This window comes from Notolabrus celidotus, chromosome 7, assembly GCF_009762535.1.
Source record: "Notolabrus celidotus isolate fNotCel1 chromosome 7, fNotCel1.pri, whole genome shotgun sequence".
Classification (NCBI taxonomy): Eukaryota; Metazoa; Chordata; class Actinopteri; order Labriformes; family Labridae; genus Notolabrus; species Notolabrus celidotus.
This window is the reverse complement of record NC_048278.1, coordinates 24,955,132-25,099,310: the sequence shown is the minus strand read 5'-3', so window position 1 is coordinate 25,099,310 and position 144,179 is coordinate 24,955,132. Positions and strand designations below refer to the sequence as shown.

Below are 144,179 nucleotides of genomic sequence, written 5' to 3'. Positions count from 1 at the left end.
CAAAGGCTTTCTTCTGACCTGTCTTACACCCTACAACACATATAAGACAAATACTGCAGCTTAGCAGACAAAATTGCCCCAAACCCATCAGGTTATGACTACAGTTTAGTCATTATGCACTAGTGAATAACTATTGTATAAAGTAGTATGCATTTAAATGTGCTAGTGCTTCTAATGCCAGATGAGACTTAAATGTCTAGTGTTTATAGCGTCCAAATGCAGCACTTTTGAAATATCCTTAAAAAACCTAATGAAATAGACAGCAAGTTTGTCAACATTACAAGATTTATTTTGCTCTATTAAAACGCTGATATTTTTCATATGAGGGTTAAATATTTAGTGCAAACCTCAATGAAAATGTTGCTTAATTCTTAATGCTTAATCAAAGTCAGATACTTAAATAAAGGGAAGCAAAAGAAAAAGTTTGTAGCTGCCAATTGATACATTCACTGTTTGGAGTTGATAGCCACTAGGGTCTACTTTTCCTCCAAACATTTGCATAAACACCGTAACAAGTGAAAATAAAACTAAAGAAACTTTTCATTTAGAAGAATGAAATAGAAACCAAAAGTTTAACAGTACCTTTTTTTCTTTCAAAGCTGCTGTTCCCTCTCTCTCTCTTCCTCTCTGTGTCTACTGCTGTGTGCGCTCTCTGCCCGTCTTGGGGTTGCTCGGCCTGGCGTCAGTGAGTCGCGGAGCCGCCTCACCCTCCGCTGAGCGCCAGTATCACGCCGCGGGATGCAGCCCCCGACAATAACAAGACCTACTTTTCACACATCTAACTTCTTCATTCACTGTGTGGAAATGGATTATGTAACTGTGAAACAAAGCGATTTTCTCAATAGAATGAAGGAGTTTCTTTTCAGGTCTCAGAGCTTTCCTTTTAAAGGCGGGTTGATGTTGTTTTTTTGACGCAGGACAGAGCAATTAAACTGTCTCTTCACTTCAGAGACTTGTGCAACATGCCTGCAAAACGTGGGATGTTTTTCCTCATTTTCTGCATGTATAAACAGTAATTGCACAATGAGGGTATCTGAGGACCAATTCTGATGCGATTTGTCTGCCCTCCCTGTTCTAGTGCCTCCCCTATAGAAATAATTGTAAACTTAATTTGGGGTTGTAAGTAACAAATCTGTATTATGGGTCTATCAGTCCTGAACCCAGGATATACTGCAAGGTTGGGCCACAATAGATCACTGCAGAAACAATAATTCTGTCAATCTTTTTTCGATAAAACAGCCACACTTTTTTAATCTTTGCATGTAATCTCACACAGAAGTTTTAAGTGACAGACAGGCAACTGTGTGGTTTATCTGTGAACTCCTGAACTGCACAGTGTTAAGCCTGCCTCTCAGTTGCCCCTTGCTTTGATTGTGATATGATAAGCACTATTTATGTTGTCAGGAGAACAAAAGTGTCCAAGAGCAGGGGTAAAGCACAGGAGCATGCTTACACATGCAACCACCTTAACTTCTCACCTGTGAAAATAAAGCACACACACACACACGGTCACACACACACACACACACGGTCACACACACACACACACACACACACACACACACACACACACACACACACACACACACACACACACACACACACACACACAACCAGTTCAACCTTTATTCCTCTGGTGATGGGTGTATAAGAGGCATGATAATTCAATGTCAAGAGTGAAACCAACAGTTCTTCAAACCATCTCATTAATATTGCATGATAATGCATGAAAATAGCCTTCGGGCAGGGAAACAGCAGCAGAGGACATGAAGTGTCATTTCCTCATAAGGGAGCTAAATCAGTATGCATGCATGTGCATCAGAGGTAAAATGACTCATATAGTCCTGCAAGAAGAACAAGAATCAACTGAGAATAACCTATGATTCATTTGGAAATTGTGAAATATCTTATCAGGTCAAAAGTAGAGTTGAAGAGGTGAATTCAAAGGAGATAGTAATCTCAGTGCATGAGGATAGTGTACAAACATGCAGATTTCACAAGTGACAAGAAAAGTTATCTTACATGTACAATAAAGTACTCACTGACTTATAAAACAGACATTTTTATGAAAGTTATAACGGTAAACTGTGCTAACCAGCCCAGGGAGATTCAAATAAGAAACATGGCATCAAACAATGTAAATCATTTTGTAAAGCTCCATCAGTGCACATCAAAATAAAGCAGTCTTTCAACCCTCAGCGACTTAATAAACCAAGTTTAAGGTTGCATCTGTGAGAGGGACTAGATTGTCTCCAAGGCAGGCGGAGGGAAACGTTCAGAGTGGAGGAGGCTCCTGGCGTAGGTGACGTCACGGCGCTGGCGACAGAATGTCTGAGTGAGGCGGGAGCGAGCTGCACGTGAATAAATCTGGGAAAACAGTGCGGGGGGGTTGGGGGGCTGAGCGAGGGAGGGGTGGGCATGATGATGATGATGATGGTAGCGATGATTATGAGTGAGTAGGAATAGAAAGACGGCTCTACACACTCTTCAGTTGAAGGTTTCCCTCTATTACGCACACCAGACTCACACACGCGCACACACGCACTGGGTAACTGCATTAGACCAAGGGAGAGGCGACTGAGTTTAAACAGACGCTATCAGGTTTGATGGTATTGTATTTCATTATAACAGGGCAATACATACAGCAATAATATCGCAAAGACATATTTTTACTATGATATTTATACAGTGCCCATCTTTGTTTTAACACCAGTTTTACTCCAATATTTACTTAATGTGAGACTTTTACATCATGCATATGCCAAGTATGGTGGCCCTGAGGTGCAAATCACAACGGCAAATCAGAAAACACAACGGCAAATCCGAAAACACAAAGGCAAATCAGAAAACACAAAGGCAAATCAGAAAACACTACAGCAATTCAGAAAACACATGTCATGTCCCCCGAGGGTACCTACTTCTTCCAGTTTGTTTAATGTTGTCGTGTTGTGATTTGCACTTCAGGGCCACCGTAGCCAAGTGGTCTGACAGCTAAAATTGCCATATTTATCCTTCAGGCTATTTTAGTCTACATATAAATTTTACTCATCAACTCATAAAAACGTGCTTCTTAATTTGTTTTGCTATCTGACATAAAGTTGACTAAAATGATCTCTATCTCGAAAGTTGCAAGGTAAAGTCAAAGTTGCAACACCAGTTAAATGGGGGGGGGGGGGGCATTGCCACTGATTTCAATCTGGTGTTGGGGTATTTAAAAAAAAAATGTGCCTCTTTACTTGTCAACGATCTAAATTCTTGTTTTAACATTTTTCTCGAACTGATTTTCCAGAACTGAGAACTACAAGGGCAGTTATCACCAAAATGAATTAGATCCAACCCTCGGTCTTAAAGGTACAGTGTGTAGAAACAGGAATATTTAGCAATATCTGGCGGTCCGATTCTATTCTGGATTGAAACGCTCCATTACTCACCCCTCCTGCAGGGGAAATTCCAGAGGTGATGGTGGCCTTGAAGGACAAGAATCTCCTGAGTGCATGCTAAAGGCTGATTTATACTTCTGCGTCGAATCGACGGCGTAGCCTACGCCGTAGGTCCGCGTAGCTCCCGTACCTACGCAGAGGCCTACGCACGTAGCTGACGTGCACCTCCTCCAAAATGTAACTACGCGTAGAGCCGACGCGGACCGCAAGCTCTGTGATTGGTCCGCTCGACGGCTTGGTCTTTCCCGCATTCACAGCACTTCCGGGATCCCGGACATCGGCCACACATCGGCCGTGTATTTCAACTCCTCCTCTCTATTCTTCATGTAATCATGTCTGTATGATAAACAGCAACATGTATCAGCTGTAGATTAACTTAACACGCTCTGAATCGATGTGGAAAAGTAAACAGAGATCGTAGCAGGACCGGAAGCAGGCGACCGGCTATCAGAGAGACCACACTGCCCTCAAGCGTTTCGGAGGAGAATTGCTGCGCGACACGGACACATCGACGCAGAAGTATGTGGGGCTCATGTCCGCGTCAGCCCCTGCTGCGTAGGGGCGACTCAGAAGTATAAATCAGCCTTAAGTATGATCCTCCTTTAGTCAAGTTTTTCCATCAAAAACAGCTATCAGTTCTAACTGTACGAAAATCCCTCTTCTTCCACTCTCTCCATCCCCCAGACACTGCATTTACGGTGGCCACTTACCAAATACAAAAAATCATATCTTACTAGTTTGTTCTTTCTGGGCTATGGTAGAAACATGGCGGTGCAAGATGGCAGACTCCGTGAATGGGACTACGCTCCTTAGATATATAACGGTTAATTCTAAATAAAGAAAAACAAAAAAAATGATATTCAAGTAATTATACAATTATTTAAATATACTTATCAATATTAAATTCAATTTTTACCACATCTGTTCTGCTAAAAAAAATTTGTTTGTATGTAAAACTGTTATTTCATGTCCTCGTTGGCCTGTACATTGACTCTAATAGATACTAAGATCAGCCTTTAAAGCATCCTTTGGGAACCTTTTCAAGATGCACAAATACAGTCTTGACAGATATTTATATATATATATATTTTTTTTAAGTTATATTTTTGGGCTTTTAAACCTTCATTGATAGATGAGAGGACAGTGGATAGTGTAGGAAACCAGGAGAGAGTGGGGGAATGACATGCAGGAAAGGGGCCCCAGGCTGGAATCGAACTCGGGCCACCCGCTACATGGGCGCGCAACTTAACCATTAGTCTAAGTCCACGCCCCTTGACAGATATTTTGAATATCTGTCAGCAAATTGAATTACTTGGGTAAAGGATGTCACCCATACTCTCTTCATTCAGCATATGGCACCTGCTATGCAAGAGTTATCGTTTTGTAAGTGGCTCACATGAAACAAATCATAGTTACCTCACTCAAATCTGCTTATGCAGAAATGGGGAGTAAGAGTATCTGAGCACAAAACATTAAAATCAATTCCCCTTGCTTATGCACTTCCTTAATGTACCTTAAATAACTACAGTGGCAAATAAACTATTGAACCTATTATGAAGTAAGACAATCCTTCTTGTCTCTGTCAGGGCTATGGCAATTTACTCTGTAAGGGCCTGTGTCCACTGACGCCATTTTTTTTGCACTTGCAGTGCCTAGTTGACTCAAAACCAATGCAGTTCAGCACTCAGACTTACAGTTTTTTTGGGTAAAAACTGTAAGTCTGTTTTTGTTTGATTGAAACATCCTGAAACATCATCCATAAGGCAGCAGTTCAAACATTGAGTGTCTGGGCTGGAATAACAAGAGGCTTCTGCACCAAATGATAAACATTTATGGATCATGCAAATTGAGTCCCTGTTGTTAACCAAACTACTGATGGAGAGGAGGAAAGGCCAAGAGAGGGTCAGCTCCATCCCATCATTTCTACTCTCATGCTTACTTATAGTATATTTTACGGTAGCTAAATGAAATACAGTTAGCACCCTGGGAATGAGACTTTGACCTGTCTGAAATGAAGAAAATGGATGGGTATCAGGCTGTAGTACAGTCCAGCTGTAACTGGGAGTTAGAAGCTCTGCCAGTTTCATATACAGTGTTGCATTGGATCAGCTAGACTGTCAATGTGGCCATGTTCAAAAGCTTGTATAGTAGTCAGTGGTCTCTACAGTAAAGTTCGAATGAAAAAAAAATAGCACATTTGGGTGATTCACAAGGACAAATCTGGGAATTGTATGGATTATTATTATAAGACAATCCAAATTCAGACCCTAGATGTTTCCTTCACACCTGTAGTGTGTTTCAAATGATCTGGATTAAAAAAAGAAAAAAAACACGGTTGCCTTTTCTTTCTTGTGTGGTTTGTGGTCATTTTTGTGCCGTACTTTGAATAGACCTGCAAACAGCAAGTCAAACATAACTGAACATGCATCCTCACTTCAGTGCTAATGGTGCAGGGGGGCATTCACTGAAACTGTCCAAAGAATATGACACCTGTAAGTGTCTAATATTTAATTTTCTTGTGTCTTTTTGTCAAGCAACACAAACTGACCACTACTGGACTGCAAAAATAATAATCATTCTTAATCCTTGTTGCAGAAGAAACAAACAAAACAATCGGTCTCAGAGCCTTTTGAGTTTACCCAAGGGTCAAGGCTATACTGGGTCATAGTGTAATCAGCCAAAACCAGATTTTAATAGATAAAATAAAGCTATCAAGAATGTTTATAGCGACAGATTTATGCACCACTAATCAGCTACAAATGTCCCGACATTAGCCTTAATATTGTTCTCCTGATGCTGATTTTTCTCTTTAAAATCAGACATTTGCATACAGTGCTATAACATCTGATTTATATCTACTTTTTAACTTAAGAGGGAGGAAAAGTCAGATTGTTCACATAAGAGAAGATCTACGGATTTTGAAATAGTCAAAAACTCTTCTGCTCCTTAAACTGAAAACAGAACAGGACCTATGAGGCCAACATGTTGCCTGTAAAACGTGCGGACAGGACATTAACATTTGAAGCACTTTGTAGTAGGCTCTATTAGGTCAGGGTTCATGAAGAGCCATTTAGAAACTTTGGAGCACTGCCTGTCTCTAACCAGACGGAGGAAGAGTGGACTCACGGGTTGGGATTGATTACAACATTAACTCCACAGACTTCCATGAATTAGCTCGGGTTGAAATGCTTAACGATGACTGACACACATGTTTGGATGACACTCCTCCACACATGCAATTCATTTCACCGTACGAGGGCTCTTGGCAGGTCTCCATCTCTTTTTTTTATTTTTATTTTGCAGCAATGCAAGGCATGGCAGCAGTGCATCAGGGCAGCTCACATTTCAAACGGGTGGTTCATTTGGCGCGGCTTTTTGCAAGTCCTTCTAGAAATAATGTCTGGGGTGGTAATATTTGAATGCTGTCTCCAGGGGATCTCAGTTTTCCGACTCTCCCGGCGTCGCATGGAGACAGAGGATGCACCAATCAGATTCTGACACAACTAAACGTCCTTATTACACGTCTCATTGCTGTTTTATGATCAAGATATTTGTGTTTACATTCTTTCAGGTTCACTGATAGAGTGGAACAGGGTGACATACACCTAACACGTTTTGTTTCATGTCTTTCAAACTAACCTGACTGATTGTTCTTGCAGGTTTTTTCAGAGGTTTGATGACTGCTCTCTTGACTAGACAATGTCCTATTTCCAATCTAAACCCACTGTGTAAAATGACACCCCCTTGAGACTCTGTCTGCCCCCCACAACAACCCCCCTTATATATGCGAGCACATACAATTCTGTCCCCCTCAATAGAGAGATTCCCTGGGATCAGTACGGAGGGTGGTCTGCACTTATTTTATGGAGTAGAAGTGTTTGAATCTTGGGGAGGGGGACCCGACTAAAAGCAGCTGTCACAGTCACTTGTTAGATGGGATGGTTAACTCTACATGGCACAGCTGTCAGTCAAAGCAGTCATGGCACATTTCACACCAAGGGGGTGGTGGTGACACGAAGAACTTTGACCAACTGCTGACTTTTGTTCAGGGTGGACACATGGCCATGCACCTGTATCTCCACCAGCTGTCCCTCACTCTACAGGTGCACTCTCAGAAATGTGTCTACATAGAGGACATGTCCCTTTGTACTTATTTCACATTTTGAGTGTACCTGTGTGAGTTTTCTATCATTCTACACAGACATCTAAATCAGGTGAACTTTGAGACTCTGGCAGAGTGATTTGCCCCTGAGCAATCCAGAGACTTGTAAAGGATTGGCGTCCAGTCTCGGGCATTTCCCCTTTCATTAATTAATTTATGTTTGACATGCTACACCTTTGAAGATCCCTTTGAGAAAGGGCTTGCTGGTACTTGTTAGTGAGTTGTAACATATTTAAAAAACGTATTTGTCAGTGAAGAGGGATAAAATAGACTTTAAGACTAATTATGCTCGGTCAAATTTGTCTTTTCTTAACATGAGATTGATATCAAATTCCTCATCTGACAATCAGGAACTGCACACAAGTACTAGTTCCGACATTAGCCTTAATATTGTTCTCCTGATGCTGATTTTTCTCTTTAAAATCAGACATTTGCATACAGTGCTATAACATCTGATTTATATCTACTTTTTAACTTAAGAGGGAGGAAAAGTCAGATTGTTCACATAAGAGAAGATCTACGGATTTTGAAATAGTCAAAAACTCTTCTGCTCCTTAAACTGAAAACAGAACAGGACCTATGAGGCCAACATGGGCTTGCTGGTACTTGTTAGTGAGTTGTAACATATTTAAAAACCGTATTTGTCAGTGAAGAGGGATAAAATAGACTTTAAGACTAATTATGCTCGGTCAAATTTGTCTTTTCTTAACATGAGATTGATATCAAATTCCTCATCTGACAATCAGGAACTGCACACAAGTACTAGTTCCTTAAAGTACTGCTGCAAAACATCATATGGGGCAGATAGAAAGGAACCACATATCAACAAACTAACATATAATGATGCCTAAGGTTTACCAGCATGAAACAATTTAAAGTTCTGAGATAAAGATTGAACAATAGTTTACATGATCTACCTTCTCCTGGTGTTGTTAATGAAAAAATCATAGTCAAAAGCCACCTACATACAGTAGTTTTGTTCAAAATAATAATAAATCACATTAAATTTGCAATTAATTCACAAAATATATTAAAAACTTTTTTACACATGCAAGGGTTTTCCAGTGCTAAAAATAGATATATCCCTTTTAATTCAATTTTAAGATAACAAAATGATGTTTCACTTACAATTATTTGGAATAATAATTAAATTTTTATATCATGTTTCACAGTTGACTGGACCATAGGCTGTGGAAGGATGGCACAACAGAACCCCTTGAGTAAAGCTGAAACATTTAGAGCCCCCCCTGCTGACCGGCTGCAGTATAGGTCATGGTCCCTGCCTGCCCCATAATAACAGAAGGGGCATGGGTCATCTTACAAAAATTAGAAAACACGTCAAATACATTTTGTTAAAACAATCTTTCTGTCATTAAGTTAGTTTTATTAGTATATATTAGTTATTTGGTGCAAAAAACAGAGGGGGATGTGGCCTCATTATTGACAGCTCTGATAATAAAAATGTTTTGCTCCTGCAGCGCGCTTTGCCAGATTAGGAGGGTACAGGAGAGAGAAAATGCAACAAACACAATCATAATAGTTCACAAAAATTGGTTCTGCTGTAGATCACTCAAGTGAGATATATCTGGTGCTTTATCGATAAGATGAATGTGTGCTTTGGTTATCAGGAGGAGTGTGGTGTCAATTACGAGTTTGCTCCTGTCTCCAAAATATTTCACCAACGCAATATGTCAGCACCTGCTTTTTGGCTAATTTTTTTGCACAGTGAGAGGAGATGGAGGCACGTCATCCATATTTATAAGCAGTCAATGTTCTAGACACCTGTGATTGAACATTTATGGAGTTGGCTGACATTTGAAGTTTTCTGGATCCCACTTCAAGTACACATGTGAACACTTAATTCCACCGGATCTTAAGACAAAGGTATTTATATGTTGAATGCAACAAGATTTAAGAGTCTTGTAAATTTCTTCATCTATTTAAGAGTATGAATATTAAACGTTGGTACTAAGACCTTTACATTTTCCTTGTTTCTCACTTATTTCAAAACATCAAATCAGAGCCACAGTAGACAAGGACTGATTACTAATATTTTCCCCTAAAACACACATGAAACCTCTCTCCAGTTAAAAGTCTTGCGTCAGATCAAACCTGCATCCTGCTCACCCGATCATCAAGCAGATGTTCCCTCTGTGCAACCAGGCTGAGGTCATACCATATGAGAGAAGGGGGAGGGAGGGGTCTGTACATCTGGAGCTGGCTGGGGCATTGTAAGTGATAGCCATCATGACATCACCTCTTCCTGGTTTGGCCTCCAAAGACAGATCTGAAGGGCAAAAATAGACCGCTCGTCAAACAAAGCTGATGACTGATTGTTTGCTGTAAAAATGATTACGTTAGTGGATGAACCATTAGGATATATGAGGTCAGGTGTCACAGAGTAAAGGCAGCAGCTGTCAATGCACAATGAGATTCTGTAACTCTGTTACACTTATTAATGCCAGGACTCTAAATATTTACATCAGGTGTGACACAGAAAGTCTTATTCATAGGATCTATACATGGGGCTGAAGTGCTGTAGAAAATGTGTGGACAAAGACTTAAAACAATTATAATTTGAGAACCATTTGACGTTACTGGATTATGTAACCTTTGAATTATTTGAGCAGTATGTAATTTTAACCTAAAATGCATATTCTTGACCGGCTATGAAATGGCCTTACCACTGATGCATCTACATAAATAAGTAATCTCCCTATTTTTAATCTCACTTACCGTTGTCACAATGATGTATTTCAATTCAATGATGCACTACATGCAAATACAGGGACTTTCATTTAAGAGCTCCCTGGCAAAGGTTTTTGCTGAATGGCTTTAGGAAAAAGGATAAATGATTAAAACAAATGTCTTTCTTTTACTTCCCTCCAAAAATGATGCATAAGAATAAAAAAGAAAATTATTCTCTTTGTTAAACTGCAAATAAACAAACAATAGTTCAGGCTGCTTGTCCATCAATTTGGTCTGGTTCAGGGAAACCATGAGCCATAATCCTATGCACACTGTGTGCACATTTAATTAATTTTCTTCTACTTTTTCTTTCTGGAAAATGAAACTGACAACATCGAAACCTTCTTTGGATTCTCTTATCAAATAATGCTGTTGAGTTCTTTAGCTTTGACCACTTACTAGGATAATAATGCTAACTCATTTTAGGCTGATGGGCAAGGGTGATAAAGCAGGCGAGATGATAAACATTTCTAGTTTTTGGTTGTGATATTATATGTGTTGGATTTAGCATACTTTGTGCATTAGGGACAAATAAGAAGACTGAAAATAAGCAAAAGAGTATTAATCAATATTGTGGATGGGGTTTGGAAAGGGATGTTCTTTTACAATTTGAACTCAAACTAACCGACTGTTTCTTTAACACAGCTTAACACAGGGACACAGACTCTGCAATGTCAATTTGTTTTTTATACAGTGGTTAACATTAATAGAGCTAGCAACACCAGCTTTTGTCTTCCTTGCAGATTTCAGTCCACCTGCTTCTACTGGTTACATGTTGCTCCAGTTGAGCGGTTATATGCCAGTTTGACCGTATACAGCTTACATTTTTCAATTTCAAGACCAGAAACTGCAAAAACAGGCAGCACTAAGAGATGCCATCATTCATCTGTGTTTGTTTACATCAGGATAATAAAGCATTATAGCATTATGGTAGTAGCCATTATCCCGAGCCACATTAAATGACTAGTAATTTTGGTGCCAACTTCTGAGGGTGACAACATTTCCATGGTTGGTTGAAGAAGTGTGGAGAGACAGAGGCATTACGCATTATTGAAGATTTCCACCATCATTCCAGGAGTAATCCAAATTCTATAAATCGCATCTACTTTCACAAATCACAGTTCACCCTTGGTAGTCACTCCTCAACACCACCTCCCCTAGTGAAAGGCAAATATGGCCGCCCGGAAGTCTTTATTGTATACCTGCTGGCTACACCTGTAACCCCAAAAAAGTTTGTTGCGGGTTGAGGGGGCCATGTGGTAGCCTACATGTTTATTTCCTGATCATTAAAAATGATTAAAAGAATATCTGTGAGGAGTGAAGAACATCCATAAGGATACTGCAAGAGGTTGATGCAATTGGTGGACACCTGAATTAACTCCAAACAGGTAGAAATACAATTTTATTTTGTTTTCTTGTCTGGCTTTTTAATTGTTTCTTGTGGCAAATATATCTGGCTGTTAGCTGGCTGTTGTTTTTCAGGCCTGTTGGCTGGTCTCTTAATTATATGTGCTTATTTGGATTTTTATGGTAAGCTTACCTCAACCAGCGCCGTAGTAGAATGGGAACGCTGGTAACGAGCAGTCCGTTTCAATTCACAGGCAAAAACAGTAGGGGAGTCAGTGCATTTCCTAAAACAGATCTTTTTATTCTCTCACAGTTTGTGGTTTCTGCAGCTACTCAGTAACAACAACTATCGTCGCATCACTCACCAGGCCACTTTCTTAAAGGGACAGGTTTAGTTCGGTGTGTTGTTGTATTCAGGTATGGTATTTTTTTAGAATTGTTGTGTGCTTTGTGAATTGTCGTTGTGATTTGTCCTTAGGGGAGAGTGGGGTGATTTGTGCCAGGAGGAAGTAGTGCCACCAAGGGCGTCACCAGGAATTCTGGGCCCCCTGAAAAGGTATGTCAGTGGTCCCCATCACCACAGCCAACCCTACAAAATATAACATTGCTGCTATAATACTGGTTTATTTGCATTGTACACAAATATATGCTTAAAACAATTCTGGTTAACTGACCCAAATCTAAGCTACATATCAATATATATATATTTTTTATATATTGCCAAGTGACGTGTTGAATAACAACAAGGGGGCATTATTTGGTATAATCTAACCTCATGAAGTAAAATAAAACTCTAAAACCTACAATTTACTTTCAATCAGATTCAGCCACACTTGATGCTATGAAAATATGACAATGACGTTTTTATGCATGGACAGCTGTTTAAATCAAACTAATAGCCCATTGTATATACGTTTTTAACTTATTAATCGTGCATCCACATTGATTGATCAAGGTTCACGGCCCTGTCTTATCAAAGACAGGGCAAAAACTCACTGAGAGAAGAATTCGGATCAGCCCATCAAAACTGAGGCATCTGATTTTTCTTAATGCCAACCTGCACTGAGGACATTAATAATGTTTGATCGAGTTTGGTTCTGGTTCTGTTTGCTTGAAATTGGTTCTGGTTCTGTTTGCTATAGTTTGGTTCTGTTTCGGGTTCTGTTTGCTATAGTTTGGTTCTGTTTCTGGTTCTGTTTGCTTGAGTCTGGTTCTGGTTCTGTTTGTTTGACTTGGTTCTGGTTCTGTTTGCTTAAGTTTGGTTCTGGTTCTGTTTGCATGAGTTTGGTTCTAGTTCGGTTCTGGTTCTGGTTCGGTTCTGGTTCGGTTTGGTTCTGGTTCGGTTCTGGTTCGGTTCTGGTTCGTTTCTGGTTCGGTTCTGGTTCAATTCGGTTCTGGTTTGGTTCTGGTTTGGTTCTGGTTTGGTTCTGGTTTGGTTCCTGTTTCGGTTCTGTTTCGGTTCTGGTTCGGTTCTGTTTGCTTGAGTTTGGTTCTGGTTCAAATTGCTTGAGTTTGGTTCTGGTTCTGTTTGCATTAGGTACTAACCCTAACCCTAACCCTAGTTTGGTTCTGGTCCCCTAACCCTAACCTTAATCCTAACCCTAACCCCAACCCTAACCCTAACCCTAATCTGAAACCCTAATCCTAATCCGTACCCTAATCCAAAACCCTAACCCTAATCAGAATCCTAACCCTAATCTGAATTCCTAACCCTAACCCTAACCCTGATCAGAAACCTAACTCTAACCATTATCTGAACCCTAACCCTAACCCAAATCTGAACCCTAACCCTAACCCCAATCCTAACCCTAACCCTAATCCTAACCCTAACCCTAACCCTTATCAGAACCCTTACCCTAACCCTAACCCTAATCCTAATCCTAACCCTAACCCTAATCCTAATCCTAACCCTAACCCTAATCCGAACCCTAACCCTAATCCGAACCCTAACCCTAATCCTAACCCTAACCCTAATCTGAACCCTAACCCCTAATCAGAGTCCTATCCCTAACTCTTATCGGAACCATAACCCTAACCCTAGCCCAAACCCTAATCCTAATCTGAACCCTAACCCCTAATCAGAATCCTAACCTTAACCATTATCTGAACCCTAATCTGAACCCTAACCCTTATCATACCCCTAGCCCTAACCCTAACCCTAACCCAAACCCTAATCCTAATCTGAACCCTAACCCTAACCTTAATCCTAACCCTAAAGATAATCAGAATCCTTACCCTAACCCTGATCATAACCCTAATCTGAACCCTAACCCTTATCATACCCCTAGCCCTAACCCTAACCCTAACCCAAACCCTAATCCTAATCTGAACCCTAACCCTAATCTGAACCCTAATCCTAATCTGAATCCAAACCCTAACCCTAACCCTAATTCGAACCCTAAACCTAATCCAAACCCTAACCCTACCCTAACCTTAATCTGAACCCTAACCCTAGCCCTCATCCATCATCCTCATACTCACTGAGAGAAGAGTTCAGATCAGCCCATCAAAGCTGAGGCATCTGATTTTTCTCAATGCCAACCTGCACTGAGGACATTAATAATGTTTGATCGAGTTTGGTTCTGGTTCTGTTTGCTTGAAATTGGTTCTGGTTCTGTTTGCTATAGTTTGGTTCTGTTTCTGGTTCTGTTTGCTTGAGTCTGGTTCTGGTTCTGGTTCTGTTTGTTTGACTTGGTTCTGGTTCTGTTTGCTTAAGATTGGTTCTGGTTCTGTTTGCATGAGTTTGGTTCTAGTTCGGTTCTGGTTCTGGATCGGTTCTGGTTCTGGATCGGTTCTGGTTCTGGATCGGTTCTGGATCGGTTCTGGTTCGGTTTGGTTCTGGTTCTGGTTCGGTTCTGGTTCGGTTCTGGTTCGGTTCTGGTTCTGTTCGGTTCTGGTTCGGTTCTGGGTCAGTTCTGGTTCAATTCGGTTCTGGTTTGGTTCTGGTTTGGTTCCTGGTTCGGTTCTGGTTCGGTTCTGTTTCGGTTCTGTTTGCTTGAGTTTGGTTCTGGTTCAAATTGCTTGAGTTTGGTTCTGGTTCTGTTTGCATTAGGCACTAACCCTAACCCTAACCCTAGTTTGGTTCTGGTTCCCTAACCCTAACCTTAATCCTAACCCTAACCCCAACCCTAACCCTAACCCTAATCTGAAACCCTAACCGTAATCTGAAACCCTAACCGTAATCTGAATTCCTAACCCTAACCCTAATCAGAAACCTAACTCTAACCATTATCTGAACCCTAACCTAACCCTAACCCTAATCCTAATCCTAATCCTAACCCTAACCCTAATCTGAACCCTAACCCTAATCTGAATCCAAACCCTAACCCTAATCTGAACCCTAACCCTAATCCTAATCCTAACCCTAACCCTAATCTGAACCCTAACCCTAATCTGAATCCAAACCCTAACCCTAATCTGAACCCTAACCCTAACCCTAATCTGAACACTTACCATAACTAACCCTAATCCGAACCCTAACCCTAACCCTTGTCCTAACCCTAACCCCAATCCAGAATGTAACCTTAATTCTAACCCTAACCCTAATCCGAACCCTAACCCTAACCCCAATCCTAACTCTAATCCTGATCCTAATCCTAATATGAACCCTAACCCTAACCCTAACCCTAACTCTAACCCTAATCTGAATCCTAACCCTAATCCGAAACCCTAACCCTAACCCCAATCCTAACTCTAACTCTGATCCTAATACTAATCTGAACCCTAACCCTAATCCTAACTCTAACCCTAACCCTTATCATACGCCTAACCCTAATCCTAACCCTCATCCTAATCCTAACCCTAACCCTAATCTGAATCCTAACCCTAATCCGAAACCCTAACCCTAACCCCAATCCTAACTCTAACTCTGATCCTAATCCTAATCTGAACCCTAACCCTAATCCTAACTCTAACCCTAACCCTTATCATACCCCTAACCCTAATCCTAATCTGAACCCTAACCCTAATCCTAACCCTAGCCCAAACCCCAATCCTAATCTGAACCCTTACCCTAACCCCTGATCAGAATCCTAACCCTAATCTGAACCCTAACCCTAATCTGAACCCTTGCCCTAAACTTTATCCTAACCCTAACCCTAACCCTAAAGATAATCAGAATTCTGACCCTAACCCTTATCCGAACCCTAATCCTTACCCTAACCCTAACCCTTACCCTAATCCGAACCCTAACCCTAATCCGAACCCTAACCTTTATCCTAACCCTAACCCTAATCCTAATCTGAACCATAACCCTAATCCTAACTCTAACCCTAAACCTTATCATACCTCTATCCGTAATCTTAACCCGAAACCCTAACTCTAATCCGAACCCTAATCCAAAACCCTAACCCTAACCCTAATCCGAACCCTAACCCTGACCCTAATCCTAGCCCTGACCCTAATCCAACCCTAATCTGAAACCCAACCCTAATGCTTATCTGAACCCTAACCCTAACCCCTAATCAGAATCCTAACCCTAACCCCAACCCTAACCCTAACCCTAGCCCTAATCATAACCTTAAACCAAATCATAACCCTCACCCTAACCCTAACCCTAATCATAACCCTAACCCTAATTGATGTGTAATGATCAAAAGCTCTGAGAGCCAATGCTTTATAGTGAATCAGAAGTGCCGGCTCACATCGAGACAGAGCCGGCTCACAGTTTTTTCCTTTCGCTGCTTAGTTCTCGGTGTTCAGCCCCAGCTCTGCTCACAGCAGAACTTTGTTTTGATTGGTCAGCATGGCAGCCATGCGGCCAATCACATGTGAGGATATAGGATACAGGTGATGGAGGGGAGGCTGTGTATCGTGGCTACATCTGTTCCTTCCGAGAGAGTCTCATCAAAGACAGGGCAAATACTCACTGAGAGGAGATATCGCATCAGCCCATCAAAGCTGAGGCATCTGATTTTTCTCAAGGACATTAATAATGTTTGCTCAAGTTTGGTTCTGGTTCTGTTTGCTTGAGTTTGGTTCTGGTTCTGCTTCTGTTTGCTTGATTTTGTTCTGGTTCTGTTAGCTTGAGTTTGGTTCTGTTTGCTTGAGTTTGGTTCTGGTTCTGTTTGCTTGAGTTTGGTCCTGATTCTGTTTGCATGAGTTTGGTACTGGTTCTGTTTGCTATAGTTTAGTTCTGTTTCTGTTTCTGTTTGCTTGAGTCTGGTTCTGGTTCTGGTTCTGTTTGTTTGACTTGGTTCTGGTTCTGTTTGCTTGAGTTTGGTTCTGGTTCTGTTTGCTTGAGTTGGTTCTGGTTCTGCTTCTGTTTGCTTGAGTTGGTTCTGGTTCTGTTTGCTTGAGTTTGGTTCTGTTTCTGTTTCTGTTTGCTTGAGTTTGGTTCTGGTTCTGGTTCTGTTTGTTTGACTTGGTTCTGGTTCTGTTTGCTTGAGTTTGGTTCTGGTTCTGTTTGCTTGAGTTGGTTCTGGTTCAGTTTGCTTGAGTTGGTTCTGGTTCTATTTCTGTTTGCTTGAGTTGGTTCTGGTTTTGTTTGCTTGAGTTAGTTCTGGTTCTGTTTGCTTGAGTTTGGTTCTGGTTCTGTTTGCTTGACTTGGTTCTGGTTCTGTTAGCTTGAGTTGGTTCTGGTTCTGTTTGCTTGAGTTTGGACCTGGTTCTTGTTCTGTTTGCTTGAGTTGGTTCTGGTTTTGTTTGCTTGAGTTTGGTTCTGGTTCTGTTCTGTGGATATGTTTGCAGTTTTTTGTTAAATTGTGCAATAAAAAAGTTTGATTAAAATACTAAACAAAAGAAAGAAGGGTTTTGTAACAGCATAAATGCACAAAATTGGGCAATTATAAGGCTTCTCATAAAAACACTGTACGTAAAAGGGATTTCAACAGACAAACCATTAATTTTTGCAAAGTTAAGGTAAAATATATACAGCTACAAAAGATCCTAAATTAAGAGCCGTTCGGGATTTGAAAGAGTCGGCTCTTTTTTGGGAGCCGAGTCGAAAGAGCCGGATCTCTGAAAAGAGCCGATCTTCCCATCACTGTGTGTGTTTGTGTGTGTGTGTGTGTGTGTGTGTGTGTGTGTGTGTGTGTGTGTGTGTGTGTGTGTGTGTGTGTGTGTGTGTGAGACCACTTTTTTTTTCTAAAGCTACATTTCTCAAACAGTTTATTTATGATCCAAAGTGATTGTTCCCAGTGATGCACCACATCCTAAACTATATGAACATATTTTAGATGGAGGCATTACTGTCATCCCCTTGCTTTAAAGACACTTCAAGTAAAAACTGACACAACTCACCCCACTTTCCCTAAGGACCACCGTAGATCTTACTGTGTCAGGTTAACACTTTAATTATACAGTCTATGGTTAACACACAACGCAGTGAATGAGGTAAACTGCCCATAAGCACGATAGCTTGTTGATATTAGCATTGAGCTAGTCTGATAGAGCAGCTGACATTTTCATTGTTTTTTATGATGCAAAATCATGTAACAAGAACAGAACAAGATGGGTGAAGATGTTTTAAAGTACACAATAAATACACCAGGGTACTAAGTTTGTCTAACTCTGTGGTTGGTGTGCTGAAATACAGCAATTTTATGACATTGTATGAATTAATGTTTCCACTATATTGCAGTTTAGGCAGCAAAACACATGCTAAAATGTTATTTAATTGGGACTTTTCTCGTGCACAATTCTTCCTTGTGACTTCAAAACAGTGTGTCATAGAGCAGTGAATTTACGACATGGTCAACCTGGGAATTCCCTCCTTACTTTCTCTTGGGGAAAGAAACAGTATCCAGACACTAGGATGATATCACCAATCTATAATTGATCCCCGTGGTTCCAGCTGTCACATGACCAGGACAGACATGTGTATGTTTTAACAGGGGCAGAAGAAGTGATGGGAGGTCAGACATTTACAGGACAAGCTCACTTAACTGCCTAAGATGATCCTGGATACAATTTTACTGAGTCTATACTCATAAGAGAATGTGGGGGTCATATGTTGCTTTCAGATTGATAGATTCATCACAGATCTCCTCTTTCCAACCCCCTCCATCTCCAGTTTAATGACTTGGCCCTTAGGGGGGTACCTATTGATCATGACCATTTACCACAGTGCTTCCTCTTGAACTTCGGAGCAACACTTCTGCTCAGTTAACTGATGCACCTTCATCTGAACTGATCTTTACGAGCTCTGAGGATTTGATAGTGTTTCTTTGTCAGGCACACAAGACACTGAATTATATCCCCGTCCCTTACAACCTCACAATAAAAGATTTATTGTCTTTTAGTGAAAGAGAGAGCCTTTTAAGTCAGCTGAACATCACTTACACATGTCACTAAGTCCCAGATAGGAACAAAAATGTATTTTGGTTGATAGAATAAGAGAGGTAATGTGATTTCACTACACCACCTATCTTAAGCCACAGTTTCTATCCACATAAACAATGGTTGAGTAACACCATATAAAAAAAAGGCTATGTGAGTAATAGGAACATATTTGTTAAAGGCCATCTGCAATGATCTCATCATACACGTAAATAATCCTGTCTTCTAATGCATATAGATAAAGATGATTATTTTAAAAGAACACAATGTACATATATTGCATGATTGTATTAACCCTAGACAACCATTGACTTGGTTATAAAGAGCGCAATTCCTTGGACAGTAATCAAAAGCATATCCTTTAAAATATACAAAGAATGTTTTTTCAAGCTTTAATTTGACTTTTGGCATCATTTTGGGTACTTCATTTAACAGAATAAACGGCTTAAAGGTCAGCTAATCCTACAGTTGGTCCTGAGCACTACCTAGTGGTGAAAAGTGGTCAGTGTAAGATTTTGTTTATAGGTTGAAAGCGTCTTAGTTAAATATACAGTATATATTGAGTAGTTGATCTCTTGAATATGTCTGCTTGAAATGATCATTTTGATTAAATTAAGCTCAAGAACTTCCTTCACAGTTAATGTAATTGAGTATATTCTTACCTTAGATATAAAAAAACAGTCACATAGAGCATGTTTTTATTTAACATACTGTATGTTAGGTCGAGAGCAAAGGTTGAGTGCTCGTTTTTTGTTGACCCCACTTGTAGTTTTTAACCCCTGTTGACTGCATCCTCAAAAACATATTATTGAATAGTGTTTTCACAGGTTTGGGTTTTTTTTAAATTCTAATTGTCCTGTTCATTGAATGTTTGATCAGTTTGAAGTTGTATTGTATTAATGTACCTTTCAAACTTTGATATGTCTCAGTCAATGTTTTTCCACTTTTAAGTTTTTGTCACAAAGCACTTACTAGTTAACTTATATTTCTATCAATGTAATAGTGCAAATGTAATGCATTCTTAGTATGTTTAGTGGTAAACTCCCTCTTATCTGTATTCTCATATAAATAAGAATGTTTTTCTTATTAAGTTAAGTGACAGGTAGTACAGGTGCATCTTAATTTGTTTTCAAGTACACAAAAACACACTGCATTTGTCTGGTAGAAATTCCTGTATGTAATTCACATCACAGTATATTATGCAGAAAGGAAAAGTATTTCAATATTTGTTGTTTCTGTTATTGTGCTGTCCCAGTACAAGTCAAATCAACTTGTATCAAACTTGCTTTAATATCAAGTTCTTATGCTGATTTATGTGCAGGTCATTGTTTAGTGACCACAGTTTAGTGGTTAACAGGCAGCTAAGGCTCTTGAAATGTTATTTCCACTCCCTTTTAAGCAACAAATCTTCATAACAGGCATGTCACATCTTCCTTTTTTGTGTTTCTAGTCATTTTACAATGAAGCTGGGGAAGCTATTCTATTACACACTCTGCTGTTGTTTACACATTCATATTACATCCATTTCCATGGCACTTGTTTTAGAATTCTACCCTCTCTGATTTCATTGCACATCCTCCAATTCTCCATGAGATGTCAGTGTTGCACTGCACACATTTACCGTCCCCCATGAAGTTGTGTCAAAGGAGCCTTTGAAAGTCTCTTGGCAGCACCTGACTGACAGCTAAACACTGGTACATTTGGATGGAAAATCAGAGTCTCTCTCAGGCTTCAAGAAACATTCCATGTAAAATCTCTAAAACTTTTTCCGTCTAAATGCACCGAATTCTTTTTTGAAAACCTTTTTAAAACTGAAACATTTTACCAGTTGATGATGGAGCTAACCTGGAGGCCAGTGTTGATTTCTATGCTGCCAGTATAGACATAATAAAGCCTAAAACAATAATTCAACCAATGGTTCAGAACATCTCAGCGATGGGATAGGTGATGCCAGCAGCGGTTGCAATGCGGTCAGGTTGAGGTGAGGTTCTGAGGTTGTCGGTTCCTCCTCAAGTTTAGTTTAAGTGGAAATTGAGGTTCGGTTTGGCCTGGGTTGAAAAACTGGTGCAGGGAATATGGGCGCCTTTTCAGTAACACACTGTTCCTTTGCATGATCAAAAGAAATACAGAGCTATAAAATATGTTTGTGTCTAAACAGCGTAGACAACATCTTGTACTATGCTGCTGTTCTGCTCTGTCACAACAGCTAAGTTGGACAATAAATCAAGCATATGAACCTGCAATTTGAGAACTGCAGTCATAAAACCATTTCCACCCATTGAAGTTTTAAGCGGAACAAACTGTTTTCATTTGTCAGTTCCACTCTGAAAATTTAGAGTGCGTCCCCGTAGGCAGGGTGCGGTGGCAGCTCGGCAGAGTGAATGGGAAGGTATTACACAGCATGACTACAGACCGTCTCTGTGTCTACGTCTGTGTTCCCCGACTCCGGCCCTCGTGAGCTCACCGGCCACTGACAGAGAATTGGCTGCAGTCTGCCCTCACTGAGTGAATCCCCAACGGGATAACCTGCCAAGCTGCGAGCCTTGCCAGCAACCCTCTCATACATTCCTCAACAGAGTGGACACCATCCAGCTCGGCCAGTCTGGGTGGGTGCCACCCAGTGCTTCCGTAGCTGCCCTAGACACCTGAACTAGCACAGGGAGAGAGGGAGAGAAAGAGGGATGGCTGGACGGGTGCATGGCTGGAGTGAGAGCTGTGTTAAATAGCCAGCAAACAGCCACTGCAGCTGTCGGGGAGTTTTCCACAACGATTCCACTGTTCCAGCCTCCAGCGCTGCACTAATTAAACCATGCCCATCCCTTTTCTGCCCTGTAGTTTCTTAAGAAATATACACATATGCATACAAATTCAAACATGCTCTCTCACAGATCTACGTACGTCCTGTTCATGGTTGCAATGTTGCACTCAGCAGCAGGGAACAGAACAGACGATATGTCTAATTACAAACTGCAGTTACAGATTTTTTGGCCACTTGGGGGCAGCAGAACAAGCTCTAAACCTTACACTGTATGAAACATGGTCTTGCCTCGACGTCACCAATTGGTGAGGCCCAAAATTGGTGGTTGCCATCCAGGTTATGCTGACCCTAACTCCAGCTGATCTACAAACCAGCAAAGAGGTGGAGTTGAGGCTCTGGCCTTGCTGCCTGGCAAACAGTTACAACCTACCCACCTGTCAGTCAAATCATCTACACCCCAATTATGCATAACTCTCAGCTGCAAAACAATAAAAATTGAAAGATTATAAAAAAATGTCACCCCTGTACAGTTTATAAGAATGAGGGGTCTGGCGGCTGGTGGTGTTAGCTCTGCTATGAGCCATACTTGGCAAACCAATTTGACATAGTTTGCCCACAGACTCTGTAGCCTTGTTAAATAACTTTGGTTGAATTTTGGTTGTTTTCTGAGTGTTTTTGTTTCTGTTTAGACAAGGGAGAAATGAGCTGCTTCAGCAAATTCCTATTTTGAAAATGCATTTTTAAAAAACTTTTAAACAATCTTGGTTGAATTGTGTGCAGGTTAGGGTGGATGGATGGGTCAACACAAAAGCAAACAAACACATATAATTATTATGAACAAGAGCAGACATGATCACTCCTGCTCCTGACCCCAAACCACTGTTATCATGATAACATAAGTTCCAATATACTTTAAGAAACAGAAATTCCATTTGTATTTCTTTAACTCAACAAAATCACTTTTGTTCCTCAACGTAACTAAACCCAGAAACAAGGCAAAAATCCAAGATGCAATCTAAGTGAATTTATTTTCAGTGAAAAAAAGAAACCAATGTGCAGCCTTATGTACAGTGTAAGCCAGGGGGGAAAGAAAAAAAAAGATGTTTCCCAAAAAAATAAGAGAAAGAATGGAAAAAAAAGTGAAACATTAAAAATATTAAAATGTCAATGAAAGTGTAAGCCAAAGTTAGGTACAGAAATCTACCCGATTGCACCTTATTATGCTCTTTGTACACTTGCAATACGCTCCGACAACTGCTTGACTACATCTCAGACCCTCCGATAACTTCTGCAATGGGGTAACAAAAACATATCCAAAAATGTTACTCTAATTTAATTCTGAAATAGCAATTTAAAAAGCATTTTTATTGCAAATGACAAAACACCCCTCCACCTAATTCATACATGGTCCTTTCCACTTGGCACACCTCCTTAAAAGCCAATGGCAGGCCTCAGCTCTGTTTGGTACTTCCCAAATTTGGAAGTGGAATTCAAGCATCTCTGTGGAGGACATGTGACAAACATTGCTACATTCAACATGTTTAAAAATGAAAGAAATAATCCATATGTGTTTCATTTGCTTTAAGATCTGTCCTTTGTAGTCTTTCTACGTTAGGGAATATTTGCATTTAGTCAAGGGGTCTTCACGCACAGTGGTAATATGATATGCAGGCTTACAGTCTTACAGCTGGCTTGATGTCTGCGGGTAAACAATGACAAACTGGTTTTCAGAGTGTGTCTAACGTTAGCAGAGCTAGCACCACCAGCTTTCGTTCCCTCTTGCAGGTTAACGTCTATGTTCGTACTTGCTACACATTGCTCTGGTCAAGTGGTTATATCACTTAAACCAGATCTCATGCATACAACTCCATCTCCATTTTCTAGATCAAAATACTGCCACACAAGTTTTACTACAGCATGCCTTCGGTCATCTTGTGTACATCTGGGTATATAGCATCAGGGTTGGACTGGAGCTACGGCCCCTGCTTGTAGATGGTGGCTGCACTACGGCTTAGACACAACACATGACCAGCATTTCGAGCCAATCGTGTTAAAATTATAATAGTTTGTTTAATTGGCCAGTAATTCTGCTGCCAACTAGTGATGACGTTTTATAGCTTAGATGACAAAATGTGCACATCCCAAGTGGGAAGTAAGGCTTATTGTATACCAAATGTGTGCAATAGAATCACAGTAAAGTCTCATATTAAGACACAAAAGTGCCAAACTTTCCAGATGTTGTTTAAGTTTATGTGATTTGACCCCTCATATTACATGATTGCCAAGTATCATTATTATTATTTAGATGAAGGACTCATCTGATGTTTTTCAAAATGTAAAGTACTCTAAACCATCACCAGTGATGCAACGGTTGTGGAAAACAGGGCCAGTACAAAACTCATGTTTAAAATAACAATTTAGACAATCCATTTTCTGTCACGTTTGACAAATCACAGTTTGTCAAACAGGTGACTTCTTCTCTGACTCTTCTCTATGAATCAGCAATTATGTAAATTAGCTTGCCAGCATTAAATTAATGTGACACAACAGATAAACATTGGATATTGACATCAGTGCATGGTACATTATCTGCAGATGGGCAAATGTCTGTCACTGACATGCATCAATTCATCAGTTGAATTTTGTTTGTGCAACCTATACCTCCAAATTTCTTGCTAAACAAAAGGTTTATCAAAATTTTCCAGCAAATGGACTGATTTGGACCTCTTGTGTTTTGAAACTGAAAACAAACTTCTCTTTCCATACCTCTGATGATACACATGTAAAAGAACATACATATATTGCTTTTCTGGTCAGTTTGAGTCTAATTGCCAAACGGAAGAATAAAAAAAAAGCGTGCTGGCCTCCAGAAGAAAGTCCCATCCACTTCCCTTCACCTTCTCCGGAGTGGGCATTCCTATATAGATTAGCTGGAAATCTTTCCTGTTCTATGGAGGATAATCCCCTGAACAAGGCTGCCCGGCTCTCATATTAAGAATGATTTAGGCACAGTGAATTCCGGTCAGGTCAAGTCTCCACTTTCATGTTATGATGTGGGCTGTTCCAGTTGTTATACGTACCTTTTGGAGAGAACAAGAGCAGACAGAAGAAAGGAGAGGAAAAGAGGGTGCCTTTTTTTTTTTTTTTTTTACTGTTCAAACAGAGTTCAAAGTCATCATGTGGATTTAAAACATGAATTAAGGTCACTGATACACAACAGCTCAGGGAAGAAAGTGTGTGTGTGGCTTAAACAAGGGTGTCTGGGAGTAAACTTTCTAAGACGCTTCATGTCTTTTCAGATATTTCCACATCATGTTTTCCTTCACACACACACACACACACACACACACACACACACACACACACACACACACACACACACACACACACACACACACACACACTGCCCACCACATAGCAGGGCATTCATCAGGAGTGTATTAGTATGAATGAGAATTACAAGGAAGTGCGGTTGCGCAGGGTCACACAGAAGAGAGTGACTCACATGTATTTACTCCACATAATGTGATTTAAAAGTGACTGAGAGGACAGCGCTGCCTCAAAGATAACAGGAAGCTTTAATTATCACCATGGCAGAATTGGGTATAGTGGGTTAGTTAAGCTGCTGTGATGTGGGTCTATTTTCATTTCTACACTGAAACAAACGGTCTGAGTTCATTTCTGCTCCTCCTTTTTGGCACAGATTCATAAGTACGGAGAATGATTTGGCAACAGGTTTTATTTATTTTAATAAGCTCGGTTTTATTTAGTTCAGCTCATTTTAGTCCAATTCAATAGTGAATAAAAGAAATCTGGGAAGATGGCTGCAGGCAGTGAGCTGTCACACTCTCTACACTCTGCTGCAGATTTTGTAGGAAAAGGCAAGCAAGAGAAAATGGATCCCTAACAAGATTTATAATTTTTACACCAAGGGTTCAAGCTTTGGCTCATTCCCTCAGAGTGGCATTGGTCAGCATTTATAATTTTTATTCATTCATGGAAACACTGCACTGTGTTCCTCCGTAATGTGACTGTGTGTCAGAGGAGATGTGGCTCAAATAGGAACATAATACCAGAATTAGCCGTGGAAAAGCCTCCTCTGATGGAGCACAGGGAGAAAAGGCTGGCTTATTTCAAGCTAAAGTGAAAAGGACAGTATGGGCAAGACAGGGGTTTTAGTGGTTTTACAGTTCAGTGGTGGTGTTTGAAAGCACGGGCTTTCAGCTACGTGGGTGGCACGGTTGTTCCTAGCATCTCTGCTATTGTATTGTTATTGGCTCCATGCACTTGTCAGCATCATTGCTCACTTTCTCAGGATAAATGTTGATTTTGCTTTATATAAGGGAAGCCGAGGCAGCAGCGCTTTGATTCGTGAAATTGCCATGGCCTCAGTGTGAGAGCTTGTGTCATTGCAGATGTCCAAATTCCTCTGACATGTTTATTGTTTTCTTTTCTTTTTTTTTACACAGGCCTTTCTGCACACAGCTCTACCGCCACTGTTTCTGAAATCTTGTGTGTCGTGTAAACAGAGAACCAGAAAATAACAAGCACAAGGAAAGGGAAAATTTCCACCCCGGCTTCATTCGCCTTTTTTCTCCCCAGCTCCTTTCAGTGCACCCACCACTTGTTGTCCTTTATTTGTGGCCTAAGTGCCTTGGCATTAAATCTTATTATTTTTTGGTAAATAAACCAGTTTCTGGTTGGAATTACACACAACTTGGTGTGAGGTCCTTTTCAGAGAGGGGGCCTGGATCCTTTTATCTGAAATGTTTTCTATTTCTGCTTTTGTAAGACACTTTTGACTGCTTTGAAAGAGAGAAACAAGGTTTTTCTTGCGTTTCTGGGGGTGAGGTTGGGGATTTTTCTCGGCATTGTGGTGAGATTTATTCGAAGAGGCTGCATTTTTCCCTGATTTCCTTCTTTGTTCTCTGTAAGTAGTTCCAGGTCCCCACTCAGTCACACACACTCATCTGCGTTTGTGTGTGTTAACGTGCACGAGGCTCAGTGATTTTGCAGACGGGTGTGTTTGGAGCACATGTGTGAATGTGTGTGCGTGAGGGCGAGGCGGGGACTTGATGTGACACCTGCTGCTGGGATGAATAGGGTCAGTGGCAGGGCCCTTCAGCAGGCAGCAGCTGCTTGTTCTCACTGCAAGACCCACTCTCTCAGCACCCCAAAGCCTCCAGGACTACAACTGAGGCCCTGACACCACCACACATAGTGCCCCCTACCACCACCTCCCATCATTACAGTTATTATCCCCAAGTATTGCAATTCCCTGTCTCCCAGGGTCACAAACTTAATCTGTCGGAAGGAAACCTGAAATTGACCCGAGGAAAACATCAAAAACTTCAATTTCCACTCTTGCGCTCTCTGAACGCAGGAAGAGGTTTCCAGACAGCTGCTGACAGACAAAGATTCTTGGTATTTGGTTAGTCTGACCTGTCTATGCTCTCTTGCTGTGTGGTAGTCTGCCCTGCGTGTGACTTAGTAGGTCTGAAAACATTCCCCGTGGCATAACAGAGGAAGAGGGCAGGAGATAAAACATCAGCCTGTTTTGGCCTCAAGACTGACTACATGTGTCTACGTCTGCTCTGATAGCTTTTAATTTGAAAGCAGAGTCACAATTACCCTCTACAGACATCATAGCCACACACATTTGCATAAATATCCTCTCCTTTTTCTGATATAGCATCTTCCCTTATCTTTCCACCAGAGGTCAGCCTTTTATTAACCAATTCTGATGAACTCTCTCAAATCCGCTTTGTTTTTCAATAAGAAAAGTTACACGTAACGACATGTGTCATAAAACTAAACGACTCATTTGCCATATTTGTAATTTTAAGTTACATTTTTTTGGATATTCCATGTTTAATAACAAGTGTTGGTTCTGTGACGGTGGTGGTGCAAAGCTCTCCTGTCATCACAGTGCATTAAGGCTGGAGCACACCAGCAAAGTACAGAGTGTGGTCCTCCTGCACTGTGTTTGTTAAATGAAGGGTTCCTTCAGCAGACATCAAACAGGCAGCCAACAGGACTGGAGGGTATTCCAGCTTTGTGCCTTGCTGACTTGGAAGGGAAATTGCAGTCTTAAACAGAAAAGGGCAACAAGGTGTCCAGTTGTGTTGACAACTATTAGCATAACTTAGGAAAATACTTGACATTACAGCTATGAAATTTCCTCACCTCTGTTAAACATTATTTTAACCTCAACTATTTAATGTACATAAAGAAGGACAACGTGTCCTCACATACTCCTGCAGTAAAAAAAAACAAACAGATGCCAAAACACCCTCCACTATGGGCCCTGAAATCTTGTGCATCTAGAGCTATTCATCGCAGTCAGGATCAGCTGGTGGAGCTCTGTTGTTGATGTCTGGGAAGTTCAGTAAGTCCTATGTTAGCATTGGTAACATTTTCTTTCAGTGTTTTTTAGGGATGTGATTGTTTAGTTGACTTAATGATGAAATGTCGTCACCCTCGCTAGTCTTCACCAGAAAAACTAGTTTGTTAAACAAATTATTAACATTTATAATTGTATGAATATAATTGTAGGCCTGAAATACCAGCCATATCTTGTGTAAAAGCTGTAGCGCAGCAACCTGCTACTAGCCAGTGCTATAGCTCTGTTTAATGGCTGCCGCTTTAATACTATATAATGCTGTAATAACTGTGCTCTACTACCTGGATGTAAATTAGCTCAGATGACGGATGGCGTTTTAGCATGGCATGAACTTGCAGTATTCTGATCTATAAATGGAGATAAAGGCAAGGCAAGGCAAGTTTATTTATAAAGCACCGTTCATACAAAGAGCAATTCAAAGTGCTTTACAGAGTTAAAAACAAAAAGCAGAACAGTTACAATTAACAAAAACATACAGCAAACACTTCAAACATTTACATTTTATTTGCGGTCAGTTGTATTTGATCTACTCTCTCTCTCTCTCTGTACTTATGTAACTTAACGTACATAGTAAACAGTGTTGGGTCTTATTATTTATTTAGATTAGGAGGGATTATTCTAAATAATCAGCCCCTCCACTGCTCTGAAGTCCGTAACTTGCAGAGTCTTGCTGTCCCGCTGGACACAGAATCACAACTGATCTTGTCTTAACTGAAATCAACCCTTTAATTATTCGATTCATCTCAGAACTTCTTCCCAAGGATTAAGACTCATACATCGAACCTTTTCTGTGTCAGGTCGAAGAGGATAAAGTTGTTCTGTGCAGGCACAGAAGCCCAAAGGCTGGTGGTGCAAGCTCTGCTAATGTTAACCACATTTTTTAAACAAATTTACATTGTTTACCTGCAGGGTGAATTTAGGCTGTTCTGAGTATTTTCTTACCTTTAGACAAGTCGCCTAATCTAAATTTTAATTTCTGTTTAAATGAAGAAGTAACTAGTATCTTTAAGCGTCCCTACAGTTTCTCTTCTACACCTCTAACCTTGTGCAATCATGTCCTGCCTCATTTAGAACAAATAACTGATTGAAATTAAACTTTTTAGAAAAATGCATATTTGGATATAAACCAGCATGAAAAGAACTAATTCTACTGACAGAAATCATGTTTGAGGAAAAATGGTCCAAATGGTTTGGCCTCACTTTTGCAGAGCAATTATGTCAACCATCGTTTTACACAGTCTATGTCCTGAACACATCTTGAAAGCAATGCCTCCATGTCCTTTTCAGTTTGAGCCATGAGGGCTGGATGAAGGAGGCTTAAGATGGAGTTTGTATGGGTTTGGTCCTTTTGGAAAGTTTGTAGTTGTAGTACATGACAGCTTTGGACTGTGGGGCTCTCTTGGGCCGGCAGGTGCGCCCGTTGCCGAAGTAGTCCTCCAAACACTGACAGGTGTAGGAGCCATCTGTGTTAACACACTGAGCGTGACGGCTGCACCGGTGAGACCCGGTTAAACATTCATCCTTATCTGAGGAGAAGGAGATTTGAAATGTTTATAAATGACGACACATATTGAATCACTTCTTCTGAGACCGATGCTGCTTCCCAGCTCAGTAGAGTAAAGGGTTTTGAGGACTCTGTGTTTGAAACCTGCTCGTGAAAGATATTTGCAGTGCTCATCACATGGATGAAAACAAAAACAGCTCGTGGGTGAGCCCACAGCTGAGTGGGTGAGCTATGAGTGCTCATCAAATAAACATGGTCTCTGGATTCTCTGCTGCCAAAGCACATCTTCACATGATCCCTCTCTCTGCCAATTAGCACAGATGAGGAGAACATGTGGAGTTGTGCTGTGATCCATTTTTTTTTTTTCATTTACAGGATTGGACATGGAACAGATCTGAGTGTGGTTTAAAAAATGTCATACATGTGCGTCCTTGTGGCCCGGTGGTCTAAGATGCGCAAGACAGCATTTTAAAATTGTTGGCTTGGTTATGGTGGGGGACTCTTGTTGCACAATATCCCCTTTACTCTCTTCTAGTGTTTTCAATCAACTGCCAAAATTATGGTGGCCTGTGAGGACAAACAGCCAGAAATATTTCATCAGTGGAAATGGGCTGCAATTCAGAAATAAATTAAAATGATAAAAAACAATCTTCAACAAATACATCAAAGGAAACTTGGAAAAAATAATCCAGTCCACTTAGCACACACCTCACCTCTTCAATCTTGACAAATGTATATGCATTGCATTGCATTTGTTATCTGTATTAGTGTGTTTCTGACTTTGCATTATGCACGAGATTGCTACACATTGCTATTGAAGCATTTTTTTTTCTACTGCATGTTTTTTTTTTTTTTAGCATATTTTGTGTTGTTATATATGGACTTTTATATTAGACATTTTTATATGCTTTTGAATTTGCATCGTTCCTTCTAATAAAGGTCTTTTGGATTGCTGCGGCAGGTTTGCCCATATCAGCAATAGAAAAAGAAATCAGAAGAAAAAAAGAAAAACTTCAAACATACCTTTACATTCAAGCACATCAATGCCACTGGATACTCATTCACTGTGATTTTATGACAATCATGTGACCATCAACTTAACATCAACAGACAGGTACTGCATATCAAGTTCTTTGTTTAAGTAACTTTAGCATCCACACCTCGACACTGCAGCAGCCCCTGGAGCGTCCCGATCACAAAGCCTTCCTGGCACACACACACGAAGCTGCCAAAGGTGTTCTTACAGCTCTGCCGTGGTGGACACACATCAGCATTTTGCAGGCACTCGTCTACATCTGCAACACAACACATACACCAGCAAAACATTCAGCTAATGTTATTACACATCAGTAAGGCCTCTTTGGCCTCATTCTGCAGCCCACCACCAACTTTTTGGACCAGACACACACACACACAACCCTAGACTCTCAGGGACACTGTGTTTAGATGTTTCTTGTCTTTGCTCAAAACAATAATTACCTTCAAAAAAGTTGCCCAAATAAGTACCTTGACCCTGTAACCACATCTTTGTTCTGAGGCTTTGAAAGGTGGTCTGCTGTTCAAAAACAAGGAATGACCCAAACACACAAACCTTTGACTTCAGATGTGCAGAGGTACGACTTCAATGGTGTTTTTATGTCTACATTTTCAAATAATGCAACTCAACTTATTGCGTATTTAAAATGATCAGGCAATATGTGACCAGTACTGCTATACTTTTCTAATTTCTTTATCTCTTTCAAGATCTCTCATGTTCCTTTTGTTGAGGTGAACCCTGACCAGATGATAAATATGACAACAAATTACCTTATAATCCTATTTCCTGCTGAAAAAACATCAGTTACATTTTTAAGTTTGACTTTTGATGCAAGAATTCAACGGTATTCATGCTTATTGTTCTGTGTAATATATGTTGTATGCATTCCCCACGTACTTTTACTCATAGTTTTGTGAGGCTTTTATTGTTCCCACGGAAAGCTTTACCCCTGTGTGAAAACGTCTCAACAGCCGTGAGAAGAGGCTGTTCAAGGTTCACTTCATTACAGGACAGGAAGAGTCTGCTGCCCAGGTATTGAGTGGGACTTTGGTAACAAAGCAGTTGGACACTGAGGAGACAGTTCAGGCTATGATTTTCTCTACATCAGGTAATTAAAGGCTTTTTCCCATCAGGTGCACAAACCCAGAAGTGCTACTAGTGAGTTCTCTGAAGGTGGTTAACCTAATGTGCATGGGAAGCTTTGTGCTAAAGTAAAAAATAAAAGATGTGGATGGGTATGATCGTGCATCATGAGGAACTTTTCCATGAGTACTGGAACTTGATTTAATTAAATAAAGTAGAAGTCCTTTCTCCCTTTTAAGTTTGCTAATTTTGAAGTGCTTGGCTGAAGAACGATTGAGGTTTGCAGTGCTGGACTAATTTAATAGCAAAGTTAACTTGTGATTTTCAATTCACTACCTGTCCTAGAGGCATCATCCAGATATTGTCACTTCTGACAGCCAAAAAATCCAAAATATTTACCAAAAACCCAACTTACAGAGTTCAAATGGTCGTCTTCAACCCAATGAGTTCTCTCGAGATGGCTACTAACATCTGTCACACAGTTATTGCATCTGAAAAGCCATTTTCATTCTCTACATTTTTTATGTCTGACTCTATATGAACCTCAGACAAACCAGGAAAAGCGATATAAAATCCCCTGTCTGTGATAATTCACTGTAGTGACGAGCTGTGAGGTGTCTCAGAGGCAACATTACCTTCACAGGTCTTGTTGTTTGCGGCCAGGTGGAGGCCGGGGGGACAAAGACAACGCACTTCTCCCCCTCTCTCCATCTGGCAACCAAACTGGCAGCGCAGGGAGAAACATGCGGCCTCTCCTGGAAGACAGACAGGGAAACACTGGCTGAGATTCGGTCAGAGAAATAGGCCACTGGATCACCACTGAGAGAGCGCACACACACACACACACACACACACACACACACACACACACACACACACACACACACACACACACACACACACACACACTTGTCCTTCTATGCTTATGGGGTACCTCATTTGAAAAAGCACTTTTCGTCCCCTCACTCTTACCCTGATCGTCACAAAGGAAAAACTCAGCATAAATTAAACCTAATGCTGATCTTTCCCAGTCCCAACCCTTACACACCGCTCTGAATAAACGAGACAAACTGTCTATTTTTTTTATGAATATCCTCACATTCCCAAAATGTCCTCACTCTAAGGATATGGCATACTGTATGTGTCCTCACAGATGCATAAACAAGTATCTTCACACACAGTTGCACTTTTAGCCCTTAAAAAATGACCTGCCTCTGTAACACTTTGTATAATATCACTTTCTGTAGTATAAACTTTTATTTCTGACATCAGAGAGTAAAAACTGAGGACCTGAACTAATATAAAGATTGCTTCTCGAGTAGAAATGATCCAACTTCAGAAATATCATCTGTCAGCCTACAGATTTTCTTTAAATAGCTTTTAAACAGTTGATAACTTTTTAACTGTATGTTCAAACAAGCAGGAACTTACTGTTGCAGGTGCGCCCATCTGCATTGAGTGTGTATCCAGGTTCACAGTAACAGCGATAGCTACCGTGTGTATTCATGCAGCGCTGGGCACACGGTCTCTCCAGGAAACCGCACTCATTCACATCTGGAGTCAATATGAAACATAACTCAAGCAGCAGATAGAAATCATTACGGTAAATGATGCAGGAGAACACATGCAATGGTTAAGAAATTAGAACCATAAGACAGATAATGAATTTGTGAATTATACTCTACCTTCATCGCACTGTGGTCCTTTATACCCCTTGGAGCATGAACACTTGCCTGGTGCCACACATTTGCCATGTACACAAGACTTCTTGCACACCGCTGTGGAGAATGATAGACAACATATATAAACTGACTTCTAAATGAATATATTATTTTACACTAAGATATGATAACCTACATTTTTTATACAACGTAAACTACAGCAATGTTAAATTTGAACAATAAATGAAAACTTCGGGATTGGAGGAGAACACAAAAAACTAGACATAAAATTAATAGGCATCCTGTTATATTAAGTTGATATGGCTACTGTGTTAGCAAACAGCTGTCTAATTACATGTCCAGAAGGAGTCATGAACACAGCAGAGTTGTGTTCCCTGACTCCTTTCAGATATAAGTCCAATATCCTCTTCCTTTTATCTCCATTTTGGGCTCCACCAACTCCTCATGACATTTTTTTTCTTTTGGCAGCTAAACCTTACATTATTACAAGCTGGTAACCTGCTTTCACTAGCTAATTGATAACAGTTACACACTGATGATGGACACAGTTAGAGAGAACAACACCTGTAAAGATGCTGGGTCTAAAAGCTCAAATAATTAGCTGAAAGGGGTTTTAAAATGCCCTGCAGGCATTAAGGGAACTCTGGAGCTCAGCAATATTTCTCTCAGGGGTTTTTTTTCTGTAAGTGAAACCCTCTGACTTACATATATAGTGATTTGATGCACTTGCAATGCAAAAATTATAGTATTTGGGGGAAAGGGAATAAAAGTTATAGTTTTATCCTAAATACAAGGTACAATAAACACTTAAAATAGTTATAGTTCCCACATAATTTGAATTCTGAAATCTTGATGTGCAAAGTAAATACAGCTTTAGGACAACTGAAACTGCAGTAACTGCATCATGTCCAAAAATGTATCAGGGTACTGTAAAATAACATAAAATGGTAACACATAAGTAAGTTCAAGCGCCTCAGAACTGCACCAAAGTACAGTTGGAGTTCATGTAATTTCAACCATTAAAGCTTTAATGTTTACTACAGAGGGAAAAACAGATGTGTGAGGGAAATGCTGATAAACAAGAAAGAAAGGCAAGATTCAGGACCCAGCCCTCCCCCGTTTTATTTCCTAGTATTTGTTGTTTTGTTAGGAAGGCCAAACTGATAACCTTTGAACTATGGGTAATATGTCTCTGTAACTATGCACTCAGTGAATCTAAGAATGACTTACGCTGACAAGCGCCGTTAACATTCCTCCATCCGAAACAACAGAAAGTTGTCTGACCATAGCTGCAGAGTCCTAGCAGTTTGTGACCCCTGGAGTGCTTTACTGCATCCTCCACTGACCTGCACCCAGGGCAAGAGATGAATAGACCATTAAGCATCATTACGCCTTTAGGACTTCAATTCAGACAGATAAATGATGAACATGAATGTCAAACAAAGCACAGGGGTATAGTTTGTTGTCCTCATAATATACAGTATGTAACTATTCTGGAAAATACACAAATATCTATATTTATATAAAATTCAAAGACTAAAGCCCTCAATGGTTCACTTTAACTACAAAGTATACATTTCTGACAGATGACTTTCATTTTCTTTGGGGCAAGAAAAGAGCAAAAAAGTATGATAGATCAAAGATCATGATGGACATGGAGACCCCAGAAGACATCTTATAAAAGTATTTAGCATTACATTTTGGGGCTGTACGTTGTACATCAAATACCATGGACACCTCAGCTCTTTAAGGACATTTGAGCATCTGCTGAGATTCTTGAAATCTTCAATGCTTCCTAAAGACTTCATGTCGATTCAGATTTTTTAATCGTAAATGCCAAAATGTACATTTTCATTCCACTTTTATTTCAACTAGTATGTATTGTACCACTCTTTGATTCAGCTGCACTGCAAAACCCCAATTCTTGGCAAATATGTTTGTCTTAATTCTAGTCAAATTCAGGTGACAAGTCCAGAGAAACATCTTGTTCTAAGATATTATAAGCAAAAGTAAGGCCTGCATTGCTATGTCAAAGAAACTTGGCAGTGACAGGTAACAATATCTGCCAATGCAGTAAGCTAAATTTGCTTTTTAAATTTCTTGTGATCTGAATGATGTCTCATTTGAAGAACATTAAGTACATCTTGATCACTACACTGGCAGATAATACTCTTTTGAAGGCAATTTAGGCCTTATTTTTTTGCTTGTAATATCTACAAATGACATGTTTATCTAAGCATGTCACACAAATGTGACTAAAAAGAAGTCTAATGAGATATTTTTGACTAGATAGGATAAATACACTTGATATGATTTGAGTTTTTGCAGTGCAGCTTTGTCTCTTCTTGAGCTCTTCAGCAGTGCATCATTATAAATACTTCAACTGTTATCTTTTAGCAGCAAGGACACATACATTGCAGAAAACGTGATTTTTACACACATGTATGAAGACTATAAAAAATGTATTAATATATAAAAGTTTGTTAATGGATATTTTGAGCTCACTCTTCACTCCAGCTGTACACTGTAACTACTTATGAAACACCTTCCTCGTTACAGGAGATTTAGCGGAAAACCCTTGGATTCTAATTTTTTCCCTCATTAAAATCTGCTGTCATAAACAAAGGTCTAATAAACTATACAGCCTACAGAACCACTGACAAAGCTTCATTTGTACCCGCTGTTAAATCTCCTCACACCCACACTGCAATACGAGGCTATTAAAAATGATTAGACACAGGCCAAGTAGGTCCATTTTACATGCTCACACTGTAGTGGAAGAGCCCACCAACAGTCTGTATGAGTAAGATCAACACACCTTTTTTAAGACATGGGGTAAATTAAACATTTCTCTCTGAAAATAAAGTTATTCACAAGCAGTCAGTCTTACCTCTCTTGATGATCAGCTACAGAGAAGGTCATGAAATGCACCATCACCACAAAAACCCTTAGGCTTATTTCAATCATGTTCTTCTCCCAAGGTTTCTGCAATATTCCCTCAATTTCATATTAGCCGACACTGCTGGTGTGAAACCTGGATTCTGTCAAAAGAGACACTTGATGTGTGTGCGTGTGTTAAAAGGCAATTTAGAGGTGTGCGAAAGGACATTTAAGTGCGTGACTGTTTGAAGAGTGTTGGGGGGGGGGGGGGGGGGGGGGGGGGGGGGGGGGGGGGGGGGGGGGGGGGGACATGGTGTAATTGTAGAGTGTGGAGAGTAAGGGGAGTGACAACTCACCTGTGTGCAAACAAAGAGAGGAAGAGACAAAATCACAAGACAATGAGAGGAGAAGAATGGAAGTAGAGGAATGCAAAACACTTTAACATTGTGTTTACGTTGACAAACAACACCCTCAATAACCATTGTTGTTCTGGACCGTTTTATGCATTGTCTTTATCATCAGGTGCCATGTTGTCGTTAGGTTAAGTTGTTAGGTTAAGTATTTTCAGGACTTTCTGTTCATGTCACCCTGACAGTTAATTTTTGTCTTCGTGAACAGAGGTGGACAAAGAAATCTGCACCTGAGGTACAAGTTTCATCAGCAGGACATAGAAAGTGAAATTTAAGTTGTGTTTGATTTGTCATGAGTTGTTTCATACTCAACCTAAACAGGATCAGTTTGACATTTTATGAAAATATGCTCATTCGCTGCTTTGCTGAGGGTAAGATAAGAAGGCCGATACCGTCCCCTGTCTGTAAACCAATAATAAAGCTAGAGTGGGGAAAGGGGCAGGGCAGCTGGCCTTTAAAGTAACATCTATTGTCAGCACATTCATTTTTCAAAATCATGTTTTTGCTACCCGCTAGAACTATATTGGAATAGTTTTCCTTCAAGTTGTCCCCCCAACTTTTACATTTTTAAACTCAGCTTTGTAATAATTAAACATAATAGACATAAAATGTTTATAAGTAATTGTAGGATCTTTGACTCTGGTTAGAAACAAGCCAGTTATTTCCTACTGCTTTGAGTCATTGTGCTAAGCTAGGTTAATCACCTTCTTCTAAGCATGAGTAATATATCCACCTTCTCTTTCCAATTGGTGTACATTTAAGTTTCACTGTGAGAATCAATCCTCAAGTACCCAGTCAAGTTTTCTCTGGAAGCATATATGACCAAAATTGGTAATTGCAGGTGTTGTTATTGTCATTGTAATGGGGTTTTGACCAATCAGAATCAAGAGTAAACACAGCTGGGTGATTAGTAAGGAAAAACAGGCAATGAGCAAAAATAATGCATAGTTTTAGAGGCTTGACTCTCCTTTTCAGAGATCAGACAGCTTCAGATTTAGACTGTTTGCCTTCATCTTAACAATTTAATGTATTTCCTTTCATTTGTTTTTTAAGTTTAACAGTGATGTGGATCTTTTTCTTTTTTGTTAGGCCACTTTACACGCTTGTTACAAGCTTCCACTGGTAAAAGAGTTTCAATTTTGCCAAGGAATGCAAACATGTCAGCCAGTTTGTAATACCAGAGACTACATATTTGACCATGGAAGGAATCATCATTAAAGCTGGCGTTAGTAGTCACGGAAAACTAGCATGAATTTGAATGTAGCATTTCCTCAGGACTTCGTCTAGCCCCCCCCCCCCCCCCCTTCCCTCAGAGCTCCTTCAAACGACGCCCCCCGCGCACATGCACGAGCGCTGCTGATTCGTGACCATATGATCCTGACTGATTCAAAACCGGTCCTCAGCACATCGTTTGTGTTTTGCACTACGTCAACTCATGTCTCACTCAGTGGTAAGAAAACACCAAAACATTATCACAGTGAAAGTGAAACATACAAACAAACATGAAATGTACGCGCAGGAGGGGGGCAGAACGGCAGGATGGGATTTGATTGGTTTCATAAATTGGACCCTAAAGGCAGGGATTGGTTGGTGTTTTCCAAGGTTTACTCTGGCTGTAGATGGCGGCTTTTTTTCGCTCTTTATAAAGAACACATTATGTATTGATTGCCATCAGGACAGAAAGATCATTTTAACAAAAGTATAACAAAAAGTGTTTCAAATTCTGACCACCAACCCCAGCTTTAAGTTCCCTAATTAGGGGAAAGATTTAAAAAAAAAAAAATATATATATATATATATATATATATATATATATATATTTATGATAAGTAACTGAAGTGTAGTTTTATGACATTAGAGAAAACTTTGTCAATGAGAAGCCAATGAGGACCGCTGGAGCAAGTACAACTACAGAACCATGACATGTTTGTAATGGACAAGTATATTTTCAGTTGAGACTTTTTGAAAAAGGTAGAGAATGAACTGTAAGACTTAAAATTTTCTAAATAAAAAATCCTTTCCTGTGTCGAATTTATCAAAATAGCATCATATTTTTCTTTCTTGACTCATTGCTTACTGCTCTGAGACTTTAAAAAAGCAAAACAACAAGAAATTAGTTAAATGAATGAAATATTATCAGCAAGAACTGAAAGACAGACACAGATGAAGCCTTAATGTTTTCTGAAAGCTGGGGCTGAGATCTCAGGGTCGGAAATAACTGCTGGCAGCCTCAGAAGTAGAGCCTTTGAAGCCTTAACTATTACCAGCACTGATCAGAGTGTAATCAGTTGCATTAAGCTCAAAGGCGGAGTTCATGTCTGGATGCCTGGTGGTCCACTCACCATGCAAAATTACAAGCATGCACACACACACACACACACACACACACACACACACACACACACACACACACTTGCACACATGCACACACAACCGTGAATCTTGCCTTAACGCTACATCTGTCTGGTGAATGAACATCAGCTGTTAAAAAAGTCTTTTATAAGTTGATGTCATTGTTAACCTCCCTACAGCAACACTAAGGGGGCAGATTAAATTATTTATACCCAGGCCAACATAATTCTGCTTTTAAGTCAGTTTACAGCAAACCAGACTTTTCTGTTCCCAATTGACACCTCAATTTGTCTGACCCCAAAACAACATGTGCCACATACTTGGCAGGTTCCTCCAGTTCCATTCGGCTAATTGTGAGATTATTGTGGGTAGGTGGCCTAGGATGCCACCACTGAAGAGCAACGTAGGAGCCGTCAGCCCGAGCACATCAAACTGTTTTAACCAGTTAAACTTGTAGAAAAAAGGTAATTGCTCAGCTGTCTGATAGAAAAGGGCTGGTTGAAAATTGAAAAATTGGAGTTTTGTCTCTGCTCATTTTCAGCTGTGTCTCTCTTTCTGTTCACAGGCACACAACCAAAGCCCAAAGCCTTCATGTTGGATGGTTTTTATCAAATGTGTCACCACCACACATCAGCCACTGAGGTGGAAAGAAACCATAAAATGACTGTGCATGGTCTGCCTTGAATTAGTGCCAAACCTCACTCTGTATCTGTCATAAACGATACAATTAAACTTAATCCTGCCTGCCAAAGAGGAATACGAGTGAGGGAAACTGAGAGAAAAAGAAAGTGTCCGCAATAGTAAAACAGAATGATAAATGTTGTCGGTGCTGGCGCAGTGTGTGGCAAGTGCAGGAGTTGATCATAGTGTTATGCTGTGCCCCACCTCCATCTGCCAGAATGGACTCTGTGGGATCACATCAAGATTTGAAGTGTGTGTCTGCAGATCTTCCTTTTCTTTGGACCACATAAGAGGTGTAACACACTGGTGGTCTTTGATTCCTCAACTTGAAAAGGGCAGCCCCACAAAGAGATCACAGAATGTGCCTAAAGCCTCTTCCCCCACCCCCACCTGCTCAAAAAATATAACATATCCATCAAAAATGATGAGGTTGGATTGAATCCCGCGATGTGAAAATAAGATTCCTGGAAAAATGTTGGTGGTCAAACTCACAAGCTGTACAGATGGTCTGCTCATATTAAAATTGTACTTTTTCTTTTAAGAATTCTGACAAAGGGTGAAGCCCAGCGATGGAGGTCTCCATTTAGAAGATTATGACTCAACCTAGCTTTCAGTCGACCTATCTACTGGCATGGATCTAGCTGGAAACAACACTTTTTAACTTTCTAACAACAAAATAATTTATTTCAAGCAAACAGTGGTGCACTATTTGTAAACAAACCTTATGGAGGGCTGGTTTTATTGAAAAGACTCCTCAATTTAAGGCAACATGTGAAGCAGCCGAGGTAGCAAGCAATTTTGCTGCATGCAGTGGGTCCCAATCATAACAGCTACAATTTGCTGTGAGTCAATCAACCATGCCCCTAATCGTGCCTTATTATGTAAAACTTATAACTTTGATATCTTCACTTGTAAAAAAAAAAAAAAAAAAAAACACCCCAGAATGAACCAATAAAGACTGGATGGAGCTATTCAGACCAAGACTGTTTTTGCACCAGGCTCTAAACATTTCTGCCTTGAAGAGTGGCATTTCAACATGGTAGTTAAAGGGCTTTTGGAGCCAGCCAATTCAGGAACTGCAGTGTAAAGCACTTTTGTATTGGCTTCTTTTCGACATTGGAGGTTTCCACTTGGTGGATATTGATCATCCTATAGGCTTTAAAAAATAATATTGATAAAATAATTCTTATCAATTCTGAGAAATAACATTTAAGTCAACTATTGTGAGTTAGATATGATTTTGACTAAATTAAGTGGGTTTTTTTTAGATAAAACTGGAGATTAAATTGGCAATGTACTGTGCTCAATGCTACACTGTATCATTTACTTTTAAAGACACATTTTAAGAAGTCTAATATCTATCACAATGTGTGACTTACAAAATATTCAAATGAGAGGTAACCACATGTAACAGTTAAGTTTGACAGCTCATTTAGATCTATTTTCTAAACAAACATCATTTTGCAATCCTGAGCTTTTAATGATGCAATTTAAAAAATGTTACAAAAAGAATCTTGACCCCTCTCCAAAACACAGATACAGTTTTACTTTTTACTTATACATAGCAAGAAGTAGCCAGTATTTGTCTGGAATGGTCTGCTTGATAACTCAGTTTCCTGTATTTATGCTGTCATATAAATAGTATCAAGTGCACATGTTAAAGCTCTAAAAGAACATCTGGTTCTGTTATATAAGTTTACAGTATGAATGTATGTTTGAGTTTGTGTAAAGCAGATTTAAAGGAATTCATGTATGCATGAACACCCATACTTGGTGAAATTTTTAAAAACTAATTTTAAACCCTATTCAACCCCCTGTTATTCATCCTAAAAGAAAGATGGAACCACTATGATCTGATCCTATGTTTTGGGGGGATTTTCTCTCCTGATAAAAACTTGCATGCTTTTCAATCTTTAGTGAAATATTATAAAGAAGGTAGTGTGTCAAATCAGGGGTGTATCATATTTGGTTTGAGTGTGTTACTCTGATTTAAGGGGTGTTATGCAAAGAGTGTCATCAAAACAGCGCTACTTTAGTTTTCGGTAAATCCTTTTACCAGGTGACGACCATGATGATGGACAGTCCAGGTTCAGAGTTCAGAGGGGGTTGGCTAAGGATCCGCCCAGGTGTGAGGGGTTAAAGACTAAAGGCCAGGGGTGAGGTCAGGACATGGGACACCTGCAAGCGCCTGATGTGTGCAGCAGGCATTGATGTGGCAGAAGGACAATGTAATAGATTGAAGGGGAAAATAGAGAGGCGACTGCCCCCCCCTTGAAATCTGATTGGCCAACCCAATGGCCAAATGCAGCCACTCTGTTGTTACTTTTTAAAGTTTAAACGTTATATATGGGTACTTAAATGTTATTAGTCCAAGTACATATGATTTGTGTAGATAGGCAGGATAAATGAATACTATTCATGAATGTGTGTGAACACATACTTCATGCCAGTCCTGCTAAAGTCAGCGCCCCACTTTGGCCACCCCAGTCAAAAAGTCTAGCTCTGGCCTTGCCATAGTAAAAAATGTCTGCCCAATTATATCTTTACACAAAAAGTTTATTTTTCCAACCAAATTGGTGTTGTTGAGTCATTTTTGAAAACTAGGGTTTAAAGGAATAGTTAATTTTTTGAAGTGGGGTTGTAACTGGCAGGAGAACCAGCAAGAAAGCTAGGCTATAAACTGCTGCAAACAGGGTGAATTCCATCACTTAACGAAGCTAAGAAAGTCTAACTCAATGTCGGTGGAAGTGTACACCATATTTGGTCATTTACTGGAACTTTTATTTGCCATCAGAAAGCCCAATACTTTTTGTTAGAGATGTAACAATATTTAAATCTCATGATACAATAATATTGCGTTAACAAGTCCATGTTACAATATTTATTGTGATATGAATGAAGACTATATAAAAATAAAAAGCCATTTCTATAGCTCTGAGTAGTTTGTGAAGTCTGAGGCAGCGGGCAGAGAACAAAGGATGATGGGCACACATGGGTAGTTCCCACTTCCCTCTGCTTTGCTCCACTGTGGCTGAAACAAAACTACACTTTCTACCCAGAAGACCTTTGGTTTCATACGCATCAACGCGTGGCATCGACACACTTTTGTTCCCACGATATCATCAAATTGACCAAAACGTTACATCCCTAGTTTTTGCACTACTTTTCATGACATATGAGTGTCCCTCTGTGTGCAGTGCAATGATCAGCTGATAGCGTCTATGATCTACAAGCCAGTAACATATTATTGAGTTTTGATTTTTAATTTTATCTCAGTTTGACATTTCTCAAAACTAGCTTAATTATATGATAGAGTTGACCCTAGTCTAGCTTCCATGCCGGTCTTAACAAACAGTACAAACAGGGTGAAACTCTATTGACAAGTACCTCATACAACCTCACTTCAAATAAAAGAAAGCTATCCCTTTAAGAAATGTTGGGGTCTCTTTTTACTTCATTACAAATTGCAGTTTCAGGTTTGGTGGTGTGACAAAACAAGTAAATTGAAGGTGTCAGCTTTAGAAGCTATAAATACTGTAGATTTATCACTTCTTTCTGTAATGTTATGGCCCAATGACAGGTAGATGAGTCAAGTTTTAGTGGATGGGGTAACTGGTAATAAAAACACAAGGGTATCTGCGCAGTAGAGATTCAAAACAGAAGAGTGAAGCCTGCTATTACCACTACACTGATTGACAGGACTTATATGAGGTAGACTCACAGCAATGTGTTGATACTACATGTTTTCTGATGCCCTCACGGGTTTGTTTACATCAGTCATGTTTGTCAACACATGAGTCAAAAAGGCATGTATTTTTGGTTATGATCCTTCCTCCCTTTCTTGCTTCCTCGTCTGTTTGTGTAACAACCTCTCGCTTTCACCACTTCGCCATGCTTGTTAGGGTATAGCTAAACTGGGAGTACACAGTGTACAGAGAGGCAGTGCACCCATTCGACACAGAGCTTTGGAGAGATTAGGATGCACACAGTACACCACCAACACAGGCGGTCTCTGTACCAAAACAAGGATTAGGGCTTTGGCAATAGCAGTACGGTATCAGGGAAGAACACTTAACCATGAAAAGACACCAAAGCATCACCAAAGAAAATGATACACCATGCATGTTTAACCTTATGTGGTACGGAAGAATGAATGAGCAATATTTTCTGAGGAGAGAACAATATTTCATATGCAGTTCAATATTTCACTGAGGATGCTTACTCTGTAATCCTCCATTTCTGGAATGACACTGACTTGATATATTTGTAATTCATTTTGTAGAGTGCGCTCTGACACTGTAGTTGGAGTTATGGGGGAGCATTTGTGTGATTATGTGTGGGTTTGACTGAGAGGCCATGCAGTGTTGCAAGTTGTTATGATACTGAAGCCATAAACAATCTTTTTTTTTGTTGACTAAGCCTTGCTTCGCTGTTTTGGTTTTACTGTAAGGGTTGATTCATTCGACAAGTTAAGAGGAGATTTTTCTTTTTAATTTGATCATTAAAAAGCTTAAATTCATTAAGCCTGAAACAGCCATGAATCAACATTTTGGGAGCTGTAACTTTTCTAGTAGACAGATGGTAAATGGACTGCACCTATAGAACAACACGGGATGTGACTCTTACAGATAAGTCTGGAATTCCAGGCTGTCTGACCTGAAGAGGTGACCCTGGATATTCGGAAAATAACAGTAAAAAGAGGTGGTAATAAACTGTTCAGTGATATATGGAGAATTTCAAGACATCAACACATCTAAAATAGGAGATATTTTTCATTGTGCAATGTTGAGCCTGAACTTAACCTGTTGTTTTAGACTCAGCAGCGGTAAGCCATGTTAGCTGTTTGTGTTTATTTGCCTGCTGTGCACATACTTCAAAGTCAATAAGATGTTAGCTGCCAGCCAGCAAGATGGCAAACAAAATACTGATAAAGTTAGTGTCACCAAACCTTGAACCTAACTCAAGTCTCAAGTCTGAGTCACCAAATAAGAATCCAAGTGGGGTCCTATTAAGAGGAGCCCTGTCCTACTGCAATCTATTCACTGTCAGAACCTTTAGGATGTTTAGATAACACCTTTCCTTTTTTTTATTTTTTTTTACATTTCTTTTTTCTTTTATTTATTTCAATGAGCAAATAACATTGGATCATCATGGGTGTTACAGTCAAGAACACACTATTCTTTTACACTTACATCATATGCCATACTATACAAGGTGCATACACATTCAATTTTTCCCAGCGTTCAATACATTTCTCCAACTGAAGTCTTAAAAAAAAAGTAAGTCTCTCCATACAGTAAATTTCTTTAACGATCCTGCACCACTGGTCCACTGTTGGGGGACCTAGTTGACACCATTTTCTAGTTATTGCTTTCCTGCTACTTGCCAAAAGTATCTTCAATAGATATTTATATTTCTGTAGGACTGTTTCTGGTATTCTACCGAGATATAAGGTAACAAAAGAAAAATCTAAATCCACCCCAATTATTTTATTTATCTTGGTAGCCACCTCTCTCCAGTAAGGCTGGATTTTCAGGCAGGCCCAAAAAACATGAAAGTTATTAGCCATAGATTTACCACATTGTCTCCAACAGAGGCCTCGGCTCTGTGTGCCTGTTTGCAGAGCTGTTATTTCAGGGGTTATAAAAAATCTCACCACATTCTTCCAGCCAAAACCTTTCATTTTCAACATTAGATTCTGACTGATTAATTTAGTGTGTCTGTAAAATTATACAATAAATGAGGTTGCAGCCGTGTGCATCATCTGTAAATGCACACAGCAACTCTCTCAATGAGGACATGCTTTCATCGATCCGGATGCAGTGGGGTTACCGGTCAATACCTGCAACCCCCTTATAATCATAACTTAACTGAGCAAACATCTTTGACCCACAGGTTGAGTCACTTTAGTTACTAAAATAACTGTTAGCAGACTGTAATGTAAACAACAGTCTAGGTTAACTGTTAGAATCTCACTTCTCTGGGTGCACCGTGGATAGATTCTTGTTAAAGTTTGAGCTTGTCCCGTCTTCTCCTCAGTGGTTCTGTTGCATTTCAGACATGTTGCACTGCTATTGTTTGCATTTACTGTAAAATATTTTAAACAAAACTCAAGATTCTAGGGTACCTCTTTAGGTATGCTGTCAGAAAATGTTCTTGAGAAAGATGACAGGCTAACAGGCATGCAGGGGAATGCAGGCCAGCTGCTAGTCAGTTGGGGACTCCCTTGAAATTGAGATGCTGCATCTTAAGAGGCTGTCGTGTAATAAATTCAAATACAATCCAATTTAAGTCCCTGCTTGAAGCTGATTGAGTTATTAGGGCCTTGTAGTAAAAGACAAACAAAAATGATAACAGTCTTTATAAATAAATAAGTCATGGCCCTCTTCTCCATTTCTCAAGTCCTAATGCAATCAAGGTAGGATTAAGGGTCCAAGTTTGAGTCATAAGGACTTGATTCAGACTTGGGTCTTAGTCCTGGACTCAAGTACTAGAATACTGAATGAAGTACAGTCATTTTTCAATTAGTTTCTTTGTTTCTGTGTGTCTTCAATTTTGTAGGCTCAATTTCATGCTAAATAAATCTGTATGAGTGTATATGTGAGTATGCATGCAACTTCTTTGTCTGATGCCAACGTAATGTAAAGCAAAGCATCGCTCCAATCTAAATATTCATTTTGCATACATACCTAATAATGTTTACATTCTTATATTACAGTTCCCAGGTCTTACATGTGGATTGTAACAGTTGCTGACAGGGTGATGATAAACATACTCTTTATGCAGTGTTTTAGATGCAGCAGGGTGATGGTCCTTGATGCATTGCTCTCAATGCATGATTCTTCTCCACTCCTGTGTGTGGCAGTGAGTCTCTGTCTGCCTGTGTGTGTGTGTGTGTGTGTGTGTGTGTGTGTGTGTGTGTGTGTGTGTGTGTGTGTGTGTGTGTGTGTGTGTGTGTGTGTGTGTGCTCTCACTTGTGCAAGACCCCAACCTCTTTGCTAGTGGTGTGTGATAAACTGTTTGGCCCTCACATCCCAGCAGAACGGGCCGTGCTTGTAAAGATAAGGAGGCGGCAGGCATCTGGCGAAGTTCACTGGCCTGGACACACAGACGCACCATCAGTAGTCTGATGCAAACTGTGGCCACACTTCAGTCGGGGGGGAAACCACATCTTTGTAAGCACAGAAAACCAACTGTGCTTGAATTTCTCTTCCTCTCACTGTTCTTTTTTTCTTTTCTCCCTTGTAGGTCAGAACAGGTCTGGATGAAAGCCAGGGTGTGAGGGGCGGACTTGATCATCAGAAAATAAAAATTGGTGAGCGATAGCATGTGGTTTTCTTTACCATTTTCTTGAAATTGAGTGACACAAAAAGAGAGCTCTTTACTCTGATGCTGTGATGGGATCCCTGTGACCATGAACGAACACTTAAATCAGTCGCCGACCTTTTTTGGCTTTGCTTGGACTCTTTGGTTAACAGACACACATACACACACAAACACACACTATTTGACCCCAGTGTTAGCTCTGGTGTTAGCAGTAAGGCTGCGGCGGATGTCCTTCTGTTGACTCTGGATGATGTAAGCCTGAGATGAGCCCTGCAGATTAAGAGCGAAGACAAACAAAGGGTCCTGCCAAGATGAGCCATAGTGTATACAGATTAATATAACAATACAGCCACACGAGCGCTGCCGTAAACCATTTGCATAACTCTTTTTAATGTGTCTCGGAAAATTTCTTTGCTTCGCTTTTAGGGGATACCCCACATGGAAACTTATACCTAGGTGGTCCGCTTCAACCAACATCAGTTGTTTACCTACTGAGGCCGTGGATCACAGAGAGTGGAAGCAGACAAAGAGCGATGTGTTGTCTTTGACAGCCACATGCCGATTCATTATAGATCACACACATAGAAATGTGTGATACATGCAAAGGGACACATGCCCTGTAAGGACCTGGGAGTGACTGCACACATAGTAGCAGCATATTTCACTTGTAGTCAAGAATATTTTTGGCAACATATCTGTTACATTAATCATTCACACAATCAAGAAAAAACACTCAAACATACAGGATTATTTTAGCAGGTGGTTTATTCTCAAAGTGGAGGACAGACCCCCTGAGAAGCCAGTGGGAATGTGGAATTACTCACTCATTTGGTAACAATAAACTAAACAAGCAATTGTTTCTTTGCTAGGGCGCATATGAAGAGGTAGCAGTCAAAATAACATTCATCAAATAGCCTATGACACCCTGAGTCAGCAATTTTGTATGCAACATCAGACGTTATTAAATATATTTTCTTCAATTTCTTTATATCTCTGCATACCGGAACTTATTTAATTTTTGAGTTATGCATATATCCCCCCTCTTCTTCGGTATTTTGACAATCTTGGAGCTTAGGAATTATGACGCTTTGAAGACTACCTCCCATGTGCATTTCAGTTAAAAAGAAATTGCATATTTTTGAAAAAATGTGAACTGGAGCCCTTGTTTTTTTTTTATCTCACCGTAGCTGCACCCACTTTCATTATATCCATATGCCCCTGCAATTTCATTGACAATATCACCTCAAGATATTGCAACTAGTAATGCAACTTCAAAAAAAATAAAAATAAAATGTCATATCACAATTTTGAGAAAGCCAATGAAATCCAAAGTTGCATAAAAGCATGAACGGCATAACAGCTCTGATAAAGTGAAGCTAAAACATTTAGAGCTCCCCCTGGTGACTGGCATAAAGTATTTGTCATAAAGCAAGCCTCCTCCAGTTTAACAAATGGAACATGGGTCAAACTTGAAACTAATTCATAAATACACATGAAACAAATGTTTCTCATCCTTTCTGTGGAAAGAGTTAGTTTTTATCATCACTGATTTATGTGCGCGTTTAATTTCTTCTCACACAGAGTATGATATCATTGATAGAGTCTACATAAACAGCTTCAACGTTTTTTGTTTTGGCTCATTTAATGCAAAGTGCACATGAAAGAACAAATACAAGAAATAACAAGGAGCAAGATTTAAGGATGACATGTAGGTATTCAGAAATTCATATGCTTCAATCATGTTTACTCAACTTTTCCCTTTGGAATCTTCTCCTCCATGTTGTGTGGATCCTTGTATCACGGCTACATATTGCTTCTGCATTCCGTGACATGACACTCCCCTCATTTTATACCACCGCCCCTCACCCCCGTCAGTCTTACCTGTCGCCCAACACTCAGCTCTGCTCTCAGCCCTCTGTGGGGGTTTAGCATGTGTTAACATGACAGATTGAGTCCCAGTGGGAACCTTAATTGCATCATTTCATGGATGCGAGTCAGTGCTGTGGTCGGAAAGAGTAAACAAGCTCTGAATCCAGGAGCAGAGAGCAATGAAGGTGAAAGGAGGGAGTGATGGAATGAGGAGATGGACAGAGAGGAGCATAGAGATGAGTAAGAGTGGAAAGAGGAAGTGCTTGAGGACAGGAAATCTGTGTAAATAACTGAGGTATTGGGATGCAATTGAGGAAGTGTGAAATATGAGATAGAGGGGGTGTGAAGCTTGCAAAAAAAAAATTCCCTAGCTTACAATAAAAGCTGCAAAAAATCAACAGCTTTTTCTTAAAACCACCCAAAAACTCCTCCAAGGTGGTCGCAGAGTGAGGTTTGTTTTGTTATGTGATAAGCTGAGAGTTAAGTGAGGCAGAAGGAAAAGGCAGCAGCAGCAGGCCGGTTGGAAAGTGTGTCTTCATTAGTAAGTGATCGGGGCCAGGGAATATGAGATTTCAGCAGCCTTGGTCGTGCGTTTCAGCAGTAGTGCTCTCTGAGTCAGCTCGTGTAAACACATGAGGTCACAGAATACACTAAGCAATTAGGGGTGTGACAAAACCAGATATACAACTGAGGGATTGACATGCACACAGATGCAGAAAATGCACGTACGGGCTCACTGGAACAACCACCAAAAATGTTTACAAAGTCCAGATTCAATATTCTCACATAAATCAATATGTTGGATCTTGGTGAGGCCACAATTTATGCTCCAAATCATAAGAGACTGGTGCCAATACAGACAAACACAGATGTTAAAGTACAACATTAATCAACGTTTTCTCCCCAGCTAGGATCCCTCCCTGACAAGACATCATGACTTCATGTGTTAACACATGACATCAAACTCAGCCACAGTGCAACGTGCTCTGAGATTTCTACCGTTTAGTTGGAGAAGTTGTAATGTGTCGTTAGATCACAGTGGAAACACTTAATCATGGTGCAGGGAGGGTCAAACAAGATTTGAAGGGATGTCATAATCACATTGAGACGTTTACAGACAGTGTCATGGTTGGACATGGGTGGTATCAGAAAAAATGTGTAAGTTGAGTCATCAGTCAGAATAAAGGATGCTTATGTTGGTTTGTATAAAAGAGCACCCTACAAGGAAATTGAGGAATGGGCGTATTTATTTAGTAGTAGTTAGTTAGTAGTTTAACAAATCAGTTGCTATTTTTCTTGCACTGCTGTGTTCCAAGATGTAAATTGTATAAATGTCACTACACTGATTAATTGGTATCATTTTCTCAATTTATGAGCAAATGCAAAGATAATTGATAGTGCTCTAGAAGGGTTCAAGTCAGAAAAATACCTTTGACAATAACCCATTTGCTTCAGCATCCAACCAATTCTAAATTTACATTTTGTTTGCTAACTTTGCATGAGCTATGTAGTGCTTGGCTAATGTTAGCTCACATATATTAGCTACACTTTTGCTCCCAGGAGTAATTATGTTAGCTATAGCTATAGTTTATATGAGCTAATATTATACAAGCTAGGAATTTACACATTTCCTATCCCGCACTAACAAACCGTTATATAAGTTTGCAGCTACGTCTTAGCTTACAGCAACTAGATTCTTATATTAGCTAATATGTCACCACTTTAGCTTGAATATGGACAGATTTTTCTTTAGTGTCTTTACTGTCACAGAGTAGTACAACATTATAACAACATTTGTGCTTCACACTTCAGTTATAGACAAGCGGCAACCTCCGGTTTCACACTATGAAGCCCATGCGGAAGTGTTATAAACTGCAATTCATCGAGAATCCGCTTGAGGCTGGCTGCAGAAACACTTGAAACCAATTCAAAAAAGACAATATTTGGAGCATTAATAAACATGTTTACAGCCTGGTTCAAAGAACGGCTTGGCTCTACGTCGCTAATTTCTCTGTCAACACACACTGCACAGGGGGTGAATTGTTTTCTAACGCAATGGTTCAGAAGATATTAAGGTTACGAGTTTTTGCCCAAATAAGGACATGACTGACTTGACTCCCGGACGGGAACACATAGCTGTTGGCTAGGAGGCTCAAACTCCACCCAACTTAACGTCACACTCTGCCTGGTTGAGTTCTGCATTTCCAATATGGCTGCCGCTGTCGATTGGCTTCTAAACAACGCTCAGGAACAGATGGGTAACGTCATGGATTCTACGTCCATATTTTATACAGTCTATGGTTATAGCAAAGGAAAATGATTGCCATGTGATTATGATTGATGAACCAGTTACTTGTGGTATTGCATTTATCAGACATCTTGGCAATTGCAGCTGCTGTCATCAGTTTGACCATACACTCTGAAAGCCTTTTGTCTCCTCCGCCTCAATTGTCTTTTGTTGGCTAGCTGTAGGCAAACTACAAAGATATTTGACAACTTATTTCTGCCAAGTTAACAGACAGCTGGCTTGGTTAGTTGTTACGGCACGGAAAGTTGTAGAGCTCTCATTAGCATCACCTAGCCATTTCTTTCCAGTCCCAGTGGTTCTGATATTTTGAGGATTTTTTAAAGTAGACTGTTTTCTGATCCATTGTTGTAAAACTAGTTAACAAGCTTACATTTGAGCCTTTTTGCTTGCTTTTCATCTTTACTGTTAGAGTTCCATATGTTTGGAACCAGATGTGCAAATAAGATAACAACATTGCTTTAATTTTTCAGTCACTTTGTCTTCAAGTTGTTCAGAGCTGTCCAGCCTCAAAAAGTTGAAAGTAATGACCAAGATGAAGAGAACCTGTAGAACTGTTATTTTACAGATTATCTATGATTCGCTACATACGAGCTAGCTAGCCCTGACTGGTTACTTTCTCCGAACACATAATACAGAATAAACAGTCTGCATAATAATCTATTCGCATGCTTGCATTGGATCAATCAGCTACGTATGACTTAGTTCCAGATGTAATTAATTTGCACCTATCTAAAACGTGGTCATTCTTTTTGTGTAGCTATATATGTGCTTGATTTCAATGGTACTGGACAGCAATACAGTAGTATTATAGGAGGTTTTAATTAACCACAGAATATAAACATTCTTAAATATGGTGAAATGAATTGATTCCTGTCATTTGTAAGATGAGAAAAAAAGTGACGCCTCTCTTTTTAATCACAAGGCTATTGTTTTTCCCTATTTTCCTGTCTCCTCCTGTTACCCTTATAAGTATTGCTTGTACTGACTCTTTCGCTCATATATACAATATTATAGCATGCACTCCCAGCCATCTCAGTCCTACAAATATTTGGTATACAGACTCCTCATGTTTATTCTAAGTACTAGGTTACACTGTTTGGGAAAGATAGCCAGACAAGGGCCCTTTGGGAAGGAAAAAGAAAACTATTCCAAATGAAAAGTAATGATTCATGCCACAGATAGTGTATAAACTCAAATGTACGTAGGACCTCGCACCACTATTGGACAGTTCCACTTTATGCAATTTTGATTGGATCTGAGCAGTGCATAGACAACTTAGTATTGCATTACTCTAAATATGGCAGTGTGTGTGCTTGTGTGTATGTGTTAGTGAGACCAGAGTGAGGTGGGTGGTCTCCACTCACTATCATTATACAACACAAAGCCTCATTGGTATTTTGAGAAGGAAATTAATATTGCCATCAGCAGTGGCTCTTGCGTGTGTGACTCCATGCATGAACATGTTTGTGTACTTCCGAAAAACTGAGTGCAGAATTTCCACTTCAAATGAGGAATTTCCAGGCTCGACTTTGAGCGATGCCATGACGCTGCATGACGACAGAGCTGCCATCAGAGCTCTCTCCTCACTGTCAACTCTGAAGGCAGCTTTTCCATTCAAGCAGGAGCAGGGAAAACCCTAGGCTTGGAGCCACATTGGCCCTGGTTTAACTAAAACATTTTCTTAGCATCCCTTCCTTTGCTGTTTTTACCTGGTGAACAAACCATCAGTGGAAATGACGCAGATGGTTTACCAGAAATGAGACAGCTCCCTGTGTGGTGCCATGACCTGCTCTCATATAATGAATTAACATCCCACAAAGATTACTACATCTTGATAGATTATGCCTATCCTCAAATCCCATACAAGACTACATTTTACAGGTCTGTAATTTTTGAGACACAAAAAAGGGGAGAGACCAGCAACTGTTACCTTACAATGAAAAACAGGTACGCAATGCTTTTTCATAAGTCATTTTTAAAAAGCCTTGGGTGTATATTATCCAGTTTCAGCATCCTAAACAAGTAAGATATTATTTCAGAATTATTGACCTTCAGAAGTCTTGAGAATTTTCCTTTTTTATGTGAGGATAGGGCCAAATTGGAGCCTTTATTCTAGACTCAGCAAACTTTGTCCCACCTGAAGCATCACATTAAACAGGCACGTTTAAAAGCCATAACTCAGGTATATAATTAATTATTAAATAATAATAATAATAAACTTGAATTATATAGAATTTTCCCTGACAAAGTGCTTCACAAATAACCTTCCCCTTGTTTACAAAAATCTCACCAGTGCTTAAATCTATGGTTACAATATGAAAACATGTCATGGACCTGACTTGCGTCTCTTTGGATGGAAAATTGAATCAATTAAAACATATAATTCCCAAATTAAATATATTACACTTTTTAAAATAAATTTAAATAATTTAAAAAAAAAAAACTTAGAATATCTGAGGCTTTACTTTATTGGACCGACTAGCAAAAACAAATAGAGACAGATATTTCAGACATGCTATAAATTTTAATAGACATATTGATATTTCTGTAGAGAAACAAAGTTATCCCTAGTTTTATTTACAATACAGGAATAAAAAAATTGTCGCATACAGTACAACAGTAAAAACAACATAGAGAACTTAAATAATTATTTTATTTGTGTAACTACTTAAATAATGAAAATGGTTATTCTATTCACACCACGCCGTCTCAGCAGCTACAATGCAACTTTCACATTAAGTGCTAAAAAAAATCATAATTTTCCATTTTACAGCATGAATTCCATTTTGACCAGGTAGAGTTGATTTCTTTCAGCAAACACAAGCAAGGCTACAGAGGAAGAAGACGTACGTCTTCATTGACATTAAACTTCAATTAACCATGAGTATTGGAAACTGGATTTTCAAAATAAAAGTTGGGGACAGAGCAGAACTGTGAATGTTTGTCTCCAAGACTTTTAAACACAATGTTTGATGGTTCTATCAATACTTGTTTTATTGAATTTAAATGGCATAAGATCAAATGTTCTATGTGTGAGCTGCATCTGCATGAACTCCAGTCTAGCATCTGAAAAAGACACAACACATGATTTGAGCTCCAGACGTACCCAGTCTTTTTTAAACTGTTTTCTGTCAGTGTAGGAGTCAGATGCTCATTAGAGTGTAATGTCTGAACATATTTCCATTAAACTGAAGGTTAATCTTTAATCTCCTGTTTGTAGATAAGATCCTCCTTTGACTGTATTCTGCTTCCACAGCAACTTGGTGGTGCGCCAGGATCTTTGATCATCTCATAACACAGACACACTTCTGACGGTGGTAATGAAACCACATGTCAGGCAAAGGATCAAGACGGACTGCTGAGATTCACTAAATGCAGGCACAGACATGCATCACTTTACACACTTTGTGTCTTTCTCAATGGAGGAAAAATCTGCGTATGTTTAAGTACAAGAAAACATGAACTGACAAGCTTAGTGTAAAACTGCTTTCTATAAACACCATTCTCTCCCATATATTATTACGCTTAAAAAAATAAACCCTCCTCTATGATAACAATAGTAATGCTATAGTTTTTTTTTTTTTGCAATGCTAAGTAGTACTTAGATAAGCTCTATTGGAAATATACATCACCGCACTATCTCTTCCCTTTGTAGTTTTGAGTTCAGGTTCAGTTTCAGTGTGTGACGCAATGAATGAGTTTGTAAAACCATACCTGTGATAGAGTGATGGTGCATGTGTGTGGATGTGAAACTACTCTCATTGCCCTTTGAATGACAAATCCATTTTGAATACTTAAATGAATGAAATAAAACATGTATACAGTGCATGGGAGTCAATGACTCTGGTTAGATTGAGACTGGCTTTGACCAACTCAGTCTTTCCTGTTTCTGTGTGGTACTGGTCCTTCGTTGTATATCCATTCTATACATTGATAACAAGTGACTGTTGCAAAGCAGAGTATACAGACTGTATACTGTTGTAGTATTTCATGACAATGTGCCCACAAACTAAATACAACATCATAAGTGAGACAACATGTTCATCACTCCTGCCTTAGTGCCTTTAGAATAGTACAGCACAAAGTACTTCTGTGTGATCCACGACACTCAATGACTCCTCAGTTTTTTAAAAACCAAGGTAGAGCTGCAGTGTTCATTCAAAGCCTATGTAAGCAGACTCTTATTTTGCTGGGATTTGCTGGGACCATAAGCACAAACTGGACCTTCTGCCGAACCAATCCTTAAAACTGTGAATTATTGATGAACCCCTGAACAATCAACTGTCTCTGTTGAAGTGCCTCAAACTCCATTTTTCTAGGGTGTCAGAGGGGTCTTAAGTAAGGCAACAGACAGCCCCTGAAAAGATCCAAAGCCTTGTGTTAAGATGGTCTTGTTCTTGTGACGTTCTTGTTCCTGCGGAGGAGCCCGTGTGTGAGCATTTTGTGAACGACAGAGGAAGTGAACTGAACTTCCATAACTTGGCCACGCTTGTCAATCATGTCCCTGGTGTCTGCGGGTCTCTTTGAAAAGTGAACACGGCTTGGATGCCAGGCCTGGTGCTCAGGAGCAAATAGCTTATAGGCAGAAGAGGAAGAGTTTGGTGATGAGGATGTAAAGCAGTCTGACATGGATCCTGTGTGTGCGTGTGCGTGTGCGTGTGCGTGTGTGTGTGTGTGTGTGTGTGTGTGTGTGTGTTTGTATGCCTATGTGGGTATGAGGGAGATTAAGAAGCCTTATTAAGGACACCTCGTTAGAGTCTGCTGGTGGTGGTAGGTAGGTAGATTTGTGTCAACTTGAGGATGACAGTGGGGAACAGCTCCCCTCTGCGCACCCCTATACGATATAGCTGGTAAGGTCCAGGAGGTACGAGGTCATGTCAATGATGTGGTCCATTATGCCGTCTTTCTCCTGGTCGTTGGGCATCCCCCGCTCACTTTTCTCACACTGGGCCCCGGAGTAGCCGCTCTTACACAGGCACTTGTTGGGCTCCATACACACTCCTCCATTGCGGCAGACTGGTTCACATTTAGCTATGGCCATAGAGAGAAGAAAAGAGACGAGGGGTGATTAAATTTAAAGTTAAATTTAAGTCGCAAATAATCAACTAGGTTTCTAATGATTATTGAAAAACAGCTTAGGGGTAATGTGCACTTTATGCATTTAACCTTATTTAAACATCTAGAAAGAAAGAACACATGGATGTTTGCTAAGATGGCACTTCTCTGGGAGGCAGCAGGCGCAAAGTCACTCACCAACTCTGCAGAGGGGTCCCTCCCAGCCGGGGCTGCAGCAGCACTTGCCAGTGGGTGTACAGTGTCCGTTCTTACAGTGTCTGGAACAAGCTGTCATCAGCAGCTCTGGAGGCTCCACCTGACGCTGGCACTCTTTCGGGTCATGAGGCCTGCAACAGTTGTTAGAAGAGGGGAAGTCGATATCAGATGTCATTCTAACAAAAACACAGGAAGTGGGGCTATGCGATGATGTAATCTAATAGATATGTTTAAGAATGCTGCACGAATAAAAACTTCAGTAATACAACTTAAATTGTTGCCATCACATCGCCAAAACCAGGGGTTAGGCTGAACTTTTTAATAACATCTGTACACGGCGTTACATTTTGATTTAATCATTGCTAATGTCACCTTTGTGCATTTGATTCCATCCTGTCCATACAGGTTTTAAATCAACTTAAATGCAGACAGGGGCTTGCTTTAGTTCATAAGCAGCTTAAACCAACCACTTAAAATTACTTTGGAGCCATTTTCGGGACTCTTTGGTACTTTGATTAGCACTAGCAGATACTGCCATGTTTACACATTCAGCATATTTAGCTACTGTTCAGGCCAATCGATATACACTTACAGTATCTCTCTCTCTTTCTGCTTTTAAAAGAAATATGTCGATGATAGCAGCTGAACTGGAGCTTTCATTATTGTCCTAATCAATTAATTGATAAAGTGAATCCCAATCCAAACCCTGATCAATCTACTATCCCTACTGAAATACCTTTAACTCCCTCTCATGGGGATCTTAAGTAAGCTGACAGATTCATATCCAATAAAAGTGACTTTATGAAAATAATTATAGAGTTGAACCTGGTTTTCTTGATTTATTTAAGGAAAGAAAAGTGTGGTGTGGTTAATCAGCTCTGTTTTTGTTCTGTCAGCAGCTTTGCCAAGTGGAAAAATCAGCAGGTTTGTGGAACATCCAAAAAGAAACAGCTACGCACGGTTTGTTTAGAAGTTTCAGCCTTTCAGTGAGAAGTCTCACCCACCAACATGCATCAGTTCTTATTTGCCAAATCTTTACAGCTACAACACAGCTTCATGCAAAATCGTTTATGACTATTTGAAAAATGTGTCTCCGATACACACAGAGCATGGAATATGCAAAGAAAACATACATACTAATACTATCACTTATGGAAGTTCTGCCAGTTACTCATTTTATTATTAAATGTGTGTGCACTGTGACAACTGCAACTGTTTGTAAACTGTGAAGACATTAGCTAGCTGTTGAACATATATGGAAATCTCTTGTCTCTGCTTTTCTGTATATTGTTAAATTTAACCACACATTTATGAATCAGCTCTCCATGATGGCTCCTGACCATAACATTAGAAAGAAGAAGCCAGTTTCAGAGTGTTGCTTTTATTGTTTTGACTCATGCTTCTTTCAAATTCCCGACTTGACGAACAAAACAACACACAGAGGTTAGCACAGGGCACCCGCAGATATAAACACGATTTGGAAAATGCAGACACACACAAACACCAACATCTCCGCACCATATGCGTCAAGTCTGAACACCCAAGAAACATATTGTGATCGTTCCATATTAAGACAAACATCCAGACACGCACATCAGCAAATGGGCTGAAACAGAATTATTTCATATCACGCTCTACAAATCTGGAAATAATACAGCAGGGCGCATAATGAAGTTCAAATGTGAAGCGTCTGTTAGTGGCTGTTGCTCAGGGGCCCACACACACACTTTCTGAGTGTGTGTGTGTAACAGAGATAGAGGGATTAATATAGATATTCTATGTAGATGTGTTCACAGTTTGTTCTACTAAGGTAAAAAGCTTGTTAGGCAACCCTGAAGGACCTGCACTCATAAACTTTAACACAAATGTATTGTTAGTGGACTGCTGTGGGTTGATGCTGGTATGAAAGCTGAAAAGCAGAAGTAGTGAGGTCAATGTGTGAGTGTAATGCTAGGTCTCATCACTCATCAATCATGGCTTGAGAGCAAATGGTCAGTAAAAGCAAAAATCAGAGGGCTAGTGAGATCCTTTTTTAGATCTCATCTTAAATTAGCCATTTTTAAATTAACTGAATCATTCATACAGGAGAGCTAACTGTGCACATAAGTTTCTATGCACTGACTGTCCCAAATTAGGTAGATACATTTGTTTTACATTAAATAAAGGCATTATTGTGTGTGAAGATACAATGTTGTAATATGATTACCCATTCACTGTGCAAGTGCTACTTCCTGGTGGATAAAGGTTGCAAATGTAACAACAGACACACTGACTGATGGCAGTGTGAAGTGACAATACTCTGTGCATGTGTGTGTGTGTGTGTGTGTGTGTGTGTGTGTGTGTGTGTGTGTGTGTGTGTGTGTGTGTGTGTGTGTGTGTGTGTGTGCATGTGTGTGTGATAAAGTTGCTTTAAATTTGGAGGATGGAGGGCAAGAGGGGGGGGTTGATTCCCATGCTCCCATCAGCACCCAACTCCAGCCTCCATCAGTGTTGGCTTTTGTTGTTGCAGGCTGCATGTAGTTAAAAGAGAGCGAAGGAGGGAAGCAAACAGAAAGAGAGGGAGAGAGAGAAAGAGTAAGAGTCCCTGGAGGATTGGTGGTGGGGGGGTCTGTAGCTAACACTGTTAATAGCAGGCAGGGGTCAGCAGCGCTACTAAACAGTCTGTACGACTGCCAGGGTGGCTGTGAAAACAGCACCTGCTGGTAGCGCCACTTGACAAAGGCAGCTGGGTCAACAGCCACTGTGGGAATTTATCAACTTTGGGAGGGGTGGTGTATGTGTGAGAGAGGGAGTGGGATAAGGGCGACAGTGCTCACACATTAGGTGGCTACATGGGCAGAAAAGAGGGATACAATGATGGTGACACCCATAATTAGAAAGTTGCATCAAATGCAGATGATGTTATAGATAAAATACAATGAGTCTGGAAAGTTAAAAGGCTTACTTTTAGCTGCTAGGTTAAGGCTTAAAGGAAAATGAAAGCAGCTCTCAGTGTAACTTGGCTGAACATTCACATTTCATAACACTGATATCCACTAAGTTCTTCTCTACCAGAGCATTGTGGATGCTCTGCCTCAGATTGGCCCGCTCTGTTTGATTATTATGTTTGTCAGCGAGTGCGTATTAGTGTGTGTTTAGCTTGTTGGCTCACAGGGTCTGCTTGATTGACATGAGGTATATGTGAGAAAAGGGCATGGAGTGGTGTACATTGTAAGGCCCAACAATGGCTTAATCAAACGGCCCAGTGTGGTCTCTTTTGCTGTTTTGTCATCTGACTCCATTGTTTGGGGGCTTCTTTTGTAGCTTCATTCCTTGTTTTAATTGTGCAAGAAATTTACTGTGTATTGTAGGAGCCAGGGCTATTCACTGCAACTGGCAAGCAGCTTTGTCAAGGGGAGGACCACAGTAGAGATGTAGGAAGATTTAGGAGGGATAGGAAAATAAAGAAAAGGCTCTTTTTTTCTGCAGCGTGCTGGGAGCTAGCGTACCGCACGCTCACACAGGCTCACAGATGTGCATGTTCGCGTGTACCCACCACCCACACAGTTTATATCTGTACACACACAAAAACACAGGGGCACACATACAGATAAATATTTCTACAAATGAGCGCCCACAGTCTCCTTCCGCTGTACATCCAGTGATTTGTGACTTCCATGGCTAATGCAGTTCATAAAGGAGGTCCCAGGACCCCATTCGAGGTTCACTGTGTCTTTTTAAGGTCTCTGCACACTGTAATTCAATCAGTCCAGCCTGCAGCTGACAAAACCTGGACGTGTGAAAAGCCCTCAATAATACTGCTTTCCCTACTTCTCTGTGGAGGGGCTGAAACAAACAAAAGGGCAAATTGCATTTTACACCAGAAATCAGCAGGAGGTCTGGCTCTATATGTTACAATTAAGCCACTGCCAAAGACCAACCGTAAGAGCTGGGCTGAGTCTATCCAAGCACATGGATAGAGCGCAACATAGGCCTTTTGAATTATGATATAATAAACACGTAACTTTACTATACGACTCCCAAAGTGTATTGTATATACACAGAGGGCTGAAACAAATCCTTGTTTTGTGCTGAATCATAATATCTTCCTTTTGTTAGTATGTTTATTTCTCAAAAAGAACGGGGTCTTTCCAGGAGTATTTGTTCCTGGCATAAATATAATGCTCTCACTGTATAAATAATTACGTTATCAAAAGCAGACTCAGTGGGAATGAAAAGTAGCCTGCCCAGTCTGAATACCTGCCCACAGTGTGCAGAGTAAGCCACAATCAAACCGATTTTTCACTCAGTTCGAGGGCAACAGCTTAGCTTTAAAAAGATGTTTGTATAATGTATGCAATGTTTGGTATAAGATGCCGAAATGCTAAAGAGGAGAAGAAACAAAGATGTACACTCTTATAAACGTGTCTTATGCAGTGTGCTTTAAACTGCTTTGTTGTGAAAAAGTGTTATATAAATGCCTGCTCTTATTGCATTACAAAAAATGTATATTTGCCCTGATGCTGTTTTTGATGATTGGGGACCCTATATGATGAAGGTTCTACTCTCATTGTTCTACTGTCTAACAATTCAAAGCTTCTATAGAGACCATACGATTCAAAATATTTCTATCCTGCTGCTATACCACATACAAGCCCAGTCTTGCTCTTTTCCTTTGCTCCCATACGCGCACACACTCACAGCACACACATTCAGCATGTTTCAAAATGCATGGTGGCCTATTTATTATTGGAGGGGTACTCCAACTGACAAACAAATACCTAGAAATGAAGTCATCTGGCCAGGACATGTTTACACAAACACTGCTGAGGGATTTTATGGCTGATGTTTCCCTGTAAGCCTTTACCACTCTCCCTAACAGTTCCTCTTTCCCCCCTCTATGTTCCTAAACACACAGTTGATCAAAACACAGAGCTAGATGCTATACTGGACCACAAAAACCACCTTACTTTAAAACAAACCTCTTTATGTGAGGGCTGTAGGGTCCAGATGTCCTTGCAGTATGGAAAAGAAAAGAAGGGGAGGACCACCAGATTTGATAACGCGCTAAGGTTAGACACATTAGCTACCCCATTTACTCCCCCAAGCACCCCCTTCCCAGCCTCCCTGTAACAGGATCATAATAACCAAGCCAGAGTGTATTAGGAGTCAAGACTCCAAACACCACAGGGTCTGCACAGACTAAACAAGTCCACTTGGTGGTGGAAAAAATTGTTCTTTTGGAGAAATGCATCCACAGGCGTTGCCAGAAAACATAAATACAGAGTGAGCCACCAGGGCCTTTGAAACATCTGTGGTGTAATTAATTGTACTAATGCCTGGGTGGCACTGTCGTCACCCAGGAATAATCAGCTGTGGATGTTTCTATTGTGACTCCGAGGCATGCAAATTTTCTCTCTGTGAGTCTGCTTCTCTTACTTAACTTACTCTCTTAATCAAATCTGATGTTGGCTTCTCTTACTTAACTTACTCTCTTAATCAAATCTGATGTTGGCTTAAGAAATACTACTGTGTTTGGGAATTTTCTTGTGCATTCATTATGTTTCCAAGTTGGTCAAAACCCTCTTACTGACCTACACAGATGGACTCAACCCTGCAGGTTGGAACTTTTGACTTTCTGCAAAAGCACTGATAAGAAGAGAGGCAACATTCATCTTGAAACTTGATATGCAAATGGTTTGAATTACAAATTCTGCAGATGTTTGTGGTGAATTCCTTTGTGCCAGGTTTGTGCGTCAGATATGAATGTTGTATAGTATGGGATAAATTCATGCCCAGTCGGCATATTTTCTCATCCTGAGTGAAAAATGTTTTTCACCTGCGCTATGCTTTGCACAAACAGTTTATAGATCCATCACCATCTGAATGGTTCCTAATACCGTGATGCAGATGGTAAGAATTATGACAGCACCAAACACATTTGAATTATGAAGTTGCACTCACTTGCATGTTCCCGTTACATTCTACTTTTTAAACATCAATTAATTAAGCATTAGACTGCACGAAAATAAACTTGTGTGAACCACTGAAGTAAAGTGCATGCGTGTGTGTGCTGGAATGGTGCAGAGCTCCATCCATCCAATGATGAATAAGACATGCACCGTATTTGATACTTGAAATGTGTATGTTTTCTTCAAATGCTGAGCTCATAGAGCTGTCTGTGCTTGAAAACAGGTGCATTTGTGTTTTAGCCACTATCATCTGAATGTCAGATGGTCTTGACCAAATGGACCAGAAGAACCAACAGGCCTATAGCTAGCCTATATTTCTGTTAGCAATACTTTATGCTAACATTTTGAAATGCTGTACTTGCATTCCAGTTACTGCTCAGCATTTGTTTTAGCCACGGCAGATAGTTATCTGGCAACTAGTTGAAGGGCACATAAGTTTCAGCCACAGCGATATGTTGATACTGTGTGGAGGAAACCTGTGTACGTCGTGAAGGCTTAAGGAGGAAAATGAACCTGAAAACATAGAGCTGTGGTTGTAGTGTTTTATGGTAAACTGAATGTAGGATTATCATCACTCTCGCAATCAAACAAAACTATCATTCAATTAGGGATTATGGCCTATTTTTGAGACTTATGAGGAGGCACACGCAAGTGCATGGAGATCTCAGACACAACTGTATGTCACCACATTTTAAAAACATATTGCTCTTGAATTATGGCTCACTAAGAGTGTTTTTCCAAGAGAGGAATAAACCAACCATAAGAAAAAAGTTTACTTTGTGATTGTACCTTTTAGGGTCTACCAGCTTGTAGAGTTTCCCACAGTGTGACTGCGCCATGCTTTTACTGCTTGCCAGAATGTAGACTTCACCTGGACAAAAAAGGCAACAGTCATACAAAGGCCAACTGCAATATTTGCATTACATGCTTCAGCTTCATGTCATCAATGCAACCCCCCATGCAATTCACGCTCCGTAATGAGGAGAGGAGAGGACAGGAGAGAGCATGAAAGGAGAAGACATGAAAAGATCAGGAGGATGACTTTAGCCAAAGCTACTGCATTGCTGCTCTCACCAAAGGACTGTAAGAAAGAGTTTAATGGGACAATTGGATACTCATGACTGGGAACCATGCAGATCATTTAATGAGGAACAAGCCTGCAAGAAAATTCCACAAGGGGACAAATTGTAAACATGTGTCTGTGGGGCCCCTACTTTGGGACACAAGCCCACCCCCTCCATGATTCTTACAACACTTGAAAATGATGATCAAATGCAGAAATCTTTAAATACCTTATCAAATAATAAATAATAACTCCAAGACCTGGCAAGAAGTGGGATCAAACATTTCTGATGGCGGTGTGAATGATCCACATCATGTCTTCATTTAATCAGAAACACCAGAGCTGACAGCTAATAATTCTTTGGTGGGGGTCCAACTGGTAACTATGTTTTGTGTTATGCTAGTCTGCTCACCTCAGCTCACCCTGCCTTATCTTTAAACTGCAGCCCCCCGCTCCCAGGTAAACAGTGACACATCACTCTACCCATGCAAAACATTGTCTTGTAGGTGGCCCAACACAGCCAATAAGTGGGCCTTTGGAGTATCACTGCTATCTTATGGAATGACAATTAATCCAGAAAGAAGTATGCACTATTTAATATCCTGTTGGGAATGGCCCGAAGTGAGGGAGGGGTATTCATTTCCCTGTATTTCCCAAAGTGTTTCTCCTTTTTGGCTGGATGTTGCAATGTTTCCAAGATTTTCAATGGTGCTTTAATGCATTGCACTGTGTTGGTGCAAAACATTTAAAACATTTTTGAAATAACCAAGTGGAAAATTCCACACCCCGATGTAAATATGATACATTTACAACAAAGTGACGTTAAGTCTTGTTTTTCCGTAGTGTTGACATCCACTATTTAAAGCCAACAAGCCATCAAGAAACGGTTCACGCTGTGAAACCCCAAAGTGTTTCAGAGAATATGTGAATACATAGCTGTCACTCAAGCAGAAATAGAGAGAACAAAACAAAGCATGAGAAAAAAAAAAGAGATAGAGAACAAGACTGAACATCTGAGAAGAGGTGGAGAATGTTCAAAAAAGTGCTTTTATTGTTGCCCTACTAACCTAGTTCATCTTCTCCAAAACCCAAAATGTGTCCCACAAGCGTGGAGCCACAGGAGCCAGCTGAGCCCAGACACAGAGCTTTCTCCTGCCACTGCTCCTCACTTGCAGATGTTGACAACGTAGACTTCTGGAGGATTCGCAGGTTACTGAAACAAAAGGGAAGAGAAAAAAGAACAGGGAGGTTGAATTCCCACATCCTTTACTTTCACAGATAATCTTGTGTAAATGAGATACCATAGATGGGATGATAATTCCTTATATTTTTTTAACTGCTGTGTTAAAGAAAGCAGAATGCGTTCAGTCTTCAGACTACAGCTGAAATCTGGAAACAGAGAAACCTTTTACTTCTTGTAACATGGTTCATTGACCCATCCTCCTATTCTACCCCACGTCTCACATGGTGTTATTCAAGACGCTGGCTTTTAGTTTCAAAACAAACATCATGCTGGAGCCTTCACTTAGCCACAACAATATGCCCTCAAATTGTACTGTGTCACAGAATTAAACGACCACACATTGTTTTAAACACAGTGCCAACTCCTGTTAGTGTACTCCCCCTCCTCGCTATTTACTTCCTTTGTTTACTCAAGCGTCAATGTTTGACATTAGCAAAGTAGGATAAATTACAAACCAAAGTGAGAACAGTACAGGGAGGGATGTCTAATCTCCATTTACACTGAATGGGCTGTGCTGTCGTGGTGACAGAAACATAAAATATAACGACAATATAACTTGTTTCCCCTATGTGGATGGAACTTTAGAACAAATCTCGATGGAGAAGAGAGAGTTTATAAGAGAAATAAAGTTGCCCATCATATGCAGCGACTCTATCACAATTTCTCAATTTAACCTTTCAAATTTGTAACAACTATTGTTTCAACTACTTTTTTCTTTTTTAAAATTCTTACCCATTTTTATCTCCAAACACATAACTGCCGTAAAGTCTTCTGGACTGGCAGCCTCTGTAGATGAAGCCCCCCACAGGTGGTGCTCCTCCAGTGGACTGCAGGTCGTAGACAGAGGGCTCATTTTCTAGGGAACAACAAGGAGGCAAAGGTCTGTTAATGCACAATTTCCAAAACACATCCACAGTAGACAAAATTATAGTGAATATATGTTGCAGTTCTTTGGGATGAAATACATTGATATTACTTCCAGTTCAAATTCCCCATTTACTCAGATAATATGTATGCCGTTAAAATCAATGGTGATTTGTTTTGTGATGAAATAAAAGAACAGACATTTGCTTAATTTTGTCTGTCAGGTGTTTTGAAATGGATGTATGGCTGCTCTTATAATAGATGGCTTCATCAAACAGGGAATGTCGATGTCCATGGGTTTTTGATTCGCCAAACTTCTAAACGAAAATCGTGTTAATCACAGCTGAAAGTGATTGTATCAATTCTTTATTTATAAGTAAGTTGATGAAGCAATGTGGCGGATTTTTTTTGAATTACAGTTTTCTTGGCAAGTGGAAACATGAATGGAGGTCTGTTGCCTTCAAAAATGTGTGATCTAAGACACTCATTGTTTTTATTTTAAATTCCCTGAAGAGATTGAGTAAGAGGCTAAATAAACCATCACGCCAAATGAGATGAAGTTGGTGTGACCAGAACAGGCATGTTGAATTAGAGTGAAGGACAAAGAATTAGTTTAAGCTGCCAAATTAACACTCTTTATGAAAAAGTGAACCTGCCCAATGTAATTTGGAACATTTATCAGTACTTTGTTTTCTTTCTTGAGTGAAGAGAAAACGACTAAGCATTGCATTGCACTGCACTGCTGTTACTGATTATCTTCAAAATGTGAGAAGAACAAGGGCCCTCTCAGCTGTGTTTTCAACAACACTGAACCATCATCTAGACACTTATTGTTGTTGACAGTTTTAAATCTTTCTTGTGGACAAAATCTCACATTCACTTGGAAAATTTGCTCTTCACATGGGGCAATTTTTTTTCTAAACCTGCACCGTCTCTGCACTTGACCCCATGTGTTTTCTAAACTTGTTGTTGCAAAAACATCATGTTCTTACAAAATGAAAGGCATTTTTCAGGCAACATGTCATCTTGTAGAGAATAAATATGAAAGGTTATCCAAGAGGTTAATGTATTTTCATTTCTTTCTTTATACGTAATGCCATCGAACAAGACTCCTGCGAAGTTTTCTTTTACCCAGAGCTATTTTAAGATTGCAAAACGATGAACTGCTTCCAATCTTAGAAAAAGTGAAAATTAGGTAAATATTTTGCAGATTTTTTGGAGAATCTCGCGGAAATTGTAACTCACCATAATCCTTTCCCTTAGTTATTTCCAGTATTCTTCCTGCTGATGTGTTTTTGCCACTAGTGTCTGTGCAGAGGATCAGCAGACTTCCGTTGTCTGTCTGCAGCCGATCCACTGCACACCTACAGTAGACAGTGGATCAACAGAAAAACAAATGTAATGTCTTCACACCAACAAACTACAGTTATTGGTAGCCTACTGATGAAGAGGTGAAGTTGCTGAGTTGACATTGCAGAGGTTTCACTTGCCTGCCTGGGTCATGTAATCCATGGGCAAAGATTTCAGGTGGCTGGTTGGTGCTGTTGAAGTACGGATTGTTCCGGGGTATGGAATAAGGTGACATGCAGGAGTCTGTGTCCACATCAACCCTCAAGACGGACCCTGTGAAATCACTGCATTCAAACACACAAACAAAATACACCTTCAAGATGGTAGGAGCTAGGAGAGGATTCAATCATGGGGCACACACCAGCACATCATCATTTATACTACAGTTCTTAGAACTTTCATCTCACCTGAGTCCATCCATCTCCTCCATATCATCTAGTGTGATCATGCCATCTCCCAGGACGATGTGCAACAGACCATCAGGGCTGAACAGAAGCTGACCGCCTAGGTGCTTCCTGTGCAGCTCCGCCACTTCCATCAGCACCCGGACAGTCCGGGTGTCCACCTGGTTTGGGTTTTTTCTAAGGAAAACAGTGCATGTCATTGTCACTGGGTTTCTATAACGGGCTGCAAAATCACAGTAGCTGCACAGTAAACTTACTACTATTTGTGACAGCTATGAAAAAACTTTCAATACTCTGATCTTTACATTCAATCCACAACACTTGGTACAATCAGATAAATATGCAAAAGTAAGCTTCTTTGGATACCTTGTAGTTTGCCTTCTCTTAAGGTGAAAGCAGCTGAATGTTTGCAACAGTCTTAAAATTTGCTGTGTAAGGTATGATTTCACAAACCAGTTAACACTCTAAATGCTTCAGATGGTTGCTGGATGGAACAACCCAGAGGTATGGGTAAAAAACGCTGACATACCAAACACAATTTGAGGTTAAACAACTCTAAATAGTTTGTTGTCTGGAGACACTTAGTCTAAATGTAATGCTTTCTCTGAATGAGGCAAAGACAGTGGGCGGAGATGTAACAGGCTGCAAAATGTTGCACAATTCCTTGTGAGGATCTGGCTTCACTGTATCAGCAACAAGTATTTCATAATGTGTTATTTTGGGTAGTCCTTCCATTTACAAAATAAATAAATAAATAGAGCTGCTTTCAAAAGAAGCAAAAAGACTCTCATAAGCTATCCTCAAATATTGTTACACTCATCTCTCTATTGGAGCCTTCATTTAAGGATTACACACTGCACTAACCAAGACTGTGCATGCCAAGACTGTAATTAAGATTAGACCATTAAGTCAAACATACAACTGTGATTATGAAAATTTAAATGTAACACTTAAATGCATTCGTGAGAGGGGATTGTTTCCTTAATCACAGGTGTATCATTAAGAGTGTCGCAAATGAGCGCCAGCCACATATTCAGCAAAAACAGTGCGCACTGGTAAGTTAGGCGGGACGTCGACCTACATTCTGGATCCCCACAAGACTAAAAGTTGGTCTTGGTAAAATTCCACTATTTGCTCCTGAAGCTTTAGTTTTTACTGTGGTTGCTATGGTCACTGGAAAATTGCATAAAATCAATGTTGCTGCAGAGAAATAACCAATATTATAATGAGTTCCTCCAGGATTTTATCATGACTCTTTCACATTCAATTTTAAATTTTCATAAAATCTTTTTTTAATTGGAAAGCTTACATTTTGCATCATTGTCATCATGAAGCCATGTCCAGTGGTGGATATTTAGAAATTTAACCAACCATATATTACTATACATTATAATTGTCCTCTTATGTTCTATGAGGATGCTTCAAACTCTTTCTCATACTATTAGAGGCCTCTACAGTAGAGAACTGTGTGTGTTCAGCTACTTAAATCGTCAACAGTAATAGAACAGTAAGTTTAATGTTGTGTGGACTTGGAGGCAGCTGGAGTTTTAGTTTCCTTTCAGGGAGTGACTGACCCATATTTAGGCTAGATTTGGCACACACTTCTCCCATTACCTCGAAACGGTGTATTCAACCACACGGAGAATGTGGTCGTGTGGTCCAATGGCCCAGCGCTCTTGGTTGGTGGTGTAGGAGACGTAGAGCTTGCCATTCTTCTTGTAATTGGGGTGGAATGCCAGGCTTAGCAGGCCCCTTTCATCTCCACCCTGCAGTCAGATGAGAAACACAAAAGATTCAGGAGTTAATTATGTCCCTCTTTGGCTTCTGCTTGCCTGTGTGGGGTTGGAATCACCCCCTCCTCGGTCATCTTCATCATCACCAAGACCACTACATGCAACCCCTACACACCCACCCACCCCCAACCTCCTTTAATTTTTCAACCACTCTAATCCCCTTTTTTTTATTTATCCATCACATTCCCTTTCACACCCCTGCTATTCTCCCATTCTCTCTTTCCCTACCCTCGCCTGTTTCACTTCACACCTTCACCAACCTACTTGAATATGCCATTGCCAACCATTATAAAGTATTTGACTCTGGGTAGAGCTGCACCACCTCTACAACCCCCCGCCTTTGCCCAGTCTTCTCTGCAGCCTGGTTATGTGCGTTTGTCCAAAGGGTCGGGGGGCCCCTGTGACGCCCTGGCCCTCCCGGTGGCCTCCATTGTGCAGTGATTTGTGTGTGTAATCTTTGGGGGATATCCGTGAATGCTACGCTGAGTGGCTGAAAGAATTTATTAGCTCACTCACAGTTCATAGAGAGCACAAAAGTGCAGAGTGCTTCAGTCCATGCTTTTTGCTCCCCATCCCCTCGCTCTTTCCCGGTTTACACAAAATCCATGCAAAATTCAAGGCTTGGGGTGGGGTTGGGGGGTTGGGGGTTGGGGGGGCGGGCAGAGAGCTGCCAACTCCCACTGTCTTGGCAACATGTTTAGAAAACATCCAAATTGCTTGTGTAATATGTAAACCTTTGTCTCACCCCGGAGGCAGCTACATCAGTTGTCACTACCCTGGTGGTCCTCCCATCATAGTTAGCTGTAATAATCAGCTACAGCATTTCATTCCCCAGGCAAGGCAAGCCAGGTCGGCTCTTTTTTATGTTGTACTCTGCCTCACTATTTCTTCCTGACAAAAGAATGAACAGAATGCTAGGCTTAGGTGTGAAGAATGTTTATAAAGTGGTCCCTGTGTGATTGTATCCCTCCAAAACAGCTTGATTCTTTTCTTTCACTGAGATAATTTAAACGAGTGAAAGTGAGCATCATGCAGAGAGAAGTTATCTTACTTATGGAAAAAAACAAGCCTTCTGTCTATTATTAACACAGCTTTCAGTTACTTTGGGTATACCAACCAGAGAAATGATCTTGGTTTCATCATAATGCTAGGCTTTGAGTAGGTGTAGTCCATGTCAAAAACCAAGGAAACACATCATAATTTGGTGTACTGGATCCTGTAGTTCTGTTTGGACTGTGTTAGACCCAGCCCAATCAAACACAGCACTGACATGGCCTAAACACAAAAAGCTGACTGTTTTTAGAAGAATGTTCTTGAAGTATCACTGAGCAACAACAGAGACCCACATGATAAGCCACAGGGGTTTTATCAATGTGAAATTAAGTGAAATGTTGTGAAAGATGATAAATAAAGCTAAAAACCAAAGGCAGACGCCCCCCCCCGGTCCTACACGACACCTTGATTAAAAGAAGACGGAGTGCCAACCTGTGGCTCCTGAGCATTGATCATAGAGAAACTGCTGCCAGAGCTGCAGTAGGGAAGTTCTACCAGCCAAAACCAATATATTGAGCAAATGAGTTCCTTTAGAGAGAACAAACTGTGTTTTCCAATCTTCAGCCGCATAATGAGCTCTAGGTTAGGTTCTACATTGCTGGTTTAATAGCTCTAGTTATATTTAGTACATTTGCTCTTCCTTTTTCCATAATGCATTATAAAATCTAAAGCAGCAGCATTTGCACATCTTGAAATTGTGCTGTATATTTCTGTCATTGTATTGACTTCTCTTCACCCACACTCTATATAACGGGAAGAGTTTGTTTCGCAACTTAAATTACGTATTCCCTTCATTGTATCCTGAACATCTTTGTGTTTTTTACGACCCACATCATTCTTTCACAGCCAGGCAGGGGGTCCTGATTAAATCTCTCATGAGGTATTATCTCTTCATTTTTCACAAACACCTGCCTCTGCATTCCTCATCCCTCTCCAATTCTGTCCTCTGGGACTCCAGCTTTGGCACTGTCAAAGTGTTGGCGTCACTCCACAGAAAGCTGGGAAAGTGAGGTGCAGGGACGAGCAGCGGTTGTTATCTTACATCTCACGGTGCATTACATGGAATGCTTTGCTGTCTGAGTGGCAGACGGAGCGATGCACACAGCGCTATGATTTCTGATTCTGCAGGGCCAGCTGTCTTTGAGTCCCGGTGACGCATGTGTTGGCTCATGCATTGTTACCCTGAACCTTTTGATCCGTTCTCACTGGCTCGTGGGGCATTCCTTCACCAAAGACATTCCACATGAGTTGATTGGAGCTCAACAATGTCTTTGACTTTCAGTCAGACACAACCTGGAACATCTACACTAACTTATCCATCCCACAAGACAAAACACACATCCTGTGTAGTCTCTGCTCTTTTGCAATCAGAATTTAAAGTTCTCTGAATCTCCTCCACCTGTTGATCCATAAATCTTATGTCAAGGACACAGCAACCCCATGATGTTCCCAGTGAATCTATCATCAGGAAGTTTATAGTGTTACCAATTTACTGCAGGCATCCTAGTGTTTGAGGATATGAAGAGACCAGCATGAGTTTGACCCTCTTTTTTTTCTTGCCAGAGAAAACAGAGGAGATGAGGCAACTTTTTTTAGTTTGTATGAGAGCAACCCTGAGCATCTGATGGATGCTGAGAATGCAGAGCAGCTGTCAGCACTGCAGGGACAGAAAAATAACATGCTGTGACTCATTTGTCTTAGCTGTGAAATATTTTATTGCAGGCCCCCTCGCCCCTGTTACACAGGCTAATACATGTCAGCGAACTGTCAGCACTGGGTTTTCGCTCACAGATGTCTTAATCTTCAAAACTTCCTGCCACTGTCACAGATATTACTCTCCAGTGCCTTCCTGAAGTTGTACAGTATAACACGCTGCTGTTGTTTAAGCACAGACTGCAACTTTGCATCAAAGCTGTCCACAGACTAAAGGAACAATTTACATTTTTTATAGAAGAAACGTATCAGTTGCCATGAGGGGAATTTTCCAACAGGTTTAATGTGAAGTGTACTTGTTTTAATGTACAACTGTGGGTCATGTATGTGTGTTTAAAAAGCTTATGGAACTCCTATGTGTTAGAGAATCTGCTATGCAATTAACCATGATGGCATATAGAATGACCATTGTGCTATTTTGTTTTCAAACGCACGATGCCTTAATTCGCCTTTCATAATGCATAAACAAGAAAACATAGTGTCTTTAGACCAACAATGGTTTAAAATACTTTTACTTAGTATTGTACTGCAGAGACTAAATTGTTTGGACTTATGTTTATTTGATCTTTTTAAGTCAAGTCTTTGATATATCTTCTTCTGTACAGTACTTTTTACAAGAACAAAATCTATATCAAACTAAAGCGCTTCTTAGCTAAGCAGCTAGCCATAAAAAATCCTCACTAGGTTTTGCTCATTTGGTGTGGATGTGGTTTGGTAATGCTGTAAAAGTAACTCTTCAGATAGCCTATTTAATATGTAATCCCCTTCATTGTTTTCACAAAAATTAAAAAGTATACAAATATACTCAGCTTGTTGTTCATGCTTCTGCACTTTGTTCTATCTCATTTATCTGATCTCAAAACTGCACTGTTGGACTGTAAAACCGATCCAAATCAACGCCAACGGTTCAATTCAGAACCCCATCCTTTAGCAAGGCACTGCCCAATAAGGAGGTTTGTCAACAAATCCACCATCATGTTAGAGGTGTGTGAATACAAGCCAATTGTGGAGAGACCACTGTGATGATGATATGGATAGAGTGTGTTTGAATGTGTGTGTGGTTGGTGGTGGTTGGGGACTGGAATATATAGAGATTGAATTTCAGGAGAAGAACACCCACAGCGCTGCTAGGAGCCCACACCACCACAGCACAGCATTGTTTCAGTGCAGTTCAGCTTAATTGGCACCGGGGGGATCCGAGGAGTGGAGTGGGGAGGGGGGCCAGAAGGAAACACAGAACATTACAATCAAAGCATGTGCATGGATATGATGATAAACCCGTTATCTGCCCTCTCTCCTGGGGGCCTGGGTTCCTCTCTCTGTATAAAGGCACCTCCATCCTGTTGACGCTACCAGTAAACACCTTAGCCCTCCCCTGGTTCTGTTCAATCCGTGTGGCTGCAAGCCCGTTCTGGCAGCCATCATCACAGAATAGGACTCCTGGGGCCTGCGGGGGATCCAGCCACGTCTAATTGTTCTAATGATAAGGGAGCATAGCTGAGTAGTAAGAGCTGCTGCATGCAGGGGGCAGTTGCATATTCAACTGCTCTGCTCCGTTTCATTCCTTGTAAGCAAAGGGTCTTGTCAGCGGAGGAGCAGTGGCATGCGCGATGGATAAACTTCCTGTCTGGGAGTGCGTCCCTCAAACATTTCAACAATCCCATCTCGTGCGATTCTGGACAACTATCGAATTTAAAATCTAAGATGCAATAAGGATTTCACATGAGAAATAAATATCAAGACATTTCCCTGAAGAGTACAGTGTTTTTAAGGTTGGGACATTCATAAGGAATGCCCAGAGCAACCGTAACTGTAAACTTGGTCTTTAATTTATGTCTTAATCGTGCCATAATACCCCAATCAGTAAAGAGACACCCCAAGAATAAGTACACTGAATTGGTAGAAAATACTCTTGAAGAATTCACATACAGACAAGAAGATATTTACAGAAAAATACTTCAAGGGTAGACTTGATTATTTTTTTATGTCTAGTCATTTTCTCACTCAGGGGCTGAGCCAAACAGAAGCACGACACATGTTTACTTGCCCCTTGACACCGCAATATCCCATAATGCCTCAGTTCCTTTTTTATTAAAGAATAAAGAGTGTAGACGAGGTTAAAATGTAAACGACCGTTCTTTGACTGCATTCCATCCAACATGTGTGGTATGTGAAAGTCACCATGTAAAGTATTGGGTAAGTCACCATGTGGGATATTAGAACCGTACAGGAACAATGTGGGAGAGATTATGAAAGCCATTAAACCATCTTGTGAGAATTAGCAGAAAATTTGCAGTAAGCACAATGTGTGCTGTATGTACAGTTAATTAGCAGATAATAGCGTAATGATTAGCCACAATCACATTTGATGAATGGCTGCTTGTTTGGTGTAATTATATAATTAAACACTAATAGTGTGCAGGCACCATTTTCAAGGGATTTGTCTTGGCCGGAGATGGTCCTCTCACGTTTACATAGGTGCACACAAATGTGTTGCAAAGAAATGTGTTAAGACTCTACCATATTACAGCCTTAATCTACAAGTGAAGCACACAATATTTCATGCTCCGTCAGCCAAGTTCTGTTCCTTTTCTCTTTCCCTTTTACATCTGTGTGCAAATTAAATCCATACTACCAAAATTCCTCCAAGACTGTTCATTCTGCATCGGCAACTGACTCCTACCTTCAGGCCGCTCTGCACCAGCTTGTGGATGTCCAGGAAGGGCTCCTTGATTAGCTCCAGGTCATGGTTTAAAATCCTGACGATTCCCTCCCTCTCCAGGACAAAGAGCCGCTGGGATCCGTCCCCACAGTGCACCACGGCCACCGGCTGCCTCAGACCACTCAACACCTCTTGAGCACAGTAGCAGTTGTGTTTGTGTTTCCTGGGTAACATGGGGGATAAAAAGGGGTCAGAGGCCAATTGTGTTGGAAAATAATCCAGCTGTATGATAGAATTGGAAGAGGTAGAACATACCATCAGATAGTAGATGACATGTATCAACTGTTTTTTCAATGACTCCAAGTGATCTTTTTTATTGATCCCTATCTGACAACCAACAAAACTAGCAAGTGTTCTTATTCATTCCTGTGCTTTGTTTTTTGAGCAGGAAGTCAGAGTAACTTCTAGCTCAAGCTTAATGAGTTTTATTCCCATCTTTGTTTTAATTACTTTCAATTACATGAGTTGCAGTTTGCAAAGTGGGAGGTTTCAATCACTATTCTAACTAACATGTTTTATTTGTGTCAAAACTGCATGTCATCTCTTCTCCTCTCCCCTCCAAGTAGTGCCAACCAATCTGCAGTTTAAGTGTAACAACTGGTGTTCAAATATAAATGCTTGCCATACTAGGTGCCAACACAAGCTTCTGGAGGTAGCAGGTGCTCCTTGACTTCAATACGCCAGTCTTTAAGATCCATTTTTTGTCTCCATCTTGCACAAAAAGCACCAAACAGTTGCAATCGAGACATTTAAACATCTTTTATCTACCTGGCTGACTGTGATATTAGCTTACCAGGACATAGTTACATATGTGATCCCTAACCAACAATCCAGCTTCCTCTCTGCAGACACCCGACCAAATGAGCCTTGGACTCCCTAACTTTGTTGGATATTTGACTGAATGTTGGTTGCAACTATTCAGGTGCTCGTGCTGCTTGGCCTTCTTGCCTAGGGGAAAACAGAGATAAAAGGCATCCCTCCCATGGACAAAAGGGCAAAGCTCTGAGTGATGTACAGACCTTTGCAGTGAGGGAGGGAACCAGAATGACGCAGGATAAGCATTTTCATTATGTGAGCAAAGCTGAGCAAATGCAGTCTGGACAAACTTTAGGATTAGAGAGGAGATGGCATAGCATTTCTGTCTGAGAGTATAGACCATGGCAAAATGGACCAGAATGGAATCCAGAATATTTAACAAAGGCTGCCTATTTGTATCAAAATTTAGTCAAAGCTGAATGTCATGTGTCCTAAAAGCCTTAGAGGAAAGTTCCCTTGGCCCATCTACTAAATTTAAGAACCGACCAAAGCTAATTAAAATAACATTATAAACATTTTCCATACTGTAACTCAATCATCAAATGGAATAAATCATGGTTGTAGTCAGAATACAAACCTGCTGATATCTTCTATTTTTTCATCTCCCAAGTAGTTGGAATCTTGCCCTTGTGGTTGCTTTCGTTGAAAATCTGGAAAGCATGGACTGGCATCTCTCCTCCCATAGTACTGGCAGAACTCATCCACATCGGCTTGGAACAGCTCTAGCAAACAAAAAAGATACACACACACAGACAGAGGGTGTTACACTTGCAATAGATACTGCATGACTAAATGATTCAATGCACAGGGATCGATTATGCTGAACTGAGAGATCCAAATAAAGTTCTTATAGAATTGTTTAGGTTCTGTGCACCACTGGGGTGTATTTGAATGCACTATATGTTGGGCAATACATGACTACGTGCAAAAGAGGATGAAAGAGAAATCAAGAAAGAGGGTAAGAGAGAAAGGATGTCATGTCCTAGTGTGGGGAGAAGGATTGGATTTATTCTTGATGAGCCAAACCAAATTCTTGCTGCACAAGGCTGAAAGAACAAGTGAAGGGACAGTGGGCCAAACCCAATCCATCAGAGACGAGAGAAAACTGCAGTAAAAATTGCCTCCTCCAGAGAGCTAAGAGATTGCACTCTTGTTTTAAGTTTGCAATATTAGTATATTTTCTGTGAAGTGATGACTTCCCGTATGAATTCTGTTAAAAGAACCATGGGACTGGCTGTCTGTGAAGTCTGTGAATACACCCAAAGTAAGATCAGGTGTTATAATGTCTGTAATTTTCCCTCTTAAGCACTGAAAATATGATATATCAGTTAGCTTATGAGTCATTTGAGGGTTGACTGTGGTTAAGCCATCCATTAAGTAGTGTTGCTATGAAAGATGCAATTAAAAAAACAACAGATATCTTCACCCCACAATCAAGCTCAACAGGCAACCTAAACATGATGCTCGAAGTTGTGAGATACAAAGCAAGGAGAACCTGCTTAACCATCACTGTTAGACCATCTTCTTACCCTTTGATAAATGATGCATGCAGAGAAAAAACATCTAATATAAGAAGCACCTAAAAAATAAAGTTAAAAAAAAGAGTAACCCACACAAACAAAGCCATAAAATCACAAAGGAAGAGTTTTGAAGAAGTTGAGTCTGTTCTCACACGGCCTGAACACATCCCAACATGAACCTAAACAAAGTGTCAACAAAAACATTGTACACAGAAACCAACCCTCATGAATAGAGAAAGAATGTCTGATTTGAAAAGGACGCAGAACCATGGGGACCACCTGTGCCGTGACCTCTAAAAAGTTCTTCTTCGTGAGATTCATAGAAAGTTAATATTTCAAACTCACACTGAATGAATTTTCTCAAGTTGAGACACATTTTGTTATCCTTCAATCCTAAATCTTCTTCAATGACCGAACCACTTGTTCATTCCTTCAAACAGATCTGACTGTTTTGCATTAGTGAGCAACACATGGGCACAGCATGTGAAATGAAATAATCAACCTGTTCAATATGGCATGTAATTCTAAATAAACAAAACTGTTTAAAGGGTGAGAGATATTCTTTGGGTAGCTTTGCCAAACACAGACGTGATGCTCCCCTCCGGCCCACAAATATGAGCTGTCACAGCACTTTATTGACTGAATGATCTTTTGCATATTATGGATTTGGATTCAACCTTGTTGTTTCCATTACTAGATTTTGCTGTTGCTATTAACATAGATCACTATAAATACCTGGACCAACTGGAGAATTACTTCAGTGTCTTAGGCCTGGCTTTTGCGTAGTTAAAGTTTAGGATATTTGAAATAACACAATGTGTTTCCTATAGTAATTCAGAATTTAATGATCCAATGTGGGAATCCAGAGTACCTCAGGGCTGTCTGCATTTAATCTCCTTTTATTCCACTTTGTGTCCAAGATCTATGCAGACATGGAATCATTTCCACTGCTAGGCTGATGATGCTCAGCTATTTGTGCCTGCAAAGCTGATGATCATTTCCAAAATGTTAAATCACAGGACTGCTTGTCTGATAGAAGTCACTAACCGTATTCAACATAGACAGCAGTTTGACCAAGTGCAATGACTCTAAGATGTGTGTCCAAAGTCTGAGAACCAAGAATCTAAGGGTTTTCTGTCAACAGCTGAAGCATGGATCCTAATTGAGGTCTCCTTTTAATCCTGATTGCCCTTTTTAATGCAAAGACTACAAATGGCCTTCACACAGTTTCTAAAGCTGCAGTTATGATTTAACTCATAATGTAAAATATGACCCTTCTATAACAAAGTTAGCTTTCCTTCTTTGTCAGCGGCACCTCTCTCTTATTTTCCAGTCTGTCAGTTCCACAATCCAGATGTTTCTATGTGGATCCTCCAGAGGATTCAGCCATATGTTTCTCCATCTTTCAATCTATCACTGATATGTCATCATGACTTGCCCACGCTGTAATTTTGCTACATTTGTCTATTCTATACACACTACATCTATTGTATGCCGATCTGACCTGGAAGAGTGACCCCCTCCTCTGTTGCTCTTGTTAAGGTTTCTTCTTTTTTTTTCCTGGTAATTTCTTTGAGGGAGATTTCCTAACCTTAATCAAGGGTCGTGGATGGAGCATGATGTATGCTGTACAGCTAATCCAGAATGTGAACTCAAGGTAGAACTGCCATCACATCATTGCTCATTTCCTTTTGGCCTGCTGGTTTACCTAAAATGCTCCAGTGCCAGAGCAACAAGTGATCTGCATAAACATGGCAGTCAAACACAGCTACGCCTCCAGCCTGTGCAGTCACAACATTATTCCCTGCAAAAAACAAAGTGTGCAGAGGGTCTCAGAAGCCCTCTGTGACCTAAAACAATCTTGCAAATATTGTTTCCTTTAGTCAATCCCTGAGAGGACAGAGGAGAGCAAATACACCAGTGATAAAAACACAAACAGGACTCTCCCTGCCCCCCCTTTCATCTCCCTCTCCTGCCACACACCGACCACAAGTGCTGACCGCACCAAATACTGGAGGTGATAGGATATCCCCTCAAACATCTAAACACAACATGAAGATCAAACACACACACAGCTCTGGCAATACCACCCACCCACTTGTGTCTGCAGTTATCTTAACCATGCTGGTTGGGGACCTTGGGTAGATGGAGGGGGGATGAGTTAAAAGAGGAGGAAGATACAGGAGAAGAGGAGTATAGAGAAGGTGGGAGGCCTGCAGTCAGAAGCAAGAGTCAAGGCAGTAAATGTCTTGATGGAAAAATGGGGTTAAGTACACAGCCTAATCAAAGGCCAGTAGGATGTTTTCACAGCAGCAGGACGACAGTTACAGATGCTGTAAGAGCTACTGTTTCATTTTTATACCTTTAGACAGATGCTTAGTATTTACAAAGTCCAATGTCTTACTCTGAATCTCTTGATAGAATCAGTGTACAAGAGAACCACAAACATGAACAAAGACAGCAATTTAAAAAAACCTAAATGTGATGAATATTAAATACAGCTAAAAACACAGAAAAAATCATCAAAGAGAGGGGTAAGAGAGGAAGAGAGAGGGAGAGAGGAAGAGAGAGAAAGAGATGGAGGGACAGAGCAAGAGAGAGATGGAGAGAGAGGGGGGGAGAGATGGAGGGAGAGGGGAAGAAAGAAAGAGAGATGAAGGGAGAGGGGAAGAAAGAAAGAGAGAGATTAAGGAAGAGGGGAAGAAAGAGAGAGAGAGGAGAGAGGAAGAGAGAGAGATGGAGATATGAAGGGAGAGGGGAAGAAAGAAAGAGACAGAGGGAGAGAGCAACAGAGAGAGATGGAGGGAGAGAGGAAGAGAGAAAAAGAGATATGAAGGGAGAGGGGAAGAGAGAAAGAGAGAGAGATGAAGGGAGAGGGGAAGAAAGATAGACAGAGAAATGAAGAGAGAGGGGAAGAGAGAAAGAGAGAGAGAGAGATTAAGGGAGAGGGGAAGAAAGAGAGAGAGATATGAAGGGAGAGGGGAAGAGAGAGAGAGAGAGAGAGATGAAGAGAGAGGGGAAGAAAGATAGACAGAGAAATAAAGGGAGAGGGGAAGAAAGAAAGAGAGAAATGAAGGGAGAGGGGAAGAGAGAAAGAGAGGGATGAAGCGAGGGAGGAAGAAAGAAAAAGAGATGGGGGTGAGAGGAAGAGAGAGAGAGATGGAAGGAGAGAGGAAGAAAGAAAGAGAGAGAGAGACAGAACGCTGTCCATATTCCCGGCTCCCCAGCGCTGAAGTTATGCTTCCATCTGGTTATCTTCCAAAGCAACCTGGGTGGCCCACCCAAAGTACTTGACATCTTGATGCACTTCGGCAGTTTTACATACACACAACCTTTGTAGAAAAATAAATGTGTCATTCGTCACCACATATGCTGATCTGTGGAGGGTTGGGGGGGTTTAGTGGGGAGGAGCATGACGGTGAACATAGGGAGGGGGGACTCTTCGCTGAAATCCTCTCTCCTGCTTTTTTTGGTTTGACTCTCTGAGTCCATATGTCTGACAGCTTATGAGCAAGTACTGTAACTCCACACAAGTCATCTTCTTTGACTCTGACTACACTCTGCACAGCGCTGCTAGCTAGCCTTAATTGTAGATCAAATGTTGTACAAGACTTGGCAGCAGGCCTTTAGATGCAGATGAGGATGAACAGGGGGGGAATGTATGTTTGATATTTGACTTGAGCTGCAGCATACCATGTGGGTGGGTTGCGGACAAGTGTGTTTGAAACTGTTCTGTTCCCAAATCTCAGCAGATCTAATCAGTTAGTGGCGACAGAGATTGGAAGAAGACTTGACTGCAGGAGAGAAGACAGTCTAGAAGCGTTTGATCATGTTCGGTATGCACTCTGAAGGCACAGGTACCTGTGATCTTGCATCCTTCAAAGGAAATTTGCTGGAGACTGAATGCTTTCAGAGTGCAGAAGGACTCTTATCCTTTAGAAGTACCATATTTACAAAGCAAACATGTTGCATTAATAGGTTCTTCTTTTCTTGTTCTGGGGATTTTGCAAGGTCATGGTATAGCTCAGTCAGGTAGTAAAGCAACCCTTCAACTGTGTTTCAGTTCATATATATATATATATATAAAAAAACATGCAGGTAGAAGAGTCAGAAACACAAGTTTGACAGTTTCTGTCAAGGTTCCGGCCAAAAGCGTCTAGACCATAGCTAAGCTACACATGCATCCAAAATACAGCATCAATTCCAGGAGTTGAGTCTGGTGTGCAGCATCAAGGTCATAAAAAGTTTGTTTTGCTCCAGTTCAGTTTTCTGGTACACTAGTTAGTCCTGTCTAGCTTTTGTTAGTGCAGAAATGTATTTTCACACCCACCTTTGCAAACCTAACATTTTCCGTTCACACGTCAGGAAATGCCTCAAATGTGTGTGTTGTTTCTACACTCAAGGTCTTCAGAAAAAAAGGTCAAGTTTTGCAAATTTATGCTGATTAAAATAAACCTACGAAATCTGGACAAACCTAACAAAGTCAGGGGGAAAAAACGTTCTGCACCTGGTTCCATAAACACCACAAGACCCAATACTGTGTTGTAAAAAAGTACACATTTTGCTGTGCAATTTGCTAAGCCAAAAGTGCTTGATCAGTCTGCAGTGTACACTAATCAGCAAACTGGTGTTGTGTGTATATAGGCAGTTTTTGCAAAGTAATTTCACTAATGCATTAAAGTGCTACAGTAAAGAAAGAAAAAAGGCTGTGAACAAGCAAACGGGTGAGACAAGCTCAGCAACAAATGGAGGTGAGGTCAGATGAGGTAAGAGCTGGATAAATAAATATTCACAGACCAGACTACTGACGCACCACTTCTTGCATAAGTCCAAAAAACTGCCAGTTCTACATGTGCAGGCTGAGTCTCAATAAAAAATGAAGTCTGTTGTGAATTGTAATTCATTAGAATAAAGTATCAGTTTAATTTTAAAAGTTGAGACTGATAGCGCAAGTATGCCTACATTCACAACCCTATTCATGTGTGTTTATTTGCAAATCACCAGGTAACCACACAGAGGCTATAATTCAAGTCACACTCATTATTATCTGTGTAATTACCTGGTATGTGACCCCTGCAGGTGTAGTAGAACTCGCGGCAGAAGTCCTGGCAGAGCCGTGGCAGGTCTGGCTCTCTGTGTGGCATCTTGTCCATGTCCGAAGAGTGGAACAACACCTGGGCATTGGGGGAGCAGTGGGCACATTTGATCTCCTCCAGGAGACGTCCACATTCTGTGTTGTTGGTGGAGAAAATCTGGAGACCACACGCAACAAAGACCAGTGATTAAAATGGTGAGCTGTTAACTTGCACTTCTACCTTTACTTCAAAGAAAGCAAGACAGCATGTAGTTCAGGATTAGTGACTGATAAAACATCACAACAACTACAAACAGCTTTGTCTGTTTTGTGGGGTTCATTTTCAACCTCAATCATACACTCCTGATTATTAGCCCTTGAAAGTTTTTACCTTACTTTATCAATGTTAGACAAGCATGTCAGCCCATATAATGTGTAAACCCATCAGTTTAATACAAAACCAAAGATACCAAAGCACCTCCAGCTCTGTCCAGTCTACTTTTAGACATAACAAGTGAACACAATACCAGATACCACACAGAAAGTCTGTAATCTCTATAAATGAGAAACTCATTCAAATTTTAAAAATGTATCGGAACATAATCTTTCTCCAACATGACACTTGCAAAGTACTCTGGCAACAGGATGTGAAGCAACGCTGGATGTCATAAAGCCATCACTCTTCATGCTGCATCATATGTTAAACATCAATGTCATCCTGGAATTTGTTTATATCCTACATGATGTGCAGATTTGGCCTGTGGTTAGATTGTGGATAGTTATTGCCAGGGTTTGAATTGCACTGAATAGTTTGATCACACAGCCACTTTCTTCTTTTAATGGCATCTTCTTCAGAATGAAGGCTGAGGAGGGAGACAGAAAGTGACTTGCATAGTGTGAACATTTGCAACATCTCAACCAAAACCTGCATCAACAACATACACAAATTCCCCACAGTAAAGACACCCTGCAAAAATGTGTTGAATTTGAATGCATTATAGGATGGCTCTTGAGATGCAGCATCATTTTCAAGGGGTCCTAACTGACTTGTTTCTGCTTTTTCAGTAAAAAGTTTTAATATCATACAGGCAGTGAAGCACACTTATGTTTATCATGTCTAGACTACCTGAACAACACTTTCTGTAATCTCCAACTCTATATCCTCTGATACCAATTTGTTAAACACTGAGGCTGGAACACCCTGTCTGTTTGGAGAAATAAACACAGAAATCATCTCATTCACTGCCTACTTACACAAGTTCATAAACAGTTAAAGTCGAAACACGATTTCCATGTCTGACAGATCTCAAGGCATGAAATGAATGAAGCTAAATAAGAGCCCCAAAGCCTGACTTGGGGTCATTACACTAAAGTACACAAAGAGTTAATCCGAAAGAAATTAGCTGGATTATTTACATAACAAATTAGCTGTAATGAAACACAATGTAATCTGTTTTAGGTCAAGAGCAGCGCTGCTTGGGCAGCCAGGCAAGCAGGCAGGCTGGTAGTGCTTTGCTCTGTGTGAGGTCCATGTGTAAACACCAATTTAGAGATAGACAGGCACATCATTCCCACTCTGGTATCAACAAATTAGCAGTCTGTCGAAGTCAATTAGACCAGGGGACCCAGGGCCAACATATGGATGCCTTACACTTTGCTCTGACTGCAGAACAAACTGCAACAAGGAAAGGGTTTTCCAGTTATTCAGCCAACAGGTGGCAGAGCCTCTGGAAAACCTATTGGGTGTAGCTGAAAAATATACTAAAATAAGAAAATGCAGAGTAACAGACAACTTAAAGAGGTAAAAATGCCTATTTCAGGTTCAAAAGTTTAACTTCAGTTTGAATTCCACTCCATGTATTTCATGTAATTGTTGATGTTTTGCTCCAAAAAGGGAGCTCCAGGCTGGTTGTCATGGCCCTGCATGTGTGGTGTGTTCCTCCGTCTGCATGTCTTCTACACTCATGCCATGTAGTATTGTGGGTATGCCTGCCCTCCTGCTCTAAATTGCCCATTGATTCCGTGTGCCATGGGCTGGCACAGGGTCCATGGAGAGTGGCATTTGTGTGCTCTCAGCCATGCCCTGTGTCCATATGTTGCTGGGATGGGCTCCAATGTTGCCATCATCCAAACCAGAACAAGTGGACCTTTGTTTGTTGTCCATTGCTGAATCTCTGAGTGAGTATGTTCCTCAAAAGCAGGGAGAAACTGGCAACGAGGCTCAGCTGTTGCACTTTTGATGAGGACACACTAAAGCAGGTCAGGAATGAGGACAAACTGAAACAGACAAGATCTATTGTAATGTAAAAATAATAATAATACAATTCTCATAAAGTTGTTCCCAGGCTATTTCAGTTTTGTACATGACGTTTTCAAAAGTTGGCATCTCACCAAGCTGCAATGCATAGCTTAATGTGGGAGAGCAGCTGTTACAGGATTACGTCTTTCCAAGACAGCATCTGCATAACAGCTTTTGCCGATGAAATTGCTGGAACAAACATATCAATATACAATGCCATACTTGGAAAAAAATAATAATCCTGTGTCACTCTGCAAACCTCAAATGGTGAGAGAGACTGAGAGAGCACTGATGTAGGCAACATTAAGCTTTAACAAAACACTTGTCCTCAGGGAATAGGTTTAAGTTGGTTGGCAGGGGGATATAGTGAAGGACACACACCCTCTCAAAGGCATTAACACTTGGACAGGGCTGATGACTGGGGGAGAGTGATGTTCTCCAGCTTCTCCCATTAGTGAAACCAACAAACACAATGGTGTTGTTGTTATTCTTTTACCATAATCAGAAAGGGCTCCGTGTGTGGGCAGTGTAGTGGGGAGGAGGAGAAGTCGAGTTCTTCCTATTCAGTTTCCCCCTTCTTATTTGCATGACTTGACCAAATTAAATGATGCAATATGGCTTTTTGTCGCAACACAAAGTGAGATACCACCCAGCCACTGAATGATTCGCGGCGTGGTTTACATGAGAATGGCCCGGTGAGGATCCAACGGAATCCGCTTCAAGTTTGGCGCATACAGTCGCCTTCTTTCTGCTTTTCTCCCCCTATGGAAGCTGAGCAGGGGGGGTTTGCAACAATGTTTTGACGATATTTACACAGTTTTCCGACACATACGTCGACGTCAACATGGAAAAGTACACAGTGATGGAGTAAAACGCGCAAGTTCGATACAATCCCTTGAACTTTTTGGCAACTTTCATGCGTAAGACAAACAAGTCCCCCTTGAATCCGACTGACAGTGAAATAAACCACAAGAAAACAGCTTCTAGCTCAACGTTTGGTACAAAGGTGAAACCGGGTCCTACCTTTATGAACAGTTTCTCTCCGGGCTGTTGAAGCGGACTGACAAGAAGTAACGTAAATCGGCGAGTGATTACCATGGTGACGCGAAGCGCATTGAACAGCTGAATAAAGAGTTGCGCTACAATGTGTGGAGCAACTAAATGATAATGCATTTAAGAAACATGGAGAGTAATACAGATTCAGATGAGCAAAAAAGAAAAGGAACAAGATCAACTCTTACAGAAAAGACAGGGAGTCTAGATAACACTATAAGTTGTTTTAAGAAGATGCAATAAGGAAATGAGTAGATTTTAAGACATGAAAACGTAACCACGACAAAATAATATGGCACATTGTCCTAAATGGGGATTCTACGTGGTAAATCTGGGCAATAGTTTACCAAACATGAAGGTATGGTCAGGTCACCTACCACTGAAAATCATAAGAAACATTCAATGTTTGTCAAAGTGTGTTAAAAATAAAATTGCACCTGAATCTATAGGCAGCATAGCCCAGGGCAATTTCCCCTGACCACCCCCAAACTCAGCTGTCGGCAGTAAGAGGCAGAATGACAATACGCGAGGGCAATAAATGCATCTCCCGAGGCGTTTAAGCAGTAAAAAAAAAAAAAAGATTTGTCAATGTGAAGAAAATGCAACGTGGTGGAGGGACATGAACCTACCCTGGCATCCCTGCGGTGCAGGAGCTGGTAGGCGGCTCTCCTGGTGGGACAGCAGGACACGCGGGGATACAACCTGTGGCAAACTTCTCCGCTGCTGCTGCCGTCAAGCAACACTTTTCGCTCCCTCTTCTTCAGCCGCTTGGGCATGCTTCCGTCGTAACATCTTCTCCTCCTGGGGCTAATTTCTCCCCTCTCGCCGAATTTTGCGTCTCCACATTCCCACAAGTTGACCGCGATGGCCAGAACGAGAACGAATTGCAAATGCTTCATAGTTTAAAAAAAATCATAAAATTGACAAAAATACAACTGGGAAAAAAAGCTCCTTTTTTTTTAAAGAACAAAGTTAACCTACAATGCAATGTATATTTCTTTGTAGGAAAGGTTATATAAATATTCCATGCAGCAGAAGCCAACTACAAGAAATTACCAATATGCTTTTTTTTTGTCAGAGCAGGTGTCCTAAATGTGATTCACTGCTATGAAGAAAGGTGTTGAAAATCATTTATTTTTTCTCCTGCTTTCATAGCACCGCTGAGAAATAATAAGAATAAAATAAAATAAAAAGTAATAAAATAACAGAATTTATCCTGATCAATACAAAAAGTCAAAAACCAAAAAAATAGCGTGAATTGCAAAAGAGCCGTGACGTTCCTTTGAGATGTAATTCCTTTTAAGCACAACACGGTGGTGTGTGCACGCACGGGGTCAAAAAAACATATAAGACATAAAAGTTGTCTCTCACTAAAGTCCTCACACCGCTCACATGTTTTCCAGTGCTCTTTCCTCCTTCTTTTTAACCAGCGCGCGAGAAGAGGAGCGAGCACGGTGACGTATGACTTCGCGGGTGCGCGCATGTGGCCACAGTCGCGTCCACGTCGAGGTAAACAGTTACCTGGTAGAGTGGAGGACGGAGAGTGGAGGCAGTGGGAGACCCAATGTTGGACTCCATCCACCGCAAAAACAAAGAATATTGTTTCTCGAGTCTGCTTCCGCCTCAAATGTATGATGTCAACAAAATAAAACCACATGTATTGTGGTTCTCTGCCAATTTAACAGACAGTTATTTCTCTGCTTTGGTCCTGTGGACAAGTCACCTCTGTTGTAATTTGGACCTCATTCTCTGCCTTTTTCCTCAGTGGCTAACGAAAACGTCTATAATACAGCATTTAATTCAGTTTTATTCAAATTCCACACATTTTAAAGGAGAAAGTTGCAGCATTTTCTCCTTTTAATGAAAGTTCATTTATGATTTTGATATTTCATACAATTCTTCTCAATGAAATATGGCTTTTTGTATATATGCAGTAAATATAAAATGCAATGATTTAAGATATACATCTTTGCATTATTTTTCTGGTGTTTCTATGCTCTTGTGCTTAATTTTTAGATAACCAAAGTGTACTTAAACTGGAGTACTTTTATGCGTAGGTTCAGATGCTATTACATAAGTAGTCTCAGGAATCCAAATGATTCAGCTACTTTATAGCCAGAAAAAAATCTTCTGAAACTAAGAAGTTTTTTCTGTTTTTGAATAATTGAGTCTTTGGGAGAAGCTTTGAGGCTTCTGCAAGACACTGACATTATGAAAATGGAGAATATCGTGTTACATCACAAACTGTGTCATGGGTGTTTGACTTTGTTTGTTAAATATGGTCAGAAAGGTTTACTCTGGTAGCCACAGAATGAAGAATTACATGTGTTAGGCAGTGGAAAATCAACCGCAATGTTAATCAATCACTATGACCTGCTGCCCAGCAATTTGTTGACCAAGAGTTACGTACTGTAAGGCATCCTAATTTGGCTCCTGCAGACCAAATGTGGGACAATTCCTCTTTCATTCTCTCTTTCCAGAAAAGTGGCACGATAGCAGCACAAAAGACAACGTCCAACCGGGGCAATTACTGGGGAAACAACAGTCCCTCTCCCTGCTTGTAGATACACAGAGAATCTGAAATCAGTTACATTGGCGGCACCTGTTCTTACTTGGGGGTCTCCGGCACTCAGCAGAGCCCCAGCTCAGCTTATCTACAGGAATCTGAAGCGGGAGGAATCCAGGAGGGGTTGGTTTGATTGTGGGCAATTATGGAAATGACTGTGTGCTATGAAGCCATGGCAGACCCCGCCAGATCTGACCTCCCACCCTCTAACATTCTTTACGTTACCCAACTGGAGACATTTCAGGACCAAGTATAGCCAAAGTGATACTGCAGTATTCTGGATGTAAAGTAGGGTTAGGAACAAGACCATTTGCAGAGAAGGAATCTGCCACCACCACCACCACCACTACTACAACCACCACCAACAACTCCACACGGAGAAAAGGAATATAACTGCCTTGTCCAACAGTGTGAAAACATGTGGGATGCAGCTGTGGAGCTGAGAGTAGTACATCTGCTGGGAGAGATAGACCATTAGAGTGAAACACAGCTCGACAGACTGCAGTTCGAAGCTGACAGAGGCTCGAAGCAGATACGCACACACATGCTGACACATTAAGATAGAAGCAAAGAGCCACATACATTTGTCTCCACATTCTTCAAAACACTCTCATATTTGATTATTTACATTATTGCATCACATTTCAGGTGTGCAGGTGAATTCTAAAGCTCACTTTGTTGTTATTTGACTAATACTAACAATACATTGCTGATATAAAAAAAATAAAAGCTCAATAATTCCCTACAAAACCTTTTTTTTCTTTGATTTCTGCAGGGTTAGTTGGGGATTTCTCGTGTACTCACCCTTTAACCCTCGGAGAGGATATCCCAGAGGATGATGGTTGGGTTTGCGTGTGACCACATAAGGATCAACAACATGAGTCTGGAGCTCTGCAAGCTCTCATTGCCGCCTCCACTGTTTCCCCAAACTGAGGTGATGTTGAAAGTTCACTCTGTCCATTCTTCTACATTGCATTTCTGCATTGTTTTACCCATAATTCAACATCGTAATCATGAAAATAAACAACAGGGCTGATGACAGGACTCTGTTTGTGCTTTGTTTTTTTCAATTTTTCCATTCCACACAGGCGGAAAACCTTTTCACCTAGAGTTGTCTCGAAGTGTTGTTAGGTGGTCAACACTTAGCTGTGGGTCCTGCAGGATTATTTTTTGGTCGTGCAAGATTGTTACTGGTCATTATTTGTCTGAGTGATAATCTACAAACGAATCAGAATGTTTATTCTAAAGACCCAAAAGATTGGAGTCAGTTTGTTTATAAATCCATTTTAATCGATTTTTAAAATACTTAAATCTGAAATTTGACCTCTGTATGTGACAGTTGTGGCAATGTTGGTCTGCCTGTCTGCTTGTCCAATTCTATTGTCAAGACTGAAATATCTCAAAAATACTTTAATGAACTGCTATGAAATTTGGTGCAGGCATTCATGTGTCTTTAAGGATGACTCCCAGTGACTTTGGTGATCTCCACACCTTTCCTCTAGCACCACCATGAGGTTCATATTTGTGGCTATGAATAAAATTTCTCAAAAATAACTCAGGACTGGTAAGAAATTTGGAAGGTAATAATTCCTGGCCCTCTTATGTGGAAACATTATCAGACAAAATTCTCAATTTGTTCTGTTTTTCCAATACTCTGGTTTGTGGCTAACATCCTGCAAAAACACTACTATGAGCCACAGGTGTGCCTTTGTTATTATGTTATTATCACATAGTAGCACACTTACACACCAAACGAAGATGTTAATCAACGTCAACATGCCATAGACCGGTCAGAAAGCGGACAGTGCACTTAATTTCCTGTATCTTTCACATGGGTTTTTTCACTGCCCCAGCAAGACCACCGACAAGTCTTCAGTCTATCTGTTGAATTGGAAGAAGTGAATGTAAGCACAGAAAGTGACTCATCCCTTTGCTGTATCGACATCAATATACATACATCTGAGCCTTTTTTAAGAAGCTTAGAATATCTTCTTAACATTCTTAAAACTAAATGCCGTTCACAAATCAAGAAAGAAATAACTTTATTCAACTTTCTTGTTACTCTGCTGCCGTCGTTACTGTTATTTAGGTGCAAGCTAAAGATCTCAAATATTTGAGTATCTTGTATCTTGGTACACTAATATGTTGTAGTGTTAAAATCACATAACTATATGCCATGTTTTTTTTTTCCAACTCCAGCACTTAAATGAAATCATTAATGTCAGCCAACTGCTAACAGTCTTTCAACCATGTGTGTACTTTTCTTTCATGACTTTCATCCCTCACCTTGCAGCACACAGCAGCGCTGTGTTACCCTCACACCTTCTTTAATGGTTGAGCTTTGGCAATCGAACGCCCTAAGGCATACAGAGCTTCGGAAAGTGTTCAAAATGTCATTAATAGTCCTGACAACAGCTTAATGAGCCTCTGCCATCTGTTTATGAAAGCTTCAGGGAAAAGCACGAGAGAAACAAGAAAATCAGATCCAGTAGCGCTATCCAGCTGTGTGAGCGCGCCTGATTTCCACTTGAACATTTCTAAACACATGAGGACATTTTAAGTGTAGTGACTTATGCAGCGTCATCTATGGTGAGTCAGTGACTGAGCCTGGGCTGTCTGCCCGGTATCAACAGCCACTAAATCACTGGCTTCAACCATGGGACCACACTACTTTGCCCTGAGCCTCCTTGCCCCTCCTTTACTCTGTACCACCCTGGAGTGTCCTTAGGCCTTGTTTGGCTTAAGTATACACATGGCATGAGTAACTGAAGCCACCCAGGGCTCCCTGGCGCGGTGGCACGAGACACATACAGGGTTGCGCACGTTGAGAAGACGAAGTGTCCTTTCGCTGTTTACGTAGTACATAATGTCTTATGCATGAAAATACGCACAAAAACAATGACATGGCTTCAGGGAGATAAATACAGCAGCACTGGCTTGCATTGCTCATTACAGGAAAGTGATTCGACAGATAGACGCACGTCCAGATGTGTGGAAGAGAAGCTCTCTATACAAGGTGCTCAGAAGCAGTATTTCTTTCTCCCAGGGGTTTCTAAATCCACTTTGATCATGTCTTTTCTAATCTAAACAAGGAAAAACAAAGCAGAGTGACCATTGCTTGGTTTGCACTTGGCTAATCGCCTCAGTTGTCTGCTTGAAAGGGACTTTTTCCATGTCAGCTATTCCCCAAATGGCAAGTAAGAGGTTAATATACAGATTGATGAGTCTTTGTGGTTTCTTGTTTGTAAATGTTTCCATCAGGGGTTAAAGGTTCCAAAGTGAAGAAGTATCGTGTTAAGCACTGTGTATATGTGTGCAAATTGCAGATTCATTACAGTGGAGAATCACGAGCTGCAAATGAATTTGGTGGGATGGGATGCGGGCAGGCGAGTGGTGGTAAGTGTAGTCTGCTGTGGGCAGCAATGATGGTGGTCCCTGACTGTCGATGCTCTCTCCCTTCTTTCCCTCCCTTTGCTCCCTCATTCCCAGTACCCCGCCGTCCTCAGCCCATCTGTTCCTGCTTGGCCTCTCAGGCTCTCCATCAGGTAGGCCCAGGCGAGCTATTGAGTGCTCCTCTCATCTCATGGCATCTGAAAAGGCCAGTCAAAGGAGTGTGTGTGCACCTGTGAGGCTATTTTTGTAAGGCACCGTAAGTTGAAAAAATTTGATAAACGAGGACCCACTGAACCATCTGAAAAGGTTATATCAAAGTGCAGCACATTTGAATGCAGCTCGCTCTCTTTAACATTGGCACGCTAAGATTTTATTTTGACACTGTTTCAAATCTCAGCAGTGCCTCTCTCTTTTTAAACAGTCTGCCTCTATTAAGAAACATGACAGTAAGTTTATTCCCCAAATTCTTGCATGCTAGGTGGACATGGAAGGCGTCATTGCTCATTCTAAATCTGACCATCTCTTTTGAAGAGACTTTCCTGAAGTGTAGCTGTACTGCCATGTATTGTATATTGAACTTTTATCAGTCAAACAATAAGGCTTGCAGGCACATCAGCCAGATTAATCAATTCCACCCTTATTTAGATTAAGCAAACGGAAAGTATTTTCCCTCCATTATTTGGAAATGTAGCTCTCAAGGTGGTCCTCAGCATGAGCTTGGAGGGCTGATTGGTATGATAGTGCAGTGCTGTACAAGTTCTCTCAAAAGCAGACATTATATGGTTTTCCCAGGGCTTGTGGTCAATTGTGAAATCCTGGTTTACACAGGCTCTTTGCATTGGGATCATTTTACAACAGAAGGAAAAGAGGTGAATGGAGCAGGCGCTTCCAAGAAAGCAGTTAGGTGTGGTAAGGAATCAGATTTTGAGATTTTTTCCTTTCACCCCCCGCCACACACACACACACACACACACACACACACACACACACACACACACACACACACACAACAAAGGTCACTGTTTTGGAATCCACTGAGTTTTATTGTCCCAGGGAATTGTTTTCAGGTCTCATTTCAGAGTAATATTTCCTCATCTGGCCCTCTTTCTTTTATATCAGAAAGCTGAAGTGAAAACTTCCCCTTTGTCTGGGATCTGGTTACTGAGCATGAGTCATTTTTATAATGTGCCAGCCTCTGCTGTCAGGATGTTTTTGTTCTAATCCCTTTTAGTTACTCCAAGCTATGCCTTCTAGAAAACCCTGCGTAGTTGTTACAGTGTACATTTTCATATTGCCACCCTGAATGTAATTCAAACTGCACTCTTCTTTTGTGAGTTTGGTTCTTACTGGCCACGGAAGGTATTTGGTGGTAGCTTTGATGCAACAGCTTGAAAATTGCATTATGCCAAATTTGCTACTGCTTTTGTTGACTCAGCGTGACATCAAATGTTTCATTATTTATGTCCAGGTGCATCTCCACCTTGCCCCTGCTATTACTCTTGATGTATCACCCGACACTTAAACAGCTACAAAGTCTCTGAATTGGTCATGCACATTGCATGTTAGTCAGATGTGTTTTGCCTCCTCATGGCCTTAAGGTTCTCATTAGCAGCAGAGCGAGCACTGTGTCAGAAGGTGGTCTCCATGTTGGCCACAGTGACGGCAGGTTTGAGTCAGTCAATATGTTTTCAAGTAACACAAGAAAACAGGTTAAAGGGGTACATCAATTCAAATTAAGATGAGGGGTGACCTATGTGAACTTCTATAACCTGGTAAATGTCAGTTAACATTCATTTATCAAGCGTTTGAAACCTACCGGCGTCTTAGGAAAAGCAGGTGTATGTTGAGTGTTATCACCCGGTTACATTTAATACTTCGGCTCAGTTATTTTTGTTGCCTTTCTTGTAAATGTATAGTATTTGAACTGTATGTACAGTGCAAGAGGCAAATTGAGACATCCATTGGGTGGTTTGTTCATATTGTTGCAAGTCCGAATGAATGTGAACAACAAACAAATTTCACTCTGGCAGTTTCTTCATCAACAGTTACTAGTGCAAGAACCATTCAGCGGAATACAGAAAGATTACTAAAAGCAGCTGATTAATGTTAACGTTTTGTTATTTGATACGTTTCCAGGGAGAGTTAAAAATACAGTGCTGTGGAGGATATCCTGAAGCAACACAGAAAGGATAATGAGGTGTAGAGGATGTAGAGGAGGACTGTCTGAATGCACCACTTCAAATCTGTTAATCAGTGCTCCGTAACTTTTGTGTCACCTGGGCCTTGTTTGCCTTGGGCCAGTGTTAGTAACAGCTGTCCAGCAGCTGTTAACCAACAGTGGTTGTGTATTGCTGTCCCAAAATAATTTCCCATTTTGGGATCAATAAAGTAACAAAGTCTAGCTATGTAGCTCACCTATGTCTTGTAAGATGAATCTACTTGACTTGGAATTCTTCAACACCAGCCAGTTCTAGAGATGCTTTTGCCTTTGGAGGAGTCTGTAAATATGTCTTTGACATTGATAACTATTATTTGTGGTTGTTGTTTTATAATTGTTTGCATTTGTTTTTATTTGTAGAGTTTAGAAATAATTTGGCATGTCTTTTACATTTAGCATTATATGTTTCAATTGTACACCTTGGATATCTTAATCTTTTTAATCGTTACTGAATTTATATCAGACCTGCACTCCCATAGTTCTCCTATCACAACTCCTTAGTAGATAGACAAATATGTTTACAAGGATAAAATGTTACATTTCTTCTGAGGACATGTAGCTGTTTTACCCAGGGTTTCACTGATCTCATTACCTAATTTAAAATAGCAGATTTTTCATTAAAACAACTTTGAAAAGAAGTTAACACGGAATTCTGATTATAACACGGTTACTAAAGTGCATGTAAACTCACTGAGTGTGATTGAGCAGCTTCATCCCTGGCCTCAGACCTCTCTCAGCAGGGTTTATCTCAGAGGGATGGGGTCATTGCCCTGTCTGCCACTGTACACCCTCCTCCCATTCCTCAAACCCTCCATCACATTGACACTGGGACAGACAAGTTGACTCTAATATGGCCTAAAACAATCAGATATCCCCCATGCATGTGTGTAAACTCATCAAAAACATGCAAACAGTTGCAGGCCGATTACCATTATACACTCAAACAACATAAACACTGCATCATTATCTTCATACTCCCCTGGACAACAAATTAATGAACGTCAGTGACCATAAACACAGTCTACATGTTTGTACTTTCTTGTGGGAAGAAAACAGTTTGTAAATAATTTTAAAAAACAAAGGATAAATCAGCACAGTGTAAAACTCAAGTTTATCTCCAGCTAATTGCAACAACACAGAACAGAACATTTTCTGCAGGGTCCTCGCTGAGCTACATTCCATGTACTGATAGGGATATTGGACCACCAAGGTCTTTAAGTATACTTAAATGACTTGAGATGTACAAAGACTCTAAAAAAAATGTGCCTCTCTGCAGCTTATCCATCCTCTTCCTGTCAAAGATGCACAGTGTGTCTGTAAGGTGGCGTTTTTTTTTAACAAATCTGTAAACAAAAGTTGCAATTCAGTGCTTCGCCATGACCTAAAATAGATAATGACAAAGTTTAGAACATAACTAACAGCATCAGTGCCCTTTTATTCAGCATAATCCACTGAACACAGAATCAGCAGAAGGAAGTTGCCAGAATAAAAATTAGCACAATGAAATCTTCTGATACTTAAAAGTGACCCTCTGCTTGTTTATCAAAAGATGCATTGTTTTTGCTTTCCTGAATCTTTAAAAAGGAATTTGAATTCATGCTAAAAACATGGCACTAGGGACAACAATGTTAGTGTGTTGTTACTTTGGAGATCTCCATTATTTTTCTATTGCCATCAAAGTGGGGAGCATGGACCAGTTAGACCCATTGGATATATCCTACAAGCCACCTGATAAGCCAATATTATACAGATTCAAATAGCTGACCTTTTTTAGCAGTAATAAATATCTTTAAACTTCCTCACATGCATACAACATTGCAAGATTGTATCAAAGCTTACAGCAATGCATAAAAGAGAAATAGTATGGTTGTTTTAAGTAATTTATGGGTAACACTAGCTGTCTACTAAACTTAATCTTAGCTACAAGTGCCACTTAGCTGTTGTTATCTTAGTTAACACCACCTAGCTTGTGTCATCTTAGCCATAGAAGAAACTTAGCTATTGTTTATTAGTCAACTACACTTAGCTAACACTATCTTAGCTATAGATGCTGCATTGCCATCTTGGTTAATACCACTAAGCTCACCCTAACCTATGTCGCTGACTCCATCTTAGCAATTGGTGCCACTTAGGAATCTTCATTTGAGTTTATACCACCAAGCTAAGCTCGAAGCACTAAGCTAACTCTGGCCACAATTGTCACTTGGGTGTTGTCAACAAAGTAAAGTACCAAGCTAACATCATTCTATCAAAAGATGCCACTGTCACTGTAAATATGGTTGCAACCCTTAAAGCTAGGGTTGGTAGTTACGTCAACTCATGTCTCACTCAGTGGTAAGAAAACACCAAAACAATATCATAGTGAAAGTTGAAAACACAAACAAACATGAAATGTACGCGTAGGAGGCGGGCAGAACGGCAGGATGGGATTTGATTGGTTTCATATTTTGGCTCCTGATGGCAGGGATTGGTTGGTGTTTTCCCAGGTTTACTCCGGCTGTAGTTAGCAGCTTTTTTTCACTCTTTTTTAAGAACACATCATGTATTGATTGCCATCGGGACATAAAGATAATTTTAACCCATATAACAAAAAGTGTCTCTAAATCTGAGTTCCAACCTCAGCTTTAACTGTAGGCACGGAATCTTAGTTTGTTTTAAATTTTCAATATTCCATCTGCCTCCTTTGTATATGTGTGGTCTTGGTAGGTCATGGGTACTGGTGTCTCAAAACAAGAAAAAACAAAACATATTTTGAAGCCAGATACCAGAAGGGATAAGAGAGAGAGATATCATTTTGTAGTCTTAGTGAGCCAGCCTTTAAATTAGGGTGTCTGTTCTGAAATCCATCTGGTACAAGTACTGTACGTAAGTGTGCTAGTGGTTTGTATAAGCAGGTGTTTGACTTCAGTGTGCATAGATGTATAGTTTGTGCTAATTTACTCTAAAAGGCTGACTTTTTTTGTTCAGCCTTTGGCAGAGGAATATAAAGGAAACGAGGACTCTTGCCAACATTAAGCCACAACTGGAATCATTTCTTTTACACAATGTCTTTGATTAGTACGGCTGTTATGATTTTACAGGCCAAGACATAGAAGCCATATGGCATGTTTTTTATTAACATGCTAAATGAACTGAGCCTTTAAGTTCTTGTACTGCACTCAGCCCACCAAAAAAGCTCTGCGAATTCTGATATCCAAGGGAGAATTGACTAAACTTGACAACACGAGTGAGATAAACCAGCAAGCAAATTAGAGAGTAGATTGATCATAAATCATTTGTGCACCACAGTGCAGCGTTCAGATGCATTTCAACACTTGTCCTTCCTTGGGAAAGTGATTTTTTTTCCTACCAGTCTTTCACAACCTACGGATTGCACGCTGTTTCGAGGAGAAGGCGACTGCCAAGTATCACTACGTACTCCAAATATTTGTGTGGTCAACTGGACAGTGATGTTGCGGTTGGATCCCATCAGTGATGTTCAAACACTCTTGAGCTGGCTTCATGATTTATATTGTGCTTGTATTCAAGGGAGAAGATGTCTTTTGTTAGTCTGTAGTGGCTGCTGCTCTGTTCTAACTTAGTGGCGTGAAAGAAAATTCATATTACGACACTTAAATGGGCATATGAATTTGTGTTTAAGAGCATAGAGAAATATAACAATACTGTGTATCTAATGTTGTTGAATCCACACTAGTGTCTACTAGAAACTAATTTTGTGAATTTGTCTTCAGTTGTGTATCAATAACATCTTGAATCTCTCTCATAATTACTATGAGATATGTGGTTGCATTATTGGTCTCTGTTAAGGCCTCTGAATATTTTGAATGTGTTTGTTGTGCATTATTTCTTATTATGATCTCTGTTTATTGCACAGCTCATTCCTTTCCATTGTCTCACTTTGCACTCACATGGTTAGCCTATTTGGCTGACTTATTTTGGCTCCCAAAAACAGCATTATCTGATGACAGAAACAGTATTTGGCAGTATGGGTATCCACAGTCACAGTATACAAACTTCTATCAATGTTGGAACACAGCTCAGTTACTGTAAGCTTTCTGTTGTTTCATCACTGCTGTAGACCTTCTGCTGGAGACAAAAACGAAACCTGAGAGTGCAACACATACTTACGAGCACAAAGACATGAAAACCATCACATTTATTGGAAATGGTGTGGTCTCCATGATCAACTGCAGAATGCTTGACATCCTTCAATCACTGTGCCTGCAGCCTCATTAGCAACCAGAGAAGAAGAAGCCATATTTCAGGGAATGTTTGCAGACACAATGTGTGAAAGCTTCACGTTAGCCAAACACAGAGGTGTCATGTGTTTGTACCTGTCTTTGTTGAATGCTTAGCAACGAGGGGCTTAGTCATTTATGACTCTTGATACACATGACTAAATTATTTTCCTTCATAACATACAGTCTTGAGGATCTCCCTAACACTTTGGAATGGAAACAGATTCCGAAATGTTACTTCTTATGTAAATCCAGTGCACAACTATGTTTAAACCACACAACAACTGGACTCGGTTTAGAGTAGCCTCAGTGACATCACCAGTTAGTTTGTGAAGCAGAGTTTTGAAGCCTAGTTGGTGGACGCCACGACTGAAATTAACTGTTGGTCAACCTAACTCGAAGCAACAAGGTGCAGTTGAGGCAGGTCTAGCCTCCTTGCTAACAGCTACAGGGTGCCTGCCATGTGCCAGTCAAGTCAGCCATACTTCTAGTTATGTAAAACTTGTAATTGTAATATCTTCTAAACTCAGATTTATAAAGAAAGTCACCCCCTGTACAATGTGTGTGGTTAGAGAACTTACCTGTCTAGACCAAAATCATTTTTTGCACTAGGCCGTAAACATGTTTACCTTTGCTGTAAAGAGGAGTTTTTAAGAGTGGGTGTTTGGCTTCCAGTATTTCCAAAGTCGTCAAGTGGACACCTGAGGAACTGCAGATTTTACCACTTTAACATCAGCTCCATTTTCAAGTTACAAGCTGAAAGAATGCCTAAAACTGCTTTAGTTCTTAAATAAATAACCCCTGTCTACATGGGAAGCACACCCTACACTGGCCAAAGATTACAGTTTACGGGTTGTGAGATTGGTGGTTATATAGTTTCAGTAGAAGCATTGTAAACTGAGCCCCTGGATATTAAAAATAATGTTACATAATAAGCTTGAAATTAATATATTGTTTTCCTTAGGTGTCTGAGTGAAGGTTGGTAAACAGCCAAAACAATGACATTTCAACAAAAAGTCACTTAACTTAAAAGCCAAATACTTTCTTGGCACATGGATATATAAAGGAGGCAGTGCAATATACAGATAATGCCAGTGATAATTGTTTAGCAGGTTGTTTGGACTGGCTGTGTGTCTCAGAGTTGAGTCCTGGCTAAATATTTACTGGGTGCTGGGTGGGTAAGAAGGCATACTTGGCCAAGCTTGAATCTCTGGTTTTGGAGCTTGGAGACAAAGGTGTGGGGGGGTAAGATGGTGAAGTCATCCCCACCGACTGATGTCGTTGGCAAGCCAGTGATGCTCACTCCTGACCCTTTTACCATTTAGGGGGCCCTGGACTGATATGAGTGTTATTGACCCAGAGGCCATGTGTGGCATGTTTGGGGCCTGCAGAATATATCCCAAGCTTTAACCTATACAACAGAGCCAATTATAGCTGTGAAAGGCCAAACAATACGATCCATCAGTCAGGTTTCTCGGGTAAACAGGAATGGGCGGCCCATGTTAGGGTGTAAACTCCAAATCCCAGAGAAGCTAAGGGTCAGTGGAGCTGTTTGATTGTCTAATTGGGGGGTTGGACTCCGTGCGAGTGTGTGTGTCTGAGAAAAAGAGAGAATTAGAGATAAAAAAGAGAGAGAGTAAGGGAGACTGCCTGTGTTTGTGTGTACATGTGGGTGTGTTTGCATCACTGCGCAAACACTACGGGTCTGGAGGCACCGAGACACCTAATGAATGTGTGTTTGTCCTTCAGACCCCACACACCTCTGTTTATTTGAACATGGGATAGTATTCCTGAGCTGTTTTATCCTCCCTGTGTTTGCCACTTAACACGTGCACCGCAAGGTCGGCCTGTGCAGGACTATGCACCATGTTTAAAGGAGGGGAATATCAGTCGGCCTGACGATTATGATGGACAAACAAACTTTATCTTGTAGCTTGTGGATACAGTGTTTCTCTTCATTATTGTTCCATCTTCATTATGAAGCAGGGTGATAATCCAAACAGCCTCAGTGCAGACGGAGCCAAAGGCAATGGGCCAGCGGAAGATTGGCGGTCGGTTTAGTGTCAATGATGTGGGTGATGTGGGTCAGGGATAGCAGCAGCAGCCATCATTGCACAGTGGCTAAGAGCCCAGCCAGACCACCGGGGAGGAGGCCTTCACCTCTTTCCTCAGCCATCAATCACTCACATACATATAAGCAAAGATAGATACAAGCAAACACAGCCAGAGGCTCATCCTCGTACCTCGCCATTATATGTAATTTACACATACCCTTAACTAGGTTTCACTATGACAAAAAGATGTTGAAATACACACAACCCTGTTTATTATTCAAGCCTGATCATTGGTCCCCATGCATTTATTGATGCAGGATGTTCTTTTTGTAAAAGGTCGATGTGTATTTTTCTTTTATATTCTCTTTATTTTGTTAAAGTGGACAGTCTCAGTTTCCTCAGTGTTTCAAAATTGCAATGGTATGGTACAGGTATACTCAAATGCACTAGTTTTAATGATGTGTCCTCCAACACTAAGGCTCTGTGTCATTTGAAAAGGGACATCTTTTATCTTGCAAAAAAGTTGGACTCATTTTAAGGTCTTAAATTAGAAGGGTATTTCAGATGCTTTTTTACAATCCAACAAACCCATGAGTTCAGACATGATTATTTTTTTAAGCCGCAGGCTCAGTCAAGGTGATTAACACTGACCTTGAGGTTTGTGCTAACAGATAAGGATGCATACTGCTCTTATGTGAGGCCAGTCCCTCTTCTATGTGCTATGCTATATCTGGTCTCAGTGATAAACTAAATACATTTGGATATCACTTAGAGATTTTCCAAAACAAAATTCCCTTCCAAATAACAATTTGAATAACTAAATGTAAGTATCAGCTGCTACCCACTACCAACTATCCCTCTAATACTAATGTGATTAAAAAACATTTGGGAAAAACTATGATTGCTGGAATCAATATAAATATCCCTACGGATATCAGTATTTGTATCAGTATTCGTATTGATATCTGTTTCAGTATCAGTTTAAATATCAATATCAGGGTCAGTATTGGTTTTAATATCAGTATCAGTCCCGGAATCAGTATAGCTATCAGTATTGGTATTGATATTGGTATCTGTTTCAGAATCAGTGTCAATGCCAGTAGCGGCACTAGTATCAGTATTAATTTCAGTTTCAGCCTCAGCACTGGAACTTGTTTCAGTATTGGTACCAGTATCCGTATTGGAATCTGTTTCAGTATCAGTTGGGTATCAGTGACTGTATTGGTATCAGTATTATATCATTATCAGCATCAGTTTTTGTATTAGTATTAGTAACAGCATCAGTATTGGTATTGGTATTAGTATTAGTAACAGCATCAGTATTGGTTTTGGTATTAGTATTAGTAACAGCATCAGTATTGGTATTGGTATTAGTATTAGTAACAGCATCAGTATTGGTATTGGTACTAATATTAGTAACAGCATCAGTATTGGTATTGGTACTAATATTAGTAACAGCATCAGTATTGGTATTGGTATTAGTATAAGTAACAGCATCAGTATTGGTGTCATTATCAGCATCAGTATCGGTAATAGTATCTGTATCAGCATCAGTATTAATATTAGTTTTAGTATCAGTACCATCATTATCAGCATCAGTGCCAGTATTATTATCAGTATTGGTATCATTATCAATGTTTGTAAAAGTAACAGTATTAGGGTCTTTAGCAGTATCACTATCAGCACAGTTCTACTGGGTCTTATGAATTTAGTTAGGAAAAACATGGACTACAATATTCCATAGACAAATTTGTTTTAATTCATGTTCTAATTACGAGGTAACCTTACCAAACTGGCATGCATATTTTTTGCTGTTTGGTTTAGTTACAATGTTTGAGAGATCAAATCTTTGACCTATTAGAATGTTATATGGTGTTATTTTATATTAGCATGAAGATCAAGGATCCACTCTGCACCAGATCAGCTCATCATTGTGTCAGTGATAGTGAAGTATGTCTCTGACCTTTGAGACCTCAGTGTGTCTCTTCTGAGGAAGCCTGCTGCTCATCTGGTGTTAGCGGTTTCATGCTAGTATGATAACTGACAGTTAATAATGTTTATGATTATCTGCATGAAATTCACCTTGAAAGTACCGATGACAGGGATATGAGGAGTGTGTGGAGGTGTTAAAGAATCTGTGAAAGTTTAATATTTATAGCATGGTGTCTTTCATGATGATTTCTGATCGTATGAGTTAATGGATGGAATTAAATCTTTGTTTTTGAATCCTGGATATAGTTTTCCAGACTGAAAAAAAACTTTGCAGTTTTAGGTGTTATCCAGCTTCAAACGCTTACACAGTCTCTGGGACACACACACACACACACACACACACACACACACACACACACACACACACACACACACACACACACATGGGCTGCCCTGATGTAGCACCTCTTTAATTCACACCAGCACTCCCTATTCTTTGCTGGTGGTGTGATAGTATTCGCTGTGAGTCGTTCCTCCTGAGTCTTTCAGTTGTCTCAAACACTCCACTTCAGCGCAGGGCCTTATTGCCCACCCAAAGAGGTTATAGGGATTCTCAACTGCCCTCTCTCTCCCTAAGTGGGTGGTCCTCTGGGGTATGGCTGAGGCACAGGTGGAGCATTGTAGGGGTGCTCACAAAAATAACCCCCTCATTCCTCATCAACAACCCCCTTACCCACCCGATTTTTTTTTCTGCCACGCCTGCTCCACGGAAAGGTGGATTACATTTTGCAGAACCCTCCATTAGACTTTTAAGGCATTAAACACTAAAGGTGAAATGTTGACACACACACATACACAAACCTATGTGCTACACATTCTGGGAAAAGCTGAGCAAATTAAACACTTGTATAAAATACAGCATTCTCTTGTTCTTTAACTAGGAGCTTTGATTTTAGACCAGCCAGTTGCAAGGTCCTTGTAAAATTCAATTCTTATTACATTTTTTATCACCAAACCATGGGCAACAAACTTGTGTTGTGTCAAAAAAAAAAAAAATCCCCCCTCCCCTACTGAAAATATTCCCATGCTCTGGTTTTGTAAATAATTATAGTTCTGCTGAATGTGTTTTATAAAGTTTACATGGTAGGTTCAGTGCACCCTATCTGTTGTTTGGAACCCTGCAAAACCACCAGCAAGATGTTGATATATGGCAGCTCTGGTGTAGTGCACAAGGCATGGATTACTTGGGACCATAATAAACAGGAGCATAAAGAAGACTCTGTGCTGAGCGGGTGCCCTAAGAGGGGTGACTCTCCTCAGACCTCCTTGTCTTAATATCGCTGTGTCTGTCTCCAGCCTTCTGGGTAGGTAGGGATGCTGGATGTAATCACACACACCCTCATCCTATACAATCAGACAGTGTGACCACCTGCTTCTATGTACTGACAGGGTAATTTATTGTTTAAGGATGATGAAGATAGACAAAGATCATGTTCTTCCAAGACCTGAAATGACAGCTATACAAAGGTATAATAAAGCTTCTTTTACTATGTCATATAGTTGACACATATACTCATAAAAGAGCCATATTTGTTCAGGAATACAGCAGGTGCTCCTGATGAATTTGCAATGCAAGTGTGCACAAAGACTTGGCTGTGTGCTCCATCCACCTGCACTTATGTAAAGAGATGCCAGAATTTCTGATTCAATGAACCATTTATGCTAGGTCGAGTAACACAGTGGTCTGCATGTTCTCCACCTGTACACCAGTTCAGACATGAAATGATTGTTAACGTTTTGTTAAGCATCTTACTTGCAGGAATGTTATGTTGAGAAAGAGAGCATTGGCAAGGTTCCCAAACATACAGCTACAGTCTACAGTGGCCCACAAGGGCAGACGATCGAACAATCTTCATCAGGAGAAAGGTGCTGGAAATGCAAAAACAACTTTAAAAACACATGTAAAAGTCTGAAGCAAACACATCAGTGGAACTACACTGCAAATGAAAACATGCAGCAAAAATTCTAAACAACTGCATTGACACAAAATATGCTCCAGTTACACCAATAAAGCAAGTTTTATTTTCATGTTTAAATGGGTTTAAGGACAGTAAAGTTGAGGCCATGAATGACAGACAGACTCTGCTTGTAGCATTTCTTGGTACGGTTTAATAACACAGAAATTTAGTGCCTTCTTATTCTACTTCTTTTTCTTCTTCTCTGTACAGTCAAAATTATAGCTGCATCAATCAGCGCCCCCAAATGTGTGGAGCAATTCCATTTAAAAGCCTCAATTTGAACTTTTTTTTCGTCTGGTGTCTATGCAGTTGTTTTGCAGCACGCTTCTTTATTTGCAGTGCGTTTCTACTGCTGTGTTTGTGTTAGACTTTTGCATGTGCTTCAAAGATGAGTTGTTGCTGCATTTGTAGCTCCTTTCTCTTGATGAAGATCGTCGGTGCCGTTTGCAGATTTTCTGCCCTTGTCCATCGTAACAGTTTCGGAAAATGATGGAATAGCTAATTATTCGACTGACTTTATGTGAGGCAAAATATCCATTATCAGAGTTCTTATCCTCTTACGTCTCACATAACTTTCGGCTCAGATCTTTGCTAGGGCCAGATGGTTACATTGGCCACTGGGGATAGCAAGAAGCCCAGAAAGACAGTTTTACAATGTGCAATTATGGAACAGATAAACTGAACACTCAACAAAGCAAGGCATTCCCAGATCCCTGGCTTCCAGACTTTGATAAGAACAAGCTGCATTCCTTGCCCAATTTGCTGTCTTTAAAATTGAAATACCAGCGCTAATGAACACTAGCTTGAATGGGAGATTTTTGTCTCAGTCTAATGAAGGCAGAGCACTGTAGATAGACTGTAAAGCATGCCTCAGTGATCCATCAATGTGTGCTTAAAAAGCTCTGCAAAGCACTCAATGCTCTCTGATTTGTTTTGGGCTTGGTCTTATGCCAATTGATGCTAAAGGGGATAGAGTTTCTCAACCAATGAGCAGGGCTCCACATTTTGCTACACTCAGAGTTCAGCCTGTTTAGTTCCACATTAACATTTCAGAGAGAGATCAGGCGCCTGCCCTCTGTGCTTTACCCCAGGGAGCAAGAATCCCCCACAAACTGACACTGATACAATCTCCAGGTAATGGCTGCGTGCCTGCAAGCCAGAGGGTGTCTGTGGATATGCTCTGTGTGTGTTTGTGTATGACTCAAGGAGGTACCAAGCACCACTAGTGTGGTCACAGGGCCAAAGTTCACTCAGAAATGTGTGGCCCGGGGTCGAGAGGTGCTATGGCCTCCGTTAACGGTGAGGGTAGAGTTTCAACCTCCACCCTCGCCCTCTCCTCTTTCTCAAGGCTGCGCTGCCACTTACATTTCTCACCGTGACATGCGTGACGACCCCCACCTTTTAGTAAGGTGACAGAGGCTTGATGGAGGTGAAGAAAGAGCAGACAACAGGGCAGGGCAGCAGGGTATTAAAGAACAGACTTAAATCACAATGGTTTAATGTTTAGGTAATGACAACGTGTTGTAGATAAGTTGGAAGAAAAAGAATGATTGAATAGGATTGTGAGTGTATGTGTTGTTAGGGAAAATGCATGGTTTTCATATGAAATGACAGTCTACATTGGAGCTAAGCAGTGGTACAATGACTCAAATACTGTGCTTAAGGGCATTAATAAGATATTCTACTCTTCCAACCTCAACCTGCTGCCTCATCTCTCTACCTCAGCTTTATATAAATTTCAACCATTTACTGCACTGTATGGCATCTTTGATATCTTGTCATACTTTATCTTATCACATTGTATGCCAGCATTTGGAATCAAATCATGTGGCATTGTATCTTATTACATAAGATCATTTAGTGTTATTTAGAATCATATCACAATGTATCATATAATTTCAAATCATATTTTGTAGCATTGCATCATATTTTATTATACCATATAGTGTATAATTTTATATCGTAAAGTATCCTATCTTATATAATTTGCCATTTAAAATCATATTATATCCTACCATAGTGCATTGCATCAAAATTATCTTATGGTATCATACCGTATCGTATCATATCATTCCATATTGTCTCACATTGTATCGTATCACATCACATCCTATTCTATAATATCCTATCGTATAAAGTTTCAGGCTGTACCATAACAAATCATATTCTGTGGTATTCTTTTGTATCCTTTTGTATCATATCATTTTGTATTGTATCTTTGTATCGTATCATATCATTTTGTATAGTATCCTGTCGTGTTATATTCATAGACTGTATAAAATATGGACGTAGTATCTTCGACGTCACCCATCTGTTTTCTGAAGCTTTGTTTTGAGGCCAATCATTCGACAGCAGCCATATTGCTGCTGTCGAGCGATTGTGACGTAAAGAGGCGGGCTTTGAAGCTCCTGTAGCCAACTGCTACAGTGTTCCCGCCTGTCAATCAAGTCAGCTGTGCCTCTCAATGGAAGACTCGTAATCTAAATATCTTTGAAAAAAACGCTTTAGAAAAAAAATCACCCCCCGTACAGTGTGTGCCGATTGAGAAGTGAGCTATCCAGACTACACTTGTGTTTTTTACCAGGCTGTAAACATGTTTATTTCTGCTGTAAAGATCGTCTTTTTTGAATTGGTGTGTATGTGGTTTCCGGTACTTACGGTGCCAGCCTCAAGCGGATCCTAGATGAACTGCAGTTTTTAGCACTTTCGCATTGGACTCATATGTGTAGACCGGAGGTTGCCGCTTGGTTATAATGCATCGTATCAAGACAAGTCATGTTTAATTGCTTGTTTTATGTTGTATCATATCGTGTTGTGTTGCGTCCTATCATTTCATGCGGTATGGTTTGGTATCTAATCTAATCATTGCTTTTCTTATCACATCACATTGTATTGTATTCACTGCATTACATTAAGTCCTGTTGTATCTTATGTCTTTCAATGTCCTTTTGGCCGCTTTTACATCTGCTAACTTTTGAGGGAAATATTTTGTTTCTTTTCTGTCTGTCTGTCTCTAAGTTTTGACCACCTTAGCTTTTTGCCTGAAACAGAAGCCTGCTGCTGGAAAGTCACAGTTGGTTAAAATGAACCAAACAGTAAAGTTTTTAGCCATACAATCGAAGATGTTAGCTGACAGATGCCATAAAAATCCTTAGGGCTGATGGAATCCAGGAGTGAAGTGAGTCAGTTAGAGTGATGCCTATATATTAATTGCAATTATTTAATCCAATGATAACCAAAAGAATGAAGGTATAGTTCAAGTAAAAGATCAGAGTGCATCTTTAACAGCTGGACCAAAGACATCCAGACGTGCTCTTCTGGTGTACAAATTAACTCGTGAAGTGTCCAAAAACAGAAGCTTTTCCCCATCTAAATTCACACTGACAGTTTTAGGGGTTATCTGTTCTAGGAAGTTATGATATTAATTGGTGCTTTTCGCATCATGGACTCAGACCCAGACACACACACACACAAATATGTACACACATTCTCAGCCGGCACTGTTTAAGTGTTCCCCAGACAGTATGTGATCCTCAGACAGGACAGTGCTTCCTCCTCTCGTAGTCAGGTCTGGTCTGAAGGATCAGCCTGGGGAGGTCATCCAGAGAGAGACAGACAGGGAGAGAGGATTTCTCTCCTTTATGATGCTCCTGAGCCTGCTCTGAAAAATGTTGTGTTTTTCAGTCCTGTCCAAACTGATGTTACTAACAAATGTTGTTGACATGGTTTTCAGATTCTTTAGGGTTTTTTTGTGCCTCAATTTTCCCCTCACAGCACCCTCTGTTATCATTTTTTCTTCAGATTTATTTCCTTGAACTCTGCCTCTTCCTTTTCTGTTAAAGAGGATGGAGAAAAGTTAGTGCCCAGTGTCAGTTTTATGCATCTTATTACCTCTGTGACATTATTCTCTATGCAATGTTCTCTCCCTCTCTTGTTTTTCGTGCCTGCTCGCCTCCCTCTGTCTCGTTTTCCCTGTCTCTGTCTCACTGCTGGTGTTTTTCTGAAAAATAACAAGGTTCGGGGCTGTGCGTGTGCATGTGTTTTGCACTGGCTGCATACATAGCCTGGATGGGCTGGCTGCGCTGGGCTGGCTTCTTGTGTGGTCCCCCGGCAAACTTTATGATTTATTCAGCTAAAGGCAGAGGAGCACGACCCCCAGTGACCACAGAGAGAGAGCTGCACGTGGGTTTAATGATTTCACCACAAAAATGTCTGCTATGGCTGGGCCTGCATGGAGCTCAGAGCCCCCCCACTGGCTGAATGGTGGGGAGGTTTGGGGCTGGGGGGGGTTGAAAAGAGAGCTCGGCTGACCGGCCTGAGTCAATACAAACGCTTACCACTACACATCTACTTGGAGGGATTACGAGGGAAGAAGACAGACAGAAAGCTACATTCGATTGGCATGATCCAAATGTTTTTAACTCCTGTCTTCTAGCAAAAAGACAGTGTATGCTTGTTATTCTTTATCACGCATTCTGCTATTTTTCTTTCTTCATCCCAGCCCCCCCATGAGACTTGTAGCCAGTGGGAGATTTCAGAGGCATTATTGAAATGTAGACACCGAGGATGATGTAACCGAGCTTTCAAGAACAAGGAGAGGGGCAGAAATAATAGGGGGGTGGGGGGTTATTTGGCATATTTTTCTCCACTGGTGTCCAGGTCTGCTGGCTCAAGAGAGTGACTGCTGAGGGCTTGGATCTGGATGCTACGCTCAGTGCTGCTCCTCTCTGTCTGTTTGGCTACAACTCCCCAGAACAAGATGATGTCATTCACAGGGATTTGTGAGCATTCTTGATAAAGAGACAAAATCACAGGGGTGAGCCTCATTATGCTGCATGGAGTGTGAACAGGTCAGGGAGCTACAGCACTCCCTGCTTTAGAACAGCTCTGCTTAGTTTAGCTTGCTGTTTCAACGATACACATTTTCTACATATTTTTTAAAATAGATTGTTTAAAATGTGTAAGAAATTCATGGAGTCTAAGAGAGCAAAGAGCTTCAGGTGTAATTAAGGAAGACCGCTGATAAGCCTTATACAGCAATCAGTTCTGACCAAGCACAACCCCAATTCTAAAGTTGGGACGCTGTGTAAATGTTAATAACAACTGAATTTGATTTGCAAATAATTTAAAGCCAATATTTTATTACAAATAGTATAAAGACCAAACTGTTAAATCTGAACCTTGTATTGTTTAATGATATAAATATATATATATATATATGCTTATTTTAGATTTGATGCCAGCAACACAGTTCAAAATAGTAGGGACAGGGACATGTTTACTTATGTGTTGCATCACCTCTTCTCATAACAACACTATGTAAATGTTTGGGAATCGAAGAGACCACTTTATGAAGTCATGCAAGTGAAATGTTTTCCCATTAAGGACTGATATAGAATTTCAGCTGCTAAACAGCTTAGGCTCTTCTTTTTTCAATGGGTGACAAATTGGGACTCAAGCAAGCTAGTTTAACAGCATGGCCTAGTTCTACTACTAGGCCATGCTGTTGTAATATGTCCAAAATTAAGTTTGGCATCTTCTTGTCATATTATGCAAGGTCTTCCCTATAAAAAGCATTGCATCACATGTTGCTCCAAAACCTGTATATATCATTCAGCATTAATGGTGCATTCCCAAATGTGAAAACCAGCCATGCCATAGGCACTTATGCATACCATCACTGGCGTTTGAACTGTGTGCTGATAACAACAAGCCGGGTGGGCCTCCCCTGTGGAGGATGCAGCGTCCATGATTTCCAAAAAGAATGTACATTTTTGAAGTTCCTCCAGCTGTTTATTTAAGTATTACACAACTTTTTTCAGTATTTTCTTGATCCTGTCCCAACAAGTTGCCAGCATCAAATTTGAAATGAGCATACATTTTTCATAATCTATAGGGCTGGAGTGAGCGGATAAGCAATATATAGGAAGCTAGTCAAAGACCGAAGTTTGGCTGGGTTTAAAACATAGACTGTATAAAATATGGACGTAGTATCCATGACGTCACCCATCTGTTCTTGAATGCTGTTTTGAAGCCAATCGATGGTGGCAGCCATATTTGAAATGCGGAACTCAACCAGGCATAGTGTGACGTAAAGGGGAGGAGTTTGAGCCTCCTAGCCAACAGCTATGCGTTCCCGACCGGGAGTCACGTCAGTCATGTCCTTATTTGGGCAAAAACTTGTGATCTTAATATCTTCTGAACCGTCATGTTAGAAAAAAATTCACCCCCCTGTACAGTGTGTGCCGATAGAGAAATTAGCTACTTAGAGCCAAGCCGTTTTTTGAACCAGGCTGTAAACATGTTAATTAATGCTGCAAATATCGTCTTTATCCCATTCATGTCTATGTGGTTTTCGATGTTTCTGCAGCCAGCCTCAAGCGGATTCTCGATGAATTGCAGTTTATTACACTTCCGCATGGGCTTCATCGTTTCAGACCGGAGGTTGCCGCTCTGTTTAAAAGAGCAGAAGTTTAGGCTATAAACTCGACAATGAGCATAGAGAGGTTCTAAAGATCTAGACAAAGATCACAATGTCATTGAGCTTTGTCATCAAACTACTTCCTCTACTTTTAAATGTTGATCAATGGCTCAATTTGTCAAGTCAAAATTTGACAAAGTTAAAATGACTTTTTCCCCTCAGGGGAATACAGCCATCATTGCCTTTTTAATGGAAAAAATATACATTTTCTAGAAGTTCTACTGTTTCAAACATTGCTTTAAAAATGTGTTTGTGCATGGAAACCTCCACTGAGGACTCCCTGCTAAGGACGGAAGCTCTTGCAGGGTAGGATCACTTACATCACAGCAGGTATTAGTCTTTGTTTGCATGGATGCCTCCCAACTGTCTCTGCGTGTGTGTCAGAGGGTGAAGCCGTATCAAACCGGTCATCATTACAAGCTCATTCCACAACCCCAGGAGGGATTACACAACGGACAGTGTGTAGTGGGTGTGACACAGGCTTCTCCGTCAACCCCGGGCTTGAGGCTCACAGTGAGTAATGAGTCCACCCAGCAGAACCTCCGCACACGCCCAGGGCCCAAGGAAATGTATGTGCTCACCGTGTCTGGTATGACAACCCCCCTCCTTGACTAGCCAGGAACACAAACTAATATCTGCTGCTCTGTCTTTGATCCCCAGCAATCCTTCCCACATAACATATTATGTGGTTTTTATATGGCGAGCTATGTAAGGTTTAATGGCTTATGTCTGGTAGCATCTCTAAGGTCTACAGTACGTCAAACACACAAATGTACACATTAACACACACACCTTGTGTCTGTCTGCCTGCATCTCCCTCTTTCTGATTTATCTCTATTTTTCTATTACACACACACACAAACACACACACACACACGCTTCCAGGTCCAGGAATAAATCAGAATGACTCAAATGCAAAGAAAACATTAACTCAAAACATACAGAGATGATGAAGGCATTTATTTGCACAGCAGGGTCTGCAATGATATGTGAATGGACTATTTTGTTTGCTTAGAAAATGGGATTGAATTAATTGATGTGCAGGCAGTGTAATGTGACGTCCAGAGGCCTGTTGAGCCCATTATAGTCTACTGGGGATCTGCTCCAGGGCTAGCTGCTGGGGAGACCTCCATGAGCGGCTGCCATCAATAGATAATGAAAGGTTAAGAGAAAAGTTTGACATTCCAGGTTTTAATTATTCTCAGTTATAAGTGGATAAACCAGAAGGGATCCATGCAATGAGATAGCCTTTGTCGATCTCTTCTTCTGCTCTGTCCACTTCTTGTCACTCCGGTTTCCTTCCCCCTCCGCCTCGCTTCCTCCTGGTACTTGGAAGGATTTGGTAATACCAGTCATGTTCCAAGTGTGACATATCCTCACGCTCCTGCCCTGTAGTTTTACCCCCACATCTCTGCCACCCTGTCCCTTTTTAAGGAGCGTTTGTTTTGGGCCTTGTCACCACCATGCACTGTGTGGTTCCAGACACGATGGTGGTGAACCGTCTCTTGCTAATTACCACACTCCAGATGAGTCACAGAGAGAGAGAGAGAGAGAAAGAGAGAGAGAGAGAGAGAGAGAGAGAGAGAGAGAGAGAGGCACTTTCCGCTATTTTTGGCCCCTGACATCAGCCCCATAAGAGACTTTCCCCCCTCTGATCTCTGGACCTCCTCAACAGATGAAACAAGCACTTTGGGGAGGGCCTCAGTTGCTGGATGGGCTCCTCTCTTTGCTGGCCTGGTGTGAACAGCTGCTTGTTTTGGTTTGTGACATACACACTAACACTCATACACACAGTGTTTGGGTTTGAAGGACTCTCTCTCCAGATCCTTGGTGTCCTATGAGTTATGACAAATGTTATTTACTCCCTTTAATGTTACTTTTTTTCACATGCTGCCAGAGTATATCAGCATATTTTCATAGAGATTGGTTAATGAAGCTGTTATTCTGTGTTTGAACAGCTGTAATGAGAATTCCACATTAATAACTTCACTCTGGAGAGAGACTGGCTGTAGATTGAGTCTTTGTTAATGAAAAACAAGAGTGGTTATAGTTCAAATGATATGTGACTTTTCAGGATGTTTTCAAATGAGTAGAAACAATTCAACTAATAGCAGATCCAACTTTATTAGAACGATTGGATGGGGAGAATGTCTTACCAACAGAATTCATTTGTTATTGTGAAAACAGCCACATCCACCAGGAATCTTTTGACTAGTGGGAGTTCTTCGTTTCTTGATGTTTATTGGTTAGAAAATAGAAAAACATCCTAAGGGAGAGAATGCTTACCATTACAAATTTCCATTTGTCACTGATGGAAATGAGAACATTTGTTTCATTTTCACAAAGACACATGGGGTGTAGTTAGAACTGTACTCACAGTGCTTTTAAGCCACCGCAGCATGACCCAAATTAGACTTTATGTGCCACTTTGTAATGACTAGCTGCGGCCCCAATTTTACCCTTGACAAGATTTAAATAAGGACCCATTTGCTCTGGTATCAGCGGTGTAGGGGAGCAAAGCAGCAGGCAGGCAGGCTGGCCGGACATGCGCTTTCAGCCAGAGCAATCTATCATTACCAGTGTAATAAGGGGAACTGACTCGTTTCTGTCTCACAACTGAAAGCAAAATGAATGCTTCCCCACAAAGTGATAATCATGAGGGCTTGCCAAAAGAGAGGCTGCCAGAAATCCACTATTGCTGTCTTTTGCTGCTTTTTATCCCAGTGGGTTAGGAGGGGTTGTCGTTGGCTGATTGCTGTCTAATTTAATGCTGTCCTCGACCACTGCTGAGCCTTACAAGGTCAAGTACCCACAACTATATTTGTAGTTTTGATCTACATTTCAGGGTGCTAAATCCTTTTTTTGTCCCTGAATTGTCTATGCACCTAAAATGATTCACTGTTGCTACACTGCAACCGCCTCCTTTTGATGTCAAACTGGCAAACTCAAATGCTGTTATGTCACACTATTATATATCAGGTTCTATGTCACATACCATCACATATAGTTGCCTCTTGACTGGTCAGCTCCTGAAAGGGTAATGGATTGTGAAAATCTGGTGGGGCCCTAATGAACTAACAGCTAACTCACAACAGTTAAAGGGATATTTCAGTTTTTTTGATAGGGTCGTATGGGATCGTTACATTACACTATTGCTCCTGCAATCCACAATAAGTGCCGGTGAGTACTTACCCTTTAATGAGAAAATTCCCAGAGGACCGGCAGGTAAGCTAAGCTATTTTCTCTGGGGACAGGGCTGCCTATTTCGAGTAATTTCGCTAAAGTTGAGAAAATATGGTCTAGGCACTCATCACGGTGCAAATGCATGCACCAGTAGAAAAAATTGGAGCTATTCAGTTTGCCGTCAGAAACCCCCTTTGTTTTGGCTCTATTTTCGGACACACCTCGCAGACCAGTGTTCTTCCGCTGCATGAGCACGGATCATTGTGGCTTGCAGGAGCAATAGTGTATTGTAACTCATACGACCCCACTTAAAAAAAAAACTGAAATATCCCTTTAACATTTGCATTTAAAAAATCCCTAGCTAACTTTACTGCTAGCTAGCTAACACTGTTTGCTAGCTAACATTACCATTACCCAGCTAATATTGCAGTTGGTAGTTTCAGACTACACCATCATTTCCTGCTAAACTTTCTATTAACATTTCTGTCCACTTATCATACTTGGGTGGTGGTGGCAGCCAGCTAAGAAAGTTAGCCCAGATTTCCCTCCTCCAAGCAATGTTTTTCAGCTCATCTTTGGGAATCTCAAGGCTCTCCTAGGCCTGGTGAGATAAGGAATCCCTCCTATGGGTGGTCCCTGGATCTACCCCAAGATCCCCTAAATATCAAGTCCATGGGATACATTTACATGAAGGCCCACAGGTGGCATCTTTATCAGTTATTGCACCACCTTAACTGGCTCCTTTCAATGCAAAGGAGTAGCAGCTCATCCAAGCCTCCAACAAATAACTCAAGCTCCTTACTCTATCTCTAAGGTTGAGCCCAGCCACCGCACAGAGGGAACTACTTTAGGCCACCATTATCTTGATTTCATTCTTTCATTCTTTTTCTAAAGCTCATGAAGTTGGGTGAGGTTGGGTTTGCAGATCAATTAATAAATCTAAAGATTCACCTTATGGGTTAGCTACCTCCTTACCATGATGGTTCGGTACAAGGCATGCATTAATGTTGATGCTGAACCAATTCGTCTGTCCATAGTCTATTTAACCCCCAATCATGAACAAGACTCAGAGATATTTTAACTCCTGTAGTTAAAGGGCAGTAACTCACTCACCATCCTAAGGGAGCAATCCACAGTTTTCCTGCAGAGACCTGAAATAGCCTAAGACTTACTTGGAGGTGGTGACTCTCATCCCAATTGCTTCACACTCGGCTGCAAACCACCCTAATGCCTGCTGAAGGTCGCAGTTTTGTGAAGCCAATGGAACGACATCATCTTGTGAGGTCCCCAAACGGTTCATAGCAGTGACCTCATACCCCATATACCCACCATTGCCCCAACAGGAATGAAAACATTGGCCTTCTCAACGTCCAGAAAACACATGTAGACTGGATGAGCAAACTCCCTTGACTCCCCTTCCACCTCGCAACCCTGCAAGAGAAAAGATTTGGTATGAATTTTTGAGCCAGGACTGAATCCACTTTGTTCCTCTTGTACGTGACGTTTGAAATTTAGAATAAATATGAGGAGGCTGAGTAGTGTGATACATTAGTAGTTAAAGCACATTCTCTGGTAACGCCTTTTGAAAATAAAAACCACAAACTCGGTCTGTGATACCAGAGGCACTGTCCCAGATCTGCATTTGACACTGAATTGGCACGACAGTAAAGACAGCCCAACAATGTCCTGATCCTTGAGTATCTCAGGACAAATTTCACCTAAACCTAGGAACTCCATAACTAACTCTCCACCAAAGTAACTGTAAGACGGATTTTCTTTAAACTGTTGGATGGATTGACCCAAAATTTGGTACATCCATTCCTGTCCAAAGTAGAATGAACTCTAATTACTTCACTGATCTTTGGACATCTTGCATAGCATCACTGTCATCAGGTCATATTTTCACTTACTGCATGCTGTGACTTGAAAATTAGTGAAATCGGCCTCATAAATCCTTCTAATTAGTTTTGATCTGCAAAAACATGCTAAAACTTTGTTAATGTGTCATTGCGAGCATTTTAGCATGTTGATCTCAGCTGAAAGCACCAGACCAAGTACAGTCTGGAGTTAGTATCTGAACATGCCACCCTAAAGAAGACAGATATTACACTGGATATGAATGAATATCATTTTTTTTTAGTGAAATGTTCAGTAGTTTTTCATGTTGACATTGGGTTTAGGTCATCTGCTGAGTTGGAAATCTGTCATTGTTGTGTGGTCTCGCTCCCATTTTCCATTGTGTGGTCAAGAGAATTGAGAGCGCCTCGTACAGTGCTCCATCCTGCCCAGTCAACAGAACAGGGGAGCCTCTCACAGCAACCAACAGACGTTTGAAGATGAGGTTTGTGGCTAGTTTCCACCCACAACGCCAAGCTGTCTCTGATTAGACCTGGGATCTAATTTGAGAAGGGGGCTATGAGTGGGTTTGGGGTGTGGGGGTCTGTGTGGCTCAGCCATCCTCTCCCTGAAGACTCAAAGCTCAAGGGTTTGTGTGCTTGACTTTCTCCACAGAAACACATCCTGATTGTTATGAATATGGGTACTAGAAGTACATGCAGAAATGGAGATGAATGGGAGAAGCCCTGCATTCTCTCTCTGCTTTTTTTCTTTCTTTCTGACAAAATACAGAGAAAGCCCCTGTCTGAAACACCCAGCCATGATGTTGAGGCCTTTACCCCCCACTAAATACACGCACACATCTATACAGGCTCTCCTGGTCTCAGTAATCATGATGCAGGTCAACCCTCTGACCCAAGTGATGTATTTCTGTGCAGTGTGTCAGCTTTCTAAGTGTGTGTTCTGGTTCCAGTCTGGGTCATGCATTGTGGGGAATGTTGATGAAAAATGACAGGCCATTATTACATGCAATGGCTGTCCCCTCCTCTATCCCCTTTCCTCACCATAGATAGGGGCTTACTTTTGAAAAACCCTCAAACCAACACTGAAAACCACAGCCGCTGCTCAAAAGGGCATTGTAGTGCTAATGTTCTGGAGGGTGGAAAACAAAGCTTAAAGCATGTAAAACAGCCCTCGATCCTGAGCAAGGAGATCAGGCAGCTGCAGGCAGGGGGTGTAAAGGTTTCGATTACCTGCTCAGTGCCTGAGTACTCCTCTTCCCCCCTGGCACAGGACCACCTGGGTGGCCGGCACTTCTCCTCCAGGAAACAGATAGTGTGGATACAAGCAAGGGGACACATAAAAAGAAAATGACGATCAAAAACACACACACACACACAATGAGGTGATAAACCCACACATCTCCGGCCTCCATTGACCCATATCTGCTGAGCACAACTCCCAGGGTCTCCGTTGGATGTCAAGAGGTGTGGTGGCTGTCAGTGACGGTTGACCCTGCGCCGGGTCTCTGATATCTCCTGTCACACATCACTGACCAGGAAGCACTTTCCTTTTATCTTCCAGTGTCTACACACTTCATCATGCTGTCTGACTACAACAAGGCTCAAACCACAGACCACTGACCCGTGTGTATGCATGTTTTTGTGCATGTGTATATGTGTTTCTGGACAACAGCATGTAGAATATGAATAGGCTTTGATTCATACAAGAAATAATTAAACTTTTGCTTATTAATCTTACACCAAATGGGGTTGTATGAGGTACTTGTCATTTGTAAATGTGTTACCTATAGGAGAAGCTGGTCAGCTTAGCCCTGCTAATAAGAGACTGGGCAGAGAATTTGCAATGAAAAAGTCTGTGACAGCCTAAGACAATACTCTTCTGTCAGGCTCTTTTGGTTTTAGGATTCAACTTCTACAAATTGAAGTAAGTTATGGCAGGGAACATTGGAGTGATTTAGGCTTCAGCCATTTGTGATCTTCTGGTATCCTATGATTCTGACAACTTCAAGAAATATTGTTGTTAACAAGTCCCACTTGTGGCAGCAGTAGCTCACTTCTTTTTTTTTAAAGTAATATTTTCGGGCATTTTCACTTTTATTGATAGGACAGCCTAGGTGTCCTCTTGTCGTAAAAGCTAGAGGTTTAGCAGTGTAGTAATTCTAGCTGCTCAAAGGTAAGAGGGAGTGCTTTTTTGATAAATGATTTGTTGTGTATTAAGTGGGCATGTGCATTATTATTTCCCATCTAAATCATATTTAAAGTGTTTGTACACTGAGTAATGTTTCTCATGACAACCATAAGCTATAGCCATAACGGTTTGTTATTAAGAGGAGCACAGAGTGGAACACCACAGAAACAGTATCATTCCATATATATAGCACATGTGTACATATGAATAACTTTAATTCAGTCAGCCATAATGTCTACCCATTTGAGAAGATAAAAAAACACAGCAAGCTGAGAATAGTTCCTTTCTTAATATCTGGAAGCGTTTAGATGTTGTTGTTTTTGCTCAGCAAACACTTTAAAGTGGAAAGAGTGCTGTGGTTGACCACAGGAGAATAAATATGGTTTCTGATCAGCTCGCTAATTACCTTCCCCAGAGTAAATATGAGTAAAAAAACAACATTGTGAGCCACCCTGGTGTAAATTGCTAGCTGTTACACACAAATGTGGTCTTCAGATGCATTATGATCCAAAGTGGTGCGTAAGAGCACTTAATGCGGGTTACTACACTCTAGTGTTCATGCTGCTGCAGCTACATAACCCTGGAATATCATAACCACTTAGTCTTCCCCTCCCACTTGACTTATGCCTTGTTTAACATATTGAAGATGATGCAGCCTTTTTTGGTGCTTTACACAGCATCTATATCAAGGATCATGACAGCTTCTGTGTGAGAAGAGATCTGTCACCGGCCTGGGAAACATTTGTCACTCTTAAATTGCTTTGACTCTTATGTTCCAGACGATCTCACTCAGTGTTATACAGCTTAGCTCTATGCTTTATGGCATGCAAATGCAGCATGACATAAAATAGGTGGTGAGAATGTGACACTAGCACACACACTGACTGTTCTTCTCTGCTTTTCTGCTCAATGTAGCTCAGTCACAATCCTGAAGTTTCTTGCCAAACCCTTGCTCATGTTGCTCTTGAACGGGGTCCAGTTTTGAACATGTGGGCTGCGGCTTGACATCCACTTGCACACAGGTCAGGATCATGGGTCGGGACTATGATGTGCCTCTCGAGCACCTTCCTCTCTCTGTATATAAAGTAAACAGCTTCAAGTGTATTACACTGGGCCACTTCCTGCTGCTATGTGTGTGGCATGCTGCGTACGTCAGCTGATGAGACATAAAGTAGGTCTGTTTGCGCAGTTATAAATACATGGACTGTGCATAGAAGCAGCCAAATCACCAAGGACTGTTTTGATTTAACTGTCGGACTGTGGTGTGGAAACTCTTGCAGAAATTGATTGTGACATGAAGCTGACAATGACATGAAAATCATTTTTGGATAAGTTAGTTTCTCTGAAAATGGGTGCCAGGAATATGCTTTGCAATATGTTTTTCCTGCAGATTGAAATGAAATCAACAAAGTAAAAAAAATCAGACAAGAAATAGCTGTTGTTTTTTAGACTTCAGGCCTCATTGGATTCTATCCTTGCTTGCTTCCTCTTATATGAAAAGCATGAAAGGCTAATACAACCTATAATGTGTTTGGCACACCAAGTTACATGCCACAGAATAAAGTCAGCCAAGAAAACACAATGTCAAGATATCTTATGTTTACTTCTTTGCCTTGAGTATATGGCTATCAAGCAAACCAGATATATGTTGTTTTGGGACACTATAATTATGATATAAATATTAGCTTAAAACTAAAATGATGAAAAATAAGGACATATTTAATGGTACAGTGTTCAAAAATGGAAATATTTAGTGATATCTAGCAGTCAGAGTCTAGATTGAAACCTTACCTTGCTCACCCCTCCTGCTGGTGAAGCAACAGTGGCCTATGAGGACATGAGGCTCCTGTGATGCATAATAAGTTTGATCCTCCATTTGTCACGTTTTTACCATCATAAACATTTCTCAATACAACAACTCTCTTCTTCTTCGTCCTCCAACGGGTGCATCTTGTGTGGCCACCCACTAATCACAATAGCCTGTATGTTACTAGTTTGTCCACTCTGTGCTGTGGTGGAAACATGGCGGTATAAGACGGCGGCCTCTGTGGAAGGAGACTTGTTCCTGTGTAGACATAAAAGGCTTGTTCTAAGTTAACAAAAATAAATAATTACGAATATTATATTCCATCATTACCAAGTCTGTTCCACTAAATGCAGCTAATAAATACACACTGCACTTGTTTAGTTCCGATTGTGTCCAAAGATACAGCCAACCCAACACAGAGTAACATATTTCATTCATCAATAACCAGAATCCTGACTCTCAAAACTGGAAATCTCACAAACTCTGTTAAACCCAACTTTAGAGTAAGCAAACAGAGTGAAAGATTGACAGGGAGCTATGATGGTTGTCAAGCAAAATTTTGCTAGCTTCATAGCTACCTGGTACATCCATTGTGTTTGCAGTTTCTGTCTTCTCCTAGTCAGTTGGATTGTGGTATTGTTTTGCAGGACATGTTGTATATACACTTGTGCTGCTGCCACAAACCAACAAGTATGTCCTCCATGTTTGCCGTCTGTCTAACTTTGTGCTCCACATTTGCAATTGTCGCCAGGGCTGTATTTGTTGTACTTCCTCCACACCAAAACCAAATGTATATTCCTTAAAAGGCAGATAAACTCTTGCTTTGTTGCAATAAAAAATGAGCATTTGACAAATGAAACCTGTGTCTGTGTAATGAATTATCTAAAATGAGCCTGAGAGTGAGAGATCCAGGACAATCTACCAAGCTCAAATTTTGTTCTGTGGAAAATCAGTATCATTATTTAACACCTGCACAATTATCCATCCATCCATTAGCTTTACCACTTATCCCGTTGGGGTTTGTGAGGGGGCTCGAGCTGGGCGAGAGACAGGGTAAACCCTTGACAGGTCGCCGGTCAATTACAGGGCTAACATGTAGAGACACACAACTTTTAATGTACACCCTCACGACTACGGGAAATTTAGAGTCACCAATCAACCTGATGAGCATGTTATTTTGACTGTGGGAGAAAGCAGGTCTTAGTACCAGGAGTTCACATGCCAACTCCACACAGTAAGGCACCTGCCCGGCCACGGACTCAAATTAGGAACTCTTCACTGTGAGGAAACAGCGTTAACGCCTGCACCACTGTGCAGCCCATGTGCAATTATGCCAAATGAAAAAAATGTTTTTGATGAACACCTTGACTATTGACAGAGATATTTTTGTCATAACTGTGAGAATTAAACAACATAAGAAACCTATCTTAAACCTTATTTTTCCTTCTCAGTGAGGAATATATGTTTTACACTTAACCAACAGCTGACCTTCAGAGTAACATACTCTCCTGCCAAGCTTCAGTTTTAACCAAAACTACCAAAACTCAAATTGTAACTGGGATCAATAGTATCTTTGATTTGGAGTCAGCAAAGCCTAAAAACTCATTGAAGTGTATCTGTGGCGAGACAAAAGCAAAGCAAAGAGAGAAAGTGGCAGAGAGCACGGTGCCCTGACCCAGAGGTCATTGGCAGTAGATAATCTGGTATGAGAACAACTGATAGCCTGTCAGTAATGATGGGGCCTAATGCCGGAGAAGAAAAAGGAGGGGAGTCGCAGAAGAAAGAAAGAAACCTCTTGAGAACTCCCCTATGTTTTTTGTCATCTGTGTGCCAAATTAGGGTGAGAGGGGAGAGGAAGGGGGGGCTGTGAGGGTGAGGAGAGCAAAGAGAGAGTGCAGATGGACCACACCGGCTGACTGGTTGGACTAATGTGGACATTTTCTCTCCGGGGTCAGATATTTACTCCTAATTAGCTGGAGGAATGCAACACATGAGAGCGGAACAGATACGTTACCGTTTTGGCCGGAATTTCCTCTCCTTCCGTGGCATGCGCTGCTTTAACCTGATTAGGTATGGCACTTATCAGAAGAGATGAAAGCGCTGGGGGGTTCGGTGATGCATTGCCGGGCACCCCTGCTCTGCTCCCACTTCACCCCCATTTCCAACATGACCCTCCCCATGGTCATTATTGGTTGTGCCATGTGTCATGGTTGGACAGAAACTGGGTCCCTGATTTACAGTAAGACTGACACCCTGCCCTCAGCATGGCACTTGTTGCGGTACCAAATCTAAAGGAAGTTGTTTTAAATAAACAAACAAACAGGGTGGCTTTCAATAAAAATAACTTTATTGAAGGAACTTATAATGAGATAAGTTTTACAAGTTGGATAAAGAGGCATGCTTTTGATAAAAAGGAGAAAATTTCCAGTTTATGTGTATGCATGTGTTTCAGAGCAAGTATCCAACCCTGGTGGCAGCAAGTCAGAGCAGATTTCGTGGTTTTACGCACACAGAGAAAAGCTTGTGGTAACAACAGGCCTGACTTTCTGTTAATGATGGATAAGAGGGCTTTAAATGGCAGATGAAGTTTGTTGGTATTGGCAGGCTTGGTGCATATAGCTTTAATCTGTAACATTCATGGTTTTCTTGGAAAAAGGGCAATTTCAACTTTGGTTCCTTGGCAGGGATATTGTTTTCTGCATCATCACGGCTTCTGGTTTTAATTCAATCTGAGGTGTTTTATGCTGATAGAATGAAATAATAGTAATTACAAAAACATGTTTTTTTTTACTTAACTCAGTCTTGACATTTACTGTAGATGGTTTTGTTTTTAATTGACATACTTTTGGGGATATTGGGTTCTGAGATCATTACCACCGCTACTAAATTAATTGATGGTCTTCACAACAAGTAACAACAAAAGTTTTCATTTAATTTCTTCCAAAGAATGAATATCAGGTGAAATAGTTCCAAGGAAAACTGTTAACAGTCAGCTACAGTAACAAGGACACAGCTTCAACAGATGTTTTTGTTCAATCTTTTTCATATTCACTGTATGGCTGTGTTGGTCTATCCATACTTTGAACTTTGGTGTAGAATGAATTAACCCAATAACTAACAAACAGACTGTGATGACACCGGATACCGACATCAGAGGTGCCCAGGTGATGCATCCTAAATAAGAATTGTGAGATCTTTTAAGAACATTTGATTGAATGCCCTGAAACCTGGTACACACATTCATATTTTTAGAACAAATTGTTAGCGTTTGCCCAACACTAATGGACCAAATATCAACCTAAGCTTCCTAATGTGACACGTAATAATCAAAAAATCTTAGCATCCTAGCATATTAAACTAACATGGCAACAAATACTTGGATAGCGCCAGCATGGTAACGTGCTAACATTACCTCAGAGAAATGGTGTGCGTTTGTGCATCCTCATAGAGTTGCCAAAATGGACTTGAATTAAAATTGGATCTTTTATTTTTGTATGGGAACACCGCAAATTTCAAGTATTTTCCATGATAGATCTTTGGAGATGTTAGCGATCAATTGTCGACTAATCATTGAAAAAAACGTAAACGTTTTCCATGTCAAAAACAAAGCCAAATGCGTTCTTTCCCCTAAATAAATGTTCCTTCACGACACAATGTATATAACTGACAGTATTGAATAGTTACGGATCGTGTTGAAGTGTTCAAAACGTTAAACACGCTGAATATCAACATGTGGAGCAGGCTCATAATCTCCACGGACATACAGTTCTAAAAGTGAAGGCTCAGGCTGCAACAAGAAAACTGAACAGAAACATATTTTAGACTCAGAGTGTCCAGTTTTCTGTCTACTCGTTCTTATTGAGAAAAGTAAGCCTATGAACGTGGTCAGGTGTCAGCCAGGAACACAACCGAGTCATACTCAGTCCTGCGGCATAGAAAAAAAGCGCTCGTGGAGACCTTTCACTCAGCCGCAGCCCCCAGCTGAGCATCTCTGCTGTGCACAACACCTTCAGTCAGCTGATTCACATTGAAACATGCTTTAAACATAAAACTACTCCCTGTTAGCTGAAATAGAATTGAAGCAAAAAAATGTGTTCAAGTAAGTTCTTAACAATCAGTTTATTTTTATTTGTATAGTGCAAAATCCCAACAAAAGTTATCTCAAGATGCTTTTACAAACATATTGGTCTAGACCACTCTATGTCAAATTATGAACAAAGACCCAACACCAAGGCATGGTAAAACCACCTTAATCCACCATGAGCATTGCACCTCACAGTATTTAGCTAGGTACAGTGTCGAGGAAAAACTTCCTTTCAACAGGCAGAAACCTCGAGCAGAACCAGACTTATGTTAGACAGCCATCTGCCTCGACCGGGTTGGGACTGGGAAGAGGGATAGAGGAGAATAAGAGACAGAGGGAGCGGTGATAGTGATGAGACGAGTAGGAGTAGCTGTTGCCGCTGGAGTCCAGCATGTCCGTATCAGCTGGAGTCCGGAAAGTCCACAGCAGAGGATCCACGAGACAATGGAGCACAGGGACCCCAGAAAGGTCTATGGTTAGTAACTTTCAATGGGACAGGTAGAGTTAAAATACATGATGAGGGGTTTGGGGGGAAGTGGGTGAGATAGGATCCCAGTGTGTCCGTCAGTCTAAGCCTATGGTAGCATAACTAAGAGCATGTCTAAGCCTGAGCCAGCTCCAACTATAAGCTTTATCAAAAAGGAAAGTTCCTTTACTCAATTGTTTACATCCCTACCACAAACCCAGTAAAATTTCTGAATAGGTTTCTCCAAAAGTGGACGTTTTTAAATAGCTTTGTAAAAGTATTAATATATACCACTGGCAGTAAGGGAATTTTTTGCTTTCATTAATTGGGTCAATCTCTTCTTTAATGTGCCGCCAGGAACACACTTACTATACTTGAGCTGATATCCATGCGTGCGTGCAATACATGTAACTTTGGATATGTGCCTGCTGAGGTCAGAAATGTATTAACCTACATGTTGAGGAAGGGGCTGGGGGTCTCCTTACTGATGTGGTCCTGAATTCAGGCTAAACATATATTTTTTAGAATTCCCCAACACAAACAAAATCAATCACCAGCTGTCACACAAACCACCAGTGAAGTGGAACTTCTTGATTACACCTTACTTATCAGTGCGCAAACATAACCTCACTTTAAAAAGATCATGAATATTCCTCCTCACTAGATTGCGTTACAATACACTTCCTTCTCTGGCTGTATATTTCAGTGGAGGTGATGTCAGATTTTACTATTGCTGCTTTATGACAAATGAGAACTATCACTTCTGAATGCAAGACCCACCTCTGCTTGTGGCCAGCAGCACATCTGTGCACCTTCTGTGGTGGGCTCTTCCTGTGGTGGGTTTTGGCTTGTGAGTAGAAAGCAAGCAGATACACATGACACGCACACACAGATACATGCTTACGGACGGCTGCAGGTGGGCCACCAATGTAACTGTAAAAAAACAAGTCTTCTGCTCTTAAATGGACATCCAAAGCATTTGTTCTGGAGCATCATTGACCATATTAACACGGCAGTCATCTTTCTCTGGATGGAAGTTCAAATGCAGTGTAGATGTACTACCAACGCTGTGGTTACATCAGGTTGTAAGCCATATAAGCAAAGGGATCTGACAGGTCAGTGTTGTTTTACAAAAATAATTTAAACCTTATTTTATGTTTAAATAATGCATTTGATCTACCCTTAGCCACAACAGCTATCATTTGTATTTATTTGTACATAGCTCTTTCCACTAAAATCCACAGGATGTCAGCTTTTCCTAATTTATGCAGCTTACGACCTGCAGCAGTGTAACATTATGAAAGCTCTAAGGCCTCCTATTCCGACAAGAAGTCAGTTAAAAATGGAATATGTTGAACAGGGGCCTCAGATGGCTGATGGTCGGGCTAATGACTGGATCTGAATGTCTGTTACAGTAAATGACACTGAGGTCACAACCTCTGATTTTCATTTTGTACCCCACACAGCGCTTCTTCCAAGCTCCTACTACTACAATTACTCTACTTAGCTCTCTTTAAATTACTCTTGCACACACACTGACGCACACACTTGCTCACTGATGGTCTGTATTTGCTCAGGAGTTACTGGAACAGGCCACATTGAAGTCTGGAAAAGGAAGGACATCCAGCCATACAGCCTCCAGGTCTCACGGTCTCACTGATTGACCTGATGAAGACCAAAGCCTCCAATCACAGAGTCTGTGTGTGTGAGTGTCTGTCTGTATGTGTGTGGGCATGCTTGTGAGTGTTTCAACACCTGACCACACACACGGTTTGGATGAAGCGTTATCATTTGCACATTAGACTTTTTGAAAATACTCCAAAAATGTCTGAGGCCAAAATACGTCTTGTCCTTCCTTTCTCCTCTCTGCTGTCTTCTTTCTTTAATCCCACACAAGAAGACCCACATCAGTGGTCTGTCATGAGTGTGTGTGTGCGAAGATAGATACCAGTTGGTTCTATCTACTGCCTAGGTGGCACAGAACTGATGATTGGATGCTGAAAGCGCTGGAGTCCTGCCAGTGTGCTTGAATTAAAATACAGCTGGTTGGTTACACTGATGGAAAGAGACTTCAGTTTCTGTCTTGTATCCATGTGTCCCAGTATCTCATCACAGACTCAAAGTTTAAAGGTTTGGGCTATTCATTGATTATTTGGACCACTTTTAGTAGAAATGATTCATTGTTTATTCTAAAAAAAATATCAGCAGGAAATAAAAGCAACAAAGATAATCAAAGTAATCACAGTGACTATTTTATCAAACCCATGGTTTACATTTGTGTTCAGACAAACTAGAGCTCTGTCAAAAAGGCGGCCTCATTTATTTGAATGAGGCTATGTTGTCGGTGCAGTACTGTGCCAAACAAATGTCTTTGTAGAATAAAGAATAATAGCCTGTAAAGTCACCTGCCAAATGTTGGTGTGAAGATTGAAGCCAATGTAAAAGAGCCTTGAACTTGCATTCTTTTTAATGGCCAGCAGGGACTGGCACTGTTTGCAAAAAGAAGTTCAAAGGGCACATCTCAAGACTGATTGCACCACAGCGCAATGTGTCAGAGGTTGTGTCACTTTTCCCAGTGCCATAAAGGATGCATCTAGCCTGGCGTCACCCGACCGGTTCACCTTGGTGAATGGGTCTGGATCCTTTCATTTTCGTTCATTTCCTTTTCCATGGGGTATTGTAACTTAGCAACAGGCGCATGCAGAAGTACTTCTAAAGTGATTGGACAGATCTACAACCAATCAGAGCAACATAGCGTACATCATCCAGTTAATTTAAAAGTGTTGCGATTCAACTGACCTCCCTGCAAGGAAGCTGCCATCTTGGTTGTTTAAGAATAGGCTAAGGTGATTTTCCTTTGTCGTCATCTTATTGAATCCACTTAATTTCCAAATAAAGGACTATGTTCGGTATATCTGAAACCGGTGGGAAATGATTCAGAATACCAGCAGTTCCAGACACAGCTGCCAGGGAAAAGATCCTCATCCCTTGTCTACACGTGGTCACTTCTAGCTCCTGGAAACCAAGATGGTAAAGGCAAAAACTTCAAGGTTGCCAAACTCAGTCTACAGACCAACAGATGAGAGCACTACTGCTGAGCCAACTTTTTCCATCAAACTATTTAGTAGTGATAAAAGTAATCATTCGGTTTGGCTGTCTTTGTATACTCTGGCTGACACCATTTGTTACCTCCTATCTGTATTTCACAGCACAGCTGGCAAACTGGAAGCCAATTTTAGACCCCACAAACGTTTCCTCTACAGCTCTTTAATGTTTACTATGTTGTACCAGCACTCCCCTTGGCATTCACATTGCAATTATTGCCTTCAGGAAACACCTTTCCTCCCTTATTCCCATGGCTAATACTTATTTATATAGGAGTTTTTTGATGTTTCAACCCCCAACAAACCAGGTAACTGTGCCAATACTGTAAGCCTCTTTTAGTACAGCACACCAGCCATCAGCTGAGTGATAAATCCACTCAATAGTGAGTGGGTGGTATGGGTTTCATTCTCTGGGTGGTCATATTTGGTCAATGTGAAGTCCAACACTGGTGAATAATTTGGACTTGTTTTGCTCTTTTTTTACTCTTGTCAAAGGACATCACAATTGGTGTTGTGCTGGAAGATTTCCCCAGGATATCAGCATTGGTTTCACTGTGTGTAGCAATTTATGGATCAGAGAGAGCCATTGAGAGAAGTGACTGACAGAGGGCAGCAGGGAAGAAAGAAAGGAGCGAATGAGTGTTCTGGCTTCTTGACCTCTTAGCATAAGAAGTCCTCTGAGTTCAAACTCCAGTGATTACAAGCTGAGCTGGTATTTAAAGTGGCCTTACTCCCCCTCACGCCCTACCCTTCCCCTTTGCCTCCCGTCCTTTTCTGCCCCCCCCCCCCCCCCCCCCTCCCACTTCACTGCAGACTCGTGTGAGCTGTGTGTGTGACAATGTCTTTGGCATGAGTACATACCACATGAACCTGTGTGTGTGTGTGTGTGTGTGTGTGTGTGTGTGTGTGTGTGTGTGTGTGTGTGTGTGTGTGTGTGTGTGTGTGTCTGTGTAGGGGGTTTAGTTGGGTAGGTGGGCAGGGTCAGGGGTTGCTTGGTGGGGTTCTGGAGCCAGTGGGCTTTCTCCATTGTTCAGGCTGGAGGAGCCAAAGGGGGGCAACGAGTATTGATGCCGAAGGTATTGCCTACTTACAGCAGGGGGTTAGCAATAAGAGTGTGTGTGTCCTTATATGTGTGTATGTGGACCTTTGCTCCAGGAGGAGCCCACAAGGGGCGGGAAAGGGAAAGTAATTACAGATGATATAGGACCAAAGGGAGGAAATTGATTAAAGAAAATGGGTGACCAGGAAGTAAGCAGGGATCTTTGTTTCCCCTTCAATTATACTGAAATGTTTCAGTGGTCCCTCTCTTTGAGCTGCATGTGGTGGAGCGGGACTGTGGAGGACAGATGGAAGGAAGTGTGTTTTTTTTGGGGGGGGGGGGTGTTGGGGGTGATATTGATAGAAGAAAGACTCCCAACAGAGGATCGTAACATACTTTGTCCTGACTTTAAATGTAACATCCTTCATTTTATGTTTTAAAGAGCTTGTTCTTCCTTATTTTGCCTTAAGAACAGTGCCCTCCAAGAATGCAGGCCTACTTGTTTAACTTAAAGTCTTCAAAAGTAGTATGGGAGATGGTGTCTTCCATGTTTTTATCAGGCCCCACTCCTGGAGAATCATCTTATAGTTTGGTTCAATTTGTTTCCTGTCAAGGAGTACACAGTGCACACTTCACAGAAATTACAACTGGGTAGGGTTCATCAAATCCAGCACAGGCAATCCCAAGGAATGGAGTTTGACATTTTCTTAGCCCTTCTTTATTTATTTAGTTATTTCTTTTTCAAATAATTTAAATTGATCAACATTGAACTTTGATTTCAACACATTACATTGCTTTCTAAAAACAGTCTTCCCCTTATGCTTTGTATAAGGATGGGAGGATGGGAAGTGTCTGACCCCCTACAATCCACTATTTTTATACTGAAGACATTTTTTACATTGAGATTCTGCTACAGCACCATAACCAGGCTGATGCCACTTCACTATACCAGTATGTCGCCCCACCATTACATCAACGTAATGTTACATTTACATTAACAGTAAGGTTTAGCTATTGAATGTATGTAGAATGGACAACATGCTTTAATTTCAGCCCATAGTGAGATATGAAGCCAAAAGACCGCTTCCCTGGGCGCTGATGGAGCCAAGGCATGCGCAGAAGCGACTTGGCTGGTAAAGTCGCAGGATTGATGTAACACCCTTGGCGCTAACCAAAACAGGCTTTCAACTTACCAATTAAACATTGAAGATCTCTCAGGTTGGAGCAGTTCACAGCAGAAAAAAGATTCTTGTGTTGATTTGAAGCCAACACTCACAACTATAAAAAGCTCAATGACTCTTAAGTTAGTGTTTGCTACGTTTTCACTAGCTGTTCCTCCTCTGCTCTGATAATCCGATAGAACACGGCAGGAGCCTGCATACGTTGACAGAGCTGTCAATCTATCATCGTTTTAGCATCAGTTAGCTAAATAAAACTCATCAGAAAAATGTACATTTGAACATAAATCTCTATGATAAGAACTAACTTTGATGACAGAAACCATGCTTGAGAAAAATGGATTTGAAGTGTATTTTAACTTTATAGTTTGACACTTGTTCCATCTGTTAGAATGAAGGAGGCCGGTTTATGACCTATACTGCTGCCAGTCAGCAAGGGGGACACTAAATCTTTAGGCATCATAGTCAGTGAACACCTATGGCGTCAGTTTTTGATATACACTCTACGGATGTAACAGAGGCTTAATAGTCTCTGGCTGTTTTCGAAACGGCCTGCTACATACTACTCACGAATGTAGTATGCAGTAAGGTACTGCCTACTTCTGCGTTTGAATTTAGTGTGTAGTATGACTGCTCTGTTGGATCTGATCTGTAGTATGCTGAGCCAGACATCACGGAATTTCCAGTTTCGGAAAGTGGAAGTAAACAACGGCCAAGCTAAGAAACTGCTTCTTAAGCATTCACTTATAACTTAAAAAGTTAAGAAGTGGTTTATATGTAATTTAATAGTTTTCACAGCACCTAAAAATGTTGTTCCCCCCATCAAAAAAGAAGAGAAAAGAAAAAGTGGAAAGAGCGCTGTGCATTGTGGGAAACAGTACGTTAGGGAGACTGGTCCAATGCATACTGTGAAATTTTCCTGAATCAGTACGACATCTGGAGAGTTTTGGCATACTGCAGATTTTGATCTTTTTCACATACTACATACTGAATTTTGGCCAAATCAATACATACTGCTAGTATAGTTGGCGGTTTCAAAAACAGCCTCAGTCTTTAGCGGGCGATGTAAAAGGGCCTTGTTTATGAGTACACCACCAGGGGGCTCACAGTGCCAACCGATTTAACTTTAGCTTGTTACTTGCCCTCTCTGACATTTTTGTAGCATTGCTATCATGCTCTCTGATGAGTACAATGTTAACACAATAATTAGAAACGCTGGACAACACCATAAACAGACATCCTTTGAATGAATAAATCAAGGTTTGACTTAAGGCATTAGGATGCTGTAGAAAAAAACAAATTATATTTAAAATCATATTTCTCACTATACCTGCACGTCTTTTCATGGATTTGATGAAAAAGGATATCCTGACACTTGCTAAAATGTTTATATTTATAAGAATTAGGGAAATGTATGTAAAAGTCAAGTTTACAGGTCACAGTAGCCTCATGCTAACTCTCATGTCTAAGTCATCTCCCTCTCTCCCTCTCTCTCTCTCTCTCTCTCTCTCTCTCTCTCTCTCTCTCTCTCTCTTTTACTGTTGCTTCTCTGTTACTTGCTTGGCAAATGTGAGTATACAGTATGAATAGTTTTACAAGGCCAAGGAAGGAATAACAGTGAGAGGAGGTGGTGTGTGGGGTTGGGGTTTTGGGAGGGGGGGGGGGGGGGGTAAAGAAAGAGAAAACAGGTTGTCAGTGTGGTTGAACAGCAAAATAGCATTTTCTCCCTTGGGCTCAGCCTCCACAGATGTTTCATTCAGGCCCCATGGCAGGGCCACTCTAAAAAGTGCTCCAGTCCCCGACACAATTCAGCCCCTTTGTGAGCTGAAGGAGAGAAGCTCGGCCCACTGTTTACTGCTCGTCCACCCCCCCATCCCCCCTCGTCTCACCCCCCTCCTCATGTTAGCAGGCGGAACAATTGGGGAGGGCCTTGCCCAGAGCTGGGGCGGTGTGGCAGGTCAACAGAATGGGCTGTGAATCCTGTGCCTCTGAATCCTCCGGGTGGGTGGTCCAGCTCTCTCTCTCTCTCTCTCTCTCTCTCTCTCTCTCTCTCTCTCTCTCTCTCTCTCTCTCTCTCTCTCTCCCTCTCTCTCTCTCTCTCTCTCCCCCTCTCTGTGTCTCCCTAACACACACACATATGCACAGAAACAGACTCTCTCCTCTCCTCTCCTCTCCTCTCCTCTCCTCTCCTCTCCTCTCCTCTCCTCTCCTCTCCTCTCCTCTCTCCTCTCCTCTCCTCTCCTCTCCTCTCCTCTCCAGTGATTAGCTCATCCACCGGGCCAGGCCTGGTGCTGCTGCCTGGGCCCTGTGATGTGGTGATAGGCAGCCCAGAGAGGAAGCCAGGCAGGAGTCTTTCTTCGGGATGAGCAGATTCCCAAGTTTCCTCGCCACTGTGAGTGGGTTCCCGGACAAACCTATAGTCTGGCCAGTCAGCCTACAGGAGGGGCCTGCAGTGGCCCACGTGGAGCCTGCCAGAGACTGGGTGGCAGTTAACACTAATCCTGCTGCTGATTATCACTGGCATGGGGAAATAAACAGTAATAAATGAAGCTACAAGGCTGAGCACACATACATCCTTATAACAACTCCACCCACATGAGAAAAGTACTGCTAACACACTTGTACAGCAAAACACACCCTCTAAACCATTGTTGTCGAAGCATCAAAGCAACTTTTTATCTGCCTATTATTGTACTACAAAATAAGGGCAAATAATTGGTAAAAAAGTAGTGCCCTACTTATTTTTTCGAACTGCCTGAATGGATATTCAGATGTGAAAGATTATCATGCATGACTTAGAAAATAATGAAATCATCACATTCAATAAGTTTAAACTTGTCAAAAACCTTATTGTTTTTCTTGGTGGACAAAAGATCTAAAATGATAACCAACTTCTCAAAATAGTTGCTGGTTCATTTCTTCATTGTTGACCAAATGATAGTCGCCTCTCTAATTGCTTTTAATATCAATATAACATCTACCTAAACTATCATCACATAATATTCCCAGCCGTAACAATATTAATGGTGAAAACAAACCCTTACACAGAACTTGAATAAATTATTCATCATTTTGTGAAGATTTTGTACCCCATGTCCTCATCAGTAAATGTGACAGACAGTTGATTTGGGTAAAAAGTAAAGTTAATCTTATCTCCAGGAAGGAAAAAGGACAACTGTCTCACTCAAATCTGGCGTCTTTCCCCTTACTCATAGCGACATCTAGTGACCAGAAAACAGAATCACATCGATGTAAAATGTGCACAAGTACAACAATTTGCAAGAGTCCCTCAAGAATGAGACATATTTAGTAAAAAGTATAATTGACAAATGACTCCTTCAAACTCTAAAATGTAAGTATTGAACCTTTTTCTCGCACTTGCACTACTACTGCTACATCATGTTTTTGTGAATCAACCATACTTTTGGAGTGAACCTTAGCAGATTTTTGCCAGTAATAATGCACAAGTTACCTGATACTGTGCCCATGTGTTGATCTGAAGTGAAAAGGGAATCTGAGGCAACACACCAGCACTTAATTTCCTCTTACACACACCATTTTAGCAACACTGTTCTTTGATGCATCCTGCTGTGGTCAGAGGGGTTGATCCTCTTTTTGTTTCCTTTAGAGGCATGCAACTCTCTGAAGCATTCAGAAAGAAACACAGCAAATGAACACATCACCTTTGTGTAGTGAATTTATAAATACAACCTAAATATCAGATTTTTTTCCACCTGCTGCTCATTTCAAACAAAGTTCAATGGCAACGATAAGTCCTTCCTTCTTTATCCTAGGTAAGCCTCTTTCTATGTTTACTTGTATTTATAAAGGCACCTGTTTTGATGTTAGAATGAGAGTCTTTTTTAAAGAACCATGTGACATAAATGTTCCACCAGTTAATTCACTGTAATACAATACAATAAAAGCTGAATTGATTTTAGATCATAATTTTTAAATGCTTAAAAACTGTGTAATAGTAAAACATTGGAGGCACACAGTGCCACACCTTATCACGCAATACTTGAGTTGTAAGTTCCCTTTACAGATAACAGAGCTACATGTACATGTAGATAAGCAAGAAATGACTGCAGAATATGTTTAGTGGTCAATCTTTTGTGTACATAATAAGACAGAACAAGTTTAAAAGAATCAGCAGACCAAGATAGATACGTTTACTGAATCCAATTTGATGTGAAGCAAAAAGCTGGCTCAACCTTGGTCCTCTCTGTGCTCATAAGTTGCATCATTATTAAAAAGTTGTACTCTTCCCTGCAGGTTTGGTAGTGGTTCTTGTCACAGCACAAGAATCTTCAACAAACGGCATGCCCGCAACAATTTTAAAGGGAGACAATGCTACCGAACTTGTAACACCTTCAAGCTTCACCAGCAACATTACCACCAGCAACACCATCAACATTACCACCATCAACAGTACCAACAACAACGGCACCATCAACATCACCAACAACAACAGCACCATCAACAGCACCAACAACAACAACACTGTCAAACCCACTGTAACAAAGAAAGATGGTGAGAGACTTGATATGAAGTATAATTGCTCTATGAATATACAGAATGGGCTGGATTTCCTGAAAACAACACTCCCTCATCTTAAAACTATATACTATATACTTACTGTATCTTGTTTGTTTTATGATTTCTTCTGTCTCTATGACTGTTGGCTTCTGGGATTAACTCATATCCCTCATTCATGGAAATATTCAAGGTGGTAAAATGACAACACCCCTACGGCCAACAGCCAAACCTGGTGATACTGATGAAGCCAACGACAAGGGCAGAGGTAAGACTTTGTCTGAATAAACCAAATTCTATGAGTCTCTGCTGGTGTACTTATTAATTACACACTTCTAAGTGATCAAATATTTGTATAATGTAGGGTTACCCTCCAAATAATAACAGTTAAACTTAATTTATATATATTTCAAATTGTATTATTTTGTATATGTTGAAATACATACAACTTTAGAAACCACCTGCTGTACATTTTTGCTAAATAAATCGCATGTCAATCATTTCCTAGTTTGGGATAAATGAGGAACATCCATCCGACCATCCAATCCAAGGAATTATATACCGAAAGCTAACAGTTCTTCCATCTTGAGATCTACAAGTTGTTGAAATGTTTAAAAGTCTTTATTAGAGGTTTTCCACATTTTCTTTCTGGGCATCACAGCCTACATAAACATAGCAGACTCACAGCTGACTGAAGTAAGAAAGACCTGATGTACCCACTATAAGTGATGTAAGGACAAAGTTAGCAATTAACTCTAGTACAAAGAGTATCATAAGCAGGAGCAGGAGCTCAAAAGATAAATATCTAACCGCTAAGAGCCAGAAGATATTGAACAAAACCAAATAATTGACCATTATTTATTGAAAACTATTCAAAATTAACACAGTTGTGCTCTGTTAGCTACAAGTGTAAACATGCTAGCAACTGTTTGCTAACAGTGTTAGCCATTTTTGCTAGGTGGTAATATATTGCATTCATATTCTTTCTTATTTATAGATCCTAAGTGTCCCAGTTATTTGTTAATACACCTTTAATTTAGTAACTGAAAACAAACTGGGGTTTAGTCAGATGTCCTGCTGACTGAGCAGAACAGGATATTTGACTTACGCTTCCAAAAATATAAATGCTCTATTTAATATCAACTTTCCTTCTCATAAAAATATTAACTTTTTTTGTATTTCTTTCAGATATGACAACCCCTACTCCTGCACCAGACAGTGACAGAACTGGTGAGTAACATTTAAAAGAGTTTGAGGTCTTGACATCAAACCACAGATTGTTTCTAATTGTATTTACCATGTACAGGAAACTCTAACAGTATTACCATCTTCAGGTATCATCATCCTTATTGTGATAATAATCATCGCTCTTGCATTTGGTATTACCTGCTTCTACGCACGGAAAAGAGGAAGGGTAAGACAAAAAGCTGCTGATTTTGATACTGATCATGGTATATTTTTAGATTTTGGAAAAGATGAGAAGACTTTATAGAGGAGAAGAGTATTTGGAGAAGAGTTTTAAGCTATTAAAAGACATTTGTGTTCTTACATGATGTATTTTTGGTTAGTGAGTCATCCACTCATGACATTAAATGTTTGATTTTTTGAACTTAGCATTTGTTCGAATTAGTAAAAAGAATTCACTAACTAACCCCTGAGTTTAGGAGGTGGTGGGAGTCAGATTGATGTCATCTTTCTATGTAGCCAGGCCAGCTTTTTCCATTTTTGATATTAAGCTAATAATACCAGCTGATTGTGTTAGCGTCCCATGTAGAGACCTGTTGTGGTGGCATTGACATCGTTATTTCTTTCTGTGTTCTGACACTTTTGTCCCTCAGCGCTACTCAGTTGACCTCACATCCAGACCAGATGAAGCAAACATCCCTCTCAGCACTGTGGAGCCAGAGCTGCTTATTGATGCTGTGCCTCAGAATGGTTAGTCAAAAACACCAGCAGTTTATGAAAAAAAAAAAAAGGTGTCACTTTAAGAAAAAAATAGCTTTGAGGCTCTAACTGATTGTGCACAACGATCCTCTTTTCAGGCCTGCAGACCTTTGAAAGTGTAGAAACAATCACAAAAGAGTCAGAGGCAAAACCTGAGGCCCGGGAGGAGCAGAAAGGTAAGATCAAACCAGGCAATGCGCAGTGGGGTTTTTTTTCGTTGTTTTTTCTTCTTTTTTTACAGTTCAGTTCAGAGAAGCAGGACATGGCAGTTGTTTAAGTTGAACCAAGTCAGGTTGTGGATTTGTAAAAAGAAAAAAAAAGAAAAAAGTTTTGTTGGTTAATTGTGTGCTTTTTCCTTCCCTTTTTTTAAGATCAGTTAAACTGAATAAAAGGAAGCACAGTTTGCAAGAGCTCTACACACTTGACATTTACACTGAGATACTGAAACACTCTGAATATCACTGCAGAAAATGCAGGCATAGGAAACTATACAGGCATGGTTTTATCAACCTAACATAAATACAAAACATGTCAAGTCGGTTTGTCAAATACAAAACCACAAGGTATTTATAAACTGTTAATCAGCTCAGCTGGTGTGAGTTTTAAAGGAAGGAAATCAGAAGTGTTGCATTGACTCATTTGGGAGCTTAAAAAACAGTGCACCAATGTGCAAATAAATCCTTAATATAAGACACAGTTCTTCCTTGCTACCTTACTTCCCTACGTTGCTTCCTTACTTCTAGGTATGATTTGAATATTTTACATGTAGTTCTCACATCAGCCACATGATGGAAATGGAAGTCAAGTTAACCACTGATATGCTCATTCACTTGAATAGCAACTGATACCTTGTGTAATATACAGAGGCTGATAAGCACATTGTTATTTTGACACAAAAAAATATGTTTCTATTTAGTTAAAATGAAATTTCAGTTAAGACCCACCAAAGCCTTTGTCTTCATGTAAAAATGTTAATCCAAAAAAGTTAAGTGGAGCTCGATAAAAGGTAACAAAGCCAGAACTTTTGTAAATTCTTGTTCTTCCTGCATGGATAATGAGATAATGCATCTTAGGCTAAATTTGACGCACTGCATTTGTTTTGTTTTTTAAAAAAGAGCCTGTTGCTTGTTCTTCTTTTTGTTTCTTTTTGACATTTTTATTTTCCAGAGAATTAATGAAGTTTTCTTGTTTTACTAAAAGCCGTCCTCTCAGGCTAAATGAGAAAGGTGAAATGCAAGGTTCATGACTGGACCTGCCTTTCTGCTTTAGGCCATACTTTGTTTAAATGGACAGTGCTGATGGACCCTTTGAAAAGCAGTTGCTCTCAAATGGTTCACTTCCTCTTATGGGAAAGACTTAATGGAAGATTGCCAGCAATCAGAGCAGATGAGCAGCTAGATTTATAATCACACACCTTGGTTTGTGACTTCTCAACAATGATTTTAACCCTGAAGCTAATCTTCTTCAGTATATTTCTGTACACAAGATAAGACTGAGAGTTACCACAGTTTTTCATAACACACAGGGGCGTGTCCAGACTTTTCTGAATGGTGTGGTCCAACCGAGGCAAGGGGGTGTATGGAGTACACACTCTCAATCAAAGAGCATTTATTTATTCTCTCTTTTGCTACTAATTAAATCTGTTTGAACTAAAACTAGAGGGAGGGTATTTAAAAACTTAAAACAGAGTGACATCATATAAATATTTAAGATGAATTCATTAATACTCTCGTTAACACAACAGGAACAACCTCAAATATGTGGACATCATGGAAACACAGTTTCTTTTCACCATCTCGCATATATGGCGAAAGTATTTTTGAGTTTGCTAAGAGGTAATTTGACTGAAGTGCAAACAGTATAGCCTTGTACATTATTTATCAATAGGTCTGGAACATGAGCAGCTGTAGTTTCTGTTACATTTCCTCCAATGATTAACATCTTTAAGCTTCAAAATGAGAAGTGTGAAAAGACGTGCGAAAAGATTAAACAATCATACATGACTTGAAACAAATCTACTTCTTCAAATGGATGACTAATTTAACAACACTCGGCAGCAAGTCTTATGAAGTGCACAATACAATATTGTCCAATACTGGAAAGTGACTGAAAAGGTTAAACAACTCAAAGTGTTATCAACTTATCTGAGGGTTAAAGGCTCTATTGCAGGAAAAAATATTTCACAATGAAGGGCAACAGCCTGAAACGTCACTTGTGGTGATAGATCTAATTAAATGCTATTTGAAGCAGCTTCTGTGCAGAAGTATATACTTTTCATGTTTGCTGTCTCTGTCCAGCACCCAGTATTTCAAGTTCTGGATGTGCGTGCCACCTCTACCCTTGCTGAGGAAAAAATATTTCACCAGCAGTTTAATTTGTCATTTCCTGTAAGGTTTAGTACAAATACTTCTTCTTTCTAATTAAACTAATAATGTTGGAGGACGCCTGCGTCTCTGACCCATTAGTGTTGCAGGGAAAACATAAAGTTCCTCACTGGAGCTTCAGGTCAATGCTGCCTATGTTGATTTACCAAAGGCATCAGGTTACTACTGATTTTTTTTTGGGAACCAAAATGTTGAACCATTTTTGATTATGAACAACTGTATATCAAATCTCCTGTCAAAGGTTACCAAAGGAGAATGCAAAGCTAAGCTAAGAAGGTCAATAGTCCACCTGTGATGAAGAGTCTAGTCACCCGCCATAAACCTGACAGACACGATGATTCTCTGAGGATTGGGATAATGCCCGAGGAGCCATCTCACTCATGGCAGAATTATGTGCAGAACAGCGGTCACCTTCCTCTCCCCTTCATCTCCCCTTCATCTCTGCTTTCCCTCCACCTAACCCAGGGTCAGATAATGATGGGGCCGCCCTACTTTCCCACAGCCTCCAACAGCTGCGTGGCTGTGGCTCATTAGGAACTGGTCAGTAATCAGCCGCCTCATTATCATCATGGTGGCCCCCTGAAATGCCTTAAGAGAAATCCCCCCCTTTACTGTCAGAGAGGGAGAAACCACTTCAGGGTTTCTGAGTGGAAATACTGTTATTATGTAGGCACTGTGCATGACACAGAGAGCCAAGAACTAGATAACAAATCTGCAATGTCACAGGTGTTAAGATGACAGAGAAATTTCACAACATTTCACAATTTGTTGATTTCAAAAGTTGAACTTCCTTTGAAACCAGCATGACCATCCAATGACTCAACTGGTGTCCAGTTCTATTATTTTGTTCCCTCCACATATTGTTTTTACTCAAATGTCTCATTCTAGAAATATATTTTCAGTAGAAAACTGGGATGTTTTTTAAATCAAAAACACTAAAACATTTAAGTGTTGTCTTTTATTTCCCTTCACAGGTGGTGCTGATAAATCTGTTGTCGAACCCAGCGCTGAGTCTGCAGCCCCAGCACCATCCCCAGACAGCTCTGGGGACAAACCCAAAGAGGAGCCGAGCCCTCCTGCGCTTGTGGAGCCGAGTGGGGACGAGAAAACTGATGACGAGGGCGCTGCCTCCAACAAGACCTCGGTGGAATCGCTGAAGGAGCCAAACGAGAACAACAGCAACAATGCTGACCTCAGTCAGACGACAGGTTGGTTTTCAGTTTCCTAGCCATAAAATGGTTTCTTTGAGGGCCTCATAGTTTTCTCAGTTATTTCTTACTTCACAGTAAATATGACACTGAGTTTTCCATAGTTGTGTCTCAGTCATAACTGCAACATGTGACATTTCAACACATTTTCTGCTAACCAGGTGACTAAAAAGAGAACTGACAACCATACAGTCACTCACTGTGTAATTTTCAAAGTATGATGGGTGTGTCTTCTTTTGTGCTCTGGAAATTCACTTCATGTGCAACTTGGAAAGATGGATCCAGGACTCTTTGAATCTTCCAACAGTTTAGATCTACACCTTGCCGTTAAAATACTCATTCCCCTTCTAACTGGCCCTGAAATGATCTCTTCCTTATACTGATATGCTGTTAGAGTTTGTGGAAAAGTCTACGGTGCTTTATTTGATATTTAAAAAACCTGTATAGATGACCTGAATTTAATATAAAGCTGCAGCTCTTTGACAGAAATGTAGCAGGTGTCTTCAGAAATCAGACCTCAAGAGAAAAAAACTCCTTCCTTTTCACTTCACCAGAGAATGATTTCCATCTGAAGAGATTCCTGCTCGAAGCACTTTCTAAAAAAAAATCCTGAGGAAGATTCCCCTTGCTGGTGTCAGTATTTAAAAGTTGAACCATTTATTGAAAGTGATGTCCTATTTCACTGACACATATCTCTCACAAAAGAAAATCTGTAAGGATGATGCATTGACTCTTCTGTGATATTTTTACCAGATCAGATAAAAGCTATAGGCTCTTCAGTTGAACATTATAACACCACCCAATGTTAACTGCTCACTTCTTTGTATTTCGAGCAGATTTGATGATGAACAACAACTTCAGCGACGTTCCACTTGACTGTCCGGTGTGAAATGCACCACCCCTCTCTGCGCCCTCTCTCCAGGATCTCGGTAAGAGCACAGAACGGATGTAGGCTGCAGCTGCTTCACTGCTCAGCCAGCTCAGGTGTTGGTAAAAGGGAAAACCCCCACCCTGAACTGCATGTCAACAGACCCTGTACCACCACTGGGAGTGCTGTGTTACAGCTTCCTGTACTGAAATACGATTTTAAAAATAGAGGAGTCATAACCGTTAAGTCTAAAATTATAAAATATGCTTGTCCAAAAAAAAATTGTAAATCACACTGACAGCCTGACACCAAGAAGTTTATAAATACGCTCTGCTTCTGCATCCAAAACTGAGCCTCCCTGCTTATTAAGTCAGTATCACAACATGCAGCCATCTTTCTGTCAAACCCTTCTCTCTTTGTAATGTTTTTATTTCTGGTTGTTCATTTTTGATATATTTTTGTGTTTCAAATGACAGCAGATCCGTGAGAAAAAAATATAATTCTTTATTATCTTTTCCCAAGTTTTTTTCTCATATTTACTGACCTGTTGCATGCAACGTCACCATGACCACCCGCCCACCGCCTCGACAGCAAAATGGACACGTTACTTACTGGATGCCGGCACTAAATAAATACTCTTGTCTACAAATTCCCCGCAGTAAACTGTAATCTACATGTTCAACCATGATTAGCTCATGTTGTGCAGTGTGGTGTACTAACAGACAAGACAAGGCAAAAATAGCCTTCTGTTGTATGCTGAGAAATGGAAAGAAGGTTTCATCGCACATTCACAAACGTTTTAAAAGCAATTTTCAGGTCACACAGTCGCTGACTTTTTTGTTAAGTAGGCCAATTCTATAATATTACTTTGTGTTACTTTAATGGCTCCTAAATACACCCCAAATGTATTCATCGATTAAAATGTATGGACGTCAACACCACTACCTCTGCTGTCCACTGTAGTGAGTGACATCTAGAGGACACGTGACTGTAAGTGGTCAATAATTGCATCTTATGTTATCGATCATCATTTCCATGTGATCAAAGGTTCTCATTCAGACAATGTCACATGACAAACCAAGCTGACTCAATCACTCAATGTCCACAGAAAAAGCTAAGCTGACCTTGTTTTCAGATATTTTTGATAACAATTAAAAACTCATTTTTCATATTTAATTTTTTGGGGGTCTAAATGTTCTAAACGTTACACTTTAAATGCAAAATATGGCTCACTTGATCCACGCTCAGCTTCATTCCTCTGTGTTCCTCCTGCTCTATCTCCCGCTGATGGATGAGATTCTTCTAACACGAGTACTGACATGGGTCTTCTCAGTCTAATCATCGCATGCTCCAGGATGTAAGGCCCAAATCTGCACCTGCACTCTGTCTTTCTTCCAATCTGCTCAGAAACACTCTGAGACCTGAGGAATTCACACTGCTCTTAACAGCTGATGAGAAGCTCACATCTTGAAGCTGAGCGCTCAGTTGCTCTGTGTTCAGCATTCACGGATCATCTCCGTTCTCAAACAAAGCGTCAGCTTCAGAAATCCCAAACATTTCAACTAAGGCCTCAAGGTGTAGTCCTAGAACTCTGGAAACCTGTTCTGCCTTACCTGGCCTACTATTTTTGATGTTAAATCTGAAAGCTGGTCATATTTGTGTTAGTTTGTTGCAGACTTATCCTGTATCTCAAAGCTCCAACATGCTTTCCCGTCAGTACACCTCTCAAATCAGCATATTTATTTTACGACTTAAAGTAAGCACCATGCGTTTGCCTTGTTAACATGGTTGAAACCAAGGCCTTTATCTAGTGTTTACCAAAGTGCTTCTGTTGTGTAAACTTCCCATAACACAGAAAGTTACCTCAGTTTCTACACCCACCACCCATTCATTTTTACCATAGAACAAGTCCTGCTTGAAGGATGGAATTCACAACCTTCGTTCGTTGGACACTGTGCACTTTTTTCTTCTTAAAGTCTGAACTAAGTTAGGAAAGACAGCGGTTAGGTATTCTGCACCTTTTTCCTAGAACAAGCTTCAGTGTAATTTGGAATTGCAAAACTTAGATAGCTGGAAAGTCTTTAAATCCCTAGTGAAAGTCTGGAATCCAGGCTGTCTGTATGCAAATGTTTAGTTGACTTCTGTAATGGAACTTTAAGTTCTACACTTGGACTAACCTGGCTAACTAAGGTAAAATGAAATACAAGCTTCATAACCTAACCTTCTTTGTTTATCTGCTAGCAGAATTCATGTTTCTTGTGACAACACCGAGAGGGGAAAAACAGGTTGACATAAACATAATCTTGCTACAAGTTTGTCCTGCAATTGTTCACGAGAATGAAAAAATCTATTGGTCGATTTTCTAAATTTGATCCAGTAGTTGTATCTTCTTTAATATGACTTATGAACAGGTGAAAGATGCTTGGGGAGAAAGTTTTGAAAAAACGGTGAAAAACAACTTATATAGCTTATTTTAGTTGCTGCCTGGAATCTTGGTGTATTCCTTTCTGGTGGTGTGGCATTTACCCAGGCTGTGGTAGAATATTGAGCTCCCCTGTCCTGTTACAAAAATCTCCTTCTTACAGAAAATGTTTAAATACCAAAATGCTCTTAGTTGGCAAGAAGTGAGTTTTTGGTTGTGCACAAAATGGAGCAACACCTGCGAGGTAGTTCAAGCAGGAAACTGCAACTGCACTGATTTCTCTGACATGTGCCTTTCTTTTAACCAGCTGACAAGTGTAACCTACAAATTTGGCAGCGTATATTTAAAGCTTCAAGATTTCCGGTCTCTCCCTCCACTCCATCATTGCATTGAGGTCCTGTATCAGAGCTACACTTAAACTCTTTAAGCCCCACCACCTCTCAAGCATCCACTTGCAGGCAGGTGCAGGCTAAGGGATTTTAAGATATTGTGTCATCATTCCTCAAATTTCTGCATGTAAAATAAATCTGCATGGAGTGATGAGGTCAGAGCCCAGAAGCCAAATACAAACAATGTTTGGCTGCTGCAATTCATTTTTCAAACCAATTTAAGGTTAACTGAACTTTTGTAATGTTTATGAAGTTCATTCAAGAAAGCTTGATCGAAATAAAAAAGATCAATACTGAATCGTTTTATAAGGTAAGAAAAATAATAATACAAATGATCTAATATTAAGGTGAAAGGGCTTGTTTACCTCTTTTCAAAGATTTGTGGTCTCCTACCTGAACTTCACTGCATGTCACATGATAGCTCTGGAAGAGCTTTTGAGCTGTCAAATATGTTATTGATATGGTTTCAGTTACTTTTCCCCCTAAACAAAATAACTGAAGAAACATGGATCATATGTCAACCTTTTGTCAACCCTTTACAAATATGTTTTCCTGGAAGTTATTTAGAAAAAATTGAAAGAGGTCTTTGCTGCTCAGTAAGTTACAAAACTGGTGTTACAGGTTAAATGTAGAATAGGATTGGCCTATTTCTTGGAAGGAGGTGACAACATCATATTCCTTAAATAACATAGTATAAACATTATGGCTCATAACTGGAAAAACACAGGAAAAAAAGGAAAAAGTGAACCCTTCACTCTTTCCCACCTGGTCTGGGACGTGATGAGCTACCTGGAAACAGCAGTTGAAAGGCTGCTCACCGTCCTGCAGTCGAGTATAATGGACACAAGCTGACAAGTCATAAAGTAAACTAGCATAATTAGACCTGAGACTTCACTGTGTCATTTTCCAGTCAGCGCAGGGCTTTCATGTTTGATGGCTAATGTTGGAGGAAACTGTCTGCACTGCCTGGGATGAATATTTCACAGCCAGGAGGAGGCAAGTGAAAGAGAGTGACAGACTAAGGCTTAACTGTGTGGGACAATCATGGCTGGTAGTTAACTAGACGCAGCTTGTTTTATTAGCAGAGGCAGTTTTTGGAGGATGGATGATGGTGCTGATTCAGAGACAGGTCATAGAGATGAGTATGGTCTGTAGCTCAGGACT

At 40.6% G+C, this 144,179-nt stretch overlaps 3 protein-coding genes and 1 long non-coding RNA gene across 5 annotated transcripts in view; 2 read left to right on the top strand and 2 right to left on the bottom strand.

Annotated features, from left to right (window-relative positions):
- Positions 1-11,924, bottom strand: part of smad1 (SMAD family member 1) — a 28,287-nt gene extending 16,363 nt beyond the window's left edge. Inside the window, exons 1-2 of one of the 2 annotated variants that reach the window (XM_034688969.1) lie at positions 11,891-11,924; positions 9,730-9,889 (exon numbers count right to left, since the gene is read on the bottom strand). The gene's annotated coding sequence lies outside the window, so the exon portion shown is untranslated. Of the gene's footprint in view, positions 1-582; positions 1,465-9,729; positions 9,890-11,890 lie in introns of those variants that run through there. The other variant, XM_034688968.1, reaches the window with a different exon arrangement.
- Positions 11,925-53,902: 41,978 nt separating this feature from the next.
- hhip (hedgehog interacting protein) lies at positions 53,903-86,852 on the bottom strand. The gene is made up of 13 exons (XM_034689035.1): positions 86,086-86,852; positions 82,090-82,282; positions 76,088-76,232; positions 74,656-74,857; positions 69,028-69,179; positions 67,417-67,590; positions 67,150-67,293; positions 66,905-67,023; positions 65,528-65,651; positions 64,620-64,765; positions 63,279-63,360; positions 56,521-56,669; positions 53,903-56,298 (listed from the first exon to the last, which is right to left on the bottom strand). Exons 1-13 carry the CDS (start codon positions 86,353-86,355, stop codon positions 56,102-56,104), a joined length of 2,097 nt encoding a protein of 698 aa, XP_034544926.1. The 5' UTR covers positions 86,356-86,852; the 3' UTR covers positions 53,903-56,101.
- A 40-nt stretch (positions 86,853-86,892) lies between these two features.
- On the top strand, positions 86,893-89,061 carry LOC117816666. The gene is made up of 2 exons (XR_004631987.1): positions 86,893-87,085; positions 88,798-89,061. It is a non-coding gene; the product is annotated as an uncharacterized LOC117816666 (long non-coding RNA).
- A 43,820-nt stretch (positions 89,062-132,881) lies between these two features.
- The window catches only part of si:dkey-27h10.2 (AAC-rich mRNA clone AAC11 protein), a 19,809-nt gene continuing 8,511 nt past the window's right edge, over positions 132,882-144,179 (top strand). The window contains exons 1-9 of the mRNA XM_034688972.1: positions 132,882-133,058; positions 133,540-133,797; positions 133,994-134,068; positions 134,989-135,030; positions 135,135-135,214; positions 135,639-135,735; positions 135,843-135,920; positions 139,103-139,336; positions 140,173-140,265. Of these exons, the coding sequence (XP_034544863.1) occupies positions 133,025-133,058; positions 133,540-133,797; positions 133,994-134,068; positions 134,989-135,030; positions 135,135-135,214; positions 135,639-135,735; positions 135,843-135,920; positions 139,103-139,336; positions 140,173-140,225 (951 nt within the window). The 5' untranslated portion in view covers positions 132,882-133,024 and the 3' untranslated portion in view covers positions 140,226-140,265. The remainder of the gene's footprint in view (positions 133,059-133,539; positions 133,798-133,993; positions 134,069-134,988; positions 135,031-135,134; positions 135,215-135,638; positions 135,736-135,842; positions 135,921-139,102; positions 139,337-140,172; positions 140,266-144,179) is intronic.

Bases quoted from the DNA above. Each gene is read 5' to 3' on its own strand.
- hhip (XM_034689035.1), bottom strand. From the start codon at position 86,355: ATGAAGCATTTGCAATTCGTTCTCGTTCTGGCCATCGCGGTCAACTTG. The intron at 76,233-82,089 runs GTAATTACACAG...TTTGTTTGCTAG, and splicing joins CTGCAGGGGTCACATACCAG to AGCTGTTCCAAGCCGATGTG. The intron at 69,180-74,655 runs GTAGGAGTCAGT...ATCTGACTGCAG, and splicing joins TGGTGCAGAGCGGCCTGAAG to GGTGGAGATGAAAGGGGCCT.